Source organism: Perna viridis, chromosome 9 (genome assembly GCF_037379345.1).
Source record: "Perna viridis isolate PV_CMFRI_1.1 ecotype Kerala chromosome 9, ASM3737934v1, whole genome shotgun sequence".
NCBI lineage: Eukaryota > Metazoa > Mollusca > Bivalvia > Mytilida > Mytilidae > Perna > Perna viridis.
In genome coordinates, this window is record NC_142453.1 from 5,590,320 (window position 1) to 5,734,498 (window position 144,179).

The following is a 144,179-nucleotide window of genomic DNA, read 5'->3' on the forward strand; positions in this document are numbered from 1 at the left end:
GGTCCACCACTGTTGATTGCGGTCCGGTCTTCCGACTGGACTGACGACCTCAGCATGTAGGATGTCAGGGGTACCCCATTAAGCCATTAAGGGCAATCAACCCAGTTGCTTTTTTGAAGAGCGCCCTGATTCCGCCCAGGAATCAGAGCGCATGTAGTCGCCTTTTACGACAAGCTTAAAGCTGCTGCAGGTCTATTATTTTGGCAATCGGACCGGCATAGGACAGATTCCATGTAAGCTTGTTCCTATGACATGACTAGATAATGATGTGGTTGTAACTCTTTACAAACAGTCGTCCATGAGAGTGTTAATGAAACGCCTGGCTAGCTCCGACAGGGCGTTGACACAACAAAATACGTAGTTTTAATATTATTTATTCAAGATGTATATCCAGATGAAAAAAAGTAACATTATAACTCAAGTGCAAAGAAAGATAAATCTATCATATTCAAACGCCAATTCATTGCACCAAATATCTAAAAAAAAAAAACATTATGTTTACGAACTTCGTCATTATCCTATTTACACTCATAAATTTATGGTATTAAAATATATGCCTGAGAAAACATAGCTCAAGTCTGAGAGAATAAATTGTTTGCACATATATGTGATAAATAATGCTTTTGCACCTTTACACTAAATACAATCGCTTGAGCAGAGTAACAGGGCATGAAACAAGATATTGATAAAAAATAGTAAAATTCATAATATCATAACATAAGTATTTGAACTAAATACCATACCTCACATGAGGAGCAAAGGACTCATCCAATATCAAAAATACATGTAGCTACTTCGCTCCTCTGACAAATGCATGTCTACCTGTACAATAGAACAACAATCATAAGTCATTTTCTCCCATTAATGCAATATATTTACCTCAAATGTTTATAGCAATTAAACAATGTGATATGACTAAGTAAAACTGTCAAATATTTATTTTTACACTTTATAAAACCACACATGCATCTAGTTCAAGTTATTAATATCAGTTTTACCTTCTATTTAAATATGGAAATAGTTTTATATGATTTTAACTAGCTTATCAAGTTTACTATAATTTTCGACATTTACACTAGTAGTCTCAATCTTCCAAAATTAAGGTACATAATGTTAGTAAATAAATGTTAACATAAGAAAAACTGACCTCTGAAAACTTCAAGTCAACACAACCTTCTACAAACTTTAAGATAAGAAATATGCCTACCGACTAAAAGAGCTCACTAATCAACATAATAGAAATTTCCCTCCAAAACCCAACTACATACGGTCAGTGTCATCACTGACCTAGGGTCGCTCTAATTAGCATACTAAAAATAAGTAAAACACATGTACTATAAAATCAAAACATTCAGGTAAATCAAAGTACTGAAATACTAAGTACTGGTCTATGATCATCTGAACAATAGGAAAACAAAACAGTAAAACAAGTCAATAAAATCATACAGCACGTCAATTATAGACACAGTAATCATGTAAACGTAATGTGAAAACCCACTGTACTACAATTATGATAATGATGTGGTTGTAACTCTTTACAAACAGTCGACCGTGTTAGTGTGCAATGGGCAAGATTCCCTATACAATCAGTAGTGGAAACTGACGCTTTTATGATTGATTGATTGATTGATTGTTAGGGGTTAACCCCCGAGCAGCAATATTTCAGCTATATTAAGGCGATGAATATAAAATGGATGATAAAATGAACATGAAATGATCATGATGAAATGAAAAATATCATGGGACACAAGGATAATAGGGTCAACAAATTTTGATTGCCACTAGAAGTAGTGCGATGACCGTGGCATCTTTCCCAACACGATGCACAAGCTATGGTTCGCGGTAAGATTTTCCGTATTATAGCCTGATGATCCCAGCATGTAACATGCCAGCGTTACCCCATTCCACCACATGTGCACACAGCCCAGTTGCTCTTTGGGCAGAGCGCCCTAGCCCCCCGCTAGGGTTCAAAGCACTATTTTACGACAAGTGCATGTTGCTGTAAATTCAAAGATTTGCGATCTTGTGACGAACAGGAATGTGTAATACACCACTCATAGCGTCTAGATATGACTGATAATCATTTAATGTATGCTCTGATATCATTTTAAAAGAGATATGTTTGATCCCTATGTTGGCTTAATTAAAATCCATATCAGACTGGGCAATATGAAATACTGGAATTACATACCTAAGATAAGTGATTCCGAAAATGTGTGAACAAAAATACATTTCTCATTTTAGGTCTCCTGGGACTGCTGATATTCTTGCCAATTCTACAAACACTCATAATGGGAATCACAACAATGGGTAACTATCTTAAATGAAACCATACCGCCTCTCAGAGTATGGCATGGAATGTGTGTCATAATTCAATGTTAATGCAATTACATATATATATATATATATATAGAAGGGTCTGAAAAATTCCCAACGATGTTAGAACTGTCAAATTTGCGAAGCAAATTTTTGTCGTTCCCTCCGCGGGACTCGAACTCGTACCGCTGTGACATCTATGGCAACACCGCCTGCATTAAGTCCAGCGCCCTAGACCACTCGGCCAGCTAGGTTATACAAAAATATTGCTTTCGCTGGCCGGGTGATTCCTCCTCGTAGGATTAATCTAGGGCTGAAACTTAGTACACGATGTATGGTAGTACGGGACAGTTCATCTAGGTGTTATTATGTAGGATAGAGGATCACATTAATGATGCATGTCACAACAAATCAATATTATACAACGTCTCAGAATGTGACTCTATTCACTACACTGCTCCATCGGATCAAACTGATACAGGGAAGATAACGCAAACTTATAGAAGGGTCTGAAAAATTCCCAACGATGTTAGAACTGTCAAATTTTTTTCGTTCCCTCCGCGGGACTCGAACTCGTACCGCTGTGACATCTATGGCAATATTGTATAATATTGATTTGTTGTGACATTTATACATGTACAGAATGAAGTACGCCATTGTATAAATAGAATTATACATATACAGAATGAATTAAGTGATTTCATAAATAGTATATGTATATTCCGAAGTAATCACGCTATTGTATTAATATAATTATGCACATATATAATCAATAATGCATACGCATAAATAATATTTCGTAATTGCATTGATGTTGAATTATGACACACATTCCGCGCCATATCAGAGTTTAAGAGTTATCAGCATAACTACTTTAATTTCCAAAGAAATCAATAATTATACAGTTGTTCTTAGTATAAAACTATTACATAAATTTGGAAAACTACGATTTTGTGCTATTATATCGGCAATGGACAAGTTACCTCTGACAAAAGAAAGAAAAAACCAACAAATAAAAAAGATGCATAGATAGAAAGAACGACACTAGAAATTAAACAGAAACAATTTATTTTTGTAATGTCAAAGCAATGTTTGAATAATGGCCTTATTGTCCATTCTGTGGAAATCCGATACCGAATTGTTTGAATATCTTGAAATTTGTGTTTTCATTTAAAGCCAACCAGAATAATGCAGCCGGTCAAGATAACACTGGTAACTAAGGTCAAGGTAACACTGGTAACCAAGGTCAAGGTAACACTGGTAACCAAGGTCAAGGCAACGCTGGTAACCAAGGACAAGATAACACTGGTAACCAAGGTCAGGGCAACACTGGTAACCAAGGTCAAGGCAACACTGGTAACCAAGGTCAAGGCAACAATGGCAACAACGGTAACCAAGATCAAGACAACAACGGTACCCAAGGTCAAGGCAGCAATGTCAACCAATGACAGGGGCAGGGAAACCAAGGACAGGGGCGAGGTCGAGGTTAAGGCCAATGCAGTAAAAAGTAAAAAAAGGACTTGCTCATCGTATGGAACCCACAGTATACCTTTTAAGCAATGTACTCATGAAAGAGAGACAAATTTTACATGTATTATTAGGTATTATTTTATATCAATATATTTATTTTGCTAAGATATAGTACTTTTGTACAAACTTGTAAATTTGTGTCTAGTGCCTTTGCATCAGCAGTTCAATGCTCTCTGGAGAATGAGCTACACTTGTGACACAATAATGTAAAAAGGAGGACGACCCGGATCACTGAATAGCCATAGTCATGGTGATTATCGTCTATCACTATGAAAATAAGACATTCAATTCAATATTTTATTTAAGTAATTGGAGTGCCATTTGTAAAACCGAGTACAAATTTGCAAAAGATAAAAATATCAATGATGTACAACTGCTATTCTATTTAGTATTGTGAGACTATGTATTGAGCGATATTAAAACACACCTTAATATGTATACAACAATAGAAAGTTATGATAATATTTTCAGTATACACAAGGTGTTCCGTCTGCTTAAGTAGCAGTCTTTATAAATGTCAGACAGGAGGCGATTCATGCATATCAAAGCCAACAAAATTCACTTCCGGTTTATATATTATACAAGACCACATAACTATAGTCTTAATTTTTCATTCGGTTGTTGCGCTTTTGAGATAAAACAATTATGAAAAATGTACATGAAATTGGCATTTTGCAAGATTTATCGCTCTTGATTCAGTTGGTGTTAATAGTGGATGAATGCGAGGATTTTTGAAAAAAAAAGATCTGTAAAATATAGCGTATGTAGGTAAAAAAAAAACGGTTGTTTTTTTTCTGTACCACGAATTACCTCTGTTCGTTGTTGTGTCCGAATTTAATATGGACTGGAACAAAACAATACTAAAGCAGATCTTAGCTACCATCCTATAAAAATAGCTTTGAAATAAAACGATAAACATTTTATATTATGGTGCAACAGTACCATGATCAACCTATTTTCACGCTTCATACTACATCTACATCTAATGGACATGATAGTATTACGTGTTTCATATATTCTTTATCGCTACATGTTTTGTTCTTTTAAGAGGCTGTACATGTAAAAATCAGACAGATCTTATGATATGGTTGGCACATGATAAATTTCATCCCAAAGTTTTTTTGTTCCAATGTAATGTTTATATCATATGTAGGTCAAATAGTAAAAAGATTTTTTTTTAAGCGACAATGTTTCATAGCTCGGTAAACGATTTTAAAGTCCCCTAACAAAACAACCAGATTTTGCACAAAAATAAACAGTTATATCCCTTTTTCAATGAATTTCAATGCTTTCTATGCGTGTTTTTTCTCTTTAATTGTTGCAGTTAATCAAAAACCAACATTCAACTTTGAGGAAGGATGCATTTATAGTATGAGATGGATGATTTTTTTTTTAAAACAAATCGTAATGTGCAACCGACTGCCTGGCTTTTGCATGGACACCCTCTTAAATCAATAAAAAATCAACAGTAAGCATACAACAGAAAAAAAGAACGAATATGATGAAACATTACATTGTTAAGTACGCCAGCATAATACAAAAAAGTAAAAATTTTCAGACATCACCAAAATACCATCTAGCGAAGGTGCAAAATATCTTCAAAACCTTTTAATTAAGCTCTGAAATGCCCCATCACTAAAGCCATAAAACCCACTGTATTATGATACAAACAGTATAAAAGAACAATTGCATACAGTCATCAGTTTCGTAAATGTATAAGACTCGGAAGTGCGATGGAGACGCCGGAGTGTGATGGTCATCAGTGCAGTATGTTAGGCATGCGGAAGTGCGTGGGTACATGTATCCTATTCAACATTGCCACGAAATTCTACGGGCATAAGAGCTTGTACATGAAAAAATGTTACTTAAATCGACATTTTTTCTGTACCACTAGCAATTATACAATCATTTTTACCAAAAGATACGCCAGAACGAACACAAAATCAAAATATGGGGTCCTGGGTAGATTATCGAGTTAAGTAAATATTGGCGGCACATTCACATAAAATTGTAGATTTTTCGGTAATTGTTTAAGTATTCCTTGGTGATATCATAGTAAAATACAGAAGTAAAATTAGTTACTGTATAAGTTAAGCTTATATAATTTCCAAAATATTGAAAGGAATGAATGTAAAGTCCTTTCTAGTTGCATATAGACTAGTATCCTACATGTAGAATCATTTTGTTAATTAATTAAGGTATTTCAAGGTTTTCGTATAGTTACGAAATTAACGGAAAAGTCGACATGAGAGTCACAACATTTCAGCGAAGTACAAAAAATGCACCTCCGTTTAATGGCACACTACAATCATTTCTAACCATCGCAGTTTAGCATAATTACAAACGCACTTCAGCGTATTACCATTGCACTTCCGGGCGGCCATCGTACCTCCAGGTCCCATCGCAATTCGAAAACTCGGATGTGCGACGGGGACTCCGAATTAAGTGCGATGGTCAACAATGAAGTACGTTGACTGTGTATCGCTAATACGTGGAAGTGCGTAGGAATCCCTTCAACGTTGCCACGAAAATGTATGAGCATATTTAGCACTTGTAAATGGAAGATACTTTCTTTCTACATCACTAGCCTTTAAACATTTTGTTTTAAACAAAAGATACTTAAGAATGCTTAATCGAAATATGAGGTCCTGTATCGATTATTAAGTTAAGTGAATATTGGCAGGACATTTACATAAAATCGTAGATTTTTAGTTACAGCTTTAGTATTGTGGTGTCAGTATAGTAAAAAATGGAAGCAAAATTAGTATAAATTTAGCCTTTAAAATTTCCTAAATAGTTGAAAGTATGTTATTGAAAGGAACACAGGGGTTTGCTCCAACTATCAAATATGCAGCCCCACTAGTATATAACCAGGAATAAAGGTACTTCAAGGTTTCCGTAAAAATACGATATTAACGGAAACAGTCGACATGAGAGTCAAAACGTTTCAGCGAAGTACAAAAAAAAAAAAAACAAAAAACAAAAACAAAAAAAAAACGCACGCAGTGTACGCGTAATATGGCCAACACATTATTGCGTTGCTATTGAAGTCAACAATCATTTCTAACCATCGTAGTTCAGCGTGATCACAAACGCACTTCAGCGTATTACCATCGCACATCAACGCGACCATCGTGCCTCCATCGCGGTTCCGAGTCTTACAAATGTGTTGTTGAGGTGACAATATAACAAGATCAACAGAATGCAAACATAAAAATGATTCAATATACAGCAAAATCTGCCTAAACCGAACCCCTTTTGGTTTTTGTTCGGTTTTCCAAGGTTCAGATTATACTCGAACTGCGATAAAGGGACTGAACATGTTTCTAGTGAAACAGGTTTTCGGATTTCTCACGGTGTAGTTTAGACGGGTATTACTCTGCTTTATCCCGTATCGGAAGTGTGTGTGTTGTATTCTATGAAGCAAATGAAGCAACCACATTTTAACACACAACTGACGACATGAATAATAATTTTTGGGTCAAAATACTTCTTCTTATTTTACAGTTTCACATTGGTTTTAATTACAAAAAACCTTGTTTTCATTTGATGAATATCAGAATGGGTGGTACATGTATACTGGAATCACCTTTTTCGTCCGTCCTTTCGTCTATCAAATAAAATTCTCAATTCTTTCGCATATAATTGTTATACATTATTGTATATATATTGTTATGTTTCTTTTTAACTGTGTAAATGTAGTTTATGAGAATAAAGTTCATAATCATCTTCGCCTCCCTTCCAAATTGATGGATTTATGTTGTAAGCAATTTTGGGTGCTGTCCGATATCAACATCCTGTTTTGTGAGACTTAGCCAGTTATCACTACTTAGAATGACAGAGTAGATATTTCGTCACAATATCCTGGACTCCCACTGGATTAATTGCAATTTATATAGATGGGGCACACATTATAAGTGATTTTGATTCCAATTTAATATCAACTTCCTCTACGAGCAGTGGTATACAGATCACGACAACGCATGAAACTTTATGTTCATTCCTGCGTCATTTAAATTGTTACTTACTTGCTCAGCTATACAATGTAACAATACTCCGTATCATTTAATGGGGAAAGAAACTGATTACAAAACATTGAAAATGTCGCTAAAGGAACTGAATAGAAATTGCACGGTTTTTCAAATGCTGTGATCATACATGAACGCTGGCAGTTCTGGCTAATAACTGTTGTCGATATTGAGTGATTGGTAACGATATATTTTTATTGGGTTAATCATTTTTTATTAAATATACACACACTGTAAGATTAGATTATAAAAAAAAAGATGTGTGAACATTTGGACTCAAATGACATAGGTGCATGATTTTCCGAGTGAGGTAAAGACAACTGGTAGCTCATCCATCAAATCTATTATTGCCAGTGTCAGAAAAGCATAACCTATTTTTTGTGGAATTTGATGTGCGGAATGCTCCAAAGACAGTTCTGAATTGCTCCACCTAAAATATTGTTTGTCATCTTGCAACTTACATTTCATAGTTCAAGATCATTTCAGACTAACAGTGTTCGTTGACCAGACCATGCATAACTATGTTTCGTATCACTTGTAGAACACGAATATTTCTCTGAAGTTATTATCATCATAGTTACATGTAGATAATCATTTTATTGAGTCAACCCCTTTTTCAAACTTTCTTCCGATACTAGGTATCTCCTGGCGCTTGTGACAATTTTAAGTCCGGTGGCTGGATGGACGAAAAGTCGAAAGAGGAAAGAAAAACTATGACACATTGAACAAATCAGTTTTCTTGGTGCAGGTGAATACACCGTAACGATCCACGTAACGAGTTCATGATGACGACCATAAACTTTTTGTAGTGATGACTTCAATCTTGTAGCACTTAACCCTGTTTCAAAAGCTTAATTTTAAGAAGTCTAGCGCAATACAAAAGTCTGTGTAGTTACGGCAAGCTCTGGCATAACGCATGAGTTGTGAAATGAAAACTCCATGCGCAGATACAAAGGAACCCACACAAAACATAAATACGATAAGAAAAGGTGTCATTTCCAGTTTCGGCGATAGGAATATAAGACAATGTATTTTTTAAGCGAAATGTGCAATAAAATTATCATAACTATTTAACTTATTTTTCCTGCCTACATTGTATTTGTCCCAGGATAATGGCGGACCCAGAACTATTATAATGCTTGTACTCTCACTTTCTGAATGCAGTTACGGTCCGATCAGTACTCCAGCAATGCTGGAGGTTGTCTGGCAAGCTATTTTCTTATTTGGTGCCATCCTCTAGCATCTTTTCATGTTGAAAGCCACTGCAATGTTAATTAGCTAATTGAAACATGTGTTTTAAAATACTGTATGTCTTTTATTTACATAAAAGAAGTTTAACCTACCGGAAATAGAACGATAAAAATCCTAAATATTTGTTAAATACCTAGAAAACATTTGTAATGAAGACAGTTGTCAAAATGACCAGCAATTTTGAATTAGGTCACTAATTTTACAGAATACAATATATTTTTGACAAAACGAACTTAAAGTTTGTAAAGGCAATTCGTTGGTTAATTTGATATGTTCGTTTCGATAATATTAAAATCCGTAATTTTATCAACCGGAATTACACACTCAAAAAGCTAAAAACCAAATATGAAGTTCAATTTAACTGCTTTTACAAAGGATTTCCAGGATTGCTGGATTTTCTCATCAGGGAGGTCATTATTTTTCTTTAGTCACCTTCTCCCGTGTAATGTTAATGTAATGTTAAAGAAACTGTATAAAACGTTGTAAATGGAAAATAGTATACTATAATTCTGCCGATTTCAAGGAACAGCGGAACGAGTGTTATGCAATATGTCGCTCGGAAGTAAGAGATTGGGGCATGCAGGAACGGAATTCCAACATCTTGCGTTGTAGGAGTATCCTATCAGCGGCAACCACTGACGTGTAACTTTCATGTAGCAGGGGATGTGGAATGCTGAAAATAATAATCACCCGGACGCGATATATAAATAACCGAATGAGCCAGTCTCCAGTAACTTTTTATCGACAAAACTCTGTTCGAAAGTTTAACAATATTTATAAAACATGTCAGAATTTATGATAGACTGGAATTATTTTTTTTTAATCTTTTGTAGTTTGAAATATATATGATACGAGTCTAAGGTATATCAAACTCTGGAATCGATGCGAGGCTTCAAATTTTGCGATGCAAATTTGGTCGCTCCCACGGCGGAATTTTAACCTCTTCCCTGCTCTGACAACACCGCCTGCTCTAGACCACTCGGCCATCTAGGTTACAGACCACCAATTCAACCAATGAGCATTCGGAACGTACGCAAAAATAGTCCTACGCAAAAATTACCCCTGTTCCTCATAGTGCTGTGAAAAAAGTTCTCATCTTATTTAAAAAATTTAAACAGTTTCTGAAAGGAAAAACATTTCTGTACATTTTATAGGTGCATTTTGCTTCTTGTGATGTGAAGCCTAATCTCCATAATGATTTTTAAATATACCCCTATCTTGTGAAAACACTGGGATTTCCCATGCTATTTATAGACCCTTCACTTCCGGTGACAGTACTGCACTGCAAGTCTGCTAACCCCACATGCCATTCTGAGGATTGTGAGCTGACACATGTAGAATCATGCTGATATATAGTCCTCTGCAGGTTAAAGTTAAGGTAAAGTCCAGAGAAGCCATTGAATATTGTGAAATTAGCATAGAAGCCTATGGAAAGTGGAATTAGTGGTTTTTAGCCTCTAAGCATTAACCAATTAATACCTCCCCTTAATTGAATCTGGAGCGTGAACATCTATTTAACACCTTAAGTATAACTGGATATCGTTACATCTGATTGTATCGGGTAATACAGTAGATGATGTGCAACATAATACAGATGGAACCATACCAAGATACCAAGTTATATATAATATAGGAAGTAAAATTTGATATGGGAACATTTTACTTGCTAGTACATTACTATATACTTATTAGATTTATAGCAAGCGACGGATGTTTATGCAAGGATACAAGTCTAAAGTTCATAAAAACGAGGCTACATTATATATAGCGAATAGAGTTGTCACATGCATCATTTATTTGATCCTCTATCCTGCATAATAACACCTGACAGTTCTAACATTGTTGGGAATTTTTCATACCCTTATATATATCTCTGTCAATAAAAATCGTGTATATATATTAAATTCTGTGCTCTTTTATGTATGCAATGTCTACCTACTCCTTGTTAGTTTCAATTTATCGTGATAAAACATGATTAAAACAATGGCAAAACATCAACACATCAAACAAACGTTCCGTTTTGTTATTGTTAAATGTTTATATAACAACATGCGAAACTATCTACCCGTCGCGACATTACTCAGATTTGAACCATTGATAGTGTAGTTGACAGCCAGAGGGCGCTAAGGTCGATGAAGCTACTATTTTTGGTAATAAAGTCACACTTTGGAATAAGAATTGATAGTTGGAGATTACAATAAATAATTTGCTAATAAATATTCAAAATTCAAGTGTAACCCATCCATGTCACATTAACCGGTCATGGACTACCGCTTAAAACTCCTACATTATAAAAAATTACCACCTTTAATTGTAATATGTACCATTACCTAGCGTACTTTTAGGCTGTACTTAAGAACGAGCTGCGACGAGTGTGTTATTTTATTGAAATTATCTAATGATGATCTTTTTCGAAGGCATATACTATAAACATGTTGTTAGCTTTTTAAAAGAGTAATTAAGGGAACCAAGGTTATAGCGGTAATCAAAAGAATGTAATCCAGGGACAAAGAACAGACATACACAACAAAGAACATAAAATAACTAAAATCGTACATACAAAGTAATAAAAGTAAATGAGCAACCAAAATAATTACAGAAGCGTCACAATAGTTGCGTAATTAAAAAATATTTAAAAGACGAATACACGACCTAAACGTGGAAACGGGAAATACAGACGATCTACATAATTACTTAATGCAGCAAATAGAATTAAATACAATTACATATAGAAACAAGATACTACTAGAAAGGACTTGGAATATGGAGCGCCAACTAAAATAACATACCACATGCATAATAGGAAAAATTTTGTGTTTTTGTCTTGGTATTGCCAATTGTTAGACACTAACCATTTCTATACTGACGTTGGCCTGGGATTTTTTTGAAAAAAAAATCAAGTTATTCAAAATTTGAGATGTTTTTTTTTCTTATTCAGCTATGGACAGAAAAAAAAATATGATTCAATACAACTTATCAATGTAGATTTTCAAATAAAAATTTTAACTCCGGCTGTAGCTGAAAAAAAAATTGTTTTCGCGCTTGCACGAAAACAAATTTCTAGCTCAAAATAAAATTTGAGGCCCGTTCGAGAAGAAAATGTCTGTGACTAATATAGAATTTCCTTCTTTAGTTTGCTAATAAGTTCTGTTAATTTTTTTACCCTTAATTTACAAAACAAGGGGAAAATTTACTGCCAGTTATATAAAGGGATCTTTAAATTTAAGTACTTCTCTGTCAAAGAATCAGGCAAAATGTATATATGGTGTGAGACATGAAGAAAAAAAGAGATATTATTGCATTATCCAAGCATTTATATCTCACAAACTCAAGAAATAACCATCAAAGGGTTGTAAAGTTTTTCCTTTTTAAGTGTAATCTAGGGAACCAAGGTTATAGCGGTAATCAAAGGAATGTAATCCAGGGACAAAGACCAGACATGGAAAACCGACATACATAACAAAAGAACATAAAGTTACTAAAATCATATATACAAAGTAACAAAAGCAAATGAGCAACTCGGACTCCACTAAAAACTGGGAGCATGGACCAGGTGCACCGGTAGGGTAAGATATTGATATGTCAAGTTTAGTTGAAATGCACTATTGAAATTGGCGGGAAAAATTTCCCGCACATTTTCCCAGTATAAACAGTCAAAAAATATCTATGTCACTGATACTTCGAGATAACTTTGAATAGCTTTTAAGTTGTTTCTTGATGTATTGAATATGTTTGAGGCAAAAGAGACCAAATTGAGAAAAATGATGTGCCACCCATTGTCCGATTCTTAAACAGAATTTTACTTAATTTGTTTCATATGTTGAAGATCCTGTTTCAAACCCATAATTTATTCTGAAATGACAAGTAATCTACACATTCCATGTAAATTTTATATACAGAAAACATATCTTACTGGAGTTTAGTTAATAATTGGTGGTGTCATTTGGATAAAGAATTTATTTGTTAGGAAATATTCAAATGGAAAGAGGGGAACGATTTATAAATCTAAAAATCCTAAATCTCTTTTTCCAGTAAAGAATCTTATCAGTTTAAGAAAATAGACGTACATTTTACAGACAGCACTTGGTATGACATTTGTAAATGTCGCTGATATAAAAACAATATGTATCAGAAATCCTGATGTAACATTCATTGAAACATGGAATTTGCGGGATTGACTATCTCAAAATTTTAACTCATGTCCAGACGACATTTTAATTATTCTTAATTGTTATTTTCACAGACAGTTGTATTAAGATTTTGGCCTTTATCTATATTTGACTGTGCCAGTTACATGTATGTATCCGTTATTCGTCACCGATAAAGTAAATTCGATATGCCAATATTCGTGTACATTTGTCTTCGACCCCTATACAATTGTCTCCCCTTCCCGACATTCCAGTTTTAAATACATTGCCAATTCATTGTGTAACCTAAATTTATGGTCAATTAAGCTCGTGTTCATAGGTAAAACATACCAAGAATATCTAGAGTTTTCTCAATAGATTGATAATCTGTATCTCAAAGTTGGTTGTATAATAAAATGCCGAGCGATGTTGGGTAGAATTTGTCAATTTGTTTAACCGATTTTAGGAGGGGGGGCATAAGCCGACACGCCCTTCCTTGGCTGGATGACAGAGCTGTAACGTTCTACCTTATAATATTGATGTGATTGAACAAAATGCATGAGAACAAAACTATATTATATCGTATATGGAACTTGGAAGTAGTCCTGCGTATGGAGTTTTCATATCACAACTCATGATACGTTATGCGAAAGCTTGTCGTAACTACGCAGACTATTTGTATCGCGCTAGACTTCTTACAATTAGGCTTCTGGAACAGGGTTATGTTGCTACAAGATTGAAGTCATCTCAACAGAATTTTTATAGTCGTCATCATGAACTCATTGCTCTTGACTTAAAATGAGCAACTCGGCGTGTGTTTCTGGAAAATCAGAGGACGTTTATCCTACAAGTGCACCTTGTCCATGCTCCCAGTTCTTATTAGAGTCCGAGTTGCTCATTTAAATTTGTTACATGTTGTACTTTGTATGTATTATTTTGGATATTTAATGTTGTTTGTTGTGTATGTCTGTTTTCCATGTCTGGTCTTTGTCCCTGGATTACATTATTTTGATTACCGCTATAATCTTGGTTCCCTTGATTACTCTCTATGCAAATTCGTGTTAAATTACACATGTTAAAAAGATTCATGTAAGTTTTACAACCCTCCTTTTCAAAGTGTCTGAACCCGTCTGAAAATAAAGTATGAGAACACAAGAAACATCAACCCTTGTTTATGACTTCTTTTCTGCACTTGGGTACAAATATGATGATTCTATTATCTTGACTAGAGTAGGCTTGGTCCAGAGTATAAAATGACGTAAAAAAGCAATAATACGACAGAAAACTCGAAATAATTGAATTTACATTAATGGAAGTGACCTCAGAGGAATAAAAAATAACACGAAGAATAAAGTATTCGAACGAAATTTCAAGGACCGAAATGAAAATTAAGATATATGAGAAACGAGTAACATATAATAAAATGTCACACAAAAGTATGTTAATGCTTGTCATCTGAAAGCCACTCTGATTTTCACAAAGAATATTAGAAAGCATGACCTGTTTCAGACAACTAATTTGTAGGGTTGAGCGGTTCAAGATTGCGGGTTTCGTGTTATAATAGTAATATTTGTGTAAAACGACCTTGATTTTTTTTGACAGGGACGACATGACGTATTTATTTCATGTCTTATTAAGTACCATTCTGTGTAAAAATCAGGCAATGGGCATATCATAATTCTCAATCTCTAAATATATTTAATACATCTATAGAAAACAACTGAAAAGCTATTTAAATTTATCCCGTAGCATTTATTCTGAATCAACTGTGACGTAGATTCTTTTACTGCTTATATAAAGAAAAAGTGACGGAACATTTTCCCGCCATTATTCCTTAATACATTTCAACAAAATATTACCTATCAATATCTTAAAAAGGCAGATTTTACAAACACCTTCAGTTTGATTGTTATTTCTGGAGGTTATCAGGTATAAATACTTGTTTAATGCAATAAAATAGCTGTGCTATTCCTTCATGTGCCACACTTCATACACATTTACACATGTTACATGATTCTTACACAGAATTTTACTTAAATACCCTTGTATGTTTTACTCATTCAAGTATCTTACTTGGATGAATATATTTTTGTCAGAAATGACATCCAAACATTTTGTGAGACTATATACATGCATAACTAAGACACCATATAAGTGAACGTGGAAATGTTTTGGTATTTGGTGAAAGATAGTTAGAGGGTTAGCCATTACTATTTTCTTTTCGTTTGCTATGATTATATGTTCAATTACTAAATCCCTGTACTTTTCAACAGAAAAAGCATGTACGAAAAAAAAACATATATAATAGATGCTTCAAACTTAGTTAAGAACAACCATTTACATATAATTGTGCCTCAATAATATTTTGGCAACGGACGAAGAAAAAAGAAAAAAAACAAAACAAAACAACCGGAATATGGGCCTAGGTTAATCGATAGAACACGCCCCCCTTTTTTTGAACCACTGAATAGCTAATTGGTGTTCATTCATGACTTAGGGAGTACACTCTCCCACGCCGTCGCGCTACCAAGTTTATGATAATAAATTTGTATTTCCAATACCTTTAAACTATTATGGTTAACGTTAGCGAAAAGGTGTACCAATTTAGATTTGATTTCGATAGACAATTATTATATGGGAGCAGTGTAGGTATACACACAATAACATCAAAGTTATAGATGTTGTTGTATAGTATTAGGGCCACAAATTTCATTGACATCTATCTTATTTTTCTTTAAAGTGACATTAAAAGTAAACTTTGTAATAAACAACACCTGGAGACGGGGCCCATGAGTCAAAATATGAGTCAACACTGTGGTGAAAGCGAGGAATTCAAATGCAAAATAAAAATGCAAAAAGTAACATGCAAAAAGTACAATGTATAAAAAACAAAAGGTAAATGAAAAGATTTTACGTTATTACAAGTTTACTTTCAATGTAAGAATCTAAAAAAAAAAAAAACAACATACATTGTACATACATACATAAAACCAAAGGAAAACGAAAAATAAACAATAACTACAATGAAAACGAAGGGAAAATTTAATGAAAAATCAAAGTGAACAAAGTTGAAAAAAAAATATCTAAATCGATACAAAAAAAAAAAAAATACGAATGACCATAAAAAAATACGCGAAAGACGAATCTTTAAGTTATGTCTTTCTGAAGAGAAACCAGCATTACCCGGGAAGCAAGTCGCGTGTTTGCGAAATGGGAGAAAAATCGACTAAGATAGTGTCACATAAGTCAATAATCTGGCATTTTTGAATCCTCATCTGTCAAGATAAAACTGACAAAGACCATGCATATGCCAACTGAAAAAAAACAACTAAAATGACTGTTTCCAAAGAAAGTCGATATGGAATTCAAAATAAAACACCATATGTATATTAAAAGGTAATTCTTTAGTTTGTAACAGACACATCACGTGAACAAAGTGTTTTTTTTTTCTCTTTAATAAGGATTCCAAAGCTCACATTATGTACACTGATTGCATTTGCTATAAGAATATATGTATGTCAACAAGTTCTCAACTAAAACATTGTTGTCCTTGTTATGAATAAAAATGTAGGCTAGACAGCATGTATTCAATGTGTAAAGATAAGACATTTACAGTGAGTTGATACCCCCGTTCGGAACATAAGTTTAAAGAGAACTGAATACGGAAAGAGCTCAGGTTGTTGAAGATGGTTACTTAGTGTACTTAAAAGTCTGAGCAGTTGTCGGATGCTTAGCACACAGAGCTTTTAAAGGTGTGTTCTCCAGACGGTAGCCTTTGCTACCTCGGGTTGTAACCATAAGAGGAAAACCTGACCATAAAGGATAGTAAGCTAACGAAAGTAGAAAGCGTCATGCTTCGTCCGTATAAAATTCCCTGTCAGTAGTAGAAGAGTATGAATCGATGGGGCTGAGACAGAGGGTCATTTTTCCCAAACCCGTTCCTTTTTTTTTTCAGCGGCATTCACATTTTTGCTTTTCGAGCCCCTTTTTCCAATCCCTTTTAACTTCTGTTTAAAAAATGATTTACGGCTTGCTCTCTTCCTTGTGCTGCATGAAATCAAACTCTGAAACGATGGTGACGTCTTTAAGGCTTTGGCTAAGTGCGACTGTAAGTTTGCATCGCAACGTCGCCGCTGTTTCGGAGTTTGGCTTGAACAAATTGTTTGAAGTCCAATATATTTGTTTAAGGTCCATTCATACAAACAACAAACAACCAATCTTGTGATTCTATTCCTTATGGATATTGTAATGTTTACATCTAGCATATATTTTAAAAGCAAAAATGTTGAATAATTATGTTCTCTAAAGTATATCTAAATGTCGAGCTATTGTCACTGATTTTCAATGTGCATATATGCACAGTATTATAGTTTATACCTATGCAAATATTTATTTATCCCTTAAATTAACCACACAAACGATCAAGATTTGAATTTCAGAAATCATTTGAGTCCAAGATTTTTTTTAATTCTGGATATTAATCGTTAAATGTTACCTTTAAAGAAGATATCAAGTTCACGGTGTAATGTTGCTAGATGGGCTTTTTAAGATTGCTGACAAAAATTACTACCTTGAAAGAAATTAAAGGTTGAATGTTAACTAAAGTTAGACCTTAGTATCTAGATTAGATTTCAAAAGGTCAGCTCGTGTTTGACTAAACCGGCAGTTTTCTATTTCTAAAGTCTAAAATGTTAAAGGATTGCAAAATGGAAAGAATTTTCACCATAGAAAAGATGCAAAGGACTTATCCAAAGTAATAGTTCATTATGGAGAAATCATGTGACACTATACGAATGGATCGAAAATTGATTTTTCATCGCCCATTTTACAATCTTAATTGTACTGTAAGCCCAGACTCCTTATAAAGTGTTCGAGTTGATAATGGTAGTTATGCAATTCATTCCAACAATGTCAGTCGGTTGTCTAGAAGAAATCTGTTTATGTTCTTATTTTTAATCAACAGACAATACTTAAAAGGTAGTAGTGCACTGTAGAAACAAATTTCATAACGTAATATATTAGGCCAAAACATGTGTATTACAAAATGAACACAATCACGAAAATTATTACGTATAAGTGTTAATCTTTGTAAGAATCAGGCAGTGGATGAAACATGGTACGAAAAAAAACCCCATAATGTTGATAGTGTAATTTTACTATTTGCATGATCAGAATCAGGGAAATAATTTCCATATCAAGTTGCTGCATTGAGATATAATTTCATTGAAATACGCTGTAAATGAACATATAAAGGGCAGATAACTCTGTCAAAAACCTTATTTTTCTAAAATTCTATTGAAATATTTACGACCAAATCCAAAGATGCAGAAATCTAATAATGGTCTTTTCAAATAAAGAAAGCATCCTTGAGTGAAATTATATTGTCAGATCGGTGCATGTTTCTGATTTTTTTTCCAATTTTGCCTGATACTTACACACTTAATAAAGTATTTCATGTATTTTGAAGACTTGGTTGATGACAGTGTAGATACTGCTCAATCATAGGATAATGATTTTTAATGTCCAAATTTGCATATTATGATAAATTTCTATACAAATATTTGCTCTCTTTTCATAATAATTGTATACATCTAGAAGTGTGATTGAATGAAGCGAAGTCCGAAAAAAAGACGAAGTCGAAACAAATAAATACAACAAAAGAGAAGACGTAAATACAAACGAAACGAATGAATGGAAATGAGCAACCCAGATTGAACCGAGAACTTGGAACGTTGGTCATGTACTAGCATAGGGTTTTACACTTCCGTATTGAATATTTAGAACGTTTCTTATCCCATTCCATCCACAGAAGAAGAAGCATTTATTATAAGCTTTTGTACGACCGAGGGGGAATCCATGGACAAAGCAGTGCCGTGGTACACACACAAAAAAGAAAACAAACTGAAAAACAAATCGCTCAACATAATAGAACTAAAAAGTACACCCAGAAAAACGAACACCTTTAAAAAATAACGAGGGTGTAGGTCATATTTTTGTTTAAATGAACTTCTCGATTTACACGCTGTATTTTAATGTTTAGAAGCAATGGACCAGTATTTTGTAGGCGTGACAGGGTCAGGTAATATTTTACTTTTAAGTGTTTTCTTTAAGATACTTTATGTTAATAAAATATGAAGGCTTTAACCTATTCATTTTAATAGCATTATTCACAAAGAACCCAGCTTGAAATAAATGCTGAAATTTAACCAAATAGGAACATTTTGATTATGGTATAATACAAGTAGCTTGCAATGAAGTCCCACATTTAAAAATGAAAGAAAATAGTTTGTACGATTACGTGTTTGCACGAGACTGGGCCAGTACAATTATGCAAAAAATATGTTTGTTTCCTGCTACCCTACCTACTGTTGCACATACCCTAAACATTTTACGGCCAACATTAAAGTATAGATTGTTTCCCCATTAACTAAACGTTTTTTTTTAAATATAATAATTTTTCTGCCTATAGATACCTGACCTATTTCTTTCTTTCTAGTAACAGCAAAAAAGACTAATATCGTTTTTGGTCTTAGTAAGATCTGCTTGGAGAAGTCAGCGAAGAAAGGAAAAGACAGTGTAACAATATGACTTCTGAAATCCTTGCATTTATTTTTATACATATGGTACACGAGGCGGAAATGTGTACTCTTCTCTTCCTTATTACGTACACATTACGTAACAGTCTATTATTTCTATGTACCCGACAAGTAATCTAGTATAAAAACAAAATTTGGGATCGAAATGTCAAACTACCTTCATTGACGGAGCAAAACATTCAATCGCGTTAAGATCGTGTAGGAGTTTAAAAAAGATGTTTATCAAGTCAAGAAATGAACACCACCCTCGGAATGTCTCTTATCGCGCACACATCTCTTTAATATAGTTTAGCAACAAGAGTAAGAGTGTGGGTTTGTTTGAGGGTTGGGGGAAGAGGGGCGAGGGGGTAGAATGCCGAAGTTTTACATAGCTGATCTAATCCGAAAGGAAGAATTTCGTTTAGCTAGATCCATTAATCTCAGTTTCCACTACATAGATGACCTATTATCTTAAAATAATCCTAATTTCGGTGATTTGATACATCACATCACATCTACCCAAAAGAACTTGAGATAGAGGATACTACAGACACTGTGAAGTTAGCTTCATATCTTAACCTACACTTAGAAATCGATGGTAAGGGAAAACTATTGACCAAACTTTACGACAAACGTGACGACTTTTTATTCAGAATTGTCAACTTTCCTTTCATCTGTGGCAACATCCCTTCAGCACCTGCATATGGAGTTTTCATATCATAACTCATACGTTATACCATAGCTTACCGAAACTACACGGACTTTGTATCGTGCTAGACTTCTAACAAGAACGCTTTTGGAACAGGATTATGTTGCTACAAGATTGAAGTCATCACTACAGAAGTTTTATGGTCGCCATCATGAACTCGTGGATCGTTACGGAGTATCCATCGGCGCCAGGAAATATTATTTGTTCAACGTGTCATAGTTTTCTTTTCTTCGTTTGTCTACCCCGGACTTGACTTATTATGAGCAACTCGGCGGGTGTTTCTAGAAAAGCAGAGGACGCTTACCCTACCGGTGCACCTGGTCCATGCTCCCAGTTTTTAGTGGAGTCCGAGTTGCTCATTTGCTTTTGTTACTTTGTATGTATGATCGTAGTTACTTTATGTTCTTCGTTGTGTATGTCTGTTTTCAATGTCTGGTCTTTGTCCCTGGATTACATTCTTTTGATTACCGCTATAACCTTGGTTCCCTTGATTACTCTTTAAAGGCATAGCTGCACTTGAAAACTAAACACATCCGGAAATTGGTCTAACTCTACTGGCGTGCATATTATCTGTCCTTTTATGCTATTTAAAGTTTACATCATTTTGTATCAGTTTCATGGTTCCGTTGGTTGAAAGCTTTAAAATCTCATCTTAGCGTATATCTGTGTTAGTAGAACATGGGAGTGTAAAAAAAATGCTCGATATAAAGATATTTAAATGAAACCATGAACGACAATCTTCTATCTATCTGTCTTCTTGCATGTATTTCCACACTCCGTCATTATATATGCTGGCTATTACATGCCGTTTGCATGGTTGGCTACCGCATATACTTAAAAAAGAACTTTTGATATAAGTGATGAAAACTATTGTACACAGTGAAAATATTTTTTTGTTTTTCAATCTTAAATGATATTTTTTTTTTAAAGTATGTGCATGTCTTGATGTTTAGAAAATTTGTGAAACTGTTTTCTGTAGTACAGAGAATTGCAGATGTTGGTAGCATGTTCCTATATGATGGTATGGAATGTGAAAATTAATAAGTGTCTTTCATTGATAATTTTCACAGTGATTATTTGAACTGTGTAAGTCTGAAAGGTGAAACATATTTAACATGGACCCCCCTAAAAAGTTGTTTAACCTCCAATGAAAAGCACACCTCGTGAAAGTTAAACAGAAATGTTTTAACAGAAATGTAGGTTTGTATAACAAGAGTATTGGTTCCAAGGGACTGTTTGAAGTTACTTTATTTTTAGAGGCGCTATCGTCAACTCTTTTATCATGTTTCTCGAAAGTTTTTTGTTTTTGTAATTTATCAAATAATTTTTAATTTCCACTTTGAGGTTGGAGATTGAAACTTGTTTGATTGTCTTTATTAAAATTAAATGATCATTCGCCTTATACGAGATAGGATTATATCTCAAAACATTACCCCTCCATAACAGCTTCCTAATTACGTTATGAATTTGTCTGAACCAATTTGTAGCCAACATCCTGCCTTAAACTAGAATTATAAAACAGTGTTCCGAATAACGAAATTTACTAAATGCGAATCTACGAATTGATGCGGTAAAGGACAGTAACTTTGATTGCATTTTGTTCAAGTACACAAATACTTAATTTGTCCTTTCAAAGCAGGTGAAGAATGCAAGACGCAGAAAGAAAACAAAAACGGCTCAATAGAAAAATAATCCTTTGGAAAATGTTTCGGCTTGTAACAAATTTAGAAGGCCTCGGGACAAAGCTTGTTATACACGGAGTATACAAAGAAATGCTGGTTTAGGATATATTTTAATGAGCGAATGAAATTTAGGTATTTATAATTTTTTTATTGAAAAAAGCTTAATTTTTAAATATCGAATTGTGATTATGATTTACGTCAGAAACGTTGGATCATCATTCTATGAAGGTAGACAAGTCTTTTTTTTAACCTCAGAAATTGAAATTTACAATTTTTTCAATTTTTGCCTAAAATTATCTACACCATTACCTTGGCTTTGTGTAAAAAAATAAAGATTTGCAGCTTTGTTATTATTATATTTAAATGGGTATGCACACTTTCCATCAGTATATAAGTTGTTCTGTCTGTTAAGTGGAAAGAGTAACCAATAAGCAAGGCCAGAGAAAAAAAAACAAACTATGTTTAAGGTTACCCTACCCACCCAATTTTTTCTGCCTACCCTAACACGTTATTGGTATGCCGCTAAACTATAATTTTGTTCAGTTGAGAGCTATTTAACTCAAGAAATCCTCCCATAAGTGTCTATTAATATCAAATCATTTTGAAAAATAAAATGATTTTACGTACCTACCCTATTTTTCATCCCATGTAACCTTAAACAGATATATATTTTTCTTAACCTAAAACGATGCATCTGATGAACTGCTCTTAGATAAATTTTACAATTAAACAAACACAAAAAAAGACTTAGCAGAGCCCGCGAACATGATGAGCATTCCAGCTAGCTGACTTCAACGATAACTCATAATCCTTTATAAAGCAAATTAAACAAATGAAATTCCTAACTTATCATCAAGATAACAATTCAAGCATTGTTTATACTGCCAACTAAGCACACAATTTCCGGTCTTTCTGGGTCGATGAGTTCATTCTGACATCGGACGCAGCGACTAAATCAGGGGACAGATACAGGCTTGTTCCACTAGATCAATATTCGGTTAACCACCAGGCATAATGTACCCCTGTTTCTAATATTAACAAACTGTGTATACAATTAATTCAATGTTACGTCTTATACTATCGATTTTCGAACACTACCCGATTCAATGATTGAACAACATGCACCTAAGAAGATAGGTTGTTTTGAATATTTTATTAGGTGATTTCCATAAATCCATTTGATGTTTAAAACCGGTTTTCATCTTCTGCAGCCAACTCCCAAATATGCAGACTATGTCATATAACCGAAACATTTTACTACCCACGAAATTTTGCTGAAAGCAAAATATTTTGATACGAACTTATGTTTATCGAATTTCAAATAAAAAAGCTAAAAACCAATTACCCGAAGTGAATCATAATATCACAACCATGGTCCAGTGGTTTTTGTAGCGTATGTTTAATAAGTATTCAAGTCTCGCAAGTTTTCGGCTAATTCTTTAGGCGAGGTCTGGTTGATTGAACAGTGATTACATTCTGACAGAGGTAGCTCTGGAGATACAAGGTAAGGAAGTCTTGTTGGTATTTGGTCGAAATCAATTATTTTATCCAAACTACAAAAAATACTCGTTTTCATCAGTAATTAAATTGCTAACAACGAATAATGATTTCATTGAAAAGTACACTGCAATTTTCCATATAAGATTATAATTTAAACCTTTTGCTTTTATATTATATGACAGTGGGCGACTTTGAAAGGCTAATACACATAATGATTGAATTTATTGAGATATTTATCTAGAGAAATACACTGTCTGACATCCATTTTTTCATTGCGTATTATAGATGGGATAACACGCATACAGACAAACATAAACGATGTTTATAGACGCGTTGTTTGTGATGAAACAATGGCATATACTTGATATGTTCTTTTTAATCAGGTCTACAGATGCTAACGATTATCTGACCCTATCATCCCAACTTCTTTTAAAATATTGTTTCCATTATTTTGTGATACATGTATCTTAAACTGATAAGCAACTACTTGCAAACTAAACTTAAACGTTGCCCGACTTCGTTCTCGGGAACATGAACCACTAAAAACTATACAAACTAAAAACTATAATCATATGTTGAACTTCATGTTAACTTCCAACTTTCAAATAACGCATAAAACACACATTTTATTCCCTTATTAAAATAAATCTGTACCCAAATAAAGAAGCTTCAGTGAAATGTACATGGATTTTTAACTTTTGTTGTCGGGGCCTTTCAGAACTTGCTTAATGTTTGTTTACATTTGCTGAAGACCTTTTGATGTTCTATGAAGGGATTTAAAAATGCGTATCACTATATCCGTTTTTTTTTCATATGTACTTGTACTTGTGGTTTTTTACTTTTTTGTTTTTGTAAAGTGTCTTCATAGGAAGTCTTTCGAAGGCGAACGATCTTCTTTCATTGGCACTTTTATTATAAATACTAAGTAGTCGTCAATTTTTGGACGCCTACGTTATCACTTTTAATTTAAATAGTCTTCCAAACTGTTACTTTTATCAATGGACAACGATCAGAGATAAATTCCTCGGGCTAATAACAACAGGGGACTGAAACATTCAAGGTTAAGATGATAAAGGAAGTTTTCCATCAAAATAATCCATCAAATGAACGTAGACAGCATGCTATTCTGATACAGTTTTTCCTTCACTAATTTGATCCTAATGATGGTCCATTTAGTGTTACTATGTTTAGTAGTAAGGGCGTGTTTGCACCAAGGTTTGTATCAAAACAAAGATGGGCGTGTTAAATTTGTTCCTGTTTCCAGAAGGAGGGATTGTGGGTAATATTTTCACATGGAATTGATTATGTAATTGGTACTCTTTTATGACCAAGTTCTTGTCAATGAATATTTTAAAATTGTAAATGTATGAGTTAGCCTTTTTTGGGCGGATGCACATGACTTCATCATTTTATTAGGCAATAAAGCTAGCGTACCACAGTGGTGTTCACGTTATTGGACCGATTATTCTGAAGAAATCAACTTTTCTAATTATTTTTTTAATGTTTACAAAACGTGCTTTTGAAAGCATCTTCTTATTGAAAATCACTTCACATGATTGAAAGGGGGTTTTAAATGAATACGAAAAAGTGCGTTTAAAGTAGAGTGTATATTTGGAACGTGCAAGCTGAAAAGAGTCTTGGCCAGTTTTTATTTGTTACTGAGTCAGACCTGGTTAAATGGATTGATTGTGTAGTCTTGATTGTACAAAAAAATGAAATATTTTTTGTTTCATTTATCAATAAAATGGTTGATTAAAATTGTTTGTGATTCACAAGATAAGTGGTCTTCAGCTTCAAAGTAATTTAATGAATCACTGGTTATATTAAGTGTGTTAATATTCATCTTAAATTAACATTTACACAATATAGTATGTTAGAAAAAGGAACGGTTATGGTGAAACGCAAGAAATGCATCATGGTATAACCTTTATAAAAATAGTAAATACCAAGTCTTACAGAGATCACAAAACGTCTCAATCAATAAGTATTTACACGCCTTTAATTGAGCGTTGAAAGGCTCCGACAACCCACGGTAACAAAACGATAACACTCCTTCAAAATTAACATATAAGTCAAATAACCACTAGGAGTTAGAGAGTTAGGAGTTTTTTTCAGATATGAGATGTCACAATCTTTTATGTCACAAATATGAAATGACTAGATTTTTTTTGGTTTCAAAGGATTTCGCACGCCTGTTAATGAATGATTATTTGTGTTTTATTTACAGTGAAACTTTTCTAAACCTAATCCTAAAAAATATAAAAATCTATCTTAAACAGACACTTTAGAAGTATCTTTATATCAGTTAAAATGTATTTTTTACCTTGGTAAACCGAACATTTTAAAGTCCAAAATGGGTTCGGTTTAGACATGTTTCATTATATCTAATACAAACATTTCGGGAATTCCGTTCCACTAGCACAATTTACAAAAATACGTTGCAAGTGTTAGACATCAGAGATCGATTTCACAGTAGGTCGTAAGTGTACAATAGGAAATGAATATGCTATTTTCTAGTATCTTTCAGTTGCATGTGCGGTTGAAATTAACATGCGTCTCTCTTTGCCCTTTCCCATAGACTATTAAGGTAGTAGATTATATTTTAAAATGTTATCTGTGGTTTGTTTTCAACTCTGACTTGTAAAATAAAAAAAATAAATGAACAAAGTATCTGCAGAAAATCAATTCGAATAATCCAGTCGTTATATTTCGTTCCCTGGATACACCGGCTCGAGACTAGGTTGGTTGATTGATTAATTGTGGTTTAACGTCTTCAAAAGTAGAAGAGTATCGAATACGGGAAAGGAAGTCCTGTATTATTCCGGATACATAAAAACCGTACTTTGTTTTTTTATTCTTGTAGAGATAAAAGTACAGTAGAAGGCAACGCAGACAAAAACTAATTTCAGTTAATATTCGTGTTGTTTTATGATTTATAAGAGTAGAATACAAAGTAATAATCTGATCAAACATAACATATTTTAACAATCGGATGAAGATTCTTTTTAAGAAAGGGTACAAAGGCAACAGCTTTGAGCGTATACTAAAAAACTGATCTAAAATATTATTTATCTTTCAGGGTGAAGAAATTACATCTTCTTGCCAAGCGAACATAATAACAGACACAAAAAACCAAAATGAAGACAAACTGGGTTATCATTACTTGTGGGGTTATCTCCCTTGTTTCGCTAAATCTTTTTATCGTTTCCTTCCTCTCGCCGGGGTGGCTCGTTTACAGTGATTTTAACAACCAGGATTTAGAGTTACACATGGGACTATTTTACTTTAACCAGTGTGTCGACAACAGGAAAAAGTGTTCCTCAGAATTCTACGATCTTCTTCAGAACGTTATTACTAACTCACGAGGTACGTGAAAGGCTTGATATTTTAAAATTTGTTTTTAATTAAAATTGTATCTTTATTTATTGGTCGTGCATGGTAAAGAGAAAGAAAAACATATACAAATATAACAAGAATGTAGATCTAGGGCAAGGGACACAACTCTTAAAAATCATTGGTATGTTTGTAGTCATCATTTCACATAAATCTCATGTAAGCATCAAGGTAACTTGGACTGATTTAATTCTGATTCAAAGGAAAGCTTCAAAGGCTTTGGTGAAATTGAATATGATTCAAACATATCACTGATTTCAAGTTAAGTCTCTTACCCTAGGTCTACCTCCTTATTTGAAAGTATCATTCTCTCTAAGAATGAAGCTGTGAGTGAAGAATCAAGGAAAAAAGACTAGATTTTCCATATCAGTTTCAAATCCAATGATGCAGAGATCAAACAGTTGTCGTTTCACACAAAGGAATATCATACTAGAGAGAAGTTATATTGTCAGAATGCTGGTTTTCGACATGCATGTTTCTGATTTTTCTCATTTTGCACGATTCTTATAAAGACTTGCACTTTAATAAGCCAACGATAGTGTTGCGCTTGCATGAAAACACAAGTACTAAAGGTCAGTTTTGTTTGCTTGTTTGTTTGTTGGGGTTTAACGCCCGAGCAGCAACATTTCAGCTATATTCAGGCGATGAACATGAAATCAATGATAAAGTGAACATGAAATGATGATGAAATGAAAAATTGGATGGGACACAAGGACAATGGGGTCGACAAATTGGAGAGGGAGGTGGGTAGGGTCGGGCAATTTAGCCTCTTGTGGCGGAGCCCTATGGTTCCTACTCCAGGAAAATATCACAATAGGGGTTTTTAACGTGCGAGGATTGTGGCATCTTTCCCAACACGGTGCACCACTATGGTTAGCGGTCAGGTTTACCGTATTATAGCCTGACAACCCCAGCATGGAACACACCAGGGATACCCCATTCCACCACCTGGGGCACACATCCCAGTTGCTCTGTGGGCAGAGCGCCCTAGGCCCCGTCTAGGGTTCTGAGCACTATTTAGTCGCCTTTTACGACAAGCTTAGCGCTGCTGCAGGCCTATTCTTTTGACACCCGGACCTGCACGGGTCAGGTCAGTTATGTAAAATTGAAATTAACCAAAAAAGTCATACTTATCTATTCTTATTTTTAATTATTTCTATACCAATTCCCTTTTTGAATACTGTATTTCATTTGACTGGACTTTCATAAGATTCATAACTCAGTAGAATTGATATACAAACTGCTCCATTCAGGCACATACTATGCTACAGTCGTTTAAGTTCCTAAAGTCCGAAAACCTCTGTTATCAAAGAACGACTGAAGTTTCCTTCTTACGTAGTGTCAAACACTGTACCATTTAAAAAAAAATCATCAAAACGTTTTGAGTTATAATCCCACAACGGTAGGACAGACGGACAGACAATGACATCTGTGTACCATATTTACCTTTGTTAAAATAGGGGGTGTGTAATAGGTAGATTTGTGAGAAAGAATTTTTTTTCATGTAATTGGGCAGAATTTTAGAACTTAAAACAGCATCTCTCTTGAAGCCGGACTAGGTACAACAGATCGTAGTAGCTAACTACATTGTGTACATGTAGTGTGGGAACAAGTTTCACGTTCATTCATGAAGTAAATGATTAAGTTTTTAAAAACTAAGCGTACCCAAATAATCATATGGTTAACAAAATATGTTCAAGTTCATTAGTACTTAGATCTTCGAAATGAGACCAAAACATTGCCTTCGGTATTTTTCGACCTTCGGACAGGATTAGTAGCCTTTCAAAGTTTTGTTGTCATACTTAAATACTTGAAATGAAAGGAAGGTTAAAATAACTTAGGAATACACATTTACGCCAGAAGTCGTTTTAAATTTACTCCCTAAACAGGTATACATTTAAAATTCTTGATGTTCAAATATAAATTTATGAAAATAGAAAACCGGTTTTGAAATCTTATTCAGTATCTAATGTTGAACCTCAGCTTTTTTTCAGCTGTTTTAATGTTACGCTGTTGGTTTTGAATTTTTTAAATTGAATGTAATAAACCGTAAAAGTTATGCTTATGACTTGTGCATATATAACTAGTAATTGTTACCAACATGATAACTTTATAAGTTAATTTAAAGTTCTTTTTCATAAGTTAATGAATAATCAAGCCATTTAACTTAGAGATTGTCTTTTACACCATGTGAAGGCATTAATTATATATATCATATATTTAGATTAAATATAACTTTTTTGTATTATGCATTATAAGTGTTTGTTTAAACCTTTTATCATCTACCCTATATCGCATTTTCTATATCACACCCAAGACCTATATCGCATTCCTTATATCACATCCCCAGACCTTTACAGACCATACTTGAAGTATGGTTAAAGTATGATTGATTGATTGATTGTTGTTGTTTATTGCCGTTTCGGCGACCCAGGCCATATCAACGCAAGAACATTTAATGCAAGGAAAATATTAAAAGCAAGATCAAAGTCTCTTCATAAAATAATGATATTAAAACAAACAGCTATTTACATATAAAAAGATACATAAAAGGTGAACCTAAGACATAAAATACATATAGAAACATAACTTCGATAAAACATTTAAAATATTGAAAAATCAAGGAAGGTATCCAATTTAGATTTTATTAAATAAACCGATTTCCCGCAAGAAATCGATAATGTTTTTAGATGAAACGGTCTTGAACAAATCAAACATATTGGCGCAGTCAAAATAATTTTGCCTGGTGTTGGCAAAATCCACACAATCCAGAAGAACATGTTTGATAGAGAAAGGGCAATCACATGGGATACACTCAGGTGGAGGCTCACCAACAAGCAAATGGCCATGTGTAAATCTAGAATGTCCAATGCGGCATCTAGTCATGACCACTTGCTCTTTGCGATTGCCCGACCCGGATTGATGAACGCCTAGATCGGGTTTTATGGAATTGAGTTTGTTGTGTTCAAGACCGTCCCATCGGTCCTGCCACATCTTTAAAATATATTTCCTTATTAAAGGTTTAAAATCGGTGTATGGCAAACTAACGTCCTTTATTATTTCATTTAATGCCTTTTTGGCAACCCTGTCTACAACTGAATTCCCCTGAATACCAACATGACTGGGTACCCAGAGGAAAACAATCTCTTTATCAAATTCCCGAAGTCGATGAATAAAATATAAAATTTGTAAAATAAGAGTATTTTTCAGTTTGTGATTCTTAATTGCCAAAAGACAGCTCAAAGAGTCGAACAAATAATAAACTGTGACAGATTAGATTGAGTAATCAATTTAAGTGCTAACAATATGGCTCGAGCTTCAGCTGTGAATATGGAAGCGCTCGATGGCAACCGTTCAGTTACAGTTCTGTCACCATGGACAGCAGCACATGCAACGCTATCGCCATCCTTTGAGCCATCTGTATACACCGTCAAAAAATCTGGATAATTTGCTTTAATTTCAGAAAATTTTTGTTGTAAAAATAAATGATTGGTATCGGACGTTTTATATTCACGCAGATCAAAAATGAAAGAAGGGTGTGGAAGCTCCCATGGAGGGCATTTCGAAGTAACAACAGGTGTCACTGCATTGGTCTCCAGATGAATTGCTTCCAAATGAGGTTTTATTCGAATTCCAAAAGGAGGGGTTTTGCTTTCATGTTTTCGATAAATGTCGACATAAATAGGATTAATGACACAGTCGTAGGCAGGGCTATCTGGGTAGGCCATAAGTTTACTTACATATTGAAGACCTAATTTCAAACGTCTGTCTCCAAGGGAGGGTTCATTTGCCTCGGTATAAAGGCTCTCAATAGGAGAGGTTCTGAAGGCACCAAGGCAAAGTCGCAACCCCTGGTGGTGAACAGCGTCTAAAATTTTACGGTAAGATTTTTTGGCGGAACCTTAAACAATAGATCCATAATCAAGTTTAGACCTAACCAAAGATCTATATAAATTTAATAAAATTGAGGTATCAGCACCCCAATCGGTACTGGACACCATTTTTAAAATATCTAGTGCCTTAAGTCACCTAGATTTAAGTAATTTGATATGGGGAAGAAAAGAAAGTTTACTATCAAAAAGTAATCCAAGGAATTTTGTTTCTTCTACTATTTTGATTTTAATACCATAAAGAAAGAGATCTGGGTCCGGATGCAGCTTTCGCTTTCGACAAAAGTGCATACCAACAGTTTTAGATGTAGAAAACTTAAACCCATTCTCCAAAGCCCATTTCTCAATTCTTTTGAGGCAAAGTTGTAACTGCCTTTCAATATTACTCATATTTTGTCCCCTGTAGCAGATCAAAAAGTCGTCTACATACAAGGAACCGTCAATATTGTCCTTCAAAACTTGGGCTAAACTATTAATTTTAATACTGAAGAGAGTGACAGAAAGAATACTTCCCTGAGGAACTTATGGTTAAAGTATATGATATAATGAACATGACATTAAAATCTGTATCACATGCTGTATCAACCCTCGTCCTATATTAACCCACGGACCGACAGCCCTTGGGATGATATAGGAGTCTCGGTTTGATACAGCATGTGATACAGATTTTGACATGTAATATTCAGTATATGTTATATATGGATAGCCTTAATTCTGTTCATACATCTGCTTGTTTAAGGAGGTAGACCTAGGGCAAGGGACACAACTCTTAAAAATCATTGGAACGTTTGTATTCAGCATTTTACATCAATCTTATGTAAGCATCTAATTAACTTGGATTCATTTTATTCTGCTTCAAACGAAAGCTTGAGAGGCTTTGGTGAAATTGAATATGATACAAACATATCACTGATTTCATGTGTTATGTCCCTTACCCCAGGTCTACCTCCTTGATGAAGAAATACAAGTCTCTATGTAAGAATCAGGTACAGTGGGGAAAGTCTAAAACATGTATGTCAGAATCCGGTCAATCCGACGATAGTGCATGTACTTTTATTAAGGGAATTTTATAAGCATTGTTTGTCCTCTTCATAACTGATTATATCTTTCAAATCATAAAAATGTTTTAGAGAATTGAGATTTTTGCAGAGTTTTCTGTCTCTGAATTTTTCATTTGCAGCCTACAAGACATTTTAAGTAGTAAACTTTCTAAAACTCAGACAGAAGGTGATTCATGCATGTCAAAAACCGTCATGAAACAGTAACAGATCAAATAACCAGTTTTAGTTTTTTTATTTAGTGGTTGCTCTTTTGAGATAAAAATTATATAGTTTGTACATGCAATTGATACTCGGCAAGTGTTATCGTTCTTGATTTGGCTACATTTGGTTGATTTTAGTGGGAAGTAAATGTACGATTTTCTAAAAAGTATGGATCTGAGTGCAAAAATGAATTTATCGTTATGTTAATATAGAGCATTTGTAGACTGAAAAAGCATTTTTTATTTGGAGAGTTTTTCTTCACTATACCATTGGCAGTGTCTGATTTTTATGTGGATTGGTACTTAAATACTCCGAATGGGCTTTGTTGAACGACAGATTATTCCCTTTTAAATGTATATATGCCATAATGACCTGCTCAAGAATGGCGTCAAACAAAAAACCTATAGACAACAAGATATATATTCAGTGATGAATTTAAAGAGAAATTTTTAAAAGGGAAAAAATCCTGGCTAATATTGGTAAAATATACATAAAATGTGAAAAGTAAAACAAATTTTTCAACCGAAGTAGGTTGCTCCCTTAGATCCGGCACTAAAATTAAACTTAAAACATCCCCTGTCAAAAGAAAGATACGAATTTAATATTGCTGTACCTGTGTATAATATTGTTTTGGGGCAAGCTACAGCCTGTCCTGTGCCGCGAGGACTTTCACGTCGTTTAATCATTGAAGACCCATGGGTGGCCTTGAGCTGACATTTTTCAATCCGGTTGCTAATGGGTTGATGTCTCATATTCACAAAATCTATTCTGATATCCTGTAAAACTTGACTTAATGAAACAAATAAATGTCGAAATTGATGAAAATATGAAAGGAACAACACTATGCAGAATAGCTATCGGTCTTGTGTTGATTAACTACATATTATATATAAAATAAAATATAAGAGAGGTTGAATATTTTTTACTAAAATCAATATTCATAATGAATATTCCATTTCCTGTCCCCCTGATCGTTTCTAAATGTTATATAATGTTTTTTTTTTTGCAAATTAAAAAAAAAAGAAAAAAGGTAAAGCACAACCCTATTATGTTCAATTACGAAAGCAAGGAAAGCCCAATACTGTTCTTAATTAATATTTTCCTTTTAAGGAGGTAGACTTAAAGTAAGAGACACAACTCTTACAAATTATTGGAACGTTTGTATTCAGCATTTTACATCAATCTCATGTATGCCTCAATGTAACTTTGACTGATTTCATTTCGGGTCAAATGAAATCTTGAAAGACTTCAGTGAAATTTAATGTGATACAAACATATCACTGATTTCATGAGTTATGTCCCTTACCCCAGGTCTACCTTCTTAAAAATCAGACAAAAATAAAATTACAAAATCACGAGACCCAACAAATGTTTATTCAGAAATTTGCAATTGAATCTCACTACATCCTATAAAAGATAGGATCTGAATGGTGCACATATTGATGTCATACCATATCCACCAGTCTTATCTCTATTATTAAAAAGCATTATATATCACATGTATCAATATCATAAGTATATTTCTATGTTCTTCTTTTCCAGATGCTAATAGTCCTGTTTTTAACCCCTTACGTAAGTTTGATTTTAAAATGTCAATCATGCTATTAGTCTACCAATATAAATCTCTCAGTTATATATCATATGACCAAACGTTAAGTTTATTAAAAATACCAGACATAGAAATTGGAAAAATGTAAATTTCAAACGTCAAAATGAGTACATGTAGAAAGACAAATACAAAAAAAATGCATATAACAAATAAATAACACACGAAACAGTCGAAGATGGAAAAAAGAACAGAATGAATAAATAAATGAATGAAAATGTCGACACACCACTTGTCCAAACAATAATAAAACCACTGAGATCAAATTCAAAGGGACATTGCAATGATGTTAATAAAAAAAAATAATTAGATGTAAAGGCGTATTGAACCAACATCCTATCCTTAATGACGAAGAATAAAACGCACCGTTATAGAAACAACTGTTATAAGTATAAAATCTGAAAAAAAATTACCAATCCTGTTACACTTGCGTCTAAGTATACTGTTTTTCTATACCTTAGATACGCCATTTTTTAAAAAAAACCATTTATCCTTTCAGCGTTTGGACCAAACGGTGATATCTATGAAGAGTATTTCGTTGAAATGATCATCGCCATAGTATTCATGATGTTTGCCAGTTGTTTCGTATTTATGTACCTAAGAGTTACTCCCCCTGTCTTCCTTTCCGTTCCCATGATTCTCCTCTTGATTCCAGGTGAGTGATGTTGAATTTGACGAGGTAACATGCTTTCTTTTTGATATAATGGTATAATCCAGTGTTGAATTCTAATTTTGACAAGTTCTACAACGTTACCTTGAAAAAGATGTAGACTAAGGTATGCAAAGTTGATTTGATTTCAACATATTTTATTCAATAAATAAATTGAATAGGATTGGATAGCAGGCAAGGCCTATATACATCTATATCCTCTCAATACAAGGCAACATATACAACATGCAGATAGAAGATATTCACATGACTTGAAAACACACATATAAAAGAGTACATTGTAATATGCAAAGTTATTGGTATGTTTATTGTTACATTTTAATACCGGAGGTATTCTAAATAAAGAATGTTAATGGCTGTATGATCAACTGGGTTTTATATACTTATGGCAGAAAAAAAAGCATCAATATCCAGTTTGTACCTTCAGATTCAGGAGCTTCTAAATTGCATCATGGTAGCTTTATTTGCGTACACGTTGTAAATGTGATTGAGAACCCAGCTAGTATTGGAAATCATTAGATTTATTTTCGACGATTAAATACAAATCAATCATACTTTTTTTTCCAAGATAAGGGTAGCCAAAACATAGGAAAATGATGTTTTTATGTAATCAGTATTACTTACAATTCTAGGGTACTTAAAAATTGCGAAACGATAGCGAAACAAACGAAGCGAAAACAAGCGATTCAAAATGAATCATAAGGAAATAAAATCAAAATAAAACGATAGAAATCGAAACAGAATGAAATCTCAAGGACGTTCCCAGTTTATGGGTACAATGTACCAAAATGTTTACCTATGCCGGACAGTTCGACCAAAAGACATTTCAGACCACGGCAAATTATTATTACTTACGAACATTTGGGCTCATACGACTACTCGTTTGTTAATTATATAACTGCTGCATGTAGGAGAACGAAAGAGATAAAGATTTCCAATTCACTGTTTTGCAAGCGTACCAATTATATTACAAATTTTGATATGCTCTACACGTGTTCCAAGGAGTAGCCTCTCGTAAGCAGCATGAAAATACTGTAGTGATTCATTAGCCAATTGCAAGGAGTCATACCCATTACGTTTATAAAAGTATCCTAAAGTTTGTATTGCAAGAAAACTACTCTTGTCATTTATTTTTCAGGTATACTGGTATGGATAGCTACCGGACGTTTCTTACGAAATGATTACTTTAATCATGACGTCATGGGAATCCCCTACTGTCTCATTCTGAACGGAATTGGCGCAACTTTGTGTTTTATTGTTATAATCATCCTCGTTTTCGTTATGATTTATGATTGGTCAAGATATAACGGTAAAGATAGAAGTGGACTGATAAAGAGGGAAACAGTGACCGTGACCAACCCTCAGTATGTTTCACAACAACCACAGCTTGTATACTATTGAAATTGACACGTATTCTCCTAGTTTAGAACTTAAACTGTATCATTCCATTCATAAATGCTTTCCATATTTGGTAATACGTTTAAACGAGTCCACCGTCACTGATAACCAGTTTTGATTGGACTTGTATGAAAATTGCATCATGGAAGAATACCATAAATACAAAGAACAATTTCAGCATTTAAAAAAGGTATTGAATCGGATCGAAGAATCAGAATTATTAAGATAATATTTGATCGATGAATATGTGCTACAAGGTTGAAAATGTCAACATATGAGGAGTAGAACAATGCATATTCACTCATCGTCTTGGGTTATATTCACTCATCGTCTTGGGTTAATATCTTTCATAACCTATCGATTCTTCTAATATAATGCGAAAAGTCTATTATTTCCCGTTTGAAAAAAACTATTTGGAGATGAACCTAAGCCAACTGTTTAGCAACTCACTTGACCTATGTGTCTAAATAAGAGAAAAAAAAGGTAGACTAAAATCATTTCGGAAATTAAGTCGCATTTTAAAAACCGGCAACGCTTTGTTGTTAAATCTAACAAATCAGTTTTATATAAATTACAATTTTGTTTTACATTTTTTTATACATTCCATTAAATATATGCATATTAATAAGATATAATTGTTTATATATATATATATATGTACGTGTATAGAAACTTAAAAATGTTATAAAGAATAAATGCGAAAAAAACATTACTGGCTGTGTTTAATTAAAGTCTAGAAACAACACTGAAATATATTTATGCTACCTGTGTAGGACAAATGTACATGTATCATAAAAACTATAACAAACAATCCGTTCGGTATATTAGTATACGAGTTAATGACAATTTTAACGTCCCGTACAGCTAGTTATCCACCCTATCCCATCCTCCAAATTCTTTTTTTCTTCATCACTAGTCTCCTGAATGATTATAACCTCCCGTACAACCAATAACCCACCTATCCCATCCACCAAATATTTTTTTCTTGAGATCACGAGTCTCCAGAAATAATAAATCGTAACGTACAGTCAATAACTCACCCTATCCCATCCATCGTAATCTCTATGTCTTGTTCGCGAGTCTCCTGAATGATTATAACGTCCCGTCCAACCAATTATCCAACCTAACCCATCCATCGAAATGTTTTTTCTTGTTTACCAGTCTCGTGAATTGTTATAACGTAACGTACAGCTAATTATCCACCCTATCCCATCCACCGAAATGTTTTTTTCTTGTTTACGAGTCTCATGAATTGAAACCAATTATCCACCTTATCCCATCCACCGATATGCAAACATCTTTTGAAAGAAATCCCCACCTCCTCATTTGATGTTTGTTTGTTTGTTGGGGTTTAACGCCCGAGCAGCAATATTTCAGCTATATTCAGGCGATGAACATGAAATGATGATGAAATGAAAAATGGGATGGGACACAAGGATAATGGGGTCGAAAATTTTTTATTGCCACTGGAAATAGGGGGAGGTGGGTAGGGTCGGGCAATTTAACCTCCTGTGGCGGAGCCCTATGGTTCCTACTTCGGGAGAATACCACAGTAGGGTTCTTTAACGTGCGAGGAATGTGGCATCTTCCCCAACACGGTGCACCACTATGGTTTGCGGTCAGGTTTTCCGTATTATAGCCAGACAACCCCAGCATATAACACACCAGGGATACCCAATTCGACCTCCTGGGGCACACAACCCAGTTGCTCTGTGGGCAGAGCGCCCTAGCCCCCGGCTAAGGTTCTGATCACTGTTGAGTCGCCTTTTACGACAAGCTTAGCGCTGCTGCAGGCCTATTCATTTGACACCTGCACGGGGCCCTCCTCATTTGAAATTCTCATATTCAATATTACATAACCTCTAATAACACTTTGTTACGAATGTACCATCATGTTTTTTTTTAATTTTACATTTCAAAAACAACTAGCAGTTCAACTTCAATAATGCAGTGTGTGGTTTATGGATCGAAATACCATATATTTAAAAAAAAGTATGAAAACTCACCACAAATTCTTGTGGCAGAAAACAAGATTTTCTTTGAAAAGGGACATAACTCTGATTTTAAAAGCAAATATCTATTTTTTTCTATAAACTCAAATACTTTTACATGAAGACTCACGCTTGTGAAATCATTGCCCATTTAATAAATGGAATACCTGGAGATGACTGGCGCCAAAAAAGAAAACAATGTGAATTATCTATTTGATGAATCACGTACATGTAATTCAAATTTTTCATGATGTGTCAGTCTTAACATGATAATGATAAACCCACTACTATACTTTTATAATCAGAATAAAGAAAATAGACGATATCTTAAAATGTAAAACGTTTAATAATGTAAAACGTTTAAAAACGTTTAGTTATGGAGTATTCCTATCACAACTCATACGTTATGCCAGAGCTTGTCGAAACTACGCAGACTTTTTGTATCGCACTAGAACTCTAACAAATAGGCTTCTGGAACAGGGTTATGTTGCTACAAGATTGAAGTCATCATTACAGAAGTTTTATGGTCGTCATCATACTCGTGGATCGTTAAGGTGTATCCACCAGCACCATGAAAACTGATTTATTCAACAGGTCATAGTTTTCCTTTCCTCGTTTGTCTACCCCGGACGACTTTTTATGAGCAACTCGGCGGGTGTTTCTAGAAAAGCAGAGGACGCTTACCCTACCGGTGCACCTGGTCCATGCTCCCAGTTTTTAGTGGAGTCCAAGTTGCTCATTTGTTTTTGTTACTTTGTATGTATGATTTTAGTTACTTTATGTTCTTTGTTGTGTATGTCTGTTTCCATGTCTGGTCTTTGGCCCTGGATCATTCCTTTGATTACCGTTATAACCTTGGTTCCCTTGATAACTCTTTCAATGAAATGCACCGCAGCTAATTATTTCCGGGGCAGAAATCACTATCAAAAATTTCAATTATCTAATATTCCAATAAAAAATACCATAATCAGTGATGAAGGTCACATAAAGTGGTCATGTCAAATAGAGAAGACTTCCTTGAGTGAAAGTATATTGTCAGAGTGGTGAGGTTTTGACATGTATATTTCAGATTTTTCCCACATGACTAATTCTTACAAATACTAGTACTAACATTTCCTCCGTTGCACCATGATAAGTATTCTCAGGTTAGTATAAAAGTGATACTCTGTAAGGTGAAATAAAACACTCAAATTATCACAATCCAGTTTCGACTTGGTTTTGAGCTGACATTACCATTGCATTTTCTGTCACAAGTAAGAAAACGTAACTAAGAACATTGCAATATATAGAGTAAATGTATTTTTACATATTTTAAAATTGAAAAGGAACAGATATGATGAAACGCAACAAATGCACCTTCGTATTACCTTTATAAAAATGGTAAATACTTCCAGAGATCCTCAAAGGCCTTCAACAAGTGTAAACACACATTTACGTAATCTTTAAAAAGCACCGATAACGAACCTAACGATGACACTTCTTCAAACTAAAACAATAAGTCAAATAAAGACACGACAACACATCATGACCAACATCTCCTGACTGTGGCTTGTCTGTGATGGGGTTAAACTGTTTGTTTTTGTTTGTTGGGGTTTAACGTCCGAGCAGCAATATTTCAGCTATATTCAGACAATGAACATGAAATGGATGAGAAAATGAACATGAAATGAAAAAAGAGGATGGGTCACAAGGATAATAGGGTCTACAAATTTTGATTGCCACGGGAAAAAGGGGGATGGGTAAGGTCGGGCAATTAAGCCTCCTGTGGCGGAGCGCAAAGGTTCCTACTCCTATCGAATACCACAGCAGGGTTCTTTAACGTGCGAGGAACGTGGCATTTTTCCCAACACGGTGCACCACTATGGTTTGCGGTCAGGTTTTCCGTATTATAGCCTGACAACCCCAGCATGTAACACGCCAGGGGTACCCCATTCCACCACCTGGGGCACACATCCCAGTTGCTCTGTGGGCAGAGCGCCTAGCCCCCGGCTAGGTTTCTGAGCACTATTTAGTCGCCTTTTACGACAAGCTTAGCGCTGCTGCAGGCCTATTCTTTTAACACCCGGACCTGCACGGGGCTGGGGTTAAACTAGTTTTATTTCCTATGACTCTTTGTAATAAAACATCAAACATCGATTTAAAACTTTTGTGTAAATATTTTGAAATACAGGTATGAAATTATGTGAAAATAGCTTTAAATATGGAACAATTTCAAACAATATTCAATCAAAACGATACTTTCGTAACAGATTGAAACTAATGAAATTGACAATTTTTAAGTTTACCTTATCAAAACAAAATAAAAGTTGTAAATAGAAAAATAAATAAATGATAATGTGAGAGGAAAGTCAATGAGGCAACCACACGCAAAATCAAAATTAGTAGGCGCATATTGGTATGCAATAAAAATTCTGTCAATTTCATTCGCTGTCACAGTGGGTAATTAATCTTGAAACCAAAAAGAGATTTAAGCTATTCAAACTATAATATCTTCCATTTACAAGAGCTTATGCATGTACAATTTCGTAGCAATGTTGAATGGGATACCATCGCACTTCCGAGTCTTTTATATATATATATATAACTTTCCTTGGTAAATTAATGTACCAATGAGCAAGCACGAGGAGGTAAATTTGGTTTGCTGGACTGAGACGGACGGGCAGCACAACTAAAGTCCTCTTTGACAAAAGTCGCCGATGGGGGATTAAAAAGTACATAAACTTATCTATTCATTGGTATATAATACGGCCGTTTACCTTCTAGGCCGATTAAAATGTTAAAAAATCGTTAGACACCTGATGCATTTTAATGTGTGTTTATAATTTAAAAGATAACAAAATTCAGTATCAAAGTTTCATCTGTTTATATCTTTCAGCTTTAGTTATGTATAAGAAATCCAGAAAAAGAGGTCCATAAGTAATCAAGTACCGCTCCGGCATGGTCTCCTGCTAAGAACTTGACAAACACCGTGTCGCCTTTCTGTAAAGGTATAACGGCCAGGTTACTTCCAGAAGAGAGCGCCTCTTTGTCATAGGCATATGTCCTAATTGTTCCTTCCGCGTTCTTCATTAATTGTGTTTCTACGAGCTTACCGAATTCTGTTAGTGTATGGACATAGAATACGTATAACCCAGGTATTTCGCAGGTGAATATCCCAGTAATATCATTATAGTTGCCACCTTCATTAGAAAGTACTCTGTCAAACTTTATTATCTGGTTGGTACCTAAATCACTAGCATCATGGCTCAGTATAGCAGTGAAACCGACCCTTGGGATATTGACTAGAACAGAAAAAAAGATACTGATGTATACCTCTACACTTATGCTACATGTTCCACTTCTTTGAAATTAGCCCCGTGCAGGTCCGGGTGTTAAAAGAATAAGCCTGCAGACGCGCTAAGCCTGTCGTAAAAGGCGACTAAATAGTGCTCAGAACCCTAGCCGGGGGCTAGTGCGCTCTGCCCACAGAGCAACTGGGATGTGTGCCCCAGGTGGTGGAATGGGGTACCCCTGGCGTGTTACATGCTGGGGTTGTCAGGCTATAATACGGGAAAACCTGACCGCAAACCATAGTGGTGCACCGTGTTGGGAAAGATGCCACGTTCCTCGCACGTTAAAGAACCCTACTGTGGTATTCTCCCGGAGTAGGAACCATAGGGCTCCGCCACAGGAGGCTAAATTGCCCGACCCTACCCACATCTCCCTATTTCCAGTGGCAATCAAAATTTTTCGACCCCATTATCCTTGTGTCCCATCCCTTTTCCATTTTATCATCATTTCATGTTCATTGTATCATCAATTGTCTGTTCATCGTATGAATATTGCTGAAATATTCCTGCTTGGACGTTAACCCCAACAAACAAACAAACAAATCTTTGAAATCAGTATACATTGTAGAAATTTAACAGGTTACAGAATACAAGAATATGTCATCCTTATGGAATAAATTATGCTTTATTATAAATGCAATATGAACACAAACTTACAGTTTTTCGAAATTACAACATTCTTCTTCAGTTGCAAATCAAAACTGAAAAAATACGACGACATAACCATGTACGATCGTTTTTGAATTTGTAAACATTTTGTTTTAAATATTGCTGATATTGCAGTTATTTCTCTATCAATGAAGGTATTAATTTGTTTTTGAATCTATTATAAATGAATAAAGACAAGAGGCTCACAGGAGTCTGAATCGATCACCTGATTGAAATCTTTCAAGGGCAATAAATCTGTTTGTTTGTTTGTTTGTTGGGGTTTAACGTCCGAGCAGCAACATTCCAGATATATTCAGACGATGAACATGAAATGGATGATAAAATGAACATGAAATTTAAAAAAAAGGATGGTACACAAGGATAATAGGGTCGACAAATTTTGATTGCCACTGGAAAAGGGGGGATGGGTAATGTCGGGCAATTTAGCATCCTGTGGCGGAGCGCAAAGGTTCCTACTCCTATCGAATACCACAGCAGGGTTTGTTAACATGCTAGGAACGTGGCATCTTTCCTAACACAGTGCACCACTATGGTTTGCGGTCAGGTTTTCCGTATTATAGCCTGACAACCCCGGCATGTAATACGCCAGGGTTACCCAATTCCACCACCTGGGGCACAGAGCGCCTAGCCCCCGGCTAGGTTCCTGAGCACTATTTAGTCGCCTTATACGACAAGCTTAGCGCCGCTGCAGGCCTATTCTTTTAACACTTGGACCTGCACGGGGCGCAATAAATCTGACAAGGAGTTGTACAACAATTTTGACTCATGAAGACTTTGGCAGGAGTATCTGAAAACTGTAAAAAAAAAAAAAACTGTTATATTTCATCTTTCAAGGGCAAGAACTCTTACAGGAGTCACCTGACAATTTTTGAAGGCCTTATAATAAGGTTTGTTTGTTTGTTTGTTGGGGTTTAATGTCCGATCAGCAATATTTCAGCTATATTCAGACAATGAACATGAAATAATAAGGATCATGGAAATAATTTTGCTAATTTTAACCTAACGGTTTTGGAGATACTTGTGAAAAACTATTGTCTGACCCCTTTGCTCTAATTTTAGTAACAGCAGCCATGTTTTCTGATAAAAAATCCCCACAACAGTTCTATGCACGATACCCCCAAGGAACATTCATATCAAGTTTAGTTCCAACTGGTCAAGTGGTGTCAAAGGAGAAGATTTTTGAAAGAAATAACATTCAAAATAGCAAAAAAACGTCGAAAAAGGGTAATGCTGAACACTTTTACTTCGTGTCAAAATGTGGAAAAACTCAAAGGTTTTGGAATTATATGTCTGACCCTTTTGTTCTATTTTTAGTAGCGGTGGCCATGTTTTTAGACAGATAAAAAAAATTCCCACATCAGTTCTATACAGGATACCCAAAGGAACATTCATACCAACTTTGGTTCCAATTAGTCAAGTGGTGTCAGAGGAGAAGACTTTTGAAAGAAATAACATTGAAAATAGCAAAAAACGTCGAAAAAGGGCAATAACTCCAACTTGGCTTAACATATCAAAATGAAAATTTGAACGTAGATAGATCTCATCATGCTGAATACTTTTACCGTTGTTAGAATTTGGCTAAACCTAACGGTTTTGGAGATAAAAAATGCGAACAACTACTGTTTGACCCCCCTATGTTCTTATTTTAGTAACGGCGGCCATGTTTTTCAACGGATCAAAAATACCTACAGTTTTATGCACAATACTTTCGGCCAGGTGAGCTAAAAATGAAGAATTATAATTAAAATGTTTACGAATGTGTCCAATTGTTTGTAGACATATAAATTCATTTTTCATAAATAAAAAAAACTTGTGTATTTGTCTGATAATTCGTACTTGAAGAAACTTTTGACTGAAGAGCAGCCATTTCACTTTTTAAAGTCAGGAGGTCGAGTTCAACTTGGTTTGATGTTCCCGGAATGTTCAACAGTCTTTTCTCATCTGAAATAAGACAAATATTATCTAAAAACCAACCATATAACATTTAAGAAACGAGAGAGGGAAAGCTCGGGTATTTGTCTCCGTGTATCCTTCGCCGTTGACAAATGTGCTATGGCATTTTTTAATTTATTTTTATAATTACCATGTCAGGAACATTGCAGTTGTTTCAACTTTCCCGGTTTTTCCTTTATACTCCCATATCTTATATGAACTGTCCTTTTTGGTTATCTGTTCGGCAATCTCGTATATACCGTTTATTGACACGTATTAAATACACATGTAACTACGATAATAATCTTTTGTCATCTACACATACCCGAGTATTCTATAGAAAACAAAACACAACTCTATGAACAATAATCGAACTACAAATATTATACACACTGTAATATACATACCATAACAGAAAGACCAGAATGAATGAGACGGGTAAGTATAATCAAACAAAGTTATTACAGAATCTACTTACACTTATTTTTCTGATTCCATGTAACCATCAATTTATCCAATTCTTGCCCCAAGTCTTCTTGTCTAGATTTTGATTCGACCAATTCTATTTGAGTACGAGACAACTCCAATTTAGTGCGAGATAACTCTTTTCTAGTTTCTTCTAAGACGCTCCATATCTTTGAAATGTCCCGGTCATCTGAGGCTTGACCTAGGTTGGAGAAACTATTGAGAATAAAAACATTCAAAACAAAGCCAAACATTGTTGGTCAATCTAGTGCAGAACAGGTTAATTCATCGACGGAAACCTTATCAGGTTTGACATGTCAGTAATATGATCTTGATAAAAAATTCATGTCAACGGAATCAAGTTAGAAACTAAATATAAAGCATTGGAGTGTAAAATTAAGCAGTCACCAGTTCTTACCTAAAAGTCGAAGACCTTTAAACCACAAGAGAGGAAAGCAAAATATAGACCAAGTTTCTTCTGAGTTTGCATACAGTTCTGCGTCTCGAAAAAAGAGTTCGCCCTAGCATAATAAAATTTTTTGATTGCTATGGTTACTCAAGAAATGTTTTGAAAAGTTCATAAAAGAAGTGTGAGTTTTTTTGTGCTGTCATTTAATTCATATACTATGTAATTTCATTTTACTCTGTTCTCTCCATTTTGATTGATTGATTGATTAAGTTGTGATTTTACTACCAACCATCCACCAAAATATGAAAGGAATCGGCACAGAACTGGAGGCACTATCCAGATGATAAGCTTGTATTGACAATTAGTTTATCAAAACCAAACTCTAAAAGATGGTCGTCCTGGACTGATTATGTGAAAATCAATTACATGAAGTTACACACAAATCTAATTTAAACAAAACGGATCAAATAGTAACTTGAAAATAGAAGTTACAAAAAGGATGATATCAATGTATATGTATTTCTTACCTCTTCAAAACAAAGAATCCCCTTAAACAGATAAGGGAATGAAATAACCAGTCCATCTTCAGAATCATTTATTTATGAATGTATACTATAGACATAATAAAAAAAAACTGCCCTATGCAATATTATTCATAATATCCGTGGTGTTTTCGGAGCAAAAACTCGGAAGACGTGATTATCCTCAATTCTCTTTTCAATTTCTTTTGCATGATCTCTAACTACAAAAACTGTCTTGCACTTCTTTCCTACCCGAGTAACCAACTTTTTGCTTGTGTAACCAGTCAGTCAAATGTTAATTTTAATGGTTAATGTTCAAGGAGTAATCAAGGGAACCAAGTTTAGAGCAAAAATCAACAGATTATTCCAAGGAAGAAGACTTCACAGTTTGTTTGTTTGTTTGTTTGTTGGGGTTTAACGTCCGAGCAGCAATATTTCAGCTATATTCAGACAATGAACATGAAATGGATGATAAAATGAACATGAAATGAAAAAAAAGGATGGGTCACAAGGATAATAGGGTCGACAAATTTTGATTGCCACTGGAAAAAGGGGGATGGGTAAGGTCGGGCAATTTAGCCTCCTGTGGCGGAGCGCAAAGGTTCCTACTCCTATCGAATACCACAGCAGGGTTCTTTAACGTGCGAGGAACGTGGCATCTTTCCCAACACGGTGCACCACTATGGTTTGCGGTCAGGTTTTCCGTATTATAGCCTGACAACCCAGCATGTAACACGCCAGGGGTACCCCATTCCACCACCTGGGGCACACATCCCAGTTGCTCTGTGGGCAGAGCGCCTAGCCCCCGGCTAGGTTTCTGAGCACTATTTAGTCGCCTTTTACGACAAGCTTAGCGCTGCTGCAGGCCTATTCTTTTAACATCCGGACCTGCACGGGGCTAGAGGGAAACAGACACACACACACAACAAAGAACATGCAATAATCAAATAACACGTACAAAGACTTTGACACAAAAAAACTTTGACACGTTTAATATATCGGTTCTTATGGTACAGATTAATACACCTCAACAACCACGATTTCATGATGATAACTATAGAACTCTGAAGTGATGAATTTAATTTTGTAGCGACATACACAACCTTGTTCACGAGGCATAATTGTAAGAAGTCTAGCACGGTATAATAGTCCGCGTAGTTTTCACAAGCTCTGGAATAATGTATCTATTGTGATATAAAAGTTGCCGCGGATAAAAGTAAAGTCTAAAATATGGAATGACAAGTCATTGCGTTTGACATATAGTTTAAATTTGGTCATGAGTTTACCTTTTCCATTGATCTCTAAGTATAGATCAAGATTAGGCTGACTTCATAATGTGTGTAGTGCCCTTTATCTCGAGTTCATAGAGGTGGATACACTGTACATGTATGAAATCATCGAAACTAGTATTGTTTGTTTGTTTGTTTGTTGGGGTTTAACGTCCGAGCAGCAATATTTCAGCTATATTCAGACAATGAACATGAAATGGATGATACACTGTACATGTATGAAATCATCGAAACTAGTATTGTATAAAGACAATACGTCATCAGCGAAATCTTGGATCAAATGATCTGGCTAAACAACTTACCTTCTTTTGGATCAGATCAGCAATAAAGTCGAACATTACCAAACATCAGCCGTCATCGAAGGGTTTTTTTTTTATCTGTTTCCTTGATATGTTTGTTTGTTTGTTTGTTGGGGTTTAACGTCCGAGCAGCAATATTTCAGCTATATTCAGACGATGAAGATGAAATGAAAAAGGGATGGGACACAAGGACAATGGGTCGACAAATTTTGATTGCCACTGTAAATTGGTAGAGGTGGGTAGGGTCTGGCAATTTAGCCACCTGTGGCGGAGCCCTACGGTTCCTACTCCGGGAGAATACCACAGTAGGGTTCCTTAACGTGGCAACTTTCCAAACACGGTGCACCACTATGGGTTGCGGTCAGGTTTTCCGTATTATAGCCTGACAACCCCAGCATGTAACACGACAGGGGTACCTCATTCCACCACCTGGGTCACACATCCTAGTTGCTCTGTGGGCAGAGCGCCCTAGCCCCCGGCTAGGGTTCTGAGCACTATTTAGTCGCCTGTTACGACAAGCTTAGCGCTGCTGCAGACTTATTTTTTAACACCCGGACCTACACGGGGCGATGGTCAGTTGAACTTTAAACTTTAATTGAATAATAATGAAAGAAAAGACGATAATTAACGATTAAAAAGATATTACAGTAATTCTTTGCATTTGTAGGTCGCAGTGTTTTTGCGTAAACATTTCACAATGTGTACTTAACCAGAAATGTTATCGTTTCAATGTGTACGCTTATTGTGAAGACGAGAACCGGTAAAATGCACATGATTAAACAATATTTGTTGTAAATAACACAATTGCTACAGATACATGTATCTAGAAATTCGCTTGGTTACATTTCAGGTAGAATTTTTGAAGCACCATTTGACTTGAGTTTGCAAGCTTTGTTAGCATTTAAATTCATTTACAAAACGGACTCGGTATTTGATCGCACATTTCAGATAGCTTGATTAGATGTTTCTGCATGCTATCTACCTCAGAAAAGACAACAAACACAGAGTGATAGCTATCAAAAGATGACAAAAATTTTATTGATGATAACTGCTCATATAAACAAACAATAGTGTGACGTTTACTGATTTTAATAAATCTTTGTATTAAGTCAATTTTATTAAATGCAAAGAATTATTCAAATTATTGTAGTCTTGATCATTTCTCAAGACCTATCATAACATTTTCATTTGATGAAGGAAATGCAAGACGCTTTATCATAATCAAAGTCAGCAACATCACACTTAACTAAGTCATCCGCATCAACTTACTTAGCCTATCACCAGATATTTGGCTTCTGTCTCTGGTTTTAATATCATTTTAGTATGGATGGTTGGTTGTTGGTTGTTGGGGTTTAACGTCCGAGCAGCAATATTTCAGCTATATTCAGACAATGAACATGAAATGAAAAAAAGAAAGGATGGGTCACAAGGATAATAGGGTCGACAAATTTTGATTGCCACTGGAAAAAGGGGGGGATGGGTAAGATCGGGCAATTTAGCCTCCTGTGGCGGAGCGCAAAGGTTCCTACTCCTATCGAATACCACAGCAGGGTTCTTTAACGTGCGAGGGGCCCCGTGCAGGTCCGGGTGTTAAAAGAATAGGCCTGCAGCAGCGCTAAGCTTGTCGTATAAGGCGACTAAATAGTGCTCAGAAACCTAGCCGGGGGCTAGGCGCTCTGCCCACAGAGCAACTGGGATGTGTGCCCCAGGTGGTGGAATGGGGTACCCCTGGCATGTTACATGCTGGGGTTGTCAGGCTATAATACGGAAAACCTGACCGCAAACCATAGTGGTGCACCGTGTTGGGAAAGATGCCACGTTCCTCGCACGTTAAAGAACCCTGCTGTGGTATTCGATAGGAGTAGGAACCTTTGCGCTCCGCCACAGGAGGCTAAATTGCCCGACCTTACCCATCCCCCCTTTTTTAGTGGCAATCAAAATTTGTCGACCCTATTGTCCTTGTGTCCCATCCTTTTTTTTTTCATTTCATGTTCATCGTCTGAATATAGCTGAAATATTGCTGCTCGGACGTTAAACCCCAACAAACAAACAAAACAAACAATTAACGTGCGAGGAACGTGGCATCTTTCCCAACACGGTGCACCACTATGGTTTGCGGTCAGGTTTTCCGTATTATAGCCTGACAACCACAGGATGTAACACGCCAGGGGTACCCCATTCCACCACCTGGGGCACACATCCCAGTTACTCTGTGGGCAGAGCGCTTAGCCCCCGGCTAGGTTTCTGAGAAGACAATTTAAACGAAAAAAGGATATTATATTGAAAAAAAATCAGTAATAGGTATTCTATGTTAAAAGAATATGATGAACTTACCGTTTGCAATTACAATCAGACAAATATACTAAAATGCACTAGAATTTTATATTCACACGAGTGGCTTATAACAACAACAACAACCGCGAAATACGTGTTCACTAGGAAGTCATAAATTGTTGGCCAGTTTAACCGTTCTAGTTTTCACGGAACCTGGCCTATCAACATTATCCTGTGTTTTAGGTTTCGTTGTCCTGTATCAAATACACATTTTACGGTTATAATTTACGTTCTTAGTTCAAATAGTGATGCTGCACCCACAAAAAGGACTTGTGTGTTTGCAATGTCCCGATTCTAACAGAAACCATTAATACGTAATTTCTACAGGCTACGATACCAGAAAAAATACTCACTGTGAGCGTTTTTTTAAAACTTCATCTCGTATCCAAAAATACTTTGACAATCGTATTAGCTTATAGATTCAATTGATATCTATGTTTTTTACATAGACATCCTTGTCTTACGACATGACTAAGGGGTACCACATGCTTAAATTCCTTCCACGCTTAAACTCCATGAATTGCAGCAGGTACACTACAATTAAACACACGAGAGTCAAGAACAGGAGGTAACTGAACATTATCCCCCCAAAAAAACTACAATTGGAAAGCCACCCCATGAATTTGAAACACTTGATGAATCTGTCTTACCACAGCGACGCATAAACATCCATCCATCCCAAAGTAGTTGCCCCAATCAAGGATCTTTCATCAATAAATAGTACTTTTAGGGATGTACAGTTTTCTTGCAACTCTTCACCAGTAGAACCATCAGATGGTGTCATTTCCTTGCCTTTGGTACTGATAGGAATTTAAAGAAAACTATCAATTGTTGTACCAGAAATTAAGTTGGCGCTATTTCCTGTAGGACAAAGGACTTGGATGACCTTGTTACTGTTGAAAAGCATTCTAATAGTTTTAACCAGGCATTTTATAAGGAAAGACTTTCTAGATCCAGCTGTTCCAGTAACTACCATTCTAAAAAGGTTCACAATTTTTATTTCCCTTCAGATGCATAATATGACTTTCATAACTATATTGAAAGCAAGTCTTTGCTCTTTATTCAAGTTATTAATATTTATATCTGGAAGGTTTAATATGTTTTCAGTTTATTTGTATTTTTCACAGATGCTTTCAATGAAAGTGCTGTTACTTGGTGGATAAGAAAATGTTTCTGAACAGTCATAGTTTGGACCACCATCATCATAGTTAATATCAGAATCGGTAGCAGTAAAATGTGCATGTGGACGAATTGATTCCATCCACTCTGGTTCTTCCAACTCCTCTGTTTCTGCAAGGTTTTCATTTTCATCTTGTTCACCTGAATTTGGGTGACACTTTGCCCGCTCAATTTCTGCTTTTACAAAGTTTGGAGATGCATCAGATTGTAGAAAATCTGTCATTTGTTCGGTCCATGTAATTTCTTCTGACTTTATATCTTGAATTGTTCTCCAATTAGGCCAGTGAAGGAGTAAAGTTGATCTACAGTAACATTCATCTAAAGGCCAAGATTTCAAAATATATCCATTTATCTCATCATTGAATAGATCTATAACTGCTCTTGTTGGCTGGTTACCTCTGCATGCATATCCGGTTATATATCTTTCTGTTGAAATTATTTCGTTTACAGAAGGATTAGCTGGATCAATTTTTGAAATGATGACAGAAATGTCGCCATTGGCTCTCCATCCTTGTGTGCGGTATCTGGAGTGCTGTACCAGCATTGGAGATCTCTTGGCATTTCTAGACTCATGGAGTTATTTTTGTCTCTTACGATAGGTGGACTATTTCTAAGTTCTTTCCCAGGAGATGACTGAGTTTCGAATTCCATCCTGCAGCTCCTGTCTTTGCCTGGTTTTTGTTGCCTTAAACAGTAGTCAGAGCATCTATGTATATTAACTCTATTGGTCAACAGTAAATAATCTTCAAGCATTGACTTCTGGCTTGAACTGGCATCCATAAGAAATTTCACTAGGGGGTTATCTTCATTTGGTGGTGCAGGGGCTGTTCCCCCTGGTGGAGGTCATAAGTCTTTCCTAGGAAGACCATTTTCATCTTCACCAGCAAGAGAGATGCAGTGAGACCTAACTCTCTAGAAGCCCATTCAGCAAGCTTGGTTGCACAATCAGCATCAGAGAGACCAGTTTCTAATGCTTTATGCATAAGATTGTGTGGTTCTCTGTCATTTCTCCAACATAAACCATACCAATGTATCATTCCCCTAGATTTTGCAAACTCCTGTCGATACTAGTAGCAATCAACTTTAAAAAGAGGTGTCATTACCTTTTTAAAATAAGCTTCCATTCGGCGATCGAAATAATGACCAACCAAATAGCCATTCTGCTGTATAGCTTGAAAGAGCAAAGATTTATTATTCAAATCAATATCACGAGATTGAGTGGTACTGATATAATTAGATAATAATCGCTTCAAAGGTTTGAAGTAGAATTCAGCACAACTACCTGTGCAGAAGCAAAGATTTTGTTTGTTGGGGTTTAACGTCCGAGTAGCAATATTTCAGCTATATTCAGACGATGAACATGAACAGGATGATAAAATGAACATGAAAGAATGGGACACAAGGATAATAGGGTCCAGAAGTTTTGATTTGCCACTAGAAAAAGGGGGGATGGGTAAGGTCGGGCAATTTAGCCTCCTGTCGCGGAGCGCAAAGGTTCCTACTCCTATCGAATACCCCAGCAGGGTTCTTTAACGTGTGAGGAACGTGGCATCTTTTCCAACACGGTGCACCACTATGGTTTGCGGTCAGGTTTTCCGTATTATAGCCTGACAACCCCAGCATGTAACACGCCAGGGGTACCCCATTCCACCACCTGGGGCACACATCCCAGTTGCTCTGTGGGCAGAGCGCCTAGCCCCCGGCTAGGTTTCTGAGCACTATTTAGTCGCCTTATACGACAAGCTTAGCACTGCTGCAGATCTATTCTTTTAACACCCGGACCTGCACGGGGCCTAGGCAATATTAAAGACTGATAGTGGTGCTGATAATCAGTGGGGATATCTCTCTAAACCCTGGACCCATCAGATATCCATGTGGCATATGTGCCAAATCAGTAAGGGGCAACCATCGTAGTATTCAATTGGAAGATCAACTCTGCGAATATTGGTTTCACACCAAATGCATCAATATGTCAAATGCTGAGTACGAAAAACTATCTGTGTCATCTGACAGTTGGTACTGTAGACCATGTACCCTACCGAACTTTTTGGACTCATTCATAGATCAGTTTGGTCCTGATAAAGTCGCTTGATAATCTCAACCGTGAGTGTTTGACCATTCACCGGCAGATGAAAATAACGACTCGTGCGACATTTTTGAGGACCTTGTAAAATTGAGAAAAAATGCACCAAACAATATTATTTGTGCATATTTGAATATAAATAGCTACCGACACAAATACGAGCATGTCGTAGATGTTTTACAAAGGAATGTGGTTGACATCTTATTCCTATCGGAAACAAAAATTGATGACTCATTTCCAAATGCCATGTTTAATGTTGACAATTTCTCACTTTACAGATCTGACAGTTTGTTTGTTGGGGTTTAACGTCCGAGCAACAATATTTCAGTTATATTCAGAGGATGAACATGAAATTGATGATGAAATGAAAAAGGGATGGGACACAAGGACAATGGGGTCAACACATTTTGATTGCCACTGGAAATAGGGAGAGGTGTGTAGGGTCGGGCAATTTAGCTTCCTGTTGCGGAGCCCTATGGTTCCTACTCCGGGAGAATACCACAGTAAGGGTCCAAACACGGTGCACCACTATGGTTTGCGGTCAGGTTTTCCGTATTATAGCCTGACAACCCCAGCATGTAACACGCCAGGGGTACCCCATTCCACCACCTGGGGCACACATCCCAGTTGCTCTGTGGACAGAGCGCCCTAGCCCCCGGCTAGGGTTCTGAGCACTATTTAGTCGCCTTTTACGACAAGCTTAGCGCTGCTGCAGGCCTATTCTTTTAACACCCGGACCTGCACGGGGTTACAGATCTGACAGAGACCAGTATAATGGCGGAATCATAGCTTACATGAGATCTAATCTGGCCGGTGAGAGAACCAAGGACGCAGAATATAGAGACATTGAGTCCATAGCCCTTGAGGTAACATCAGGGGATAAAAAATGCTTATTCATAGGTGCATATAAACCACGTAATATGAATGATAGTAAATGTCATGATGATTTTACTCTGACTTGTGATAAAATTACCAGAAATATGACAATTTTATGATACTTGGAGATATGAATTTTAACATGTTAGACAATAACAAGAGTTTATTTTTTAAAGGTTGTTTTGATATTTTTAATATAAAAAATTTGATAAAGAAGGCTACCTGCTTAACAAAATTTTTCAAACAAAGCCTTTTGGATGTAATTTTAACAAACAATACCAACAAATGTGGAAAACTATGTAATTTTAGCTGTGGGTTGAGTGATGTGCATAACATGATTGATATTCAGGTCAAATGTGAACGACCTAATGATAAGCCTAAATATAAGAAATGTAGTAGTTTTAAGAATTTTGATCGAAATGAAGTAGTTTTAAGAATTTTGATCAAAATAATTTTTTATCAGAACTACAAGATGTAAACTGGGCTGTAAATACAAATGGCAACATCAATACTGAGTATGTAGGTTTCAATGATAAACTTATAGAGGTAGCTAACAAACATGCACCTTTTAAAGAAAGGAAAATACTACCCAAACAAATACCTTACATGAATCACAACCTTAAATCTGCAACTTACAAAAAACGTATGCTTTTTAACAAATTTCAGACATACAATACATCAAAAACTTGGGAAGCATATAGAAAACAAAGAAACTATGTTACAAAGCTTAAAAACAATCAATAAACACTTATTTTGCAGAGAGATGCTCTGGAGGTCCAAAAGCAAAGGACTTTTTGCCAACTGTAAAACCTTTCCTGACCAACAAAGGAAGTACAAATGAAAAAGACACAATTTCACAGGAGAACAACACAATAATTACAAACCAAGATGACATAGCAGAAACATTCAACACCTTTTTTGTAAATGTCGCAAAGAACATAGGTGCTCCAAATATAGAAATAAACAACCATCACCCAAGTATACAAGCCATCAGAGAAAATTATGATGTAGATTTCTTACAAAACAATCAGTTCAGTTTTAAATCAGTTGATGAAGCCTTTGTTAGTAAACGTATTAGCAAAATAAATGTAAGGAAAGCAACTGGAATTGATGGCATTTCACCAAAAATATTACACTGTGCTAAACCTATTATTACCAAACCTATAACTGTAAATTTGTCATCGTCTAGTGCAACTTTTCCAGACTCTATGAAAATTGCCCAAGTGGCACCAATACACAAAAAGAATATTTTAGAAAAAGGCAATAATAGACCTGTTAGTGTTCTTCCGGCTATATCGAAAATATTTGTTTGTTTGTTTTTTGTTTGTTTGTTGGGGTTCAACGTCCGAGCAGCAATATTTCAGCTATATTCAGACAATGAACATGAAATGGATGATAAAATGAACATGAAATGAAAGAAAAAGGATGGGCCACAAGAATAATAGGGTCGACAAATTTTGTTTGCCACTAGAAAAAGGGGGTGGGTAAGGTCGGGCAATTTAGCCTCCTGTGGCGGAGCGCAAAGGTTCCTACTCCTATCGAATACCACAGCAAGGTTCTTTAACGTGCGAGGAACGTGGCATCTTTCCCAACACGGTGCACCACTGGTTTGTGGTCAGGTTTTCCGTATTATAGCCTGACAACCCCAGCATGTAACACGCAAGGGGTACCCCATTCCACCACCTGGGTCATACATCCCAGTTGCTCTGTGGGCAGAGCGCCTAGCCCCCGGCTAGGTTTCTGAGCACTATTTAGTCGCCTTATACGACAAGCTTAGCGCTGCTGCAGGCCTATTCTTTAAACACCCGGACCTGCACGGGGCTCTAAACTATAGAAGAACTGATCATTAATATGAAGTGTGAAAGGTAAATTTTAATAGCATGTGGATAAAATGAACATGAAATGAAAAAAAAAAGGATAGGTCACAAGGATAATAGGGTCGACAAATTTTGATTGCCACTGGAAAAAAGAATAGGCCTGCAGCAGCGCTAAGCTTGTCGTAAAAGGCGATTAAATAGTTCTCAGGAACCTAGCCACGGGCTAGGTGCTCTGCCCACAGAGCAACTGGGATGTGTGCCCCATGTCGTGGAATGGGGTACCCCTGGCGTGTTACATGCTGGGATTGTCAGGCTATAATACGGAAAACCTGACCGCAAACCATAGTGGTGCATCGTGTTGGGAAAGATGTCACGTTCCTCGCAGGTTAAAGAACCCTGCTGTGGTATTCGATGGGAGTAGGAACCTTTGCGCTCCGCCACAGGAGGCTAAATTGCCCGACCTTACCCATCCCCCTTTTTCTAGTGGCAATCAAAATTTGTCGACCCTATTATCCTTGTGTCCCATCAATTCCAGTTGCTTTCCTTACATTTATTTTGCTAATACGTTTACTAACAAAGGCTTCATCAACTGATTTAAAACTGAACTGATTGTTTTGTAAGAAATCTACATCATAATTTTCTCTGATGGCTTGTATACTTGGGTGATGGTTGTTTATTTCTATATTTGGAGCACCTATGTTCTTTGCGACATTTACAAAAAAGGTGTTGAATGTTTCTGCTATGTCATATTGGTTTGTAATTATTGTGTTGTTCTCCTGTGAAATTGTGTCTTTTTCATTTGTACTTCCTTTGTTGGTCAGGAAAGGTTTTACAGTTGGCAAAAAGTCCTTTGCTTTTGGACCTCCACAGCATCTCTCTGCAAAATAAGTGTTTATTGATTGTTTTTAAGCTTTGTAACATAGTTTCTTTGTTTTCTATATGCTTCCCAAGTTTTTGATGTATTGTATGTCTGAAATTTGTTAAAAAGCATACGTTTTTTGTAAGTTGCAGATTTAAGGTTGTGATTCATGTAAGGTATTTGTTTGGGTAGTATTTTCCTTTCTTTAAAAGGTGCATGTTTGTTAGCTACCTCTATAAGTTTATCATTGAAACCTACATACTCAGTATTGATGTTGCCATTTGTATTTACAGCCCAGTTTACATCTTGTAGTTCTGATAAAAAATTATTTTGATCAAAATTCTTAAAACTACTACATTTCTTATATTTAGGCGATATTTTACAATCCCAGCATGTAACACGCCAGGGGTACCCCATTCCACGACCTGGGGCACACATCCCAGTTGCTCTGTGGGCAGAGCACATAGCCCGTAGCTAGATTCCTTAGAACTATTTAATCGCCTTTTACGACAAGCTGCCCCGTGCAGGTCCGGGTGTCAAAAGAATAGGCCTGCAGCAGCGCTAAGCTTGTCGTATAAGGCGACTAAATAGTGCTCAGAAACCTAGCCGGGGGCTAGGCGCTATGCCCACAGAGCAACTGGGATGTGTGTCCCAGGTGGTGGAATGGGTTACCCCTGGCGTGTTACATGCTGGGCTTATCAGGCTATAATACGGAAAACCTGATCGCAAACCATAGTGGTGCACCGTGTTGGGAAAGATGCCACGTTCCTCGCACGTTAAAGAACCCTGCTGTGGTATTCGATAGGAGTAGAAACCTTTGCGCTCCGCCACAGGAGGCTAAATTGCCCTACCTTACCCATCCCCCCTTTTTCCAGTGCCAATCAAAATTTGTCGACCCTATTATCCTTGTGACCCATCCTTTTTTTTTTCATTTTATGTTCATTTTGTCATCCATTTCATGTTCATTGTCTGAATATAGCTGAAATATTGCTGCTCGGACGTTAAACCCCAACAAACAAACAAACTTTACGACAAGCTTAGCGCTGCTGCAGGCCTATTCGTTTGACACCCGGACCTGCACGGGGCTGAATGTGTTTGAAGTAGGTATTTTTTTTTCAATATAACAAATGCACAAAAGCCTTGTTTGTAGAAATGCTAAATTTATTTCTCCAAATAACAAGGTCGAAATTCTGCAACAGCGAATGTACTTATTTTAAGATAGTCAACAACAGGATTATATGAAAAGTAAGAAATATCTAATCTCTCTTGACTGACTTTTTCAAGAATAAAATGAAACACCGAGACCAGTTGAATAAATTTATAACGTCAGTGTCTCGGTAGATTCTTCGTTTTGAAAAGGTAATTGACAATCATGAATTATACATAGAGAACCCTGTCATATGTAAAACATTAGCTATCAGACTAATGTACTAATGTACAAAGAGAGATAAATCTAACTCGTGATCATTTACAATTGAGCTTCATGCTGAAAAAAAAATATTAAAATGATTTAATTTTTCAGTCTTTCCGATCTAACTAATAATATATAAATTTCAATTTATTGGTGTCCTAACTCGCTTCTATACTATTTATTCACCTCATCGTGGTCAATCTTATGTCTAGAAAATATTAAAGTTCAAAACATTTTGGGAGGATAGGATTGTTTTAAAAGATGTTTAGAAACAAAACAGTAGAAAATTATTGAGACAAGTATTTGTGAAGATGAACTTACCATTATTTGCATGTCTTTGCTTTAGTTAAAATATTTGAAGTGAAAGGGGATATACCGGATTTCTGGTTAATCGACAAAAAGTACATTTTATTTAAAGAAAAGGAAGTTTAAGGTCAAGTTGAAACGAAAACACCCCGTGCAGGTCCGGGTGTTAAAAGATTAGGCCTGCAGCAGCGCTAAGCTTGTCGTATAAGGAGACTAAATAGTGCTCAGAAACCTAGCCGAGGGCTAGGCGCTTTGCCCACAGAGCAACTGGGATGTGTGCCCCAGGTCGTGGAATGGGGTACCCTTGGCGTGTTACATGCTGGGGTTGTCAGGCTATAATACGGAAAACCGAACCGCAAACCATAGTGGTGCACCGTGTTGGGAAAGATGCCACGTTCCTCGCACGTTAAAGAACACTGCTGGGGTATTCGACAGGAGTAGGAACCTTTGCGCTCCGCCACACGGGGCTAAATTGCCCGACCTTACCCATCCCCTCTTTTTCCAGTGGCAATCAAAATTTGCCGACCCTATTATCCTTGTGACCCATCCTTTTTTTTTCATTTCATGTTCATTTACTCATCCATTTCATGTTCATTGTCTGAATATGGCTGAAATATTGCTGCTCGGACGTTAAACCCTATCAAACAAACAAATAAACGTTCCTCGCACGTTAAAGAACCCTGCTGTGGTATTCGATAGGAGTAAGAACCTTTGCGCTCCGCCACAGGAGGCTAAATTGCCCGACCTTACCCATCCCCCCTTTTCCCAGAGGCAATCAAAATTTGTCGACCCTATTATCCTTGTGACCCATCCTTTCTTTTTTTCATTTAATGTTCATTTTATCATCCATTTCATGTTCATTGTCTGAATATAGCTGAAATATTGCTGCTCGGACGTTAAACCCCAACAAACAAACATAAAACGAAAACCATAAAAAGATATGAAACGAAGAGTAATTAAACATCACACATACACACACACGATCATGCAGCATGAACACTGTTGTAAACATCGGTTAATTTAAGGTAATGCTCTTGAAGCCTTAGTAAGTATTGTATCTTGCAAAACAGCCGCCATTTTACCGTCGATGATAATTATTGCATCGCAAATAGTTAACATGAACAAAATCCTAGACCGAATAATTATTGACAGGCATACAAGGTAATGTTCTTGGTTTTATTAAACAAAATTCCTAGAAAGTATACCAAATAAATACAAAATCAGTTTGTTTGTTTTTTTGTTGGGGTTTAACGTCCGAGCAGTAACATTTCAGCTATATTCAGACGATGAACATGAAATTGATGATGAAATGAAAAAGGAAGGGGACACAAGGACAATGGGGTCGACAAATTCTGATTGCCACTGGAAATAGGGAGAGTTGGGTAGGGTCGGGCAATTAGCCTCCTATGGTTCCTACTCCAGGAGAATACCACAGTAGGGTTCTTTAACGTGCGAGGAACGTGGCATCTTTCCCAACACGGTGCACCACTATGGTTTGCGGTCAGGTTTTCCGTATTATAGCCTGACAACCCCAGCATGTAACACATCAGGGGTACCCCATTCCACCACCTGGAGCACACAACTCAGTTGCTCTGTGGGCAGACCGCCCTAGCCCCCGGCTAGGGTTCTGAGCACTATTTAGTCGCCTCTTACGACAAGCTTAGCGCTGCTGCAGGCCTATTCTTTTAGCACCCGGACCTGCACGGGGCTACAAAATCAGGGTAAGTATAGCAAATACATCCAAACTCAGGAAAAGTATACCAAATAAATCCAAAAGCAATGTAAGTATACCAAATAAATTCAAAACCTTTTATAACTTCAGACTAATATCTTTTGTATTGGTATATATTTAAACATCTTCAAGAATAAATACTTGTAATTACAGATAATGTATGATGGTGGTTATTAAGACAACCGATTTCGAAAGCGGAATCGATGAAATTCTTGCGTCGTTTTCAAAACAAGAAGGTCCATTACAAACAGGTTTGACACCAGGAAAGAAAGACAAAATCAAGGAATCATTAAGGGCTTTACGTACAGATATTTATAAGAAAGTTGCACTGACTGATTCAAAGAAAGTATCTATTGTTTTATATATAATTGATTCGAGGTATAAAATAGATATAAATGGCGGTGGACAAACAGTTATTATAAACATGAATGGAGATGGAACATACACTATGAACGTGAAAGAGTAAGTTCAAATACAAGTAATTGCATTCCTTACCATTGTTTGTTTATTCTGATTTGACACAATCAAATACAATTTTAGTACTTTAATTTATATGAAAAAAAATCTATACACAAAATTAAAAAGAAAATGTTCGTAATACAAACCAATGTACCGTGGGTGAACTGAATGAAAGACTAAATTGAATGTTTACATTACAGAGTATGTTAAATATGCATTATCAGGTGCCTCAAAGAAGAATGACCTTCACTTGATCTTGAAGCGGTTTGTTTGTTTGTTGGGGTTTAATGCCCTAGCAACAATATTTCAGCTATATTCAGGCAATGAACATGAAGTGGATGATAAAATGTTTGTTGGGATTTAACGTCCGAGCAGCAATATCTCAGCTATATTCAGACGATGAACATGAAATTGACGATAAAATGAACATGAAATGATGATGAAATGAAAAAGGGATGGGACACAAGGACAATGGGGTCGACAAATCTTGACTGCCACTGGAAAAAGGGAGTATGGGTAAGGTCGGGCAATTTAGTCTGTGGCGGAGATCAAAGGTTCCTACTCCTATCGAATACCACAGCACGGTTCTTTAACGTGTGCGGAACGTTGCATCTTTCCCAACACGGTGCACCACTATGGTTTGCAGTCAGGTTTTCCGTATTATAGCCTCACAACCCCAACATGTAACACACCAGGGGTACCCCATTCCACCACCTGGGCACACAACCCAGTTGCTCTGTGGGCGGAGCGCCCTAGCCCACCGGCTAGGGTTCTGAACACTATTTAGTCGCCTCTTACGACAAGCATAACGCTTCTGCAGGCCAATTCTTTTGACACCCGGACCTACATTGGGCTCTTGACGTGGTAAACTTCCCATTTGACTCCCATGAAAACAGATTTGTACAAAGTGTCATAGTTTTAATTAATCTCATTTTTGTATAATAAACAAAGCAAAAGTAAGCTCAACCAATACGTCATTGTGTCTCGAAAATTATCATAATGTTAAACTAAGCTCAACCAATACGTCATTGTGTCTCGAAAATTATCATAATGTTAAACTAAGCTCAACCAAAACGTCGTCGTTTTGTCTAGAAAATTATTTGAATGTTTATTTTTGTTTGTTTGTTGGGGTTTAACGTCCGAGCAGCAATATTTCAGCTATATTCAGACAATAAACATGAAATGGATGATAAAATGAACATGACATGATAAAAAAAGGATGGGTCACATGGATAATAGGGTCGACAAATTTTGATTGCCACTAGAAAAAGGGGGGATGGGTAAGGTCGGGCAATCTAGCCTCCTGTGGCGGAGCGCAAAGGTTCCTACTCCTATCGACTACCACAGCAGGGTTCTTTAACGTGCGAGGAACGTGGCATTTTTCCCAACACGGTGCACCACTATGGTTTGCGGTCAGGTTTTCCGTATTATAGCCTGACAACCCCAGCATGTAACATGCCAGGGGTACCCCATTCCACCACCTGGGGCACACATCCCAGTTGCTCTGTGGCCAGAGCGCCTAGCCCCCGGCTAGGTTTCTGAGCACTATTTAGTCGCCTTTTACGACATGCTTAGCGCTGCTGCAGGCCTATTCTTTTGACACCCGGACCTGCACGGGGTATTTTTGAATGTTTAGTTACTAAATTACGTAGTAGTACATTAAATATAAATGTTGAAATTGGACGTGTTTTTTTTTAAATATTAATAGAGATAGTCGTTTGTGTTTATGTTGTAATATGAGAGCCATAGAAGATGAATATCACTTTGTACTTATTTGTTCTGTCTGCTTTTAGACTTCTGCATTTACAGTTATTTCAATATTTTATTGTTCATGGCCTAATATACATACGCTTTACAGACTAATTCAAGCTTCAAACAAATCTCTTAAACTTCAAAAACTACCTTAAAACTGCTTGGAAACCTAGAACTCATTTAATGGAATAATTGTAATTATTGAATACCTAGATTTGACCATATTGTTCCCTGTGAATTTAAGATTATTTTGTTGCAATAACATGTAAATTCTTTATACAAATTAAGGTAATTCATTTATCTATTGCCCAAATAAGCTGAAAATATCATACATGTATATTGCTCTCCTATTTAAAGTCGTTTTCGTTTTTTTGTAGACACGGTACTATAGACAGAGAACTTAGACATATAAGCCGTCCTGATCAGGGAATCCACAAGATTCTATCTGATGATGATATTGTACTTTCTTCAGTCGAGAAGATGAACCTCGAGACTTTGAAGACAAAAGTTTTAAGTTTATCAGACAATGGAAATATGACATTGTCTATCTATGTTCAAAACAACTGTTTCGTCATAGTGACTGGCAAAGGAACACACTATGTAGTTGCAACAAATTTAGGTAAAAAAGAATTTGACTTTCAGAAAGCTGTCTCTAAATTAGACATAATTTTTGAAAACGGCAACAAAGTCATCGACTTCCTCATTAAACTATTGGACTTCTTTAAAAAACAAATAATAGATTCAATAAAAAGTCTCCTGTAACGTTTGCATGTATAAACAAAAATATTTGACGAAATATCAATGTAAAATTAGCCAGACAAGAGTTATCATGGGAACCGCAGTTGTTTCTTGATAGGAGTAATCGAGAATACCAATATTCTAGTGGAAATCATAAGAATGTAATACAGGGACAAAGACCAGACATGGAAAAATTACATACACAAAAAACATAAAATAACCAAAATAATACATACAAAGTGACAAAAGTAAATGGCCCCGTGCAGGTCCGGGTGTTAAAAGAATAGACTTGCAGCAGCGCTAAGCTTGTCGTATAAGGCGACTAAATAGTGCTCAGAAACCTAGCCAGGGGCTAGGCGCTCTGCCCACAGAGCAACTGGGATGTGTGCCCCAGGTGGTGGAATGGGGTACCCCTGGCGTGTTACATGCTGGGGTTGTCAGGCTATAATACGGAAAACCTGACCGCAAACCATAGTGGTGCACCGTGTTGGGAAAGATGCCACGTTCCTCGCACGTTAAAGAACCCTGCTGTGGTATTCGATAGGAGTAGGAACCTTTGCGCTCCGCCACAGGAGGCTAAATTTCCCGACCTTACCCACTTCCCCTTGTTCCAGTGGCAATCAAAATTTGTCGACCCTATTATCCTTTTGACCCATCCTTTTTTTTTCATTTCATGTTCATTTTATCATCCATTTCATGTTCATTGTCTGAATATAGCTGAAATATTGCTGCTCGGACGTTAAACCCCAACAAACAAACAAACAAACAAAAGTAAATGATCAACTCGGACTCCACTAAAACTAGTACATGTACTAGGTGCACCGGTAGGGTAAACATCCTCTGCTTTTCTTGAAACACACGCCGAGTTGCTCATAAAAAGTCAATTTAAGTCCAGCAACTCGGCGGGTGTTTCTAGAAAAGCAGAGGACGCTTACCGTATTACTCGTATATTACTCACGTCTTGACCAACGCGATTAAGTGCTATTTCAAGTGATACACGCAATGTACCCGTCCTAAAATTCTTTTTAAAAATTACTTCTTAGGTGGTTTGAACCGGAAATTACACGCTAAATATCCTACTTTTAAAAATTACATATGATTCGAACTTGTTCATCAGTGGTTGTTATTATAAATTTGAAGGTTTTGGAAAAGTGAATTATCAATCTACACCACTGTCTCAAACTTCACGTCTTTACAGATTAAACATCTGTTCTCTCATTGTTATGCATTGTCACTGGTGTTTCTAGAAAAGCATACGACGCTTACCTTACCGATTCACATGGTCAATGCTCCAAGTTTTTAGCTGAATCCAGGTAGCTCATTTGTTTTTGTATCTATGTGCGTGTTGTTTTTTTCCTTCTTATTCATTGGTATATATGTGTCTATTTTCTTATCCCATATCTTATCCCTGGATTATGTTCTTTTTAGTTACTGTTCGAGTCATGGTTCCTTTACGGTCTCTTGTTGATATACAGAAAAGAGAGTTACAATCAGCATTCATTTAGTATGTGGGCTGAGATAACTTCCGCGCACCGTAACCACTCATTAACTCCATTATGATTTTTATCATATCAATTTACCTTAATACCTCCCATGTAAGAATAAATTTGTCGCAAAAATATAAACTGAAGCATTTTTATTTTTGGCTTCTTTTTATACATCGGTTAAGCAAAAATCCAAATTTTTTGTAATACCATTCTTCAACCTTTTTAACTCACCTGGCCAAAGGCCATGTGAGCTTTTGCCATCACTTGGCGTCCGTCGTCCGTCCGTAAACTTTTACATTTCAATCTTCTTCTCTGAAACCACAGGGCCAAATAAAACCAAACTTGACACAAATGTTCACTGGTATGAGGGGATGAAAGTTTGTGATTTTGGTGCCGATCGGAAATTCAAGATGGCCGCCACCGAGGATCTTAGTTTAACATTGGACCCTATGGGAGAAACATGTAAAAATCTTCTTCTCGGAAACCACTTGACCAAATTAAACAAAACTTGACACTATTAAATGTTCACTGATATGAGGGGATGAAAGTTTGTGATTTTGGTGGCGATCAGAAATTCAAGATGGCCGCCACCGAGGATCTTAGTTTAACATTGGACCCTATGGGAAAAACATGTAAAAATCTTCTTCTCGGAAACCGCTTGACCAAATTAAACAAAACTTGACACAGATGTTCACTTTTATGAAGGGATGTAAGTTTGTGATTTTGGTGCCAATCGGAAATTCAAAATGGCCGCCACCGAGGAAATTACTTTAACATTGGACCCTATGAGAAAAACATGTAAAAATCTTTTTCTCGGAAACCGCTTGACCAAATGAAACAAAACTGGAAACAAATGATCGTTGGCATGAGGAGATGAAAGCTTGTGATTCTTTTGCCATTTCAAAATGGCTGCCACTGTGGATCTTAACTTAACCAAAGTTTCCGCTCGAGAAAATATACATCTAGAGGTCGCCACATGATCTTCAACAAGAGGGAAATTTCCTCCATGTAGCAAGCTCTAAATTGCCCCAATAAAAACAAAGTGGATAAATCAGTGAACACAATACTGAGGGGGGGCTGGAGGGGGTCTGATCCCGGAATCCCGACTTTATTTTAACTAAATCCCGAAATCCCGAACAACAAAGGAACTTAAAAACTGCTAAAATCCCGATTCCCGGTGGATTTATTTCCCGAAATCCCGGGCTTAATTCTCAGAAATCCCGAAATCCTGAGCTTAAAAACCTCTGATCCCAGCATCCCGAAAAAGGTCCGGCCCTTCCTCAATACTATATCAGTTTATCATTTATGGTAAGAAACTAAAATGTTTTAAAAAAAGACAACTACATGCCAGTGACTATATTTCTTGCCTTGGGACAGGCGCAAACAATATGCAGCGGGGTTAAACTAGTCTTGTTGGATCCAAACCCTCCCCCTCTATACGGTCAAAGGCTAAAATAAATACAAAGTTAGACACACAGTAAAAATCAACCTGAAATACATCCAATTCATTAGAAAAGTACCTCAACAATTATTAACAATAACATAGAAGACAAACAAATGAGGTATAAACAATGAATGCTCGCAGTTACTGAAAGCAAGCTCAGGACACAAATAAGGATGATAAATCTTCAAGCCTCCCAACACAAAAAATATCAGTTACAAAACTTCCAAAGGATTTAGAACTGCAACATCATAGACTATGTTGGTCTAGCAAGAAGTTGTGCAATGACTAAAATGCTAAAATATGAATGATTATGTTATAATGTAATGATCTAATAAGAGTATCAATATTTTTTCCTACAAAGACAAGATTTAATGATCTGACAACAATGTCGAATTTATATCCTTTATGAATCAGTCTATTTAAATAAATCTTAAGATTTGATGGACATTGTTTGCATTTATGTGCCTTGTAAACTATATTTCCATACAAAACTGGATGTGAAATGCCTAGTTTAATAAGATTAATTTTTTAGCAAAGTAATCATGTTGGAGGCTAAGAAACGCTGTGTTTTGCAGAAATTTCATGGATTCCGCAAAACAATGGCAATTTCTGCATTTTTAAAGGCCTGGTTCCGGATTTTAGTATGTTGGGGTTGCAAACTATGCATTATGTCCCCTTTCCAACCTGTCCCATGCAATAATTCCTGTTTACCAATGCTTTAAATTGCAAGAAAATCTTCATCTAAGGAAAATTCCTTGTAAATTTACGCAAAATTATATGAAATATTTAGCAAGTAATTAAACCAGGTGAGCGATACAGGCTCACGTGAGCCTCTGGTTTTTTATCTGTTGAAAGAAGTAAATTGAAAGAAGTAAATTGTCATTTATAGGCCCCGTGCAGGTCCGGGTGATGAAAGAATAGGCCTGCAGCAGCGCTAAGCTTGTCGTATAAGGCGACTAAATAGTGCTCAGAATCCTAGCCGGGGGCTAGGCGCTCTGCCCACAGAGCAACTGGGATGTGTGCCCCAAGTGGTGGAATGGGGTACCCCTGGTGTGTTACATGCTGGGGTTGTCAGGCTATAATACGGAAAACCTGACCGCAAACCATAGTGGTGCACCGTGTTGGGAAAGATGCCACGTTCCTCGCACGTTAAAAAACCCTGCTGTGGTATTTGATAGGAGTAGGAACCTTTGCGCTCCGCCACAGGAGGATAAATTGCCCGACGTTACCCATCCCCCCTTTTTCCAGTGGCAATCAAAATGTGTCGACCCTATTATCCTTGTGACCCATTCTTTTTTTTTTCATTTCATGTTCATTTTATCATCCATTTCATGTTCATTGTCTGAATATAGCTGAAATATTGCTGCTCGGACGTTAAACCCCAACAAACAAACAAACAGACATTTATAGGCATCAATAGGCAGCCATAGATTTCAGCATTTTAATGGTAACAAGGAAATTATCGGTTATTTAGTTATATGTAAAATATGTATCCCTAGTTCACCGAAAAATGGCTTAAATTAGCATACATTTCAATGTCAAAACTCCTAAAGTATTGATACTGCTGTGAAAAAGCTTATTTGGTATTTTCTGTTATTAAAGTACTATCAAATACATACTTCAGTGGTCCGTAACCGTAAGTGTTACCGTACCATTTTGATAAAATTGAAGATGTTTTGTTTGTTGGGGTTTAACGTCCGAGCAGCAAAATTTCAGCTGTATTGAGACGATGAGCATGAAACTGATGATAAAATGAACATGAAATGATGAAATGAAAAAGGAATGGGACACAAGGACAATGGTGTCGAAAAATTTTGATTGCCACTGGAAAAAAGGAGAGGTGGGTAGGGTCGGGCAATTTAGCCTCCTGTGGCGGAGCCCTATGGTTCCTACTCCGGAAGAATACCACAGTAGGGTTCTTTAACGTGTGCGGAACGTGGTATCTTTCCAAACACGGTGCACAACTATGGTTTGCGGTCAGGTTTTCCGTATTATAGCCTGACAACCCCAGCATATAACACGCCAGGGTTACCCCATTCCACCACCTGGAGCACACATCCCAGTTTCTCTGTGGGCGGAGCGCTCTAGCCCCCGGCTAGGGTTCTGAGCACTATTTAGTCGCCTTTTACGACAAGCTTAGCGCTGCTGCAGGCATATTCTTTTAACACCCGGACGTGCACGGGGCGATAAAATTGAAGAGCCGAGACATTATGCTACATGTTAAACAATTATATAGTATACATATAGTTGTTTGTTTTTGATTTCCTAGGGTGACTTAGACGCTTTAACGCTTGTCCGGGTGTCAAATACTGCGGCGGCCTATTGTTTTGAAATCCTGTCTTGCAAGGGGCCATAGACGCTATAACATTAAAGTGAAAACATATTGACTTTTTTACCCAGTAAATACAGTATAACAGTACCTGAAAACCATCATAAAGTTAAATGAGTGGGAGGGGTGGACAGTGGAGCCTTCCAACCCATGAGCTAATTCAAGTCTTGGAGAAAAAAAACCCCATATGTCGAAATGAATTAAAAAACGTTAAAAATAAATGTCTCCGTACACACTCATTGCATTAATTATAAAATAATGAAAAGGTTTTGTGCGTTGTTTTGCAAAAAAAAACGTCGTTTATTCATTGCGTTTGCTGCTATTTTTGTAGTGTATTTATTCTCCGTTCTCACTAGAGTATTTTAAATATATTTATTTTGTATGTCAAGGAATTCATATCCAAAGTTCATCGCTTTTGATATTTGATATTGTTTGTTTGTTGGGGTTTAACGTCCGAGCAGCAATATTTCAGCTATATTCAGACGATGAACATGAAATGGATGATCAAATGAACATGAAATGAAAAAAAGGATGGGACACAAGGATAATAGGGTCGACAAATTTCGATTGCCACTGGAAAAAGGGTGGGTGGGTAAGGTCGGGCAATTTAGCCTCCTGTGGCGGAGAGCTAAGGTTCCTACTCCTATCGAATACCACAGCAGGGTTCTTTAACGTGCGAGGAATGTGGCATCTTTCCCAACACGGTGCACCACTATGGTTTGCGGTCAGGTTTTCCGTATTATAGCCTGACAACCCCAGCATGTAACACGCCAGGGGTACCCCATTCCACCACCTGGGGCACACATCCCAGTTTCTCTGTGGGCGGAGCGCTCTAGCCCCCGGTTAGGGTTCTGAGCACTATTTAGTCGCCTTTTACGACAAGCTTAGCACTGCTGCAGGCATATTCTTTTAACACCCGGACGTGCACGGGGCGATAAAATTGAAGAGCCGAGACATTATGCTACATATTAAACTATTATATAGTATACATACAGTTGTTTATTTTTGATTTCCTAGGGTGACTTAGACGCTTTAACGCGTGTCCGGGTGTCAAATATTGCGGCGGCCTATTGTTTTGAAATCCTGTCTCGCAAGGGGCCATAGACGCTATAACATTAGAGTGATATAATATTGACTTTTTTACCCAGTAAATACAGTATAACAGTACCTGAAAACCATCATAAAGTTAAATGAATGGGAGGGGTGGACAGTGGAGCCTTCCAACCCATGAGCTAATTCAAGTCTTGGAAAAAAAACCATATGTCGAAATGAATTAAAAAGCGTTAAAAATAAATGTCTCCGTACACACTCATTGCATTAATTATAAAATAATGAAAAGGTTTTGTGCGTTGTTTTGCACAAAAAAAAACGTCGTTTATTCATTGCGTTTGCTGCTATTTTTGTAGTGTATTTCTTCTCCGTTCTCACTAGAGTATTTTAATTATGTTTATTTTGTATGTCAAGGAATTCATAACCATGAATGAGTTCATCGCTTTTGATATTTGATCTTGTTTGTTTGTTGGGGTTTAACGTCCGAGCAGCAATATTTCAGCTATATTTGACGATGAACATGAAATGGATGATAAAATGAACATGAAATGAAAAAAAGGATGGGACACAAGGATAATAGGGTCGACAAATTTCGATTGCCACTGGAAAAAGGGTGGATGGGTAAGGTCGGGCAATTTAGCCTCCTGTGGCGGAGCACTAAGGTTCCTACTCCTATCGAATACCATAGCAGGGTTCTTTAACGTGCGAGGAACGTGGCATCTTTCCCAACACAGTGCACCACTATGGTTTGCGGTCAGGTTTTCCGTATTATAGCCCGACAACCCCAGCATGTAACGCGCCAGGGGTACCCCATTCCACCCCCTGGGGCACACATCCCAGTTGCTCTGTGGGCACAGCGCCTAGCCCCCGGCTAGGTTTCTGAGCACTATTTAGTCGCCTTATACGACAAGCTTAAGGGTGCTGCAGGCCTATTCTTTTGACACCCGGACCTGCACGGGGATTGATATTTGATAAAAGTAGACCGGGTGTAAAAAGAATAGGCCTGCAACAGCGCTAAGCCTGTCGTAAAAGGCAACTAAATAGTGCTCAGAGCCCTAGCCGGGGGCTAGGACGCTCTGCCCACAGAGCAACTGGGATGTGTGTCCCAGGTAGTGGAATGGGGTACCCCTGGCGTGTTACATGCTGGGGTTGTCAGGCTATAATACGGAAAACCTGACCGCAAACCATAGTGGTGCACCGTGTTGGGAAAGATGCTACGTTCCTCGCACATTACAGAACCTACTCTGGTATTCTCCCGGAGTAGGAACCATAGGGCTCCGCCATAGGAGGCTAAATTGCCCGACCCTACCCACCTCTCCCTATTTCTAATGGCATTTTGTCGACCCCATTGTCCTTGTGTCCCATCCCTTTTTCATTTCATCATCATTTCATGTTCATCGTCCGAATATAGCTGAAATATTGCTGCTCGGACGTTAAACCCCAACAAACAAAGAAAAAAAGTAATGTATTGAATTGTATCGACATTTATTGAAGCACGTTTAAAGCAGGTTCAATGTTGCCAAAAAATAATAAGGAAAAAAGAAAATCAACAGAAAGAAATTAAAACTACGAACAAGACAAATACAAAACTGTTGTGATCATTAAAAATGAAAAATTAAGCATCGGACCCCTTCACCAACAAACGTTGGTGCTTGGATTTGTTTTCCATTTCTTCAGTTGTAATAACCTGTAATTAAGAAAAAATACAAAAAGTCATTTTCTATACATCATTCATTTTACAATTTTTCTTGTATCAATTTTATATTCTAATAAATATGTTTAATACTTGCAGGAGGACCTGTTACATGTAAACTAAAACTAATTGTGAAAGTGGACTAATTTCCTGACTTACTTTGTTTTTTTTAAAGATAACACTGTTTTACCGGCAAAGTTTACCCCATGAGAGTTTCAAAGGACACTATTAAAGTACTGATATCTAAACAGCGTTCATTTAAACAACGGAGTATTGAAATATTTACATAAACTGTAGGCTTATATCCTCACCTTGTACGTCAATAGACGATGGAATTCGTCACTGCCCTTTTCAAACCGCGCCATTATTCGTATATCAGTTCCTGCATACCCAGTTGTCACCGATCCCTCCCATATCTCATCGGAAATCTTCTCTAAATGAGTCCACCCTTTACATGAAACAGCCGCTACATCTAGAGAATCCAGTATTTCTATTGAAAAATATACCTCGGTCCGAGCAGCTACAATACCCGACTTTGGGGCAATCATTCCAATATTATACGACTTGTCCAAAGACAGCTCTGGATATGGAGCCCATCTTAATGATGGACTAGTTACAGATATAAGACCATTGTAAATACATTGTGAGTCTGGATCACTATTATTTGAATACAGAGAAAGCAGATATTCTCCTCGTCTCGGTAAATTGATCCTTATTAGTATCAAAGTATTATTGTAGGTTATAAAAACATGACGCATCATATTATGGAAGCATGACGTCATCAAATGTAAGCGTGGCTGAACACGAATGTTGTTAAAATTATGTAGTCGTATATTTACTTCACCACTATTACAAATTTTTATTATGCCATTAACACAATCATTAAAAACGAACTTCTCCTTCCGGCCATATTTAGTTATTCCCAATTTTCCATCATCAACGCTTGGCGGAATACAATTGCACGATGGGTTATTTATGAAGTTTATCAAGTATGAACACACTGATGCATTATAGGAACTATAGATTGTGTCTTTTTTCAGCACGTTAAACATCAATTTGCCCATGGATGGATTGCTTACTCTAAACGTAATAGTATCGGATTCATACCAAAAGAAAACAAATCTCCGGGATATCATATCCCCATCAACATCAGCATTGTCTATACCATAATCGTATATGTAATCATCTTTTACTCTTCTAAATTTAATATAGACGGCATTTTCAGATGAGACAATTTCAGAACTTTTATGAGAAATAGGAATTAGACCACAAAGAGTTGTATCGTTTCCAGGGCCCCATTCAAATCGCAAAAGATTCCTTGGAAAACCCATCTCACGGCAGGTATAAGTTTCCCCACTAAGGGCCGATTCTGTATTTAGATTAGAAATTTTCGACGAATTGCTCTTAATTGTCGCTGTGTTGAAAACTCGAAAGCAACATATCAAAACATAAACAGTCGTTACATTAATATCCATCGAAAATATTTTCAATACTCCATTTTTATCTGCAGATACTTTAACTGTAACGTTGCCTTTGTCGGTATCGGTTTCAACATAAGTATAGGAAATCTTCGGTTTGTCAAGAGGAACACCATTTTCGGAGCAAAGTCTTGCAGCAAACTGAAGTTTTCTGTCAGGTGGGAATGAAATTCGAATAATATGTTCCAAGCAAGATAATTCAATATCAGACTGTTGTTTATCTAGAAAATTGAGTTCAAGCTCTCGAAAAAAAGGTGTGACAAGTAACATATTCCGCCATTCCTCAAAAGAAACAGGACGACACAGAAGCTGCCAGTAAGTCAACGATGGGTAATAAGAAGTTATGAACTCAGTCGGATTGACTAAAATCTTTCTTGCAACACGTTGATGGAAGAAGTGATCTATAGATTTTGGCTTACGGTATTTAGTCAAACCCCCGAAAAGGCAGTTTGCTTCCTCCCACTTTGCTCGGTCCACAGGATGGGGGTCGACCAACATCCACCTATCACTATGTAAAACGGCTACCCATTGGCCTATTACTGACCAATCATTTTCAGCCATATACTGAGTAGATCTCAAGTGTCCATTAATTACTTGACAAGAGATGTTTGAACGACTGCAGTGAGGAAATATCAAAGTATGTAATACAAATAAGAACAAGAAAGAAAATTATACGTAAACATCTTGTGTATTGCCTTATTTCAACGTGTATGAGCAATAGTATGAGCACTATATATATAGATTAGACATAAAAAAAACTTACATACACACTATGACAATCTTACCTCCAAAACATAGAACCGCTTGTTGGCTCAGATGTTTTATTTCTTCTGATCAGAAGCAGCTAACTAAAGTCAGGCTGTTTAGTTTATCCGAGAACATGGTCAATACTGAACGTTTGCATTTTTGGGTTGTTGATTGATTTATGGTATTTTGCGATTCATGATAATTGTTGACAGTACCCTTGATTCGTGTATAATGGTCATGTCCAGAATTAACTAATATAGACAGACAGTTAGCGCATATGTCGTCAAAATAAATAAGTCTCTTTTCACCGGAAATATTAACCATACACAGGACGTTGCTTGACGTAAAAAGTTTGACTTCTTTGAACGGATATGTTAAGTTTCGTTACAATTGAGATCACCATCCTGTTATTTGCATTGAACTTAAAATGTAAAAATTTCTGTACAGATTAAATGTTAATACTGGATGTTAATTACTGTACATTACCTGCACAAGTGGTGGAAGGTTTTAACATGAATATCCGTTTCATCATCCAGTGAACTAATTCCAAAGTATTTCATTGCACCGTGCCTGAGGTCGTGAGAGCTCAAGGTCACTACAAGGTCACTACAAGGTCAAATATTAACTGTAACTTATCATAAACCTCTAATTCTTTGTTTAACCTGCTCAATGCACTACCTAGTGGGATATTGAAGGTACTCTATTAACAAATTAAAACAAAAGTTAAAACATAATGCATTGTACATTATAGGTGTAATAAGAAACAACAGATAACAAAGAAAACCATACTGTTACTGTAAAAACGCAATGAAAACTGGTAATTACTACAATGAACTATTTCGATTCCTAAACACGCAGTCGTTGCGTACCGGTACCGTAAGTAAATGTTTCATCTTTTTCAAGACGGTATGCAATCAATTTTTCTTCATTGTTATGACCGACATTTAATGTAAATCGAAGACGCAATGAAAACGTTTGTCATCATCGGCACGTGTTTGAACTCCAAGCGCAGTGACCTAAATTAAGGCATTGCATTTTATAATCACAAGATATAACAAACTGCTGTTTGCTTCTCGATGTCTTATTTTAAGTTCCTTTAGATAAATTTGTTGAAATTAGTTTCCAACCAAGCAGATTGATTATTAGGGTTTAACGCCCGAGCAGCAATATTTCAGCTCTATTCAGTTTGTTGGGGTTTAACGTCCGAGCAGCAATATTTCAGCTATATTCAGACGATGAACATGAAATTGATGATGAAATGAAAAATGGGATGGAACACAAGGACAATGGGGTCGACAAATTTTGATTGCCACTGCAAAAAGGGAGAGGTGGGTAGAGTCGGGCAATTTAGCCTCCTGTGGCGGAGCCCTATGGTTCCTACTCCGTGAGAATACCACAATTGGGTTCTTGAACGTGCGAGGAACGTGGCATCTTTCCCAACACGATGCACCACTATGGTTTGCGGTCAGGTTTTCCGTATTATAGCCTCACAACACCAGCATGTTACATGCCAGTTACCCCATTCCACCACCTGGGCATACACCCAGTTGCTCTGTGGCCAGAGCGCCCTAGCCCCCGACCAGGGTTCCGAGCACTATTTAGTCGCCTTTAACAAGCTTAGCGCTGCTGCGGGCCTATTCTTTTGACACCCGACCCAGCTAGGGGTGTATTCAATACCAAAAATACCAGTTTTATATATAAAATGTCAATTTAATTTTCACCCGTGCAGGTTCGGTTGATAAAAGAATAGGCCCGCAGCAGCGCTAAGCATGTCGTATAAGGCGGCTGAATAGTGCTCAGAACCCTAGCCGGGGGCTAGGGCGCTCTGCCCACAGAGCAACTGGGATATGTGCCCCAGGTGGTTCAATGGGGTACCCCTGGCGTGTTACATGCTGGGATTGTCAGGCTATAATACGGAAAACCTAACCGCAAACCATAGTGGTGCACCGTGTTGGGAAAGATGCCACGTTCCTCGCACGTTAAAGAACCCTGCTGTGGTATTGGATAGGAGTAGGAACCTTTGTGCTCCGCCACAGGAGGCTAAATTGCCCGATCTTACCCATCCCCCCTTTTTCCAGTGGCAATAAAAATTTGTCGACCCTATTATCCTTGTGACCCATCCTTTTTTTTTCATTCCATTTTCATTGTCTGAATATAGCTGAAATATTGCTCCTCGGACGTTAAACCCCAACAAACAAGTCAATTTAATTTTAGTATTATTTTATAGATCATTTATCTCACTGATAAATTAAGAGATTAATTTGCTAATTAACTTACAGTAGAATCCTCAGAGGTCTGCATTATCCAATCGTACGGAAGTGGAAGTGGAATTCCATCTTTTGACCTATACACCGCATGAGAAACTCCAACACCAACTTTTTGAGCCAAATTCAACACGTCTAATGTGGGTTCTTTTTCTAATAAATCTGTATGCACCCTCATTTTGTAGATGTCAAGAATAGCATAGATTTCTGCTTCATCGAATAAGATATCACTTGCATCGTTTTTGTCGTCACTTGGTCGTTTTTCGTCTTCATCCTTTTCCAGGGTGTCGACAAAATCTTCTTTCGATGTCTGACTCTCAAGGCTACCGGACTCTTTCCAAGCGTCGGAATTCGCATACCTTGTTGCTGATGGTGGGATATTTATAACGGTTTTTGTTTCACCATTGCAAATATCATCACCCAGACCATCTAAATTTTCATTATCTTTGGGTATTTCAAGTACAGTAGAACCTGCGCTACTGAACAGTTTATTGAAATTCTCAGGCTGAACTTGTTGAGAAGTTGTATACATGGGACATTTTGCTTGATTTTGGTGGATTGTTACATTGGAAGAATCGTCATTGTTTGGATTCACATTTTCATTACTGCGTGATTTGTCTACGTCTTTGTCGTTTTCCAAAGTTTTTTCACTTTGATATTGACTACATGTATACTTCGAAATAGTTTTGCACGTAATTTGTTCTTGTTCATCGTTGTCATTGGGAAGTGGAGTTTGAGATATCTGTAGTAAACAATTTCAAGACAATCAAGAGCATTAAGCGTCCACCTCAGGTGATAATTGTAGTTTTCCTTGAATACTTAAAATTGATGAAATGCTTCATATTTTAATAGAAATCAATTTAGGATTCCTCGTGCAGGTCCGGGTGTTAAAAGAATAGGCCTGCAGCAGCGCTAAGCTTGTCGTAAAAGGCGACTATATAGTGCTAAGAACCCTAGCCGAGGGCTAGGGCGCTCTGCCCACAGAGCAACTGGGATGTGTGCCCCAGGTGGTGGAATGGGGTACCCCTGCCGTGTTACATGCTGGGATTGTCAGGATATAATACGGAAAACCTGACCGCAAACCATAGTGGTGCCACGTTCCTCGCACGTTAAAGAACCCTACTGTGGTATTATCCCGGACTAGGAACCATAGGGCTCCGCCACAGGAGGCTAAATTGCCCGATCCTACCCACCTCTCCCTATTTCCAGTGGTAATCAAAATTTGTCGACCCATTGCCCTTGTGTCCCACCCCTTTTTCATTTTATTATTTCATGTCCATTTGTTCATCGTCTGAATATAGCTGAAAAATCGCTGCTCGGACGTTAAACCCCAACAAATAAACAATCAAAGTATGTAAAGTAACAATGAAAATTGCGCTGATAGCTTAATTAAAAGGTAAAATGTCGTTTCTTGATCACATGAAACTCAGGTCAACTATACTTGTACAAGTTTTTTGTTTCAATTTTATTTTCGCCCCGTGCAGGCCCGGTTGTTAAAAGAAAAGGCCTGCAGCAGCGCTAAGCTTGTCGTATAAGGCGACTAAATAGTGCTCAGAAACCTAGCCGGGGGCTAGGGCGCTCTGCCCACAGAGCAACTGGGATGTGTGCCCCAGGTGGTGGAATGGGGTACCCCTGGCGTGTTACATGCTGGGATTGTCAGGCTATAATACGGAAAACCTGACCGCAAACCATAGTGGTGCACCGTGTTGAGAAAGACGCCACGTTCCTCGCACGTTAAAGAACCCTGCTGTGGTATTCGATAGGAGTAGGAACATTTAAGCTCCGCCACAGGAGGCTAAATTGCCCGACCTTACCCATCCCCCCTTTTTCCAGGGGTACCCCATTCCACCACCTGGGGCACACATCCTAGTTGCTCTGTGGGCAGAGCCCCTAGCCCCCGGGTAGGTTTCTGAGCACTATTTAGTCGCCTTTTACGACAAGCTTAGCGCTGCTGCAGGCCTATTCTTTTAACACCCGGACCTGCACGGGGCGACACCCTGACCCGCAAGGGCTTATTAAAAGCAGAGCACGCCTTCCTACCGGTACACCTGGTCCATGCTCCAAGGTTTTAGCGGTCCGAGTTGGTCATTTATTTTTAACTTTGTATGCGTTATTTTATTTTCCATTGTTGTGTATGTCTGTTTTCCATATCCCTAGAACACATTCTTTTGAATTCCACCAGACTCTTGGTTCCCTTGATTACACTTTTATTCCGAGTATTCACCTAAATTTGGAAATGGTGGTGCAGAATAGTCGGAATGCTCTATCATTCTTGTTCAATTGTTTGTTTGTTGGGGTTGAACGTCCGAGCAGCAATATTTCAGCTATATTCAGACAATGAACTTGAAATGGATGATAAAATGAACATGAAATGAAAAAAAAAAAGGATGGGACACAAGGATAATAGGGTCGACAAATTTTGATTGCCACTGGAAAAAGGGGATGGGTAAGGTCGGGCAATTTAGCCTCCTGTGGCGGAGCGCAAAGGTTCCTACTCCTATCGAATACCACAGCAGGGTTCTTTAACGTGCGAGGAACGTGGCGTCTTTCCCAACACGGTGCACTACTATGGTTTGCGGTCAGGTTTTCCGTATTATAGCCTGACAACCCCAGCATGTAACACGCCAGGGGTACCCCATTCCACCACCTGGGGCACACATCCCAGTTGCTCTGTGGGCAGAGCGCCTAGCCCCCGGCTAGATTTCTGAGCACTATTTAGTCGCCTTATACGACAAGCATAGCGCTGCTGCAGGCCTATTCTTTTAACACCCGGACCTGCACAGGGTTCTTGTTTAATTAAGCATTGTTTTAATTTCAATTTTTGTCCAAGTTTTAAACAACTCGTATTATAACTTTCACCTTAAATTTTATTTTTGAAGAGTTTAGCATTAAAACGAATCATCGTCAATATCCGTAAAATAAAAATGAAAGACCACTTGTGCATGAATCACTCTAAATTTGCACGGTTCTACCTAAACATCTCAAAGTAGAAATTTTATTTCTCCAGTAAATATAGTGCAACACATTTTACCGATCTAAAGATGTTTTATTCCGGTTTTAAAAAAAGTTAAAAAATTAACTAAGGAATGGCTGTTACATTTTTTCAGCCTACAAAGAAATAATCTCAATACCCATGACGCACATTTGAAAATAAACTGCGTGATTTAATTTCAAAATTCAACAAGTAAATCATTTACAAAAAGTTGATGACGTCATATTCATCACAAAATGATGGACGAATATTTTTATCCAATCAGAAACCGTGTTACTTCTAAAAGTAAATCATGGCACTCTGATTGTATTCTTTACAAAATAAAATAAAAAACAAACAAATACGAAGTTTTAAAAAGACATAACTAGAAGTATGATAATAACTATTGATACTTTTATCTTGTAAATAATGTCTAGCTTAAACAAAACGTACAATGTTTTCATTTTGCTTACCATTATCGTCGAAGAAGTTCCATCTACCACTCGGGGTTCAATAATGTCAGCGGAATTGGTTTTATGTCCTAGGATTTCTCTTTCGTCATTATCAGAAATATCCCGTTCAATTGGGGTCGCTACAACTCGAACAAAGTTTTCATTGTTCCGTTTACTGTTGACAGAACCCATTGGTGGAATTTTAATCCTGTAATAGCTTTGAAAATGATAACAATGTTTTCCCTTCCATATACGTAAAGGCTGCACAACATTGCATTTTTAAAGCTAAATGCATGTTTGTTAAGTCTTTGACAATAGATAATATTATATACCGGCGTATATTCCAAGATATATATCTGCGGAAATTGATCTTTCCTATAAAAATCAGAATTTTATTAAAAAAAAAAAAAAATTATCAACTTGCAATTCTTCACAACCATCCAGTTAGATTTATTGTCAAATTTTCCACACTAATGTATTATACGCGTCCACCCTTCTTGAATATTATAAACATATAATTCGCATCACCCAATGGGGCAATTAAAACAAAGAGAAAAACAGTTATGAACAATTTAACTGTGTTTAAATATAATTTGGATCAGACAGATATTATTCAAAAATACACCTTCAACAAACATTGTGCAGGGTCGATTATCATTTTTATCTTTTGAAATGCGATATTGATATATCCTACCAGTATTATGTTTTTAGTTGTAATGAATTGGTAGACTGATAAAAGAGATTAATTGTCTTTAGTTTACTGAGATGTTTTTGTATCTTTTAAAACAATCTTTGGTTAAAGGTTTCTGTACATGCGTGCATACACCATGCAAAGATCAGTAGATTTAATCCGTAAATCAAGTATTAAGTTATTTTAAAAGGTTTCATGTTCAACGTGCATAACATTTAATCCTCTCGTACCAAATTAGTAAAGCAAGTTCAAACTGATTTAATGATGATTGCAACATATATTTAACAAATTATATCCTGATATACAAATGCATTTTGTAAACTTACACAGTATTCCTTTATGAATGAATTGTAAGCCATCATTGTTAGCGAAAAGAAACATTTAATATACTGACAAACAATAGTCCTGTATTTATAATTCTGTACTGTAGAGAGCAATTTTGAAGAAAAAAACATACATTTCTCACAAATGATATGTAATGTTACAATGACGTTATATATTTTAAAGGGAATAAATAAAACAACAAAATAAAACAACAAAAAACAGTTTACGATAATCAAAACTCGGAGCTTTTGTATCATGAAAATATTTAACTATTTGTTGTTTTTATTTCCATTCTTTTATTAAGATTCATCTGTATTGATTGTTGCCATCACATTAACTTAACCTTTCTGATTAATAATGCATGCATATGTACATATATTAGGATTAACTAATATCAGAATATTTGTAGAATAAAAAATTTCTTTTCTCAACCAGTGGTAACTTCAAGTTTGTATTTTGTTTGTTGGGGTTTAACGTCCGAGCAGCTATATTCAGACGATGAACATGTAATTGATGATAAAATGAACATGAAATGAAAAAGGGATGGGACACAAGGACAATAGGGTCGACAACTTTTGATTGCCACTGGAAATAGGGAGAGGTGGATAGGGTCGGGCAATTTAGCCTCCTGTGGCGGAGCCCTATGGTTCCTACTCCGGGAGAATACCACAGTATGGTTCTTTAACGTGCGAGGAACGTGGCATCTTTCCCAACACGGTGCACCACTATGGTTTGCGGTCAGGTTTTCCGTATTATAGCCTGACAACCCCAGCATGTAACACGCCAGGGGTACCCCATTCCACCACCTGGGGCACACATCCCAGTTGCTCTGTGGGCAAAGCGCCTTAGCTCCCGGCTAGGGTTCTGAGCACTATATAGCCGCCTTTTACGACAAGCTTAGCGCTGCTGCAGGCCTATTCTTTTAACACCCGGACCTGCACGGGGCGGTTAACTTCATCATCCTACAACATTCAGGAATATTAACATCAAAGAATTATTTTAGAACACTGCCCCGTGCAGGTCCGGGTGTTAAAAGAATAGGCGTGCAGCAGCACTAAGCTTGTAAAAGGCGACTAAATAGTGCTCAGAACCCTAGCCCGGGGCTAGAGTGCTCTGCCTACAGAGGAACTAGGATGTGTGCCTCAGGTGGTGGAATGGGGTACCCCTGGCGTGTTACATGCTGGGGTTGTCAGGCTATAATACGGAAAACCTGACCGCAAACCATAGTGGTGCACCGTGTTGGGAAAGACGCCACGTTCCACGCACATTAAGGAACCCTACTGTGGTATTCTTCCGGAGTAGGAACCATAGGGTTCCGCCACAGGAGGCCAAATTGCCCGACCCTACCCCCACCTCTCCCTATTTCCAGTGGCAATTAAAATTTGTCGACCCCATTGTCGAGAGGTGGTAGGGTCGGGCAATTTAGCCTCCTGTGGCGGAGCCCTATGGTTCCCACTCAGGGAGAATACCACAGTAGGTTCTTTAACGTGCGAGGAGCATGGCATATTTCCCAACACGGTGCACCACTATGGTTTGCGGTCAGGGCTATCTGGGTATGCCATAAGTTTACTTACAAATTGAAGACCCAATTTCAAACGTCTGTCTCCAAGGGATGGTTCATTTGCCTCGGGATAAAGGCTCCCAATAGCAGAGGTTCTGAAGGCACCAAGGCAAAGTCCAACCCCTGGTGGTGAACAGCGTCTAAAATTTTAAGGTAAGATTTTTTTGGCGGAACCATCAACAATAGATCTATAATCAAGTTTAGACCTAACCAAAGATCTATATAAATTTACTGAAATTGAGGTATCCGCATCCCAATCGGTACTGGACACCATTTTTAAAATATCTAGTGCCTTAAGACACCTAGATTTAAGTAATTTGATATGGGGAAGAAAAGAAAGTTTACTACCAAAAAGTAAACAAAGGAATTTCGTTTTTTCTACTATTTTGATTTTATTACCATAAAGAAAGAGATCTGGGACCGGATGCAGCTTTCGCTTTCGACAAAAGTGCATACCAACAGTTTTAGATGTAGAAAACTTAAACCCGTTCTCCAACGCCCATTTCTCAATTATTTTGAGGTAACTGCCTTTAAATATTTCTCAAATTTTGTCCCCTGTAGCAAATCAAAAAGTCGTCTACATACAAGGAACCGTCAATATTGTCCTTCAAAACTTGGGCTAAACTATTAATTTTAATACTGAAGAGAGTGACGGAAAGAATACTTCCCTGAGGAACTCCCATTTCCTGTTCCTTCTCCTCAGAAAAAGTCGAATTTACCCTCACATTAAAATGACGATCTGACAGAAAATTAGACAAGAACAGAGGAAGTCCTAATATTAGTGAGTAAGTTGTGCTTCTCAAGGAACCATACAAGGCAATCATTGACCATTCGTTCCATTGTCTTGCAGACGCAGCTTGTCAATGCGATCGGGCGATAATTTGAAGGATCCGTATGGTCCTTTCCTGGTTTTGAAATTGGGACTACTGAAGCCGTTTTCCAGATGGACGGAACGTTACCAGAAGTCCATATCTCGTTCATTAACGCAAGAAGTGTATGTAGAGATGCATCAAGATGTTTCAAAAGTTGATAGTGAATATTATCTAGCCCACTAGCTGTATCGTGGGCTTTACCCAGTGATGATTTTAGTTCCTCTATAGAAAATTGAGAGTTGTAGATTCAGCATTATTTGACTTGAAGTTTAATTTTGTCTTTTCTGCAGATGATTTAATTTTTTGAAAATCCGGTTTGTAGTTAGTTGATGTTTGTTTGTTGGGGTTTAACGTCTGAGCAGCAATATTTCAGCTATATTCAGACAATGAACATGAAATGAATGATATAATGAACATGAAATGAAAAAAAAAGGATGGGTCATAAGGATAATAGGGTCGACAAATTTTGATTGCCACTGGAAAAAGGGGGGATGGGTAAGATCGGGCAATTTAGCCTCCTGTGGCGGAGCGCAAAGGTTTCTACTCCTATCGTGCGATGAACGTGGCATCTTTCCTAACACGGTGCACCACTATGGTTTGCGATCAGGTTTTCCGTATTATAGCCTGACAACCCCAACGTAACATGCCAGGGGTACCCCATTCCACCACCTGGGGCACTAACCCCCGGCTAGGTTTCTGAGCATTATTTAGTCGCCTTTCACGACAAGCTTAGTGCTGCTGCAGGCCTATTCTTTTAAACACCCGGACCTGCACGGGGAGCCGTGAGTTGCAGCCCGTGAGTTATTGGTGGGCGAGGAGGTCCTAGTGGATGAAGGTCGTATCTAGACTCCAGTCGTGACGTAATCCCGTGTCATCGATGGCTGGATGATCGAGGATACGGCTGTATATGCCACTCGGCTCTTAGGTCATCTAAACGGGAGATCGGATGGACCAGGTTCGATCAATCGGCTGGTCACGCCATGCCCTTTATTTGTCCACCTGCTTTACTGATGGCATTTTGTTTAATCCAATGTTTCTAAGATTTTCAAAAGCTTACAAATGGCAAATGAAGAAGGCGGTGTCTCATGGGTCAATCGAGTAGGACGCTGTCTATGCGCCATTGATAGATACGCTCTGTTCGAGTATGTCGTCTCTGGAATCCCTGATGCTATCTGCTGGAAATCCGTACAGTCCTAGCATCGCCCGTGGTGGCGGGTGGGGAACAGAGACGATGAAACTTGTAAAAACTTAACATGGCGACAAAAAACAACGGGGAGTCCAATGTTTCTTATTCTAAAAGCCCCGTGCAGGTTCGGGTGTTAAAAGAATAGGCCTGCAGCAGCGCTAAGCTTGTCGTAAAAGGCGAATATATAGTGCTCAGAAACCTAGTCGGGGGCTAGGCGTTCTGCCCACAGAGCAACTGGGATGTGTGCCCCAGGTGGTGGAATGGGATACCCCTGGCGTGTTACATGCTGGGGTTGTCAGGCTATAATACGGAAAACCTGACCGCAAACTATAGTGGTGCACCGTGTTGGGAAAGATGCCACGTTCCTCGCACGTTAAAGAACCCGGCTGTTGTATTCGATAGGAGTAGGAACCTTTCCGCTCCGCCACAGGAGGCTAAATTGCCCGACCTTACCCATCCCCCTTTTTCCAGTGGCAATCAAAATTTGTCGACCCTATTATCCTTGTGACCCATTCTTTTTTTTTCATTTCATCATCCATTTCATGTTCATTGTCTGAATATAGCTGAAATATTGCTGTTCGGACGTTAAACCCCAACATACAAACAAACTTATTCAAAAAAAGCCCCGTGCAGGTCCGGGTGTTCAAAGAATAGGCCTGCAGCAGCGCTAAGCTTGTCGTATAAGGCGACTAAATAGTGCTTAGAAACCTAGCCAGGGGCTAGGCGCTCTGCACACAGAGCAACTGGTATGTGTGCCCCAGGTGGTGGAATGGGATACCCCTGGCGTGTTACATGCTGGGGTTGTCAGGCTATAATACGGAAAACCTGACCGCAAACCATAGTGGTGCACTGTGTTGGGAAAGATGCCACGTTCCTTGCACGTTAAAGAACCCTGCTGTGGTATTCGATAGGAGTAGGAACCTTTGCGCTCCGCCACAGGAGGCTAAATTGCCCGACCTTACCCATGCCCCTTTTTTCCAGTGGCAATCAAAATTTGTCGACCCTATTATCCTTGTGACCCATCCTTTTTTTTCATTTCATGTTCATTTTATCATCCATTTCATGTTCATTGTCTGAATATAGCTGAAATATTGCTGCTCGGACGTTAAACCCCAACAAACAAACAAACGGTTTGAAACGTTCATCAGAAATGCATTTGCTAAAAATGAACATGTTGTGTCGGTCTTTTTCGATTTTGAAAAAGCCTAGGACACGACGTGGAAATTTGGTATTTTAAAAGATATATTCGATATGGGGTTGAACGGAAGACTTCCTCTGTTCTTGTCTAATTTTCTGTCAGATCGTCATTTTAATGTGAGGGTAAATTCGACTTTTTCTGAGGAGAAGGAACAGGAAATGGGAGTTCCTCAGGGAAGTATTCTTTCTGTCACTCTCTTCAGTATTAAAATTAATAGTTTAGCCCAAGTTTTGAATGACAATATTGACGGTTCCTTGTATGTAGACGACTTTTTCATCTGCTACAGGGGACAAAATATGAGTAATATTGAAAGGCAGTTACAACTTTGTCTCAAAAGAATTGAGAAATGGGCTTTGGAGAATGGGTTTAAGTTTTCTACATCTAAAACTGTTGATATGCACTTTTGTCGAAAGCGAAGCTGCATCCGGACCCAGATCTCTTTCTTTATGGTAAAAAAATCAAAATAGTAGAAGAAACAAAATTCCTTGGATTACTTTTTGATAGTAAACTTTCTTTTCTTCCCCATATCAAATTACTTAAATCTAGGTGTCTTAAGGCATTAGATATTTTAAAAATGGTGTCTAGTACCGATTGGGGTGCTGATACCTCAGTTTTATTAAATTTATATAGATCTTTGGTTAGGTCTAAACTTGATTATGGATCTATTGTTTATGGTTCCGCCAAAAAATCTTACCTTAAAATTTTAGACGCTCTTCACCACCAGGGGTTGCGACTTTGCCTTGGTGCCTTCAGAACCTCTCCTATAGAGAGCCTTTATGCCGAGGCAAATGAACCCTCCCTTGGAGACAGACGTTTGATATTAGGTCTTCAATATGTAAGTAAACTTATGGCCTACCCAGATAGCCCTGCCTACGACTGTGTCATTAATCCTATTTATGTCGACATTTATCGAAAACGTGAAAGCAAAACCCCTCCTTTTGAAATTCGAATAAAACCTCATTTGGAAGCAATTCATCTGGAGACCAATGCAGTGACACCTGTTGTTACTTCGAAATGCCCTCCATGGGAGCTTCCACATCCTTCTTTCATTTCTAATCTGCGTGAATATAAAAAGTCCGATACCAATCCTTTATTTTTACAACAAAAAATTTCTGAAATTAAAGCAAATTATCCAGATTTTTCGACGGTGTATACAGATGGCTCAAAAGATGGCGATAGCGTTGCATGTGCTGCTGTCCATGGTGACTGAACGGTTGCCATCAAGCGCTTCCATATTCACAGCTGAAGCTCGAGCCATATTGTTAGCACTTAAATTGATTACTCAATCTAATCTGTCACAGTTTATTATTTGTTCTGACTCTTTGACCTGTCTTTTGGCAATTAAGAATCACAAACTGAAAAACACTCTTATCTTACAAATTTTATATTTTATTCATAAACTTCGGGAATTTGATATAGAGGTTTTTTTTCTCTGGGTACGCAGTCATGTTGGTATTCAGTTGTAGACAGGGTTGCCAAGAAGGCATTAAATGAAATAATAAAGGACGTTAGTTTGCCATACACCGATTTTAAACCTTTAATAAGGAAATATATTTTAAAGATGTGGCAGGACCGATGGGACGGTCTTGAACACAACAAACTCAATTCCATAAAACCCGATCTAGGCGTTCATCAATCCGGGTCGGGCAATCGCAAAGAGCAAGTGGTCATGACTAGATTCCGCATTAGACATTCTAGATTTACACATGGCCATTTGCTTGTTGGTGATCCTCCACCTGAGTGTATCCCATGTGATTGCCCTTTCTCTATCAAACATGTTCTTCTAGATTGTGTGGATTTTGTCAACATCAGGCAAAATTATTTTGACTGCGCCAATATGTTTGATTTGTTCAAGACTGTTTCATCTAAAAACATTATCGATTTCTTGCGGGACATCGGTTTATTTAATAAAATCTAAATTAGATACCTTCCTTGATTTTTCAATATTTTAAATGTTTTATCGAAGTTATGTTTCTATATGTATTTTATGTCTTAGGTTCACCTTTTATGTACCTTTTTATATGTAAATAGCTGCTTGTTTTAATTTCATTATTTTATGAAGAGACTTTGATCTTGCTTTTAATATTTCCACTTCATTCAATGTTCTTGCCGTGATATGGCCCTAGTCGCCGAACTGGCATTAAAAGATAACAATCAATCAATCAATCATTTTCTGCACCTCCCCTAGGGATCGCTATCCTTGTCGTGGTAGGCGGGCTTGCGTGCCTCAGTGATCCTAAGAGCTATGCCAGCAGGAGTTCTGGCTAGATAATATTCACTATCAACTTTTGAAACATCTTCCTGATCCATCTCTACATACACTTCTTGCATTAATGAACGAGATATGGACTTGTGGTAACGTTCCGTCCATCTGGAAAACGGCTTCAGTAGTCCCTATTCCAAAACCAGGAAAGGATCATACGGATCCTTCAAATTATCGCCCGATCGCATTGACAAGCTGCGTCTGCAAGACAATGGAACGATTGATTGATTGATTATTGCTGTTTATTGCCGTTTCGGCGACCAGGGCCATATCACGGCAAGAACATTGAATGCAAGGAAAACATTAAAAGCAAGATCAAAGTATCTTCATAAAATAATGAAATTAAAAAGAAGCAGCTATTTACATATAAAAAGATACATAAAAGGTGAACCTAAGACATAAAATACATATAGAAACATAAATTCGATAAAACATTTAAAATATTGAAAAATCAAGGAAGGTATCTAATTTAGATTTTATTAAATAAACCGATGTCCCGCAAGAAATCGATAATGTTTTTAGATGAAACGGTCTTGAACAAATCAAACATATTGGCGCAGTCAAAATAATTTTGCCTGATGTTGGCAAAATCCACACAATCTAGAAGAACATGTTTGATAGAGAAAGGGCAATCACATGGGATACACTCAGGTGGAGGATCAGCAACAAGCAAATGGCATTGTGTGTCGAATTCCCGAAGTCGATGAATAAAATATAAAATTTGTAAGATAAGAGTGTTTTTCAGTTTGTGATTTTTAATTGCCAAAAGACAGCTCAAAGAGTCAGAACAAATAATAAACTGTGACAGATTAGATTGAGTAATCAATTTAAGTGCTAACAATATGGCTCGAGCTTCAGCTGTGAATATGGAAGCGCTTGATGGCAACCGTTCAGTTACAGTTCTGTCATCATGGACAGCAGCACATGCAACGCTATCGCCATCTTTTGAGCCATCTGTATACACCGTCAAAAAATCTGGATAATTTGCTTTAATTTCAGAAAATTTTTGTTGTAAAAATAAAGGATTGGTATCGGACTTTTTATATTCACGCAGATCAAAAATGAAAGAAGGGTGTGGAAGCTCCCATGGAGGGCATTTCGAAGTAACAACAGGTGTCACTGCATTGGTCTCCAGATGAATTGCTTCCAAATGAGGTTTTATTCGAATTCCAAAAGGAGGGGTTTTGCTTTCATGTTTTCGATAAATGTCGACATAAATAGGATTAATGCCTCAGTCGTAGGCAGGGCTATCTGGGTAGGCCATAAGTTTACTTACATATTGAAGACCTAATTTCAAACGTCTGTCTCCAAGGGAGGGTTCATTTGCCTCGGCATAAAGGCTCTCAATAGGAGGGGTTCTGAAGGCACCAAGGCAAAGTCGCAACCCCTGGTGGTGAAGAGCGTTTAAAATTTTAAGGTAAGATTTTTTGGCGGAACCATAAACAATAGATCCATAATCAAGTTTAGACCTAACCAAAGATCTATATAAATTTAATAAAATTGAGGTATCAGCACCTCAATCGGTACTGGACACCATTTTAAAAATATCTAGTGCCTTAAGACACCTAGATTTAAGTAATTTGATATGGGGAAGAAAAGAAAGTTTACTATCAAAAAGTAATCCAAGGAATTTTGTTTTTATTTAGCCCCGTGCAGGTCCGGGTGTTAAAAGAATAGGCCTGCAGCAGCGCTAACCTTGTCGTAAAAGGCGACTAAATAGTGCTCAGAAACCTAGCCGGGGGCTAGGCGCTCTGCCCACAGAGCAACTGGGATGTGTGCCCCAGGTGGTGGAAGGGGGTACCCCTGGCGTGTTACATGCTGGGGTTGTCAGGCTATAATACGGAAAACCTGACCACAAACCATAGTGGTGCACCGTGTTGGGAAAGATGCCACGTTCCTCGCACGTTAAAGAACCCTGCTGTGGTATTCGATAGGAGAAGAAACCTTTGCGCTCCGCCACAGGAGGCTAAATTGCCCGACCTTACCCATCCCCCTTTTTCCAGTGGCAATCAAAATTTGTCGACCCTATTATCCTTGTGACCCATCCTTTTTTTTTTCATTTCATGTTCATTTTATCATCCATTTCATGTTCATTGTCTGAATATAGCTGAAATATTGCTGCTCGGACGTTAAACCCCAACAAACAAACATCTTCTACTATTTTGATTTTATTACTATAAAGAAAGAGATCTGGGTCCGGATGCAGCTTTCGCTTTCGACAAAAGTGCATACCAACAGTTTTAGATGTAGAAAACTTAAACCCATTCTCCATAGCCCATTTCTCAATTCTTTTGAGGCAAAGTTGTAACTGCCTTTCAATATTACTCATATTTTGTCCCCTGTAACAGATCAAAAAGTCGTCTACATACAAGGAACCGTCAATATTGTCATTCAAAACTTGGGCTAAACTATTAATTTTAATACTGAAGAGAGTGACAGAAAGAATACTTCCCTGAGGAACTCCCATTTCCTGTTCCTTCTCCCCAGAAAAAGTCGAATTTACCCTCACATTAAAATGACGATCTGACAAAAAATTAGACAAGAACAGAGGAAGTCTTCCTTTCAACCCCATATCAAATATATCTTTTAAAATACCATATTTCCACGTCGTGTCATAGGCTTTTTCTAAATCGAAAAAGACCGACACAACATGTTCATTTTTAGCAAATGCATTTCTGATGAGCGTTTCAAACCGGACAAAATGGTCAAGAGTACTTCTGCCTTGCCTAAAACCACACTGAATATTAGTGAGTAAGTTGTGCTTCTCAAGGAACCACACAAGGCGATCATTGACCATTCGTTCCATTGTCTTGCAGACGCAGCTTGTCAATGCGATCGGGCGATAATTTGAAGGATCCGTATGATCTTATCCTGGTTTTGGAATAGGGACTACTGAAGCCGTTTTCCAGATGGACGGAACGTTACCAGAAGTCCATCTCTCGTTCATTAACGCAAGAAGTGTATGTAGAGATGGATCAGGAAGATGTTTTAAAAGTTGATAGTGAATATTATCTAGCCCACTAGCTGTATCGTGGGCTTTAACCAGTGACGATTTTAGTTCCTCTATAGAAAATTGAGAGTTGTAGGATTCAGTATTATTTGACTTGAAGTTTAATTTTGTCTTTTCTACAGATGATTTAATTTTTTGAAAATCCGGTTTGTAGTTAGTTGAGGATGAATGTTTAGCGAATGTTTCAGCTAGCTTATTGGCGATATCTTTTTCGGTGGTTAGCGTAGTATTACCAACTTTAAGGTGTTTCACTGAAGAATTCGAATTTTTTCCTTTTACTTTTCTAATAAAATTCCATACTTTATTGAGGGGAGTGTGAGATTTAATACTAGAAACAAAATTTTTCCAAGAGGTTCGTCTGGCTTGTTTACATGTACGTCGAGCTTTTGCTCGAAATATTCGGAAGTTTGACAGATTTGCTGGTGTAGGATTTTTGTCAAACCGGCGATGGGCCTTGTTGCGTTCTTCGATCGCTTTGTCGCACTCATCAGTAAACCATGGTTTACTAGGCCTTTTTGGATTTGTCGAGGTTTTAGGTATTGTTTTATTAGCAATTGATGTCAGTCTTTCATTAAATAATGAAATGGGATCTTCAACATCCTTCATCGTTTCTAATCGTAATTCTTCAAGACAGTGGGCTTCAAATGAAGCCCAATCTGCTTTCTCAAGTTTAAAACGGGGTTGACGTTCCTCCGTTTTGGACGATAAATGCTCCAAAATAATTGGAAAATGATCACTCCCGCACAAGTCATCATGAACTCGCCAAGTAAACTCTGAAAGTACGAGAGGATCACAAATGCTTAAATCAATAGAAGAATACGATCCATTGCCTGAATGAAGGAACGTTGAAGATCCGTCATTAAATATGCACAAATCTTCTTGCTGAAGGAGTTCCTCAACTTTTTTACCTTTATCATTCGTATGATTACTTCCCCATAAAGGATTATGAGCATTAAAGTCACCCAAAATAATAAATGGTTTGGGCAATTGTTTAACCAAATCAACTAATTTATTTCTGCACAAAATTGAATTTGGGGGAATATAAATGGAACAAACGGTTATGGTTTTATCAAGGGAAAATCGAACGGCCACTGCTTGTAGATCGGTAGTTAAAGGAACTGAACTATGTATTACTCTGTCCCTAATAAAAATGGTAGATCCACCAGCAGCTCGTTCGTTTGAAGGTTAAAGGCCTGACAACCCCAGCATGTAACACGCCAGGGGTACCCCATTCCACCACCTGGGACACACATCTCAGTTGCTTTGTGGGCAGAGCGCCTAGCCCCCGGCTAGGTTTCTGAGCACTATTTAGTCGCCTTTTACGACAAGCTTAGCGCTGCTGCAGGCCTATTCTTTTAACACCCGGACCTGCACGGGGCCCTCTGAAAAGGGCACGCGTATGATAATCTTAGATGCTGGCTCCTCTCAGTTAGGCCTCATTGCTTAATGTGGTCTAATTTTTTAGTCCAAGACCAGCAGCTCAGATTATCATGACGAAATGAATTCACAGCACTTCACTGAGTGGTTCAAAGACAAATTCCTCCAAAATCTGCTAGACCAGTCTGTGATAGTGATGAATAACGCTCCTTTTCATAGTAACTTTGTTCCAGGAACTGCAGTGCCTAACCCTAATTCCAATAAACCTGTGATCTCGGCATGGCTAGATAGGAACAATATCCATTACCTCCAAAATGCAGTAAAGGCGGAGTTTTATGGTCGTCATCATGAACTCTTGGGTCGTTGTGGTGTATCCATCAGCACCATGAAAACTGATTTATTCAACGGGTCATAGTTTTCCTTTCCTCGTTTGTCTACCACGGACTTCACTTTTTATGAATAACTTGGCGGGTGTTTCTCGAAAAGCAGAGGACGCTTACCCTACCGGTGCACCTGGTCAATGCTCCCAGTTTTTAATGGAGTCCGTTTGTTTGTTGGGGTTTAACTCAGCTATATTCAGACGATGAACATGAAATTGATGATAAAATGGAAAAGGGATGGGACACAAGGATAATGGGGTCGAAAAATGTGATTGCCACTGGAAATAGGGAGAGGTGGGTAGGATCGGGCAATTTAGCCTCCTGTGGCGGAATCCTATGGTTCCTACTCCGGGAGAATACCACAGTAGGGTTCTTTAACGTGCGAGGACCGTGTCATCTTTCCCAACACGGTGCACCACTATGGTTTGCGGTCAGGTTTTCCGTATTATAGCCCGACAACCCCAGCATGTAACACACCTGGGGCACACATCCCCGCGCAAGTCTGGATAGAATAGGCCTGCAGCGGCGCTAAGCTTGTCGTAAAAGGCGACTAAATAGGTCGTCAAAACCCTAGCAGGGGGCTAGGGCGATCTGCCCACAGAGCAACTGGGATGTATGACCCAGGTGGGGGAATGGGGTACCCCAGGCTATAATACGGAAAACCTGACCGCAAACCATAGTGGTGCCCCGTGTTGGGAAAAATGCCACGTTCCTCGCACGTTAAAGAACCCCGCTGTGGTATTCGATAGGAGTAGGAACCTTTGCGCTCCGCCACAGTAGCCTAAATTGCCCGACCTTACCCATCCCCCCTTTTTCCAGTGGCAATGAAAATTTGTCGACTCTATTATCTTTGTGACCCATCCTTTTTTTTTCATTTCATGTTCATTTTATCATCCATTTCATGTTCATTGTCTGAATATAGCTGAAAAATTGCTGCTCGGACGTGAAACCCCAACAAACAAATTCTATGGGCAGAGCGGCCTAGCCCCCGGCTGGGGTTCTGAGCACTATTTAGTCGCCTTTTACGACAAGCTTAGCGCTGCTGCAAGCCTATTCTTTTAACTCCCGGACATGCACGGGATCGGTGACAAACCAGCGACAAACCGATTCGGCTGCAGAATTAATCCTTTAGTCGAGTCGATTAACTGGCTATTTAAATCTCGCAAGCTACTACGCAGGTAGGCCGTCCTGCCACAAAATCAATGGTCGAGGCTAGGGTTCTGAGCACTATTTAGTTGCCTTTTACGACAAGCTTAGCGCTGCTGTAGGCCTATTCTTTTAACACGCGGACCTGCACGGGGCCTTACAAATATCAACATTGAAGGCATGTCAAACGCTTTGAGGCCTCAAGTTAAATCATTAAGAGAACGGTACTGTAAATTTCAGTCATTTTTCAGTGCAAATAATTGATTTACGATGACTTAATCAGAAAAAAAATACTCGTGTTGTCGGAATATTTAACTTCGTATATATATATATATATATATATATATATATGTCTCAGCCATTGTATATTATCGAAAATGCTTATTGAATATTCATATTTTCATTTTCAACAACATCATTCTTGTAAATTCTTATATTGAGGCTGTTTTGTACTGTTTACATAGCTAACAACAATAGGTAATGGCTCCACTGATAATTTTGGAATGACGTCAGCAGCAGTAGCCGTAGCCTCCGGTGCAAAAGCTGTCATGCTAAGTGCAAAGTATGTTCTGCTATAGAATAATAAAATATTTGTAGCAAAAGACTATGGATTATGTTGTATACTTAATCTTTAAGCAGTATAGTAAACCCAGAAGTACTTGTTATCAGTGAAGTAAAAACAAGATCAAATTTCATTGGCCATTATAGTCGCGTCGAACCTTGATTATAGTCAACATAACAGTTGAAGTCGTGGCTTTGTTTTATAGGTAAGGTTATTGGTCGTACTATTTCACTTTTCAATAAGAATTAAACATACCAAAGAGTGAAAAAAAATTTCTAACGATACATTTTACACGTGTGATGTCTCAAAATTTATGTTTTATAGACCAAACCTTTCAAACCGAGATGTAATGCATATACTCACAAGAACAGCAAGAAGTAATTTGACCTTACAGTTTAAGGCATCATTAACACCGTTTAAATGTAATGGTGCTGGGTTTGAAGGTGATGGACATGAACAAGTATTTACAAAATAAACTATTATAATAGAGAATAATATCAACTGTAATTAGTATAAAAGTAAATTAAGCAATATTGTCATCTACATAATTCTGAGAATAATCATAGTGTCTTGCACCTGGTCCATGCTCCCAGTTTTTAGTGGAGTCCAAGGTGCTCATTTGCTTTTGTTACTTTGTATGTATGATTTTAGTTACTTTATGTTCTTTGTTGTGTATGTCTGTTTTCCATGTCTGGTCTTTGTCCCTGGATTACATTCTTTTGATTACCCTATAACCTTGGTTCAATTGGTTACTCTTTGAAAAAGTACTTTGACCAGTATTGTGTTTTGATGAGTAATTTATATCATTAAGAAGACCAGTATCATTAAATGTTAAAATTTACAACAACAAAAAATGTTTTGTCATCTTATTAAGTTTCACCACAGTTTGGATTTGGACTTTTAAATGTCGATGCAATGGTAGAAGAAGCCAATGACTGGATACCAGTTGGCAGGAAAATAACGTGCGAAACAAGATACCCATTTATAATGCCGTAAGTATGAGAACTACTAGGAGTTTGAAAATATTAGTTTAATAGAAGAAACCCTTGGATTGCATCACATCAAGTGAATGAACCTTTCCATTAAAACATATGTAAGCGTTATGAAATTTTTTATGATATAAAAATATGTGTTACCAATGACACGACTAAGTACCTGGCATTTTCATTTTGATCTTTGGCAGTTGTTTCGAAAAAACAAGGCAGATTAGGTCACATTCGTAAATATTTCTAAAACTTGAACGAAAATTGAAATCTGTTTTATTTTGCCATCATCCCTTCCAACGACACATTCATATGTGAATATATAGTTTGTTGCTGTTGCTGGTCATCTTTTAGAGGATTAATCATAAGATTAACCAATACGAATTTTACTTTTGACCTCAGAGGCAATGAAAGCCTGATTTCAGTCTGACAGGAAATTAATATGTGATATCATGTAAGTCCCTATACGACCCTCGTTTCTCTAATTAAATGTTCATAGCTCTCATCTTAAAATTTTGGAAAATAATGAAGAAAAATCAATCTTGAATGTAAATATGTAAGCGTTATGAAATTTTTTATGATGGAATATGTGTTACCAATGACACGACTAAGTACCTGGCATTTTCATTTTGATCTTTGGCAGTTGTTTCGAAAAAACAAGGCAGATTAGGTCACATACGTAAATATTTCTAAAACCTGAACGAAAATTGAAATCTGTTTTATTTTGCCATCATCCCTTCCAACGACACATTCATATGTGAATATATAGTTTGTTGCTGTTGCTGGTCATCTTTTAGAGGATTAATCATAAGATTAACCAATAAGAATTTTACTTTTGACCTCAGAGGCAATGAAAGCCTGATTTCAGTCTGACAGGAAATTAATATGTGATATCATGTAAGTCCCTATACGACCCTCGTTTCTCTAATTAAATGTTCATAGCTCTCATCTTAAAATTTTGGAAAATAATGAAGAAAAATCAATCTTGAATGTAAATATGTAAAAGGCTTAAAAATGAGTACATTTTTAACTTCGTACTCCTACAGTTTACACCTGACTGATATCAAGTCTTTAGGTGTCGATTTTTGGCTCTAACAACTTGTCATTTATATTGGGTTCGTACATGTTCTTTACTATTAAAGCAGAAGAAAATGGCATAAATTCATAATTTGCAGGCAAAACGGGCGGATGGCTAAGTATGAAATCATGGTTAACAATAGCTGCCATATACAATATCTAGAGAACGTTGAGGTGACTTTATTTATGGATGATACCCATGCCAGTACATTGGTTGCTGATCTCACGTCATCAGCTTCATTCACCTCAAACATTCTGCCAGGAAGAGCCATGGATCATAGAACATCTATTAGCATCACAATTACCTCTGTACAGTTCTGGGGAAGCGATCCTCACGGACAGTGGACATTATCAGTACACAACAAATATTTACCTAGTAAGACATGCCATTAAATCCATAATTTGGACGCTGTTACTTAATTGTTTTTTTTTAAATAGCATTGGCACCCCAAAGTTTAGAAAAGATTTAAAAGAGATGTATGGGTAAAAATAGTTGGATCAGGAAAATCAAATACAAACAATACAAATCAAAACTACACCACACAAAAAAAAATAAAATAAAAAATAATGAAATAAAATAATAAAAGTAATAAAGAATGTCAAATGAACTAGGACTATATTTGTATAGACAATTTATCGGCTTTGTGGGTATTAAATTGGTTCTCGAACGTAAACTGGTTTTGTTAATTCAAAATGAATTATATATTTATTTTAATTTCATTTATTTACTAAGTTGAATCCATTCAATACGTTAATTTTCTAATGCTGTATTTATTGTATATTACGTTGTTTTAAAGAAACCAGTCATGACACTTTCGGGGATTTCATACAGCTGTTAAAAATACTTATATATAGCAAACATTATCTTTGATTTTAGTGGATGGCATTCTAAGAGATTTCATAAAACTAAAATTGCATGGCCTAGAACATGCTCCATCAAGACAGATGAGTAATTTTTGTAGGATATCTGAAAGATCTACCAGACGCATGTTTCATTATTGAAGTATTACGCTTGTGTAAGCCACATATTTATATATTTGCAAGTTGGTTTATGATTTATCAGACTGAAAATATCAAAAACAGTATATTTGTCTCATGCATCTTGCGTGGATGCTAAAACACCTACTTCCGGTCATACGTAATTGGCAAAGAGTCATATATATGTTTTTCTATGTATATGAGTTTACTTGATCAGAAAAAATGTTGCTAACCTAAGTCTGTTTATATAAAAAATTAGTGTAGCCTTGCTCGCCCAATTAAAGAGTTTGTTTCCCATGCTATTCAAACTTTAAAACATATATTTTATCTGTCATATTTGTTGCTTATGTGTAATCTGATTGTATTTTTATTACTACCTAGACATTAACGACCTGTCAACCCAGAACATAAAACCAGGGAGACAGCGTTATGACCAGGGACATTCAACAACAGGTATTGTTGTTGGTGTTTCAGTGGGATGTATCATTTGTATTGGAGTAGTTATCATAACAATATTTGTCATGCATAGGAAGAAATGTATTATCTAAGGTATTATGTATATCTAATTCACATCCTTGTACTCACAAAAGGCCTTCGAATCTCATTCCTATTTTCAATTTTGAGCTATTTTGTTTGAGGAAATTTGTTCTATCATCATTGAAACATTAGTATGTTTTCACGACATATGTCTTTAGCGGTTACAGTCAATGCTAAAATCCAGTCTGCAATATTTTCTATCTTTTCAAGAGTAAATCTGTTCACGAGAAGTGGAAAAAATAAAATAATTGGTAAAAAATAAACATTAGGTTTCTAAACGCGTCACAATTACAGATATGTACTCGTTTCATTTCTGTTTGTGTTGTAGGCTAAATGAATATGGATCGGATAAAGTGTTATATTTCAGTGCTGAGATCTGAGGACATGGTTTTAAAATTAATCTGCATAATACTTTCTGTTTAGTTGAATAAATCAAATAATAAAAACAAATTAGATGTTAACGGTTCTTTGTATTGTATGTAAAATAAATAGCAATATCCAACAGTTCAGGCATTAGTAGAGATTAGTCACGGTACAAAAACAAACAAACAAACAAACCCAACCGAATAAACTATAATCCATTCTAGTCTTCATGTGCTATATTTTAGTAGTTTCAATTGTTTTTAGAACGATTTAGATGAGATAGCTTTTATCTAAAAAAATCAAACACCAATTAATAAACAATTATTATGTGATATGTCACTCTTTCTGAATTAAAATAAAGAGTGAGTTTGATGGTTTTTAAACATTCACAAATCCCTTGTCTGATGTCTGATCAGAACTAGATAAAGATAGCTACTTAATATTTGTTTCGTCAAGACCAATGTAATTAATTTCTATATATTCAAACACAAACTTTTAATTTAATGTTTTACAGAGTAATCAGAAAATAAATCACTTCTGACAGAGTAATCAAGGGAACCAAGGTTATAGTGGTAATAAAAAATGCAATGCAAGGACAAAACCCAGACATGGAAAACAGACATACACAACAAAGAACATAAAGTAACTAAAATCATACATACAAATAACAAAAGTAAATGAGCAACTCGAACTCCATTAAAAACTGGGAGCATGGACCAGGTGCACCGGTAGGGTAAGCGTCCTCTGCATTTTTAGAAACACCCGCCGAGTTGCTCATAAAAAGTGAAGTCCGGGGTAGACAAACGAGGAAAGGAAAACTATGAACCGTTGAATAAATCAGTTTTCATGGTGCTGATGGATACACCATAACGATCCTCGAGTTCATGATGACGACCATAAAACTTCTGTAGTGATGACGTCATTCTTGTACTAACATAACCCTGTTCCAAAAGCCTGTTTGTTAGAGTTCTAGCGAGATACAAAAGTCTGCGTAGTTTCGGCAAGCTCTGGCATAACGTATGAGTTTTGATATGAACACTCCATACGCAGGTGCTGAAGGGATGTTGCCACAGATGAAAGGAAAGTTGACAATTCTGAATGAAAAGTCATCACGCTTGTCGTAAAGGTTTGTCAATACTTTTCCTTTACCGTCGATTTCTAAGTGTAGGTCAAGATATGAGGCTGACTTTACAGTGTCTGCAGTACCCTTTATCTCAAGTTCTTCGGGTAGATGCGATGTATCAAATCCCCAAAATTAGGATTGTTTAAAGATAATACGTCATCTACATAGCGGAAACTGAGATTAGAGGATCTAGCCAAACGATATTCTTTCTTTCGGATCAAATCAGCTATAAAGTCAGCCCCAAAACAGTGAAGGAATAAGTCAGCAAGTAAAGGAGCACAATTTGTTCCCATTGGAATGCCGACCGTTTGTTGAATAACACGTCCACCTCATTGGACAAATATGCTGTCGATTAAAAATTCCAGCATTTAGTAAACATCTTCCTCTGTATATTTGGAAGATGAATTGGAATTATTTCTTACAAAGTATGTGGAATCTCTACCAAGAACTATATTTTTGTATCTAGGTGTACAACCGTGCAGGTCCGGGTGTTAAAAGAATAGGCCTGCATCAGCGCTAAGCTTGTCGTAAAAGGCGACTGAATAGTGCTCAGAACCCTTTGCCCACAGAGCAACTGGGATATGTGGCCCTGGTGGTGGAATGGGGTACCCCTGGCCCGTTACATGCTGGGGTTGTCAGGCTATAATACGGAAAACCTGACCGCAAACCATAGTGGTGCACCGTGTTGGGAAAAATGCCATGTTTCTCGCACGTTAAAGAACCCTACTGTGGTATTCTGCCGGAGTAGGAACCATAGGGCTCCGCCACAGGAGGCTAAATTGCCCGACCCTACCCACCTCTCCCTATTTCCAGTGGCAATCTAAATTTGTCGACCCCATTGTCCTTGTGTCCCATCCCTCTTTCATTTCATTATATAGCTGAAATATTGCTGCTCGGACGTTAAACCCTATCAGACAAACAAACTTTTTTGGAAAACCGACGATGTATACTGTTTTTAAGTCGGGATTTTAACTGAGTATGGGGAATAGAAGTATACAGTGTTGACAAAATAATTATGTTTGTTTGTTGGGGTTTAACGTCCGAGCAGCAATATTTCAGCTATATTCAGACAATGAACATGAAATGACAAAAAGGATGGGTCACAAGGATAATAGGGTCGACAAATTTTGATTGCCACTGGAAAAAGGGGGGACGGGTAAGGTCGGGAAATTTGGCCTCTTGTTGCGGAGCGCAAAGGTTCCTACTCCTATCGAATACTACAGCAGGGTTCTTTAACATGCGAGGAACGTGGCATCGTTCCCAACACGGTGCACCACTATGGTTTGCGGTCAGGTTTTCCATATTATAGCCTGACAACCCCAGCATGTAACACGCCAAGGGTACCCCATTCCACCACCTGGGGCACACATCCCTGTTGCTCTGTGGGCAGAGCGCCTAGCCCCCGGCTAGGTTTCTGAGCACTATTTAGTCGCCTTTTACGACAAGCTTAGCGCTGCTGCAGGCCTATTCTTTTAACACCCGGACCTGCACAGGGCGACAAAATAATTAAATATTGATAGAATGTAAACGTTTTAGGCCTATACAACACTAAGACGCATCTAATCGTCTGTTTTGCTGTCGGTGAGTTTATTAAGTAACCTTAATTTGATCTGTTGCAATTTAATATAAACAGTTTATATGCATTTTTTTTCATTGAACATTAGAGACAACATGCACATTTTTCAAATAAAATTATTTAACATTTAGAAGAAATAAATTTGAAATTCAATCAAAATAGTTTTGCGTATACCGGCGTAATGCCACTACAAGCAAGTTTCAAGTATATATTCAATTTGTGACCATCTTTTCCTTGCAACCAGATTAAACCTATACTAAACAACATAACTTAAAAGATACAAAACAAAACAAAAACAAACGCTTAATTACTACCAAAAAAGCAACTAACTACCAAACTAAAATAAACATAGCAACAAAAGGTGCAATTTAGATGGAATACACGCTTTTTGCATAAAAGTTGTATTTTAATATTAGAACATTATTATCTCTTCGAATAGGAAACACACTTACGTTTGTTTGTTTGTTGGGGTTTAACGTCCGAGCAGCAATATTTCAGCTATATTCAGACAATGAACATGAAATGGATGATAAAATGAACATGAAATGATAAAAAAAGGATGGGTTACAAGGATAATAGAGTCGAAAAATTTTGATTGCCACTAGCAAAAAGGGGGGATGGGTAAGGTCGGGCAATTTAGCCTCCTGTGGCGGAGCGCAAAGGTTCCTACTCCTATCGAATACCACAGCAGGGTTCTTTAACGTGCGAGGAACGTGGCATCTTTCCCAACACGGTGCACCACTATGGTTTTCGGTCAGGTTTTCCGTATTATAGCCTGACAACCCCAGCATGTAACATGCCATGGGTACCCCATTCCAACACCTGGGGCACACATCCCAGTTGCTCTGTGGGCAGAGCGCCTAACCCCCGGCTAGGTTTCGGAAACACACTTACGTCAAATCTGTTGGCCCCGTGCAGGTCCGGGTGTTAAAAGAAAAGGCCTGCAGCAGCGCTAAGCTTGCCGCAAAAGGCGACTAAATAGTGCTCAGAACCCTAGCCGGGGGCTATCGCGCTCTTCCCACAGAGCAACTGGGATGTGTGCCTCTGGTGGTGGAATGGGGTACCCCTGGCGTGTTACATGCTGGGGTTGTCAGGCTATAATACGGAAAACCTGACCGCAAACCATAGTGGTGCACCGTGTTGGGAAAGATGCCACGTTCCTCGCACGTTAAAGAACCCTACTGTGGTATTCTCCCGGAGTAGGAACCATAGGGCTAAGCCACAGGAGGCGAAATTACCCGACCCTACCCACCTCTCCCCATTTCTAGTGGCAATCACAATTTGTCGACCCCCATTGTCCTTGTGTCCCACCAGCCCCTTGCAGGTCCGGGTGTTAAAAGAATAGGCCTGCAGCAGCGCTAAGGTTGTCGTATAAGGCGACTAAATAGTGCTCAGAACCCTAGCCGGGGCTAGTCGCTCTGCCCACAGAGCAACTGGGATGTGTGCCCCATGTGGTGGAATGGGGTTGTCAGGCTATAATACCAAAACCTGACCGCAAACCATAGTGGTGCACCGTGTTTGGAAAGATGCCACGTTCCTCGCACGTTAAAGAACCCTGCTGTGGTATTCGATAGGAGTAGGAACCTTTGCGCTCCGCCACAGGAGGCTAAATTGCCCGACCTTACCCATCCCCCTTTTTCCAGTGGCAATCAAAATTTATCGACCCTATTATCCTTGTGACCCATCCTATTTTTCATAATTTCATGTTCATTTTATCATCAATTTCATGTTCATCGTCTGAATATAGCTGAAATATTGCTGCTCGGACGTTAAACCCCAACAAACAAACAATCTTAATTTCACATTATTAATTTAGATTTCAAAAGTCTTTGCAAACGTATTTGAATTAATCGTATTCGCATAACAAGTCACGATTACTTGTATCACGCAATTCAGCGTTTATATTATGCGTAATTTGTTTAGATTATTCAACGTACATTATTTGTTTTCTTAAAATAATTTCAGAGAGCCAATAAAAAAAATAATGATCGGATTGTTATTAGCACTAACGTCAACAGCTCTCCTTTGTGATTGTCGCTGGCCTGGTGCTGGTATTTTAGTAAGCATTCACGATATTATTTTTTTTAAATTCAACCCTTTTACACATTTTGTACTGTTTCAGTATGGGAACGGTGTGCAGTAGTCGTAATTTAAAAGGAACTGAATTGATCGCTTGAAGTAGAACATTTGAGAAAAATCTTTTTTGGGATATTTTTATGAAACACAGACCTATAGTTTTTAATCGTCATATTGCAATCTGTTCACCGATATATAGTGATAATTTAGACTTTATATTCCAATTTCCAACAATATGTATCTGTTTATTATGACAGGATCATGACATTCACATCAAAGAAGGAGAAGCCAGATTTTTACAAAGAATTAAGAGTAATTTGTATGACAACGTATTGTATTATAATAATCCCAACCATAATGAGATATCCGGGACCCACATGTTGCAAGACTTTACCCAGGTAATGTAATGGTTTCCTTGTTATATCTAAGAGTAATCAAGGGAACAAGGATTCTAGCGGAAATCAAAAGAGTGTAATCCAAGGACAAATACCAGACATGGAAAACACAATTATTGCTGCTCGGACGTTAAACCACAACAAACAACAAACAAACAAATCTCGTGTTGGCCTGAACTTCGTCAATGTTTTATTGAAAACAGTGACAGATCTGTATATCCCGACCCTGGGGCCACTATCATAAGTATTGGTCATATGTGGGTAAGAATATTTCATAAACTTTTGCACGGCACGTTCAAAAAACTTGTTAATACCTACAATATAAAAGTAAAACGTATAACCACGAAGACTAAGAAGACAACTTTTGAATGTATGGTTAATTCATAACCATAAACGCAACAAATGCACCACGTATAACTTTAATACATAATAGTAAATACGTCCAGATTTCATCAAAATGTCTTCAGCACACCTTTAAGTAAACTGTGCAAGGCCGCCACAACAAAAGGATTAAAATCAACGGCTACAGAACAATGTCACTGCTTCAGAATTAACTGTAACGTCAAATCAGTACACAATGACTTATTAATGATCAACATCTTCTGACAGTGGACATGCACATGCCTACTATTTTAATGTAAGGTCAAAAGAGAAATTGTAATGGAATACATCCCATAGACAAAATAAGATATCCAATTAAAGAACACTCACAGTAACTGTTTGTTTGTTTGTTGGGGTTTAACGTCCGAGCAGCAATATTTCAACTATATTCAGACAATGAACATGAAATTGATGATAAAATGAACATGAAATGACAAAAAAAAGGATGGGTCACAAGGATAATAGGGTCGACAAATTTTGATTGCCACTGGAAAAAGGGGGGATGAGTAAGGTCGGGCAATTTAGCCTCCTGTGGCGGAGCGCAAAGGTTCCTACTCTTATCGAATACCACAGCTGGGTTGTTTAACGTGCGAGGAACGTGGCATCTTTCCCAACACGGTACACTACTTTGGTTTGCGGTCAGGTTTTCCGTATTTTAGCCTGACAACCCCAGCATGTAACACGCCAGGGGTACCCCATTCCACCACCTGGGGCACACATCCCAGTTGCTCTGTGGGCAGAGCACCCAGCCCCCGGCTAGGTTTCTGAGCACTATTTAGTCGCCTTATACGACAAGCTTAGCGCTGCTGCAGGCCTATTCTTTCAACACCCGGACCTGCACGGGTGCTCACAGTAACTGAACGCTGGCACTGAGTATATGACAAAAATAACAAAACCATCAAAACTACCAGCATTAGAAAACGATCGCCAACAACAGTTCCAGTAGACTGGATATGGAGACGTCAAGTACAAAATTTGCAAGATTGGATGCAGTGCAATGCTTAAAAATAAAAGTCAGGGGTCGAATATCTCTATTAATGAAACCAATGTTCCAAGAATAGACAATGATTTGAAAATAGCATCCTTAACGAATAAATTCATTAAAGGCATTAAGGAAACTTGATAAATTTCTCGGATGTTTTTGGAATGAATGTGCTTTATAGATTGTGTTGATAATGAACTGGGTGAACAAAACCATTTTTTAACTAAAAAGCTGCAAGTTCTATTATATTTTTGTATCAAACGATTGTAACGGGTAAATCAAATTAGTAAATAAGTTTGTGATATCGAAATTTCTTGTGTAAAAGCTTTTCTGCGAAGAATATTCTCCGTTCATTATTATCTGACACTTTATTACGAAGAGAACAAACCAGTTTTTAAGACAACTCAAATATTTCCGAAACATATTCTTGAACATAACAATTTGTTTTTTTAGAAAAAAGGAATTAATAGCATGAATGATAACCAAGTAACAAAGAAGCTTTATTATTTCATCATTAATGGAACAGAGATTACTGATCTTGTCTTCTTAAGCAGTCAGTTGAGAGATTTTACTACTCAGTTTGGGTATCCACTGTACCCTATAGTACTCTTGCCAAACGACGCCCAGTTCATTACAGGTGATATATAGATTTCTTCTTTCAATATATTACCCACTTTACTCTTTAGTTCTGTTTAAGTCAAGCTTATTACAATTGAATGCTAAGATATGTACCTGAAATAGCTTACTTACTGAACACGGTAGTTACGATGACGTTTAAATCATTTCGATGATTATCTTATAGAAAAGTATGTCATGAAAGAGTCCAAAATGAAATTCTGGTTTTTTATGGTTAATTAATCATTACATATTTTAATTGTTTTTTTTTAAATTTCCTTCCAGGTTTAACAAAATGTACTATCCTTACTGTTTTTCCCCACTTCGTTGTGCAAAACCAATTTTTTCACGTTTTCCCGAACAATATACTTGAATTTTACAGGGAATCTTCCTACCAACAGAAACAAAAGACAAATGACAAATTCTAGAACTTGTTCTGACGGTTCTTTGCCCATGCCAAAATATGGTTGGACACAGGGACGTTGTGACTATCTCAATTTTTGCAAGTTAGTATACGAAAATCTGTTTATATTAATTACGTTCATAATATTCACTTCGAGGTAGATTAATAAAAGAATACAACTTATTTACTATTATTTTTATTTCAAATTTCGGTAAGCTTTACAAGTATGTTAAAGAGTAACTTGTTTGTTTGTTGGGGTTTAACGTCCGAGCAGCAATATTTCAGCTATATCCAGACGATGAACATGAAATTCATGATAAAATGAACATGAAATGGTTATGAAATGAAAAAGGAATGGGACACAAGGACAATGTGGTCGACAAATTTTCATTGCCACTGAAAATAGGGAGAGGTGGGTAGGGTCGGGCAATTTAGCCTCCTGTGGCGGAGCCCTATGGTTCCTACTCAGGGAGAATACCACAGCAGGGTTCTTTAACGTGCGAGGAACGTGGCATCTTTCCCAACACGGTGCACCACTATGGTTTGCGGTTAGGTTTTCCGTATTATAGCCTGACAACCCCAGCATGCAACACGCCAGGGGTACCCCATTCCACCAGCTCTGTGGGCAGAGCGCCCTAGCCCCCGGCTAAGGTTCTGAGCACTATTTAGTCGCCTTTTACGACAAGCTTAGCGCTGCTGCAGGCCTATTCTTTTAACACCCGGACCTGCACGGGGCTAAAGAGTAACCAATCATATCCAGCATTTGAAACAAATACACCGGAATAACTAAATAAAAAATGTATATGGGAAGTATTTTAAACAACAAATATAGAAAAATGTAGCCAAATCTAACAGCTCTGCCAAATACAATACAATAAATGGAGCATCAGTGTTTCAAGGCTATCAAATTCCTAACATTAAAAATTTTGATTAGTAATCTATGATATCAATCAGGTCAGACAAGTCTATTTCTGTTGCTGGTAAATACAATTGTTCCACCAACAGTGGTATCGATAGAGTGGTTGTTATATACAAAAATACAAGCATGCCGTTCATACTCATATGTGGAAATGTATAATTTTATTTTGTTCCTGTTTTTACTACAATATATCTATCTTCAAAGTGTGTTTGATGTACATTGGAGTGCTATTTATTGTTTGTTTGTTTGTTGGGGTTTAACGTCCGAGCAGCAATATTTCAGCTATATTCAGACAATGAACATGAAATTGATGATAAAATGATTGTTTGTTTGTTTGTTGGGGTTTAACGTCCGAGCAGCAATATTTCAGCTATATTCAGACGATGAACATGAAATGGATGATAAAATGAACATGAAATGAAAAAAAAAGGATGGGTCACAAGGATAATAGAGTCGACAAATTTTGATTGCCACTGGAAAAAGGGGGATGGGTAAGGTCGGGCAATTTAGCCTCCTGTGGCGGAGCGCAAAGGTTCCTACTCCTATCGAATACCACAGCAGGGTTCTTTAACGTGCGAGGAACGTGGCATTTTTCCCAACACGGGGCACCACTATGGTTTGCGGTCAGGTTTTTCGTATTATAGCCTCACAACCCCAGCATGTAACACGCCAGGGGTACCCCATTCCACCATCTGGGGCACACATCCCAGTTCCTCTGTGGGCAGAGCGCCTAGCCTCCGGCTAGGTTTCTGAGCATTATTTAGTCGCCTTTTACGACAAGCTTAGCGCTGCTGCAGGCCTATTCTTTTAACACCCGGACCTGCACGGGGTCAGAACTGCTCGAAAAACAGACTATTCATAATGACCGTGAACAAAGTGACGGCGAAACAATTATTTACGCTGTTGTGGTCCCACATTGTTGTGATCATTTGTGGTGATAATCCAATCATCAATCATATAAATGATGGTAAATGAAACAATCACACGAAGAAGATTTTAACTGAAAGATATATTGGAAATATTCGACCAAAAGATTAGTCTGAAAATAAAGGAATACCAATAATGGGTAGTATAGGACATTCTGCACAAGAAAAAAGGCAGTGAAGCTTGCAATTTTAGCTATAAACAAAAATGGGTTTATCTTATGTAGAAGAAGTTAATGAGAACTTATTCTTGGTTTCGATTTTTGTCGTAGGATATTAAACACTGGAATACGAAGAAACTGGAAGTGTGAATATTTTGACTGTATCTTCATCCAGACGTTAAAAGAAAAGGGTTGAATCAGGAAAGCAAAGTAAACTGGTTAATTGGGTACCAATCCATGAAGACTTTAGACAGCGTAAATAGTAGAGGTGATCTATGGTGCAAAAAAAAAAAACCACAGAAGAAATAATGAAGTAGTCTTTTATGTATTCAGGTCTGTAATTCTTAGACACCTTGCATTTTTCACATCTTTGTTCTTATAATTAAGTTTCAACTTTTAGTACCATATTGAGAAAATAGACATTAGATATTGTCAATGAAATGGTCAGTAATATATGCAGTGGCAGTAAATAATTAATATTCAATTTACTTGACGTATGTAACATCAGTCACAGAGATTCCATTTATTTAAGATTTCTCTTTTTTCTCTGCAAATGTAAAAAACAAACTATTTTCGGAGCGTTGGGATTTAGTTGGGAAAGGGTTATTCGTTTTTCTATGTGTTATTTTTTATTATTATTATTTTTTTTTTTTTTTGTACATTTGTTTTTGTCGGCGTTTGCAGGACTTGTCATTGGTTATATCATCTGCATTGTCACTTCTTTCTAGGGAATTTCAGACATTTACAAACGGACTTAAAATAAAATAATACATCTCATTTCACTGATACGTTTGTATCTTATATTGGCGCAATTACAGAAGTATGCAATTAACCGGACCCATTTTTTCTCGGCAAAATGTTGAATTGCTTTGTATTTCACACCTATACCTAGGTATTGCAAACATGTATTTCTTTTTTTTTAGAAAAAAACTGAAAACTTCGCCATCTTCAGCACTAGTTATTGGTTATGAATAACGACATTCAACTTCCCCGATGTTTGCAAAATTAACTTGAGTAACGTGTATCATACAGTTACGTTCACAATATTAATCGTTTAGAATCATCGATGTTATTCAAGTCTAATCATATTTTGCAAACCTTATCTTTACTGCTTTATGAAACAGACTGGCGAAAATAAACGATTCAGATCTTTTCCCCAAGACCTAATGCTTGTCTTATCTCAAAACAATAGGTGTCACAATATCAATATCAGCCTTCCATTTGTTATTAAGAACTTTCTTACATTTTTTAAGTTCAAACAAAAAGATTTTGCACGAAAATAAAGTGCTTACAGACGACTCCGTAGTAGACGAGAGCAGCAATTATATTATACGACAGCAATTTTTTGATGGTCCTGTATAAAGCAACCATTGCATAGTAACATGACTTTTATGAAGTATAAACCGGTATACATATCTCATCAATCATTAAATAATCTAAGTAGTTACACATATATGATAATTTATGAAACATGTATGAGAGTTCGGGTTTAGAAGTTGGTACGGAAGGAGATTCAAATGGACAAATCAACGGGAATCAAAATCGCAATATACATCTGTCTTTTCAAGCAGAAACATATAACATCATTTAAATCCGCGTGTAGTGTTCAACGGACTGTGCATAACTTAAAAAAAAACCTCGCCTGCAAGAATTTTGATTGCCGTAGGTTTATTTCACAAGTACCTAAACAACCTCGCTTGCAAGAATTTTGATTGCGGTAGGTTTATTACACAAGTACCTAAACAGACCAAATTTGTTATTGTTACCAAATGACATGAATCGTAATCTGAGCTGTAGTGGGTATGTATGACATACCGACAATAACAAAATTCATGATGGGCTTTTATATATCTTTATGTTTAATCTTAGTTTTCAAATTAAATCATGCACTAAGGATAAAGTACAATCTTTTTAAGCCATATATCCAGATCTTATGTTTTTCTTGTTTATATGATTTTTTTTTTGGAACAATGTCCTTTTGTTAAATCTTATTTAATTAAATCAAAATATCTTGGGTATAAAGGTTAACAATACAATGATTTGTTGAAATTATTAAAATTATAAACGGCAGCACTATACACTATAATAAACTTCAATTCAATTCTATAAACAAAATGAGTTGAACATGTACGAACAATTCGACTTAAAAACCTTATATTACATTCAACAATTTCCATGTTTACAAAGTCTTAAAAACTAAATCAACGGTTGATTGTTCTTGATTAAAAACAAACAACAATCTACCACTACCTTCTTCAATGGATTAATGTTAAAATTATAAATAACTAATTCACATTTTAGTGATTTTGTTCTCATATGAGTGTAATGTTTGAGTTTCTTAAATTATCTAACACGATTTAATGTGTGCAATTACACGATACTTCTAAAAATAAATCACATAAAATATTAAAACATCAACTCGGATCTACAAAACACACAAATTTAAAAAAAAGAGCTTAAACTTAACAAGTCAAGTTTTGTCGTTTATCAGTGTATTTGGTTATTTTCTCTCTCTTTTCGTTATTCAAACTTCTCCAATACACTTCATTAAACTACTGAAAAAAGAAATATTAAACATTAAATACACAGATATAGCCATATATTTTATTACAACTTACAGTCTAAGAAAGGTTAATGTAAAGAACCACCTGTAAATCGTGTATTTTTAATACGTATATTTTTGAATACTTTAAGTCATAAAACTAGGAACATTTCTACATTGTTTATACTATTAAACCTAACCAGCAGCAAGATATACTACAATAATAGTCAAAAATGTCACCACAATAAACTCTATATCATATTGCAACAAATTTCATTTTAAAATAATTAAAAAATTAAATGGATTACAAAACATAATGCTCTTGATATATAAAACTGAAATATACTTACCAATGTAAATATTTTACCACCGGGGCAGTGATAACCCGTATCTCTTTTGCAAAGTATTCATAAAATAATGATATTGTATCTCAAAATTAAGGTATAATGTAACATGAAAACTGTTCTTTAAAGTCTCTAACTACATTTACTTCATCAAAACGTAAAACGTTACAAGTCTAGTGTTTAAAACAATGTCTTCACTAATTTAATCCTTTATATGTTTAAGAAACCTGTTTGAGTTGTAAAAGTAATAACACATGTTCATCCTGACTGTGATGTTTCTATTATAGTATTGTTTCATACTTACTTTTGACATTGTGGACACGGGCTGAAATAAAAATCAGAATATATAGGAAAACTTATATCTTTCCCCCATACCTCGAACATTGGTACCCTAGGAATAAAAATACTTATATATTTTCGTCAAAAGTATAAATCATTGCAAAAAAATATTTTTGAACTTGAATAAAATTGTTTTTAATTAAATACAACTAAATATAAAAGTATTTTAAGTCAAATACAACATAAATCATATCAAATGTGTATTATTGTTTTTTTTCTCACTATTTTCTATAATTGAACACGTTATTGTTTAACGGTAACATTATCTGCATTCCGATATTCTATCTTTATCTTCCATCTAACTTTTCAAGCTATTTCCCAATTTTTAACAGATGATTATCTTATATAAATATCTTTAAATACTCTTTTTTAATTTACTCGGTCTGAATGAGTATATACATCTACTTGTCTTACAGTCTATTAACAGATACCCCCAGAATTTTCAAACATTTTTGTTGTAAAAAATACAAACGATATAATATGTATAGTTTTCAAGGAAACCTTAACAATTGGGAAAGAAAACAAAATAGCAAAGGATAGATTACTATTTACGAAATAATTATTAAGGTGTTTGTTAATTAGTATTTGATATGTTCATATTTAATCAACAAAGAATGTCTTATATAATTTTCATATTTATAACATTTGTCATTTCAATTTTTCAATTAATCAGGAGATTACTGGCTCAAAGTGTCAACAAATAATTTATAACTTTTAAAATAAGCTGCATTTTACAATTTGGGCTTTGTCCTCTTCCTTTTCTCATTAGCCTAAATCATAGTTGCCTGTAACAAACTTATCTTAAGTAGTATATTGTATATACTTAACAGTCGGACAAAATAAATACATGTACTTATATTTCTTTCTCTTGATACTTACTAACTGAAAGAAACAAAACAGATATATCTTCACTAACAAGGATAGAAAACAGATCTTATTTTTATCAAATGAAAGCAGTCATGATATACAAAGATTGTAGTTTCCTAATAAACAATACGTACTCATTTATATAATGACGAAAAAGAGATATTTTTTTTGATAGAATGGAGGCTTATTGTATTACTCAACAAAGAAAAAAAGCTTCGGTATCTGACATAGAAGTGGTAAGATGAAGTCATGACTGGTTAAAAGTATCTGTCATCTATAATCTTAACAGAACATATATTGTTGTGGATATTAACAAATAATGTCTTAATGACATAGAAGTTCATTTTAGCTGATGAAATGCAATATTAACATACATTTACAAACTGTTAGAATTTGAATGTGCTCATATATGAAAAATATTATCATTCATATTTTTTATAATTTTCTCGTTTTGATTTTATCTAGCTTGCTATCATTTATAACGTAAACATTATCTGCATTTGACAAGTATGGGTTTTTGCTTTTCTTTAACCTAGAAAGGCAAAGTTGTACTTGCCTTCAAAATTAATGTTTTGAATTTCCTAAATTTGCATATTCTCTATCAAACTGAGACAGTCTGCCTTGATCTATACATATACTTATCTTACTTTTAATCGATACTTACATACTTAAATAAAAGTATAAATCATTGCAAACAAATATTTTGAACTTGAATAAAACTCTTTTTAATTATAAACAACTGAATATAAAAGTTTTTTGAGTCAAATACAACATAAATAATATCAAATATGTATTATTATTTTTTTTTCTCACTTTTTTCTATAATTGAACACGTTATTGTTTAACGGTAACATTATCTCCATTCCGATATTCTATATTTATCTTCTATATAACTTTTCAAGCTATTTTGTAATTTTTAACAGATGATAATCTTATATACCTATCTTTAAATACTTTTGTTAACTTACTCGGTCTGAATGAGTATATACATCTACTTGTCTTACAGTCTATTAACAGATACCCCCAGAATTTCCAAACATTTTTGTTGTAAAAAATACAAACGATATAATATGTATAGTTTCAAGGAAACCTCAACAATTGTGAAAGAAAACAAAATAGCAAAGGATAGATTACTATTTAGGAAATAATTATTTAGGTGTTTGTTGATTAGTATTTGATATGTTCATGTTTGATCAACAAAGAATGTCTTATATAATTTTCATATTTATAACATTTGTCATTTCAATTTTTGAATTAATCAGGAGATTACTGGCTCAAAGTGTCAACAAATAATTTATAACTTTTAAAATAAGCTGCATTTTACAATTTGGGCTTTGTCCTCTTCTTTTTTTCATTAGCCTAACTCATAATTGCCTATAACAAACTTATCTTAAGTAGTATATTGTATATACTTAACAGTCGGACAAAATAAATACATGTACTTATCTTACTTTCTCTTGATACTTACGGACTGAAAGAAACAAAACAGATATATCTTCACTAACAAGGATAGAAAACAGATCTTATTTTTATCAAATGAAAGCAGTCATGATATACAAAGATTGTAGTTTCCTAATAAACAATACGTACTCATTTATATAATGACGAAAATGAGATATTTTTTTTGATAGAATGGAGGCTTATTGTATTACTCAACAAAGAAAAAAAGCTTCGGTATCTGACATAGAAGTGGTAAGATGAAGTCATGACTGGTTAAAAGTATCTGTCATCTATAATCTTAACAGAACATATATTGTTGTGGATATTAACAAATAATGTCTTAATGACATAGAAGTTCATTTTAGCTGATGAAATGCAATATTAACATACATTTACAAACTGTTAGAATTTGAATGTGCTCATATATGAAAAATATTATCATTCATATTTTTTATAATTTTCTCGTTTTGATTTTATCTAGCTTGCTATCATTTATAACGTAAACATTATCTGCATTTGACAAGTATGGGTTTTTGCTTTTCTTTAACCTAGAAAGGCAAAGTTGTACTTGCCTTCAAAATTAATGTTTTGAATTTCCTAAATTTGCATATTCTCTATCAAACTGAGACAGTCTGCCTTGATCTATACATATACTTATCTTACTTTTAATCGATACTTACATACTTAAATAAAAGTATAAATCATTGCAAACAAATATTTTGAACTTGAATAAAACTCTTTTTAATTATAAACAACTGAATATAAAAGTTTTTTGAGTTAAATACAACATAAATAATATCAAATATGTATTATTATTATTATTTTTTTTCTCACTTTTTTCTATAATTGAACACGTTATTGTTTAACGGTAACATTATCTGCATTCCGATATTCTATCTTTATCTTCTATATAACTTTTCAAGCTATTTCGCAATTTTTAACAGATGATAATCTTATATACCTATCTTTAAATACTTTTGTTAACTTACTCGGTCTGAATGAGTATATACATCTACTTGTCTTACAGTCTATTAACAGATACCCCCAGAATTTCCAAACATTTTTGTTGTAAAAAATACAAACGATATAATATGTATAGTTTTCAAGGAAACCTTAACAATTGTGAAAGAAAACAAAATAGCAAAGGATAGATTACTATTTAGGAAATAATTATTTAGGTGTTTGTTGATTAGTATTTGATATGTTCATGTTTGATCAACAAAGAATGTCTTATATAATTTTCATATTTATAACATTTGTCATTTCAATTTTTGAATTAATCAGGAGATTACTGGCTCAAAGTGTCAACAAATAATTTATAACTTTTAAAATAAGCTGCATTTTACAATTTGGGCTTTGTCCTCTTCTTTTTTTCATTAGCCTAACTCATAATTGCCTATAACAAACTTATCTTAAGTAGTATATTGTATATACTTAACAGTCGGACAAAATAAATACATGTACTTATCTTACTTTCTCTTGATACTTACGGACTGAAAGAAACAAAACAGATATATCTTCACTAACAAGGATAGAAAACAGATCTTATTTTTATCAAATGAAAGCAGTCATGATATACAAAGATTGTAGTTTCCTAATAAACAATACGTACTCATTTATATAATGACGAAAATGAGATATTTTTTTTGATAGAATGGAGGCTTATTGTATTACTCAACAAAGAAAAAAAGCTTCGGTATCTGACATAGAAGTGGTAAGATGAAGTCATGACTGGTTAAAAGTATCTGTCATCTATAATCTTAACAGAACATATATTGTTGTGGATATTAACAAATAATGTCTTAATGACATAGAAGTTCATTTTAGCTGATGAAATGCAATATTAACATACATTTACAAACTGTTAGAATTTGAATGTGCTCATATATGAAAAATATTATCATTCATATTTTTTATAATTTTCTCGTTTTGATTTTATCTAGCTTGCTATCATTTATAACGTAAACATTATCTGCATTTGACAAGTATGGGTTTTTGCTTTTCTTTAACCTAGAAAGGCAAAGTTGTACTTGCCTTCAAAATTAATGTTTTGAATTTCCTAAATTTGCATATTCTCTATCAAACTGAGACAGTCTGCCTTGATCTATACATATACTTATCTTACTTTTAATCGATACTTACATACTTAAATAAAAGTATAAATCATTGCAAACAAATATTTTGAACTTGAATAAAACTCTTTTTAATTATAAACAACTGAATATAAAAGTTTTTTGAGTTAAATACAACATAAATAATATCAAATATGTATTATTATTATTATTTTTTTTCTCACTTTTTTCTATAATTGAACACGTTATTGTTTAACGGTAACATTATCTGCATTCCGATATTCTATCTTTATCTTCTATATAACTTTTCAAGCTATTTCGCAATTTTTAACAGATGATAATCTTATATACCTATCTTTAAATACTTTTGTTAACTTACTCGGTCTGAATGAGTATATACATCTACTTGTCTTACAGTCTATTAACAGATACCCCCAGAATTTCCAAACATTTTTGTTGTAAAAAATACAAACGATATAATATGTATAGTTTTCAAGGAAACCTTAACAATTGTGAAAGAAAACAAAATAGCAAAGGATAGATTACTATTTACGTCATACCTACTTCGGTGTTTGTTGATTAGTATTTCTTGTGTTCATATTCAATCAACAAAGAATGTCTTATATAATTTTCATATTTATAACATTTGTCATTTCAATTTTTCAATTAATCAGGAGATTACTGGCTCAAAGTGTCAACAAATAATTTATAACTTTTAAAATAAGCTGCATTTTACAATTTGGGCTTTGTCCTCTTCCTTTTTTCATTAGCCTAAATCATAATTGCCTGTAACAAACTTATCTTAAGTAGTATATTGTATATACTTAACAGTCGGACAAAAAAAATACATGTACTTATCTTTCTTTGTCTTGATACTTACTAACTGAAAGAAACAAAACAGATATATCTTCACTAACAAGGATAGAAAACAGATCTTATTTTTTATCAAATGAAAGCAGTCATGATATACAAAGATTGTAGTTTCCTAATAAACAATACGTACTCATTTATATAATGACGAAAAAGAGATATTTTTTTTGATAGAATGGAGGCTTATTGTATTACTCAACAAAGAAAAAAAGCTTCGGTATCTGACATAGAAGTGGTAAGATGAAGTCATGACTGGTTAAAAGTATCTGTCATCTTTAATCTTAACAGAACATATATTGTTGTGGATATTAACAAATAATGTCTTAATGACATAGAAGTTCATTTTAGCTGATGAAATGCAATGTTAACAACATTTACAAACTGTTAGAATTTGAATGTGCTCATACATGAAAAATATTATCATTCATATTTTTTTTTATAATTTTCTCGTTTTTATTTTATCTAGCTTGCTATCATTTATAACGTAAACATTATCTGCATTTGACAAGTATGGGTTTTTGCTTTTCTTTAACCTAGAAAGGCAAAGTTGTACTTGCCTTCAAAATTAATGTTTTGAATTTCCTAAATTTGCATATTTTCTATCAAACTGAGACAGTCGGCCTTGATCTATACATATACTTATCTTACTTTTAATCGATACTTACATACTTAAATAAAAGTATAAATCATTGCAAACAGATATTTTGAACTTGAATAAAACTCTTTTTAATTATAAACAACTGAATATAAAAGTTTTTTGAGTTAAATACAACATAAATAATATCAAATATGTATTATTATTATTATTTTTTCTCACTATTTTCTATAATTGAACACGTTATTGTTTAACGGTAACATTATCTGCATTACGATATTATATCTTTGTCTTCTATATAACTTTTCAAGCTATTTCGCAATTTTTAACAGATGATAATCTTATATACCTATCTTTAAATACTTTTGTTAACTTACTCGGTCTGAATGAGTATATACATCTACTTGTCTTACAGTCTATTAACAGATACCCCCAGAATTTCCAAACATTTTTGTTGTAAAAAATACAAACGATATAATATGCATAGTTTTCAAGGAAACCTTAACAATTGTGAAAGAAAACAAAATAGCAAAGGATAGATTACTATTTACGAAATAATTATTTCGGTGTTTCTTGATTAGTATTTGATATGTTCATATTTAAACAACAAAGAATGTCTTATATAATTTTCATATTTTAAACATTTGCCATTTCAATTTTTCAATTAATCGGGAGATTACTGGCTCAAAGTGTCAACAAATAATTAATAACTTTTAAAATAAGCTGCATTTTACAGTTTGGGCTTTGTCCTCTTCCTTTTTTTATTAGCCTAAATCATAATTGCCTGTAGCAAACTTATTTTAAGTAGTATATTGTATATACTTAACAGTCGGATGAAATAAATACATGTACTTATTTTACTTTCTCTTGATACTTACGGACTGAAAGAAACAAAACAGATATATCTTCACTAACAAGGATAGTAAACAGATCTTATGTTTTATCAAATGAAATCAGCAATGATATACAAAGATTATAGTTTCCTTATACGTACTCATTTATATAATGACACAAAAAAGATATATATTTTTTTTGATAGAATGAAGGCTTATTGTATTACTCAACAAAAGAAAAAAAGCTTCAGTATCTGACATTGGATTGTTTAGCTAATGTCATGACTGGTTACATGTATCTGTCATCCATTATCTTAACTGAATATACATTGCTATGGATGCTCACAAAAAGCGTCTTAATGACATAGAAGTTCATTTTAGCTGGTGAAATGCAATGTTAACATACATTTACAAACTTAAAATTTGAATGTGCTCATATATCAAAAATATTATTATTCATATTTTTTATAATTTTCCCGTTTCGATTTTATCTAGCTTGCTATCATTTATAACGTATAAATTATCTGCATTTGACAAGTATGGATTTTTATTTTTCTTTATTCTGGAAAGGCAAAGTTGTACTTCCCTTCAAAATTAATGCTTTATATTTTCCTAAATTTGCATATTCTTTATCAAACTGAGACCATCTGCCTTGATCTATACATATACTTATATAACTTTTTATCGATACTTACATACTCAAATAAAGGTATAAATCATTGCAAACAAATATTTTGAACTTGAATAAAACTCTTTTTAATTATAAACAACTGAATATAAAAGTTTTATTAGTTACATACAACATTAATAATATCAAATATGTATTATTATTTTTTTTCTCACTTTTTTCTATAATTGAACACGTTATTGTTTAACGGTAACATTATCTGCATTCCGATATTCTATCTTTATCTTCTATATAACTTTTCAAGCTATTTTGTAATTTTTAACAGATGATAATCTTATATACCTATCTTTAAATACTTTTGTTAACTTACTCGGTCTGAATGAGTATATACATCTACTTGTCTTACAGTCTATTAACAGATACCCCCAGAATTTCCAAACATTTTTGTTGTACAAAATACAAACGATATAATATGTATAGTTTTCAAGGAAACCTTAACAATTGTGAAAGAAAACAAAATAGCAAAGGATAGATTACTATTTACGTCATAATTATTTCGGTGTTTGTTGATTAGTATTTCATATGTTCATATTTAATCAACAAAGAATGTCTTATATAATTTTCATATTTATAACATTTGTCATTTCAATTTTTGAATTAATCAGGAGATTACTGGCTCAAAGTGTCAACAAATAATTTATAACTTTTAAAATAAGCTGCATTTTACAATTTGGGCTTTGTTCTCTTCCTTTTTTCATTAGCCTAAATCATAATTGCCTGTAACAAACTTATCTTAAGTAGTATATTGTATATACTTAACAGTCGGACAAAATAAATACATGTACTTATCTTACTTTCTCTTGATACTTACGCACTGAAAGAAACAAAACAGATATATCTTCACTAACAAGGATAGAAAACAGATCTTATTTTTTATCAAATGAAAGCAGTCATGATATACAAAGATTGTAGTTTCCTAATAAACAATACGTACTCATTTATATAATGACGAAAAAGAGATATTTTTTTTTGATAGAATGGAGGCTTATTGTATTACTCAACAAAGAAAAAAAGCTTCGGTATCTGACATAGAAGTGGTAAGATGAAGTCATGACTGGTTAAAAGTATCTGTCATCTATAATCTTAACAGAACATATATTGTTGTGGATATTAACAAATAATGTCTTAATGACATAGAAGTTCATTTTAGCTGATGAAATGCAATATTAACATACATTTACAAACTGTTAGAATTTGAATGTGCTCATATATGAAAAATATTATCATTCATATTTTTTATAATTTTCTCGTTTTGATTTTATCTAGCTTGCTATCATTTATAACGTAAACATTATCTGCATTTGACAAGTATGGGTTTTTGCTTTTCTTTAACCTAGAAAGGCAAAGTTGTACTTGCCTTCCAAATTAATGTTTTGAATTTCCTAAATTTGCATATTCTCTATCAAACTGAGACAGTCTGCCTTGATCTATACATATACTTATCTTACTTTTAATCGATACTTACATACTTAAATAAAAGTATAAATCATTGCAAACAAATATTTTGAACTTGAATAAAACTCTTTTTAATTATAAACAACTGAATATAAAAGTTTTTTGAGTCAAATACAACATAAATAATATCAAATATGTATTATTATTTTTTTTTTCTCACTTTTTTCTATAATTGAACACGTTATTGTTTAACGGTAACATTATCTCCATTCCGATATTCTATATTTATCTTCTATATAACTTTTCAAGCTATTTTGTAATTTTTAACAGATGATAATCTTATATACCTATCTTTAAATACTTTTGTTAACTTACTCGGTCTGAATGAGTATATACATCTACTTGTCTTACAGTCTATTAACAGATACCCCCAGAATTTCCAAACATTTTTGTTGTAAAAAATACAAACGATATAATATGTATAGTTTCAAGGAAACCTCAACAATTGTGAAAGAAAACAAAATAGCAAAGGATAGATTACTATTTAGGAAATAATTATTTAGGTGTTTGTTGATTAGTATTTGATATGTTCATGTTTGATCAACAAAGAATGTCTTATATAATTTTCATATTTATAACATTTGTCATTTCAATTTTTGAATTAATCAGGAGATTACTGGCTCAAAGTGTCAACAAATAATTTATAACTTTTAAAATAAGCTGCATTTTACAATTTGGGCTTTGTCCTCTTCTTTTTTTCATTAGCCTAACTCATAATTGCCTATAACAAACTTATCTTAAGTAGTATATTGTATATACTTAACAGTCGGACAAAATAAATACATGTACTTATCTTACTTTCTCTTGATACTTACGGACTGAAAGAAACAAAACAGATATATCTTCACTAACAAGGATAGAAAACAGATCTTATTTTTATCAAATGAAAGCAGTCATGATATACAAAGATTGTAGTTTCCTAATAAACAATACGTACTCATTTATATAATGACGAAAATGAGATATTTTTTTTGATAGAATGGAGGCTTATTGTATTACTCAACAAAGAAAAAAAGCTTCGGTATCTGACATAGAAGTGGTAAGATGAAGTCATGACTGGTTAAAAGTATCTGTCATCTATAATCTTAACAGAACATATATTGTTGTGGATATTAACAAATAATGTCTTAATGACATAGAAGTTCATTTTAGCTGATGAAATGCAATATTAACATACATTTACAAACTGTTAGAATTTGAATGTGCTCATATATGAAAAAAATTATCATTCATATTTTTTATAATTTTCTCGTTTTGATTTTATCTAGCTTGCTATCATTTATAACGTAAACATTATCTGCATTTGACAAGTATGGGTTTTTGCTTTTCTTTAACCTAGAAAGGCAAAGTTGTACTTGCCTTCAAAATTAATGTTTTGAATTTCCTAAATTTGCATATTCTCTATCAAACTGAGACAGTCTGCCTTGATCTATACATATACTTATCTTACTTTTAATCGATACTTACATACTTAAATAAAAGTATAAATCATTGCAAACAAATATTTTGAACTTGAATAAAACTCTTTTTAATTATAAACAACTGAATATAAAAGTTTTTTGAGTCAAATACAACATAAATAATATCAAATATGTATTATTATTTTTTTTTTCTCACTTTTTTCTATAATTGAACACGTTATTGTTTAACGGTAACATTATCTCCATTCCGATATTCTATCTTTATCTTCTATATAACTTTTCAAGCTATTTTGTAATTTTTAACAGATGATAATCTTATATACCTATCTTTAAATACTTTTGTTAACTTACTCGGTCTGAATGAGTATATACATCTACTTGTCTTACAGTCTATTAACAGATACCCCCAGAATTTCCAAACATTTTTGTTGTAAAAAATACAAACGATATAATATGTATAGTTTCAAGGAAACCTCAACAATTGTGAAAGAAAACAAAATAGCAAAGGATAGATTACTATTTAGGAAATAATTATTTAGGTGTTTGTTGATTAGTATTTGATATGTTCATGTTTGATCAACAAAGAATGTCTTATATAATTTTCATATTTATAACATTTGTCATTTCAATTTTTGAATTAATCAGGAGATTACTGGCTCAAAGTGTCAACAAATAATTTATAACTTTTAAAATAAGCTGCATTTTACAATTTGGGCTTTGTCCTCTTCTTTTTTTCATTAGCCTAACTCATAATTGCCTATAACAAACTTATCTTAAGTAGTATATTGTATATACTTAACAGTCGGACAAAATAAATACATGTACTTATCTTACTTTCTCTTGATACTTACGGACTGAAAGAAACAAAACAGATATATCTTCACTAACAAGGATAGAAAACAGATCTTATTTTTATCAAATGAAAGCAGTCATGATATACAAAGATTGTAGTTTCCTAATAAACAATACGTACTCATTTATATAATGACGAAAATGAGATATTTTTTTTGATAGAATGGAGGCTTATTGTATTACTCAACAAAGAAAAAAAGCTTCGGTATCTGACATAGAAGTGGTAAGATGAAGTCATGACTGGTTAAAAGTATCTGTCATCTATAATCTTAACAGAACATATATTGTTGTGGATATTAATAAATAATGTCTTAATGACATAGAAGTTCATTTTAGCTGATGAAATGCAATATTAACATACATTTACAAACTGTTAGAATTTGAATGTGCTCATATATGAAAAAAATTATCATTCATATTTTTTATAATTTTCTCGTTTTGATTTTATCTAGCTTGCTATCATTTATAACGTAAACATTATCTGCATTTGACAAGTATGGGTTTTTGCTTTTCTTTAACCTAGAAAGGCAAAGTTGTACTTGCCTTCAAAATTAATGTTTTGAATTTCCTAAATTTGCATATTCTCTATCAAACTGAGACAGTCTGCCTTGATCTATACATATACTTATCTTACTTTTAATCGATACTTACATACTTAAATAAAAGTATAAATCATTGCAAACAAATATTTTGAACTTGAATAAAACTCTTTTTAATTATAAACAACTGAATATAAAAGTTTTTTGAGTCAAATACAACATAAATAATATCAAATATGTATTATTATTTTTTTTTCTCACTTTTTTCTATAATTGAACACGTTATTGTTTAACGGTAACATTATCTCCATTCCGATATTCTATATTTATCTTCTATATAACTTTTCAAGCTATTTTGTAATTTTTAACAGATGATAATCTTATATACCTATCTTTAAATACTTTTGTTAACTTACTCGGTCTGAATGAGTATATACATCTACTTGTCTTACAGTCTATTAACAGATACCCCCAGAATTTCCAAACATTTTTGTTGTAAAAAATACAAACGATATAATATGTATAGTTTCAAGGAAACCTCAACAATTGTGAAAGAAAACAAAATAGCAAAGGATAGATTACTATTTAGGAAATAATTATTTAGGTGTTTGTTGATTAGTATTTGATATGTTCATGTTTGATCAACAAAGAATGTCTTATATAATTTTCATATTTATAACATTTGTCATTTCAATTTTTGAATTAATCAGGAGATTACTGGCTCAAAGTGTCAACAAATAATTTATAACTTTTAAAATAAGCTGCATTTTACAATTTGGGCTTTGTCCTCTTCTTTTTTTCATTAGCCTAACTCATAATTGCCTATAACAAACTTATCTTAAGTAGTATATTGTATATACTTAACAGTCGGACAAAATAAATACATGTACTTATCTTACTTTCTCTTGATACTTACGGACTGAAAGAAACAAAACAGATATATCTTCACTAACAAGGATAGAAAACAGATCTTATTTTTATCAAATGAAAGCAGTCATGATATACAAAGATTGTAGTTTCCTAATAAACAATACGTACTCATTTATATAATGACGAAAATGAGATATTTTTTTTTGATAGAATGGAGGCTTATTGTATTACTCAACAAAGAAAAAAAGCTTCGGTATCTGACATAGAAGTGGTAAGATGAAGTCATGACTGGTTAAAAGTATCTGTCATCTATAATCTTAACAGAACATATATTGTTGTGGATATTAACAAATAATGTCTTAATGACATAGAAGTTCATTTTAGCTGATGAAATGCAATATTAACATACATTTACAAACTGTTAGAATTTGAATGTGCTCATATATGAAAAATATTATCATTCATATTTTTTATAATTTTCTCGTTTTGATTTTATCTAGCTTGCTATCATTTATAACGTAAACATTATCTGCATTTGACAAGTATGGGTTTTTGCTTTTCTTTAACCTAGAAAGGCAAAGTTGTACTTGCCTTCAAAATTAATGTTTTGAATTTCCTAAATTTGCATATTCTCTATCAAACTGAGACAGTCTGCCTTGATCTATACATATACTTATCTTACTTTTAATCGATACTTACTTACTTAAATAAAAGTATAAATCATTGCAAACAAATATTTTGAACTTGAATAAAACTCTTTTTAATTATAAACAACTGAATATAAAAGTTTTTTGAGTTAAATACAACATAAATAATATCAAATATGTATTATTATTATTATTTTTTTTCTCTCACTTTTTTCTATAATTGAACACGTTATTGTTTAACGGTAACATTATCTGCATTCCGATATTCTATCTTTATCTTCTATATAACTTTTCAAGCTATTTCGCAATTTTTAACAGATGATAATCTTATATACCTATCTTTAAATACTTTTGTTAACTTACTCGGTCTGAATGAGTATATACATCTACTTGTCTTACAGTCTATTAACAGATACCCCCAGAATTTCCAAACATTTTTGTTGTAAAAAATACAAACGATATAATATGTATAGTTTTCAAGGAAACCTTAACAATTGTGAAAGAAAACAAAATAGCAAAGGATAGATTACTATTTACGTCATAACTACTTCGGTGTTTGTTGATTAGTATTTCTTGTGTTCATATTCAATCAACAAAGAATGTCTTATATAATTTTCATATTTATAACATTTGTCATTTCAATTTTTCAATTAATCAGGAGATTACTGGCTCAAAGTGTCAACAAATAATTTATAACTTTTAAAATAAGCTGCATTTTACAATTTGGGCTTTGTCCTCTTCCTTTTTTCATTAGCCTAAATCATAATTGCCTGTAACAAACTTATCTTAAGTAGTATATTGTATATACTTAACAGTCGGACAAAAAAAATACATGTACTTATCTTTCTTTGTCTTGATACTTACTAACTGAAAGAAACAAAACAGATATATCTTCACTAACAAGGATAGAAAACAGATCTTATTTTTTATCAAATGAAAGCAGTCATGATATACAAAGATTGTAGTTTCCTAATAAACAATACGTACTCATTTATATAATGACGAAAAAGAGATATTTTTTTTGATAGAATGGAGGCTTATTGTATTACTCAACAAAGAAAAAAAGCTTCGGTATCTGACATAGAAGTGGTAAGATGAAGTCATGACTGGTTAAAAGTATCTGTCATCTTTAATCTTAACAGAACATATATTGTTGTGGATATTAACAAATAATGTCTTAATGACATAGAAGTTCATTTTAGCTGATGAAATGCAATGTTAACAACATTTACAAACTGTTAGAATTTGAATGTGCTCATATATGAAAAATATTATCATTCATATTTTTTATAATTTTCTCGTTTTGATTTTATCTAGCTTGCTATCATTTATAACGTAAACATTATCTGCATTTGACAAGTATGGGTTTTTGCTTTTCTTTAACCTAGAAAGGCAAAGTTGTACTTGCCTTCAAAATTAATGTTTTGAATTTCCTAAATTTGCATATTCTCTATCAAACTGAGACAGTCTGCCTTGATCTATACATATACTTATCTTACTTTTAATCGATACTTACTTACTTAAATAAAAGTATAAATCATTGCAAACAAATATTTTGAACTTGAATAAAACTCTTTTTAATTATAAACAACTGAATATAAAAGTTTTTTGAGTTAAATACAACATAAATAATATCAAATATGTATTATTATTATTATTTTTTTTCTCACTTTTTTCTATAATTGAACACGTTATTGTTTAACGGTAACATTATCTGCATTCCGATATTCTATCTTTATCTTCTATATAACTTTTCAAGCTATTTCGCAATTTTTAACAGATGATAATCTTATATACCTATCTTTAAATACTTTTGTTAACTTACTCGGTCTGAATGAGTATATACATCTACTTGTCTTACAGTCTATTAACAGATACCCCCAGAATTTCCAAACATTTTTGTTGTAAAAAATACAAACGATATAATATGTATAGTTTTCAAGGAAACCTTAACAATTGTGAAAGAAAACAAAATAGCAAAGGATAGATTACTATTTACGTCATAACTACTTCGGTGTTTGTTGATTAGTATTTCTTGTGTTCATATTCAATCAACAAAGAATGTCTTATATAATTTTCATATTTATAACATTTGTCATTTCAATTTTTCAATTAATCAGGAGATTACTGGCTCAAAGTGTCAACAAATAATTTATAACTTTTAAAATAAGCTGCATTTTACAATTTGGGCTTTGTCCTCTTCCTTTTTTCATTAGCCTAAATCATAATTGCCTGTAACAAACTTATCTTAAGTAGTATATTGTATATACTTAACAGTCGGACAAAAAAAATACATGTACTTATCTTTCTTTGTCTTGATACTTACTAACTGAAAGAAACAAAACAGATATATCTTCACTAACAAGGATAGAAAACAGATCTTATTTTTTATCAAATGAAAGCAGTCATGATATACAAAGATTGTAGTTTCCTAATAAACAATACGTACTCATTTATATAATGACGAAAAAGAGATATTTTTTTTGATAGAATGGAGGCTTATTGTATTACTCAACAAAGAAAAAAAGCTTCGGTATCTGACATAGAAGTGGTAAGATGAAGTCATGACTGGTTAAAAGTATCTGTCATCTTTAATCTTAACAGAACATATATTGTTGTGGATATTAACAAATAATGTCTTAATGACATAGAAGTTCATTTTAGCTGATGAAATGCAATGTTAACAACATTTACAAACTGTTAGAATTTGAATGTGCTCATATATGAAAAATATTATCATTCATATTTTTTATAATTTTCTCGTTTTGATTTTATCTAGCTTGCTATCATTTATAACGTAAACATTATCTGCATTTGACAAGTATGGGTTTTTGCTTTTCTTTAACCTAGAAAGGCAAAGTTGTACTTGCCTTCAAAATTAATGTTTTGAATTTCCTAAATTTGCATATTCTCTATCAAACTGAGACAGTCTGCCTTGATCTATACATATACTTATCTTACTTTTAATCGATACTTACTTACTTAAATAAAAGTATAAATCATTGCAAACAAATATTTTGAACTTGAATAAAACTCTTTTTAATTATAAACAACTGAATATAAAAGTTTTTTGAGTTAAATACAACATAAATAATATCAAATATGTATTATTATTATTATTTTTTTTCTCACTTTTTTCTATAATTGAACACGTTATTGTTTAACGGTAACATTATCTGCATTCCGATATTCTATCTTTATCTTCTATATAACTTTTCAAGCTATTTCGCAATTTTTAACAGATGATAATCTTATATACCTATCTTTAAATACTTTTGTTAACTTACTCGGTCTGAATGAGTATATACATCTACTTGTCTTACAGTCTATTAACAGATACCCCCAGAATTTCCAAACATTTTTGTTGTAAAAAATACAAACGATATAATATGTATAGTTTTCAAGGAAACCTTAACAATTGTGAAAGAAAACAAAATAGCAAAGGATAGATTACTATTTACGTCATAACTACTTCGGTGTTTGTTGATTAGTATTTCTTGTGTTCATATTCAATCAACAAAGAATGTCTTATATAATTTTCATATTTATAACATTTGTCATTTCAATTTTTCAATTAATCAGGAGATTACTGGCTCAAAGTGTCAACAAATAATTTATAACTTTTAAAATAAGCTGCATTTTACAATTTGGGCTTTGTCCTCTTCCTTTTTTCATTAGCCTAAATCATAATTGCCTGTAACAAACTTATCTTAAGTAGTATATTGTATATACTTAACAGTCGGACAAAAAAAATACATGTACTTATCTTTCTTTGTCTTGATACTTACTAACTGAAAGAAACAAAACAGATATATCTTCACTAACAAGGATAGAAAACAGATCTTATTTTTTATCAAATGAAAGCAGTCATGATATACAAAGATTGTAGTTTCCTAATAAACAATACGTACTCATTTATATAATGACGAAAAAGAGATATTTTTTTTGATAGAATGGAGGCTTATTGTATTACTCAACAAAGAAAAAAAGCTTCGGTATCTGACATAGAAGTGGTAAGATGAAGTCATGACTGGTTAAAAGTATCTGTCATCTTTAATCTTAACAGAACATATATTGTTGTGGATATTAACAAATAATGTCTTAATGACATAGAAGTTCATTTTAGCTGATGAAATGCAATGTTAACAACATTTACAAACTGTTAGAATTTGAATGTGCTCATATATGAAAAATATTATCATTCATATTTTTTATAATTTTCTCGTTTTGATTTTATCTAGCTTGCTATCATTTATAACGTAAACATTATCTGCATTTGACAAGTATGGGTTTTTGCTTTTCTTTAACCTAGAAAGGCAAAGTTGTACTTGCCTTCAAAATTAATGTTTTGAATTTCCTAAATTTGCATATTCTCTATCAAACTGAGACAGTCTGCCTTGATCTATACATATACTTATCTTACTTTTAATCGATACTTACTTACTTAAATAAAAGTATAAATCATTGCAAACAAATATTTTGAACTTGAATAAAACTCTTTTTAATTATAAACAACTGAATATAAAAGTTTTTTGAGTTAAATACAACATAAATAATATCAAATATGTATTATTATTATTATTTTTTTTCTCACTTTTTTCTATAATTGAACACGTTATTGTTTAACGGTAACATTATCTGCATTCCGATATTCTATCTTTATCTTCTATATAACTTTTCAAGCTATTTCGCAATTTTTAACAGATGATAATCTTATATACCTATCTTTAAATACTTTTGTTAACTTACTCGGTCTGAATGAGTATATACATCTACTTGTCTTACAGTCTATTAACAGATACCCCCAGAATTTCCAAACATTTTTGTTGTAAAAAATACAAACGATATAATATGTATAGTTTTCAAGGAAACCTTAACAATTGTGAAAGAAAACAAAATAGCAAAGGATAGATTACTATTTACGTCATAACTACTTCGGTGTTTGTTGATTAGTATTTCTTGTGTTCATATTCAATCAACAAAGAATGTCTTATATAATTTTCATATTTATAACATTTGTCATTTCAATTTTTCAATTAATCAGGAGATTACTGGCTCAAAGTGTCAACAAATAATTTATAACTTTTAAAATAAGCTGCATTTTACAATTTGGGCTTTGTCCTCTTCCTTTTTTCATTAGCCTAAATCATAATTGCCTGTAACAAACTTATCTTAAGTAGTATATTGTATATACTTAACAGTCGGACAAAAAAAATACATGTACTTATCTTTCTTTGTCTTGATACTTACTAACTGAAAGAAACAAAACAGATATATCTTCACTAACAAGGATAGAAAACAGATCTTATTTTTTATCAAATGAAAGCAGTCATGATATACAAAGATTGTAGTTTCCTAATAAACAATACGTACTCATTTATATAATGACGAAAAAGAGATATTTTTTTTGATAGAATGGAGGCTTATTGTATTACTCAACAAAGAAAAAAAGCTTCGGTATCTGACATAGAAGTGGTAAGATGAAGTCATGACTGGTTAAAAGTATCTGTCATCTTTAATCTTAACAGAACATATATTGTTGTGGATATTAACAAATAATGTCTTAATGACATAGAAGTTCATTTTAGCTGATGAAATGCAATGTTAACAACATTTACAAACTGTTAGAATTTGAATGTGCTCATATATGAAAAATATTATCATTCATATTTTTTATAATTTTCTCGTTTTGATTTTATCTAGCTTGCTATCATTTATAACGTAAACATTATCTGCATTTGACAAGTATGGGTTTTTGCTTTTCTTTAACCTAGAAAGGCAAAGTTGTACTTGCCTTCAAAATTAATGTTTTGAATTTCCTAAATTTGCATATTCTCTATCAAACTGAGACAGTCTGCCTTGATCTATACATATACTTATCTTACTTTTAATCGATACTTACTTACTTAAATAAAAGTATAAATCATTGCAAACAAATATTTTGAACTTGAATAAAACTCTTTTTAATTATAAACAACTGAATATAAAAGTTTTTTGAGTTAAATACAACATAAATAATATCAAATATGTATTATTATTATTATTTTTTTTCTCACTTTTTTCTATAATTGAACACGTTATTGTTTAACGGTAACATTATCTGCATTCCGATATTCTATCTTTATCTTCTATATAACTTTTCAAGCTATTTCGCAATTTTTAACAGATGATAATCTTATATACCTATCTTTAAATACTTTTGTTAACTTACTCGGTCTGAATGAGTATATACATCTACTTGTCTTACAGTCTATTAACAGATACCCCCAGAATTTCCAAACATTTTTGTTGTAAAAAATACAAACGATATAATATGTATAGTTTTCAAGGAAACCTTAACAATTGTGAAAGAAAACAAAATAGCAAAGGATAGATTACTATTTACGTCATAACTACTTCGGTGTTTGTTGATTAGTATTTCTTGTGTTCATATTCAATCAACAAAGAATGTCTTATATAATTTTCATATTTATAACATTTGTCATTTCAATTTTTCAATTAATCAGGAGATTACTGGCTCAAAGTGTCAACAAATAATTTATAACTTTTAAAATAAGCTGCATTTTACAATTTGGGCTTTGTCCTCTTCCTTTTTTCATTAGCCTAAATCATAATTGCCTGTAACAAACTTATCTTAAGTAGTATATTGTATATACTTAACAGTCGGACAAAAAAAATACATGTACTTATCTTTCTTTGTCTTGATACTTACTAACTGAAAGAAACAAAACAGATATATCTTCACTAACAAGGATAGAAAACAGATCTTATTTTTTATCAAATGAAAGCAGTCATGATATACAAAGATTGTAGTTTCCTAATAAACAATACGTACTCATTTATATAATGACGAAAAAGAGATATTTTTTTTGATAGAATGGAGGCTTATTGTATTACTCAACAAAGAAAAAAAGCTTCGGTATCTGACATAGAAGTGGTAAGATGAAGTCATGACTGGTTAAAAGTATCTGTCATCTATAATCTTAACAGAACATATATTGTTGTGGATATTAACAAATAATGTCTTAATGACATAGAAGTTCATTTTAGCTGATGAAATGCAATGTTAACAACATTTACAAACTGTTAGAATTTGAATGTGCTCATACATGAAAAATATTATCATTCATATTTTTTTTATAATTTTCTCGTTTTTATTTTATCTAGCTTGCTATCATTTATAACGTAAACATTATCTGCATCTGACAAGTATGGGTTTTTGCTTTTCTTTAACCTAGAAAGGCAAAGTTGTACTTGCCTTCAAAATTAATATTTTGAATTTCCTAAATTTGCATATTTTCTATCAAGCTGAGACAGTCTGCGTTGATCTATACATATACTTATCTTACTTTTAATCGATACTTACATACTTAAATAAAAGTATAAATCATTGCAAATAAATATTTTGAACTTGAATAAAACTCTTTTTAATTATAAACAACTGAATATAAAAGTTTTTTCAGTTAAATACAACATAAATAATATCAAATATGTATTATTATTATTATTTTTTCTCACTTTTTTCTATAATTGAACAGGTTATTGTTGAACGGTAAAATTATCTGCATTACGATATTATATCTTTGTCTTCTATATATATAATTTTTCAAGCTATTTCGCAATTTTTAACAGATGATAATCTTATATACCTATCTTTAAATACTTTTGTTAACTTACTCGGTCTGAATGAGTATATACATCTACTTGTCTTACAGTCTATTAACAGATACCCCCAGAATTTCCAAACATTTTTGTTGTAAAAAATACAAACGATATAATATGCATAGTTTTCAAGGAAACCTTAACAATTGTGAAAGAAAACAAAATAGCAAAGGATAGATTACTATTTACGAAATAATTATTTCGGTGTTTCTTGATTAGTATTTGATATGTTCATATTTAAACAACAAAGAATGTCTTATATAATTTTCATATTTTAAACATTTGCCATTTCAATTTTTCAATTAATCGGGAGATTACTGGCTCAAAGTGTCAACAAATAATTAATAACTTTTAAAATAAGATGCATTTTACAATTTGGTCTTTGTTCTCTTCCGTTTGTCATTAGCCTAAATCATAATTGCCTGTAACAAACTTATCTGAAGTAGTATATTGTATATACTTAACAGTCGGACAAAATAAATACATGTACTTATCTTTCTTTCTCTTGATACTTACACACTGAAAGAAACAAAACAGATATATCTTCACTAACAAGGATTGTAAACAGATCTAATGTTTTATCAAATGAAATCAGCAATGATATACAAAGATTATAGTTTCTTGAGTACACAATACATACTCATTTATATAATGACGAAAAAGAGATTTTTTTTTATAAAATGGAGGCTTATAGTACTAAAGAAAAGAAAGAAAGCCTCAGTATCTGACATTGACATGGTAAGCTAATGTCATGAGATGTATCTCTCATCAATAATCTTAACAGAACATGTATTGCTCTGGATTTTAACAATATTGACATAGAAGCTCATTTTAGCTGGTGAAATGCAATGTTAAAATACATTTATAAACTGTTAGAATTTGAGAGTGATCTTTTCTGAACAGGTTTGCTATTACTTTTTTTTATTTTTAAATTGTTGTCATTTCTATTTGATCTAGCTTGCTAATATTTATAACGTAAATATTATCTGCATTTGACAAGGATGAGTTTTTGTTTTTTTTTAATCTACTAACGCCAAGTTGTAATTTCCTTCAAAAATAATGGTTTAAATTTCCTAGATTAGCATATTTTGTATCAAACTGATACACTCTGCATTGATCTACAGATCTTTTATGGTCGGCATCATGAACTCGTGGATCGTTATGGTGTATCCCTCCCGGACTTGACTTTGTATGAACAACTCGGCGGGTGTTTCTAGAAAAGCAGCGGACGCTTACCCTGCTGGTGCACCTGGTCCATCCTCCAAGTTTTTAATGGAGTCCGAGTTGCTGATTTGCTTTTCTTACTTTGTATGTATGATATTAGTTACTTTATGTTCTTCGTTGTGTATGTCTGTTTTCCATGTCTGGTCTTTGTCCCTGGATTACATTCTTTTGATTACCGCTATAACCTTGGTTCCCTTGATTACTCTGTCAGAAGTGATTTATTTTCTGGTTATAATTAATTTAGTTGAATTTGAAGGTATTCAATATTGTATATGTTGCAAACATCTTCCTCTGTATATTTGGAATTATTTCTTACAAAGTATGAGGAATCTCTACCAAGAGCAATATATTTGTATGTAGGTATACCATCTTTAAAAAAAAAAACAACGATGTATAATGTTTTAAGTCAGGATAAATGTTTACTAAATCTGGTTTGTCTACTAGAGGGTGGTCAGTTCCCCCAACGCATTGTCTTTTAACGTCTTTACAAACAGCAGAGTAAAACCGACTGGATTATTTGATGTCAAACCGAGTGTACTCTGCTGTTTGTAAAGATTTTCGTCTAGTGTGTTTTCAGCATCTTCTTCTTAATAATTTCAGGGATTTCTGAACTACTTATATCGGCAAATCATCTGTTATTAACTCCAGCACTGTCGGAGTTACTGTCTACGCTGGGCGCAAAAACTTTGCAAACAACAAGTTCCTATTAGCTTCCAATGCAATTTTTTATTGGCTCGATTCATTTATTAGAAGCGATTTATTTGGCATTACATTTCATTGACGGCGATGGCTCGTGCCACGTACTTTCATTCATTTTTGTTTGTTTGTTTGTTTGTTGGGGTTTAACGTCCGAGAAGCAATATTTCAAATATATTCAGACGATGAACATGAAATGATAATGAAACGAAAAAAAAAAGATGGGACACAAGGATAATAGGGTCGACAAATTTTGATTGCCACTAGAAAAAGGGGGCAATGGGTAAGGTCGGGCAATTTAGCCTCCTGTGGCGGAGCGCAAGGGTTGCTACTCCTATCGAATACCACAGCAGGGTTCTTTAACGTGCGAGGAACGTGGCATCTTTCCCAACACGGTGCACCACTATGGTTTGCGGTCAGGTGTTCCATATTATAGCCTGATAACCCCAGCATGTAACACGCCAGGGGTACCCCTTTCCACCAACTGGGGCACACATCCCAGTTGCTCTGTGGGCATAGCGCCTAGCCCCCGGTTACGTTTCTGAGCACTATTTAGTCGCCGTTTACGACAAGCTTAGCGCTGCTGCAGGCCTATTCATTTGACACCCGGACCTGCATGGGGTACTTTTATTCATAAATTTACCTCGAGAGTGCAATATGATATTTTAACCCACAAAACCTTTCTGCTAAGCAATATGTTAGAAAATTGAATGTCACGTTTACTGCTTCTGGCCAATAGAAAAACAGTTCTATAGAGCTTGATGAAATAATATTGGTTATATTTATATGTGATCAATATAAGTTTGTCTTTATTATTTTCACGTTTTTGGAACTTTGAATTCTATTTCTTTTTTAAATTCTATAATTTGACAAACAATTTCAAATTATTTCATGTCATCTGTAAGAAAAGTAACAAGAATATATATACAAGTCAGAATTTCCCGCGAGGAAACTATATGTCGTTCATATTTATGATTTTTACAAAGAAACATTTGGTATATACATGTGAATTCGTGGGCCTAATATTCCTACATCATAATGGAAGCAGAAAAAAATGGGGAAGCTTACATTGGCTATGTGATTTTAACTGATGTCAATATACACTAATTTTCATTAATAAAAAAATAATAAACAGAACAAAATAAAACAAGCAATCCTTGTTTATTTAAATAAGTTTATCAAACTGATGATGAGTACCTCTACACTACGTCACATGGTCTTATTGCTGTTATTATTATTAATTTCTTTTATTTATGTTTCATTTTTTACATTTACAACGACAATCCCAACAATACATTGTTTGGCAATAAACAGCTGGAGCACAACTCGGTAGTCGAACCCTCAACATATGAGGCTTGATACAGATTTGAATTGTGAATTATGATTAAAATTTGACACAATTTATATTTTATCTACAATAGAAGTGACCAAAGCCGAAAAACATTTCAATATAATCGGGTAATATGCAATTGAAAGTTGCTAAGGATCGATAAACATTCACAATTAGGAAATGATTGACGTGGGAAGTAATATATGTGCCTTCAGAGATGCCGAATTCAAGATGGAGATGAGTCTCCTTATACTTGTCACCGAAGATGGTATGCATAAATTGGAGGAACATAGAGTAAATATATAGATAATAAGTTTCCCGAACATCCGATCTGAACTTTGACCGGTTTTATAAATTGGTCATGAAGCGACAAATTCCTAATCAAGACGAAAGCATCATTACGCAAGCTCAGACTTGGGTCATATGAAGCTAAAAACCTCGGACGTGGTCCATCCCAGCGCAGAATGAAAGAACAGAAAGAAAATTGCTCATAATGGATAGTGCAAGCTACACTGGAAAAAAGATTTGGAAGCTTTCCGAAAACTTAAAGTACAAATCACAATTGGTTTGATTTGCTCGTATTTGTAACATTGTTTTCGGATTTTAACGAAAGCAATCTTTATATTGCCGAGAAATGACTGCATCAAGGTTTTCGATATCACTAGGTCATTCTAAAGGATTAATACGTGCGGGTATCTCTCGTTCTTTGTATAACGGTAATATTATACACAAAGTACGAAAGCTTGATACACACCCATAATGCTAACTAAACCATTAAATAGGCTCATTCGTAAGAGAAAAAAGTTACGATATTTTTGTCAGATTGTTAAGGGTAGTATTTTGGTATTAAGATTGATTCGCTCATAGGTCTTTACATAGAAATTATAACACTGTAATTTATGGCATGACATGGGTTGTGGCCTAATTATATGGCTTATGATGTACCGTGATTTTCAACACCGTATGGGAAGAATTGGGATTAATTTCACATACGATGGAGACATAACTTGTTGTAACAAGGGACTCAGACCTTTTTTGAACCGATGTTTAAGTGTAGTTAATTGTGTAATATATTTGACCACCATGGCATGAAGAGAATACTTAAAGTACTTAAAGTAAGGTTCATCTGTCAAGAAGTTTGAACAGGGACTAATAGTTATCTATGTTCGAAAACCTGGTCGTTGAATGAGGTGTGCAACAAAGCCAATCTTTGCAAGGTGTTCTTTTGACGAAGTAGAACGGCTCTTTTGCAGTGACTTTTTAGACCCTTTCAACACAATGACAAAGTCAAGGAAGAAACCTAAATATGTTCCCAGTGCTTGCCTCTGTCTAAGTTTTTATTTACAGTAAAGAGTGAACGTATATAAATGTAGGAGGCCGAACTAAGTCTACTGACATTTATTCAATCAAGTGTTTATTGCTCCATTCAAGACGACAAGGGTCAACGTCCGACAAAGAAAATGGCAAAATTCAACACATATTTTAACGATATTCCAAGTAAGCGCTGTCTTGCCTGTAGGTAAGAGACAGAACATTATGCTTTTCATCAGCATGAAAATCTAGAACATCAACATGTTAAATACCAGGGTATTTAGTTACAAATAACGGCATATCATAAACGGTCACATCGCGACAGGTTTCGTTAAAATTAAACGTAATGCACAACACAAATTATCCATAACAATTACAGAAAATACAATCGGTCTAAAGTTATCAATCGGTCATTGGACTTATTAGACTTCTTAAACTATTTATGCTTAAAGAACATCGAACATGAAATTAACATTTTGAAAGACTTATCATTCATGATTTAACTGATTAAAGAGTTTAAGAGAGGGGGGTGTATATGCTATTCTCGAGCTCGAAATACAGATCTATTACTGAAATGATAATTATTGCCGACATCAGTTGATTTTGTTGGTTTTGAGATGATGTTGTCATTCGCTTATTCGACTTTGAGACATTGTAGACTCACTAGTATAGTCCGACATTAATTGAAATTCCTTTTTTATTTTAAATTGTTTTATTATTATTTCAGAAGATGGGTGTATGTCATCTTCACAAAAATAACTAAGTAACGTAATACATATGAAGCATACATACAACACCATTGTTCGGGCAAGTTTTTTCTACACTTGTAACACCTCTATAATTGAAGTGTCTGAATGTAATATAAGATTATTTAATATTTTTTTTCAACGAGAGGGAGTTTCTCGTGATTATTTCGCCGAGCGGCTTTGCCTCGAGACGATATCAGAATGAAAAACTCCCGCGACTTGAAAAAATATTTAATAATCTGTTTATCGCTGTTTTGCCGAATTGTAAGGTATTAGTTTTCTTTTATTTTCAGTTTTCTTGACCTAAATAAGTTTTATAAGCGCTGCAAAATTTCCATCAGCGATTTTTTTTTCTGTTACTGTAGCTTGTATGCCACGCGGGGACATAGAAACTAGCGATACTTTTCATTCTCAATCGATTGGCGTGAAATTGAAAATCATCGTACAGCAAGATCAAAGGGATTTTTAGACAAATTAGCGATAATATGGATTATTCTTGAAGTTTTTAAGATTTGGCTTTGAGTTTTATAATTGTAACTCATTTTGATTTCAGTTAGTGTAACTCACTGTCTCGTACAATATATTTGACCCAACTAATTTTAATTGGTAAATTCTAATTACGAAATACACATATTGCGTTGTATTGTGCCAACTCAGGAGAAAGCATACCAATAATACCTACATATTAAAGGTATATACATATTTAAGCAGATAAAACAGGGTATCAGGGAATAATTCTGACTTCCTATCATTCAGTCTATTATCTATTATACATGTAGGATTTAGGCTTAGTAGACAGCTGAAATTTCTGTTTGATTTCCAAATAAACACATTTTTACTTAATTGAAAACTGCCTTTGTACAAAATCATCTCTCATAAGTATACAATAGAACCTTGTCCTATGCATCATACCAGTCATCAAGAATCTTGTAAAAATGTTCTTCTACTGTTTTTGTCGGAGGTTTTAAAATTTTGATTAATCCAGATTTGATCAATCACTTCGATTCATCAAGCATGTTTTTTTTTTCTTTTTTCTATTGTTAACGCCTTGAATAAATAATTTGACAATTTGGTAATTGGATTTAGGAATTTGTATTGGCATTATAACATTATAATTACCAGTTGTTTTTACCATTAGTTTCAAATATTGACTATTTCATGTTTGCTATAGCAATGCTCGAAGTAAGAAATCACCTAAAGGACAAAAGTCGCCATCCAAGGTGAAAGAATTAAGGAGGAGGAACGCCTTTAATTTGAGGACAAATGAATCGAGTAAGCGTATATGGAAAGAACCTGAAAATTCTGTCGTTAGCGAAACTGAAACAGTCGAGTTCGTAATAGATTTCTCTAAAGTCAGTCAGGAAACCAGTGACCTGGGTGAAAAACCACTTCAAGCATTTAATCAAACAAGTTTTAGGTTTTTGCAAAACAGACCAAGCTAACAAGAAAGCATATATGACCCTATAGGTTACTTCATTCCATGTAGAATATGAAAAAAGTCCGGAACAAAAAAAATGTCGATCTAAACATCCTCATTAAATCTACAAAAGAGTAAGCCAATTTTCTTCAGCAGAACGGTGAAGTTGCTGTTAGGGACGGACACATGCCAGTCGAAACCTTCCCTTCCCGTCCTATAACCAACATTTATTACTGGACAAGCGCGTTTATAATATAAATGAGTTTAATGCTAGAGAACAGACCAGATATGTCAAAAGAATTACTGAAATACCTCCGTGACATGACGTTCGATTCGCGGCAAGTAAATCATCGTCTAAGACAAGCAAGGCGACTACGACCATAATGGTGCATTATCAATCGAGATTTATTGTTTTCTATATTATTTCAAGGAGAGACACTAATAATCACAACGTTCATTCCTCAGTACAGAAATTACAAACAAGTGACAATATATCCGCCAATTTTTCTTGGCAGTCTTTTCGTAGAATATTAACCATGAATACACAAATCGTGTATTTCGTACAACTCCAACGGTAAGCGTTGTACCCAATCTGGCAAAAACCTTTTTTAAACTCGCATGTTTCGAATGCAATGGACAGCATCCGGTCTACATTTGCAAGAGTAATCAATGGAACCAAGGTTATAGCGGTAATCAAAAGAATGTAATCCAGGGACAAAGACTAGACAGGGAAAACAGACATACACAACAAAGAACATGAAATAACTATAATCATACATACAAAGTAACAAAAGCAAATGAGCAACTGGGACTCCACTATAAACTGGGAGCATGGACCAGGTGCACCGGTAGGATAAACGTCCTCTGCTTTTCACCCGCCGAGTTGCTCATAAGAAGTCAAGTCCGGGGTAGACAAAAGAGGAAAGGAAAACTATGAACCGTGGAATAAATCAGTTTTCATGGTACAGATGGATACACCATAACGATCCACGAGTTCATGATAACGACCATAAAACTTGTGTAGTGACGACTTTAATCTTGTAGCAACATAACTCTGTTCCAGAAGCCTATTTGTTAGAGTTCTAGAGCGATACAAAAAGTCTGCGTAGTTTCAGCAAGATCTGGCATAACGTATGAGTTGTGATATGAACACTCACTTCGCAGGTGCCGAAAAGATGTTGCCACTGATGAAAGAAAAGTTGACAATTCTGAATGAAAAATCATCACGTTTGTCGCAAAGTTTGGTCAATAGTTTTCCTTTACCAAATGTAACAAAAGACTCATGTACAACACATTCGCTTGTTACCTGTAGTTCACCCATCAATATTGAAAAATTAGATTCTTATTTGATTGATTATCCGGATGACTTAGAAACCCAAATAATACTGTTGGGTTTTGGAACAGTTTTTTCGTTGCATTATTCTGATTTTCATATCCCAGAAGAAGCAAGAAACTTGAAAAGCGCAAGAGAAAATTATAACATTTTGTTTGAAAAGGTTAAAAAGCGATTAGAAGCAGGACCTGTAGCTGGTCCGTTTAAATCATAATTAATACCAACTTTATCCATATCCCCCTTGGCTTAGTGCCAAAGGGTAAAGAAATGATTGATTCATCATTAAATTTATCCAGAAAACTCCCCATCAACTATTTCATCGATTCTACTTAAAGTTATTAGCCACTAATTTTAAATCTATTAGGTTTCAAGGTAAACAATCAATTTTTCTTTGACAAATGCTTTCCGTGCTTGGCTTCAATCAGTTGCACCTTGTATGAAAAATGTGCCACACTTTTGACTGAGTCGTAGTGAAAGACAACCTGACTGATATATAATTACTTAGTAATGTTTTTTTTTTCTTGGCAAGGAAGGTATCGAACAAAGTTTGAATTTACTTGAGACCTCGTAAGGATTTGTACGGAACTAGGCATACCAGCGGCAGAAGAAAAAACTGTGCTATCTAAAACAAAAATAACCTTCTTTGGTATTGAAATTGATACATTAGAAATGAAGCTAAATTACCAAAAGATTAGCTCGATGAGCTTAAAAAAAGATTAAACTCACGCTCAGTCGCGAGAAATTAACACTGCAAAAAAGGCAGTTGTGTATGTGGCGAATACGAACGAGTCCAAATCACCTGTGGTGATGTTACTTGTACGGAAACTGGTATTTGAAACGCTAAAGTTTACTATTTGTATAAAAGTATAATAAACATAATCTAGGCAAAAATAATTATATTGCCTATGCAATTTCTCGTTGTCAGTGGTTCAAATTCCGACAGGTAGCTCCAACTGCATGGAAAATGCCTACAAGTTTGGCAACTAAAGATATAGAGTCGGATAGATTGCTGGCCAGTTCTATATGCGACAGTACAGGAAAAACGTATGAAACAGCTGTGACCAAGTGGGGCGTGATGGTAAATGCTGGCCCAAATATAACACGAATGTGGAACTACTTTTATTAACACATAGAAGGCATTGAAAGATCTACAAAATAGAGAACAAAAGGAATAATGAATAAATATACAAAATAGACCAATTATTGTCAAATACATGCAAAGCATAGAAAATCATTGCAAATATTCAAACAACTTGCATAAATCAAATTCATTTGCATGTTCAAAACAATTCAACTTAACGAACACACGAAAAGAACACAAATCATCAATTGAATATTTAAATGTAATACCCACAGTTAACTATAATTGTACACAACTGACCATTTAAAGTCCTTTATAAGTACTCACTATAACAAGGTATAACATTAAATCAATTAAACTGATTCAATGATCTGCAAAATCAATAAAACAAATTGAAATAAAACATTGAAATACAAAAATGCTTTAAATGCAAAGTGCCAGTACGAAAAATGAAAAGTAAGAACATGAAAAAGTAACATCATAAATACCTTATCTGCTGGCTATACTTCTAACAATTAAAAGCGGACATTCATCTTGGCCTCCCAGTTCCACATTGAAATACTATAAAAAGTTCTGAGTATTTATACCAAAATATAGTACTACTCACAAGTGGAAAAACTAGAACATCCAACCTCTAAATATATTAAATCCAATAACAACCAGTGAGCAGATTTTCAGCACAATGCGAAGAAAATGCAAAATGCAACGAAGCGTAGAGTAACTCAGACCACTGTAGAGAACAGATCAAAATTTCGAAAGAAATATAAGTCAATAAATGGAAAACAATAATTATTTTGATAAGTAAAAATCAGCTTGTCCACACAGCAATATTCAATTTTAAGTCATTTTAAAAAACACTTCTCATTAGACATTACTTGGTCAATACCAGTTAAAAAAGTTACCAAATATAAAGCATACCTTTCAATGAAAAAGTTGTCTGCCGAAAAAAGTAAAACATGTATTAGCGGGATTTCCTTTTATCACAAGACACAAAACACCAAGGACACAACTAATAATTTTGTTATTTCAAAAATGTTAAAAGGCATCCATATGCAAAATTGTAGAAAAAATAGCAGGTTACTGACCACACTTTCATTATTAGAAAAACGTTTTAAGGCTCCAAAACCTGTCTTTAAACGAGTACGAATCTACACTTCAAAGAACTTTCTTTATTTTAGTATTCTTTGACATGCTTAGAGTGAGAAAGTGCTCTTCTAAACGCAAAGGAAATCCCAGTACATCAGCTATTCAAATGTCTGATGTCAGCATAAACGACAAACAACTGGGTATCAATGTTTGAAGGAGTAAAAACCATCAAAGAGGTTATTCTATAGCCATCGTAATTAACAATTACGCTAACGCACAAGCATTTTCCCCATCGTTAACGAGAGGAAGTTTCTAAATTTACGTCCAAATATTCCGGGATGTCAATAAGGCTTCATTCACTTGAACATTCTACATTAACCCAGTATCAGGTGTCAGCTGTGCTATGTAAAACAATAGAATTTTGTAAAATACGAGGAGCGCACCTATTTAAATCCCATTCCTTTACATATGTGCCGCCAAGAAATAGTTACCACGGTTTTAGCAACGATAAGATTAAAATTTGGGTAGATGGACATCAAGTGCATATGTACCTTACATTCGAATACACATATAAACGATGAAGTAAATTCAAATTTTGATTTTTGGTCAAATTGTAGTTTGGACAATTGGGTCAGCAGGAGATACAGCTAAAAAGCGAACTGGCGAGGATAACCCGAACCTTAATGACAAAAATGTAAAGATAGACGAGATAACCAAATCTGGCATTAGGTGGTCCGAATTTGACTATGTCTTCAAGACAAAGTTACGAAATACCTCGAAGTTCACCTTGGGGCTAACGACTTAGTATTGTCAAATACTAAAAATAAACTAATTGAGAAAACATAAAATGTTTCTTTTGTAGAGCAAAACTGTTGGTACCTGACCTAAACATAATTTGGTCCGAGATACTGCTAAGAGTTCATTGGCACGGAACCCTGACACCAAAAATTACAGATAAAACTAGATAATGGCATAATTGCGCGATACGGTCATTTATGATTAAGGAACAATAATTTCTTATTCGTTACTTGTCAATCAAAGCATCAGAATAAGTGCTTTTCAGACATGACGCTACACATTTGTTACCTACAAGCCTAGGTATACTACACAACAACATTAAAAAAGCACTTGACACTTTCATTTTTGTTACGGACAGTTTTTTTTCCCTATCAGAATGCTAAGTTTGAAGACAAAACTGCTATGGTCGTGAGCCCATTTCTTTTAAAAGGGTAAACACTCGTATATTGTAAAGTGACTGAAACTAGAATTTAAAATGAAATTAAGAAATAATACCTTGTTGTCACAGTAATATTGTAAACGAGAAAGATTATTTTGATACTGTTTGTTTTAATTTTTTTTGCTCTACGGATACCCATTAAGAGAAACAGACATGAAATCAACGATGTTAGTTGTTCTTTGTACTAACGTGTTACACTCAATGAAACATTATGTCTCCTCTAATAGTCTCGCTACCAATCGTAAATATTATACAAGGCAGGCTACCTGTGTTCATTTTTGCGAGGTCAACATTTATCATTTAGATATGTAACGAGGCATGGCTTTTGGATTCTGGATGATTTTGTTTTATAAATTTGCTTGTTCTTGAGTGTAATTGGCATTTGATACAAAGAAATTAACAAACTGTATTTTTCTTGCTGAAATTGAAATTGGTTCTCATATTAATTTGCAAATAGAAAATGAGCGCAGAATAACAGTTTATAGTTCAAATGTCAAATAACCTCGTCAGTAATGAAAATGGTGACGACGGGAGTTCTAGTGTAGAATATACTAACCTGAAATCAACATGTCCTAACACTTATAATATTTCAACATCACTAGTTCATGTCTTGTTCAACCAAGTAAATTTTACAAATCGAATTGTCCAAAATTTAGGGAACCATTTTGACACACTTAGACAAGATATAGAAAGTAACACTTGGATATATGCTTTTTCACTTAAAATGAAAACTAATTGAAGAAACTTACATATATAGTATCAGTCCAAATAGGAACCTTTTCAATTAATTACAGCAGATTCTGTCGTAACATTTAGAAATTAAGTCATAGGAAAAATTTTGAATGTAATAAATAGATTTTCGACAGTTTCCACATAAATCACAATAATGAGCACATGAGTGTGACAAATTTATCAAAAATACGTTCATATATACATTATACAAATGTACTAACAATCCAACCACTATATTGTACTTTCACTTGTTTCACAACCAAATACTCAACCAAATGAAAGCTCAAAGATCATGGGTTTAAAGAAATCATAGGGTACATTAACCCCCATAGCTATGATGAAACAAAAGTAGCATGAATTTTGAAAATGTACCTCAGCTAAAGGTTATTATGTGCATTAGAAGCTTTAAGGGATATAACCCCCATTTAATGATGATTTTATAAAACGCCCGACCAAAATATTTTAACCAGATAAAAGGGGTAATTCAGAGTAGTCTCGAGACAAAAGTGTGTAAGTTTACCCGATATCAAACGGCTCATGAAACACACCTAGCCTGTTATGTCTTCTTGGTCACAAAACCCACCTTATTGTAAATACTAAAGGGAAGCATTGAAATACAATAACATGAGTTTTGATGTTAAAATCCTAAATGAAACTCTTAACCTTGAACTTAAATATGAAGCTTTCACCAAAGCAACCAAAGGCCACTCTTGAGACAGCGTGGGTATAATACACCAGTTATACAAGTCCTTACAAAAATACAATAATCCAAAAATAAAAAAGGCGAAGAAAAAAATAAAGAAGGTATCAGAAACAAAACGTAAATATAACCTTCAATATCCACTTGGATTTCTTTAATTGCAGTACTTAAAAATCATGATCATTTGATACAACTTCGCATAGACTGTATAAAGTGCATGATGTGACAGTGAAAGGCGACATTCAGTTAAACAAATACGACTGCCTTATGCTTCATAGGCAACATCTATTTTTTCAGTATTTGACCTTCAGTTTGGGTACGACCAAGTCAAGTGTATGCATCCAATAGATGCAACAAAGACAGCCTTTCTGACAGCACACAAGGTTTGCTTGATTTTACCCAAATGCTATTTGGCTTATCCTATGTTGATTGTTTGTTTGTTGGGGTTTAACGTCCGAGCAGCAATATTTCAGCTATATTCAGACAATGAACATAAAATGGATGCTAAAATGAACATGAAACGAAAAAAAAGGATGGGTCACAAGGATAATAGGGTCGACGAATTTTGATTGCCACTGGAAAAAGGGGGATGGGTAAGGTCGGGCAATTTAGCCTCCTGTGGCGGAGCGCAAAGGTTCCTACTCCTATCGAATACCACAGCAGGGTTCTTTAACGTGCGAGGAACGTGGCATCTTTCCCAACACGGTGCACCACTATGGTTTGCGGTCAGGTTTTCCGTATTATAGCCTGACAACCCCAGCATGTAACACGCCAGGGGTACCCCATTCCACCACCTGGGGCACACATCCCAGTTGCTCTGTGGGCAGAGCGCCTAGCCCCCGGCTAGGTTTCTGAGCACTATTTAGTCGCCTTTTACGACAAGCTT

The 144,179-nt window shown here is 35.1% G+C and overlaps 8 protein-coding genes and 2 long non-coding RNA genes across 19 annotated transcripts in view; 5 read left to right on the forward strand and 5 right to left on the reverse strand.

The window, feature by feature from the left end:
* Positions 1-23,565: 23,565 nt before the first annotated feature.
* Positions 23,566-36,649, forward strand: LOC148606443 (uncharacterized). Its single transcript, XM_088544314.1, has 5 exons — positions 23,566-23,722; positions 26,798-27,084; positions 33,806-33,835; positions 34,369-34,524; positions 35,678-36,649. Exons 2-5 carry the CDS (start codon positions 26,856-26,858, stop codon positions 35,938-35,940), a joined length of 678 nt encoding a protein of 225 aa, XP_088400440.1. The 5' UTR covers positions 23,566-23,722; positions 26,798-26,855; the 3' UTR covers positions 35,941-36,649.
* A 4,125-nt stretch (positions 36,650-40,774) lies between these two features.
* On the reverse strand, positions 40,775-44,683 carry LOC148606444 (complement C1q tumor necrosis factor-related protein 2-like). 2 transcript variants are annotated; one of them, XM_088544312.1, is made up of 3 exons: positions 44,337-44,660; positions 43,763-43,867; positions 40,775-41,209 (listed from the first exon to the last, which is right to left on the reverse strand). In XM_088544312.1, the coding sequence occupies exons 1-3, from the start codon at positions 44,575-44,577 to the stop codon at positions 40,806-40,808; spliced, it is 750 nt and encodes a 249-aa protein (XP_088400438.1). In that variant the 5' UTR covers positions 44,578-44,660; the 3' UTR covers positions 40,775-40,805. The 2 variants fall into 2 exon arrangements, with proteins under 2 accessions (XP_088400438.1, XP_088400439.1); XM_088544313.1 differs by lacking the exon at positions 43,763-43,867 and having other exon boundaries at positions 44,337-44,683.
* A 14,710-nt stretch (positions 44,684-59,393) lies between these two features.
* On the forward strand, positions 59,394-62,435 carry LOC148606445 (uncharacterized). The gene is made up of 2 exons (XM_088545034.1): positions 59,394-59,900; positions 62,027-62,435. Exons 1-2 carry the CDS (start codon positions 59,599-59,601, stop codon positions 62,409-62,411), a joined length of 687 nt encoding a protein of 228 aa, XP_088401160.1. The 5' UTR covers positions 59,394-59,598; the 3' UTR covers positions 62,412-62,435.
* Positions 62,436-70,165: 7,730 nt separating this feature from the next.
* On the reverse strand, positions 70,166-72,429 carry LOC148606446 (uncharacterized). The gene is made up of 2 exons (XM_088545629.1): positions 70,702-72,429; positions 70,166-70,384 (listed from the first exon to the last, which is right to left on the reverse strand). The coding sequence occupies exons 1-2, from the start codon at positions 72,427-72,429 to the stop codon at positions 70,313-70,315; spliced, it is 1,800 nt and encodes a 599-aa protein (XP_088401755.1). The 3' UTR covers positions 70,166-70,312.
* Positions 72,430-73,102: 673 nt separating this feature from the next.
* Positions 73,103-79,022, reverse strand: LOC148606447 (uncharacterized). Of its 4 annotated transcripts, none has more exons than XM_088545634.1 (3): positions 78,324-79,022; positions 74,893-75,621; positions 73,103-73,210 (listed from the first exon to the last, which is right to left on the reverse strand). In XM_088545634.1, exons 1-3 carry the CDS (start codon positions 78,492-78,494, stop codon positions 73,208-73,210), a joined length of 903 nt encoding a protein of 300 aa, XP_088401760.1. In that variant the 5' UTR covers positions 78,495-79,022; the 3' UTR covers positions 73,103-73,207. The 4 variants fall into 4 exon arrangements, with proteins under 4 accessions (XP_088401760.1, XP_088401759.1, XP_088401756.1 ...); XM_088545633.1 differs by having other exon boundaries at positions 73,104-73,221; XM_088545630.1 differs by having other exon boundaries at positions 73,178-73,315; positions 78,324-79,021.
* A 13,659-nt stretch (positions 79,023-92,681) lies between these two features.
* Positions 92,682-96,897, forward strand: LOC148606448 (neuroendocrine convertase 2-like). Of its 4 annotated transcripts, none has more exons than XM_088545055.1 (5): positions 92,682-93,315; positions 93,747-93,864; positions 95,031-95,308; positions 95,810-95,948; positions 96,292-96,428. In XM_088545055.1, exons 1-4 carry the CDS (start codon positions 93,186-93,188, stop codon positions 95,932-95,934), a joined length of 651 nt encoding a protein of 216 aa, XP_088401181.1. In that variant the 5' UTR covers positions 92,682-93,185; the 3' UTR covers positions 95,935-95,948; positions 96,292-96,428. The 4 variants fall into 4 exon arrangements, with proteins under 4 accessions (XP_088401181.1, XP_088401180.1, XP_088401179.1 ...); XM_088545053.1 differs by lacking the exon at positions 95,810-95,948 and adding an exon at positions 96,776-96,897 and having other exon boundaries at positions 92,707-93,315; positions 96,292-96,459; XM_088545056.1 differs by lacking the exon at positions 95,810-95,948 and adding an exon at positions 96,776-96,897 and having other exon boundaries at positions 92,720-93,077; positions 96,292-96,459.
* Positions 96,898-101,472: 4,575 nt separating this feature from the next.
* On the forward strand, positions 101,473-101,987 carry LOC148606449 (uncharacterized). The gene is made up of 2 exons (XR_015914907.1): positions 101,473-101,568; positions 101,843-101,987. It is a non-coding gene; the product is annotated as an uncharacterized LOC148606449 (long non-coding RNA).
* A 1,789-nt stretch (positions 101,988-103,776) lies between these two features.
* LOC148606450 (uncharacterized) lies at positions 103,777-106,661 on the forward strand. Its single transcript, XM_088545658.1, has 3 exons — positions 103,777-103,980; positions 104,341-104,464; positions 106,476-106,661. The coding sequence occupies exons 1-3, from the start codon at positions 103,815-103,817 to the stop codon at positions 106,558-106,560; spliced, it is 375 nt and encodes a 124-aa protein (XP_088401784.1). The 5' UTR covers positions 103,777-103,814; the 3' UTR covers positions 106,561-106,661.
* A 1,073-nt stretch (positions 106,662-107,734) lies between these two features.
* LOC148606451 (E3 ubiquitin-protein ligase TRIM45-like) overlaps positions 107,735-144,179 on the reverse strand; it is a 44,598-nt gene continuing 8,153 nt past the window's right edge. For 2 of the 3 annotated variants that reach the window (XM_088545657.1, XM_088545656.1), the window contains one exon: positions 107,735-130,919. In XM_088545657.1, coding sequence (XP_088401783.1) covers positions 130,913-130,919 — 7 coding nt within the window. In that variant the 3' untranslated portion in view covers positions 107,735-130,912. The remainder of the gene's footprint in view (positions 130,920-144,179) is intronic. The other variant, XR_015915262.1, reaches the window with a different exon arrangement.
* Positions 139,564-144,179, reverse strand: part of LOC148606452 (uncharacterized) — a 6,395-nt gene continuing 1,779 nt past the window's right edge. Inside the window, exons 1-2 of the long non-coding RNA XR_015915263.1 lie at positions 140,027-144,179; positions 139,564-139,605 (exon numbers count right to left, since the gene is read on the reverse strand). The exon at positions 140,027-144,179 is cut by the window's right edge and continues 1,779 nt beyond it. This is a non-coding gene — a long non-coding RNA (uncharacterized LOC148606452). The remainder of the gene's footprint in view (positions 139,606-140,026) is intronic.

Excerpts from the sequence above, each read along its gene's own strand:
- LOC148606443 (XM_088544314.1), top strand. The coding sequence starts at position 26,856 with ATGAAGACAAACTGGGTTATCATTACTTGTGGGGTTATCTCCCTTGTT. Across the intron at positions 27,085-33,805 it reads CGTTATTACTAACTCACGAG|ATGCTAATAGTCCTGTTTTT; the intron begins GTACGTGAAAGG and ends CTTCTTTTCCAG. Across the intron at positions 34,525-35,677 it reads GATTCTCCTCTTGATTCCAG|GTATACTGGTATGGATAGCT; the intron begins GTGAGTGATGTT and ends TTTATTTTTCAG.
- LOC148606444 (XM_088544312.1), bottom strand. The coding sequence starts at position 44,577 with ATGTTTGGCTTTGTTTTGAATGTTTTTATTCTCAATAGTTTCTCCAAC. Across the intron at positions 43,868-44,336 it reads ATGGAATCAGAAAAATAAGT|ATGAGAAAAGACTGTTGAAC; the intron begins GTAAGTAGATTC and ends GTCTTATTTCAG. Across the intron at positions 41,210-43,762 it reads TCAGTCAAAAGTTTCTTCAA|TCAATATCCCAAGGGTCGGT; the intron begins GTACGAATTATC and ends TTTCTGTTCTAG.
- LOC148606445 (XM_088545034.1), top strand. The coding sequence starts at position 59,599 with ATGATGGTGGTTATTAAGACAACCGATTTCGAAAGCGGAATCGATGAA. Across the intron at positions 59,901-62,026 it reads TACACTATGAACGTGAAAGA|ACACGGTACTATAGACAGAG; the intron begins GTAAGTTCAAAT and ends GTTTTTTTGTAG.
- LOC148606446 (XM_088545629.1), bottom strand. The coding sequence starts at position 72,429 with ATGGCTGAAAATGATTGGTCAGTAATAGGCCAATGGGTAGCCGTTTTA. Across the intron at positions 70,385-70,701 it reads ATCGTCTATTGACGTACAAG|GTTATTACAACTGAAGAAAT; the intron begins GTGAGGATATAA and ends TCTTAATTACAG.
- LOC148606447 (XM_088545630.1), bottom strand. The coding sequence starts at position 78,494 with ATGGGTTCTGTCAACAGTAAACGGAACAATGAAAACTTTGTTCGAGTT. Across the intron at positions 75,622-78,323 it reads GAACTTCTTCGACGATAATG|ATATCTCAAACTCCACTTCC; the intron begins GTAAGCAAAATG and ends TGTTTACTACAG. Across the intron at positions 73,316-74,892 it reads AGACCTCTGAGGATTCTACT|AGTACCTTCAATATCCCACT; the intron begins GTAAGTTAATTA and ends ATTTGTTAATAG.
- LOC148606448 (XM_088545054.1), top strand. The coding sequence starts at position 93,186 with ATGTTTTATAGACCAAACCTTTCAAACCGAGATGTAATGCATATACTC. Across the intron at positions 93,316-93,746 it reads TAATGGTGCTGGGTTTGAAG|TTTCACCACAGTTTGGATTT; the intron begins GTGATGGACATG and ends CATCTTATTAAG. Across the intron at positions 95,309-96,291 it reads ACACAACAAATATTTACCTA|ACATTAACGACCTGTCAACC; the intron begins GTAAGACATGCC and ends ATTACTACCTAG.
- LOC148606450 (XM_088545658.1), top strand. The coding sequence starts at position 103,815 with ATGAATGATAACCAAGTAACAAAGAAGCTTTATTATTTCATCATTAAT. Across the intron at positions 103,981-104,340 it reads CGACGCCCAGTTCATTACAG|GGAATCTTCCTACCAACAGA; the intron begins GTGATATATAGA and ends TGAATTTTACAG. Across the intron at positions 104,465-106,475 it reads GACTATCTCAATTTTTGCAA|GATATTAAACACTGGAATAC; the intron begins GTTAGTATACGA and ends TTTTTGTCGTAG.